We start from the raw sequence: 144,179 nt of genomic DNA, 5'->3' as shown, positions 1-144,179 counted from the left end.
TTAGAAGCACTTTCGAAACGTCATGTATTAATTATAAGATAATTATGATAATTAACCCATATTCGGCTTACTGTTGAGCTCGAGTCTCCTCTCAGAATGAGAGGGGTTAGGCCAATAGTGCACCACGGCCCAATGCGGATTGGCAGATTTCACACACGTAGAGAATTATGAAAATTCTCTGGTGTGCAGGTTTCTTCACGATGTTTTTAAGACGAGTGATATTTAATTTATTAAAATGCACACAACTGAAAAGTTGGAGGTGCATTTCCCGGATCGAATTAGAACCCACACCCTCCGGAATCGGAGGCAGAGGTTATATCCACTGGGCTATCACTGCTCTTAAAATACTTATAAGATAATGGTGATAATAATTAGTCGAAAACTTATAATTAAATTTAAGAGGGTCATCTATGAAGGTCACTTGTAATACCTAAGCACAAAATACACAATAGTACAAGTAAGACAGTGTTTGTAATTGGTGGTAGTCAACTAACTCTATTTACTGCTAAATCACACAAAAACTTTACCACGTTGACTGCTAAAATGTACAGTATTTTATTCATTTTATTCGTCCACTTCATCGCTAAACGCCATCTTCACTTCACTGGAAACGCACCTTTATAACGGAGAGCACCAAGTGCCGACCCCTGTTAATGAAATTTCATATCGGGAAAGTCGATGTCTTGGACTATTGCTGTAGGTAGGTAGATAGATATTACCGTTGTCTGTAACCTAGGTAAGTATCTCTAATGAGATTTGTTTGGGGACAAAAGTAAACGATAAAGCTCTTCACTCGGGGAGTCTTCTGATGAAATCTGTCACATAGAATTCTACTTTTCTTTAGTTAGCTATGTAGGCAAACGCAAAATTTGTCATATTTATCAGCATATTTTAACGGTCCGCAGAGCCAGACCCCTTTTTTGTTTTAAACCTCAATCGGCACAGCCGGAGTTCGAACCCTGGACTACTTTGTAAATCCACCGCGCATTCCAATGCTTTACTGAGACCGTCAAAACGTCCCTCATCCTTGTATAAGAGAGGGAATATAGAGCTTAGACCCACAACACTGCTCCAGTGCGGGCTATTGATTAATACTTCATTTAAAAACCTTATGCATTCCACTGTATAAAGGTAGAGAGGTGTGCTCTATATTATTTTTTACTACAGTAAGAAAATTCTCAGAAAGGCAATTTAAAATCTTTACGAAGAAACACAATATTATGTTCCACAAGTTCACAGTGTGGAAACTTTGCCTTTGCCTTTTATTTGCAATCGGGGCGCAGTCGGGTACGTACCTATAGGGGCACACTCGTAGTACCTACGTGAGCTTCTCAGCTTGCATATTAAACACAAGCGGCAAACGAACGAGCCTGTGAATAGATATAACCTAGTCCTACCTACCTAAGCTTTAGAGAGCTGGAGCCAGTGGTTGCCAGATCTTCGTAATAGGGTAGTTGACTCATATCAAATTTAATGTGTATTAATTTCGTGTAGTACATGGAATAAGGGTCCGAAATATATCAATTAATAAAAGTTAAGTCATAGTCAAGTCATGTCATGCTTTAGTTAGGCGAAAGCAACTTTACTAAAACTTTTGCTGGAGTCCATGGAGAAAATCGAATTAATAACTTAAAACACTCTTGTTCAACCTCCACTTGTGCACCTTTTCTAATTTATGCAATAAAACTGTAAAATGCACCAAATTAATGAAAATAAAACGATGCTACATGTATTTTCTACGATTTTCTCGTCAAATTTTGCGTAGGTAGATACCTACATCCTCCAACTAAATAGATATAGTGTGTACGTACGTCTGTTCGGTTGAGATTAGTGGCGTGTACAACTAGGGTAGGCTCTCTACGTAGAAATTGTTAAAAATGGAAAATTCCTTCTCCAATACAGGTTCGTAATGAATCCTCAGGCTATGCATTGCGTTTATGCATCTATGAAGTGCAAGTAGCACGTTCTAAAGGTTCCTCAATCTTCAAAGTATAAAGCCTAAGTTTTTAATATTTTCTTCGGGATAATATGAAAAATCATACCTTTTGAGTCAGAGATACTTTGCTTCGTGGTAATTCTTCGAAAAACAGGGATAAAGATTAAATTTTAAGAGTTTGGCGCTGAATTCAGCCACTGACGATCCAATAAGCGCACATGCCTGCAGCGCTAACAGCTTGACGTCCGATAAAACGTGATCGTATGTTGGTCACGATCGGCGTGATGTCATGCACATGCGACCAACACGTGTGGGCTTCGGATGGTGAATGGCTAGCATGTTAGCAACCTTTCAGTTTTTATAAATCAGGAAAGTGTGGCCACAACAGGCCCTCTTTGTATAGGTAAGCTTTAAGGTGCTTTCTGTGAGATGCAAGATTATGTCGCCTACAAACGGGGCGTTTCAAGCGACTTGTACTGGTATCTAATTTCGTGTGGGCCACAATTGTATACGTTGGTACATTACTTGCTTGCTATTCCGGAAATAAAGCAATTCACGGCAAGTGTACTCAATAGGAAGGATGTCAACTGAGCCCTGTTGGTTTATATATAATGTAGCTTTTCTAAAGCACCTACAGTAGGTACAGATAGGTAATAAGCAGGTTATTTGTATATTTCTGAAACTAGTCCAAGCCTTTTTTTAACAGACGTTAAAAAGCACTTAAATATAGTATGAAGTTAAATGAAGGTCTACTTTCAACGCCACTCGAAAAAAAGCGTTGTGTTTTAAAAACGCTGTCGTGTGAACATTATATATATCTACTTGGGAATGCATTTGTTGTTATTTAACGCTTTTTTAACGTCCGTTAAAAAAAATCTCTCATGCGAATGAGGGCGAAAGATTCGGATTTTGGAAAAAATTGCTGCAGTTTTTGCTGCCAGTAAACCATGTGGACAGGTCCATCGGCTGATATTATCCTAAATCCACCTACATAATGATGAAGCAATGCTCTTATGCGAGTGTGAATTGCATAAACCAAGCAGCAGAGGCGAGTACAAGATTGTTAAACAGAGTAAGCCTTATACGTAAAAATATGTAAAAAACGAAAATTTCATCAATACACCGTTGTAACGCGTCCTCAGGGTAGACAATGTATTTTTGCATCTATAAGTGCACGCTATTGCCGAGCAGGTAGGTATGTAAGTGTCGGTGCACAACCTGTACACACAGCTAGGGTTGCCAGGTCGCCGAAATTAAAAGCCGGACAGTCCAGTCAGTTTGGCCAAACATTTGGGTAAAAAGGCCGGACAGCCTACATTATTGAGGATTTTGTGTACATTAGTATTAATAGATAAGGTGCAACTTTTTTAATATAAAATCAAGCATTCATGATTATTACCGTAAATTTTGTTTCCACACACACTCGTCGTTCGCTGGTTTGCTAAATGTAAAAAATTACAAAACCCGGACTAGCCGGACCAGTGGCGTAGCGTGTCTAAGAGGGGCCCCGTAAGTAAGTAACTAAGTGCCCCGTATCAAAATTAGTTGGGAGGCCCAATTAATTAAGGGTAAAGATTTTTCACAAAAGAAACAAAATGCTCGCTTAAAATAAATATGACAATGACTTAACCTATGTGTTTCCAACTTTTGGGCGCACTCGTGGATTATTTACTACTAATTTTTGCTTTTACACGTGTAGTCCGGGGGCCCCCTGAGCCGGACATTGTTTATTTTGGCCGGACACGGAATAGAAAAGTCTAACTATGTCCGGCTTTATCCCGACACCTGGCAACACTACACACAGCACAGCAGTCTACACGCACAGCTGTGTCCACAGAGCGTTCGTCGCGCGTCATTGTCTGCGCTCCGTGTGTCGTCACCCTATTGTGTTTTGCATTTCTTCGCATTGTGTTCGAGTTTACCCACTCATTACTCCATACTTCATAATGCTGTTTGTTATCTTCGGCACTTGTGCGTAGGTATGGGTGAGTATCTACTTATCTAGTTGCCACTTCATACATGTAGGTAAATAGGTAAGAACTAAGAGCTTAAGCTTGAGTTCTAGCAAGACTGGAAAACACTTGAATTGAAGAAAAAAAATTCCACTTTGAATATTTTGTACCCGTAGGTAGGTAGGTAACGTAGGTACAAATTGATATCTTATTCTGCTTACATTTTTAGCTTATTATTATGTTAAACTACCTACCTATCTAAAACCAGTAAAATACAGTACCATTTTGTACACTTTTTACGTAGTATTCTGCCTACCTTAGTTAAGAACCTAGTACACGCCACTGGGTAAGTAGGTACGTATCTATCTATCTTGGCCATAAGATAAGTTCTAGCAAGCTAGTAGCTAGTAGGTAGGTAGGTACGACTGTATCTACCACCTTTTTTAGGGAACAATATTTTCAGGATTAGGTATGTTTTTTAGTCTAGAGTCTAGACTCTAGTAACAACAATTAGGTAGAAGGTATGATTTACCTACGTATCGGCAAAGGACTCATTAAAGTCAGTAAATATACCTACTTACAATTAAACAATGGAATAATCAATTCAACTGACGCATGACTTTACAATAGTTTATTAATGAATAACGTTGCTACTCATTATTTCCTTCATGCCTAGACTAAGTATTTTTTTTAACTTCGTTATTTACATATTTAGGTAGATGTGTATGTAGGTATATCTAACTTTATCTATAGGCAATTTGGTAAGTACCTCTATTTATTTATGAACTTAGCCCCCGTTCGCAAAAGCACCTTTTTAACGGATGTTAAAAAAGCGTTCAAATTCAAAAAATGTATTCTCAAGTACTTGTTCACACGTTAGCGTTTTAAAAACGCGACGCTTTTTATCGAGCTGCGTTGCATTTTCAATTTTGGGCGTTGGAAATAGACCTAAAAAACGCTCGTGCGAATGGGGGCTTAAACTCTGTGCTAAACTTATAGTATATTGCTACCTATGTGTTTTTAACTCCAGCCTTTATCATGTCGATGTTTCATGTTTCCCATATTACCCCATGTAGACATCTAATCATACCAATGGACCTACTTATCAATAATTGGGTTGGTATCTTTTACGATGTTAATAAAGAAATTTAACTCTACATCATTCAGTGAAAACCGCAAAAAGTCGGTTAGGTTTAGTTTCATAGTAGTTTCAGAGATTATCTTGAATATATTATGGAAATAGGTAGATTATTTCAATAATTGATCTGTCAAATAATATGTACCTACTTACAAAATAAATGCTTAAATCCGACTAAACAAACAGTGTTATTATTAAGTGTAAATCAATATATACATAGATACTATTCAATATTCATATATTAAACCTATTATTACTTATTTTATTATATATTATTAAACATATTATCCTAAAAATATAGGTAATAATATATTTTGTGAAATAAAAAGCTGCGAACTTTTCTCAATACAACGTATGTTGCGTAAAGACGTAGTTCTATAGTTTTAAACTAGATGGCGCTAGTAGTTTATAAGACATGGACTCCAAAGAAATAAGTAAGGACCTATTTAATTACCTATTCAAACTTTAAATAACTGAGTTTAATGTGCACTAATTTAATTTTGTTATTAGGTATTATATTTTTTTGGCATTTTATCGCGTGATTAACCTAAGACGTAGCTTTTCGTTGCTAGTCTAGTAGTGCTAGTATTTTTTTTTTTTATTCTTGACAAGTTAGCCCTTGGCTACAATCTCACCTGATGGTAAGTGATGATGCAGCCAGATGGAAGCGGGCTAACTTGTTAGGAGGCGGTTGAAAATCCACACTCCTTTCGGTTTCTACACGACATCGTACCGGAACGCTAAATCGCTTGGCGGTACGTCTTTGCCGGTAGGGTGGTGGTGGTAGGCTAGTAGTTGCTAGTGCTAGCGTAGACGTAGCTATTCTTAGAATTTTTCAGTAAAATTTTTCAGCCCGGATTTGGAAAGTACTTAACTTCTACCCCCTTTTGTTTGCATTAAATAGGCTAGGTTTTACGAAGGTTTACAGGTGTCACTGGTGTACACTTCATTGCAAAAATATAGCGAAAATATAGGCGCGTTTGGAACCCTGGTAACTTTAATTTTAAATTTTTTGAACAATTATTATCACCATTATCTTAAGTTTAATATTATTCCCTGACGTTTCGAAAGAGCTTGTAAACTAAGCCTATTTGAAATAAATGAATTTTGACTTTTGACTTTTTGACTTTAGCTGTACTGCCTATCCTGAGGACTCATTGCAACCAACATTGTAGAAGGAATACATCAAAATATAATAATAAAGTAGTGTAGAGCTTACCCTAGTTAAACACCTCTTGCACGCCACAGTCACGATCCAACGAAACAGTTGTAAACTAACGCACAAACAGGCGTAGCGCCCAACAGATCGGTTTCTCATAAAAACGCACGGTTCACTTGGCAGCGGTACAAAAACTTGTCGCTCTGTCTGTTCAGGTACCTGCTATAGTACCTACCTCAGGTAGGCGCCCTACTGTTAGGGTTGCCACCAGTAGGTATACACAGGCGTGCACAAAGACTTTAACTAGGGTAAGCACTAGACATTTAAACCAATAAAATGATTTAGGGAAGTAGGTTTCTACCTAAAACTATACCTACAAATCTAGTTCTAAAAGGCAACCAATTCCTTATTCACTATCCGCAGGGAATTTCTTGTTCGTAAGAGCCGTGATAGCCCTGTAGATATGACCTCTGCCTCCGATTCCGGAGGGTGTGGGTTCGAATCCGGTCCGGGGCATACACCTCCAACTTTTCAGTTGTGTGCATTTTAAGAAATTAAATATCACGTGTCTCAAACGGTGAAGGAAAACATCGTGAGGAAACCTGCATACCTGAGAATTTTCTTAATTCTCTGCGTGTGTGAAGTCTGCCAATCCGCAATGGGCCAGCGTGGTGGACTATTGGCTTAACCCCTCTCGTTCTGAGAGGAGACTCGAGCTCAGCAGTGAGTCGAATATGGGTTGATAACGACGAAGTCGGTATAGGGCCGAATTAAGGTACGAGTAATTTTATGCCCTAAGCAATCTTCACCTGTGTGCCACTCATCCTGAACTACAAATAGATAATTAAAAAAACTGTTTGTTAAATTTGTCTCATCAGTGCTTACCCTGAGCAACAACTTTATGCACGCCACTGGGTGTATACCTACCTAAAAGTGTGCATATCTAAAACAACCAAACCAAATCGTTATTCACTATGCGCAGAGAATTTCTAAAAATGTGGCCGTATAGATATCTTGTTCATCTTAACATTTGTGCAACACTTTAGCTTTTGTGTCCACAGCCTAAGTACTTCGACTTAGTTATGTGGCGCAGTTTACGTTGTCCTAGTCCTAGGGTGTATTCCTGCTTCAGTCCATTTAAGCAGTGGCGTGTATAAGGTGTTTAACTAGGGTAGGTATGAACTATATGTACAATTTGTACAAAATAGAAAATTTCTTCTCCAACGCGGGATTCATAATGAATGTTCATTTTGTACAATTTGCAAATATAGAGCATACTGAAGAACTACAGCATACCCTAGTAAAATCCATATGCACGCCACTGAACGTGTATGAGTATTAAACATCATAATGCGGTCGCACATGAGGTTAGGTGTCATCTTCCTACAAGTTACATATCCCCACAAATCTCTGGAGGCAGCAGCACATCGGTCGAGGCGGACGCAGCGTCCAGTGCGTCCACGCAACGTCCAGTGTCGCGCGTCCGCGAGACGTCTAGGCCCTCCGTCCACCGCGTGTCCGCGAGCCGCAACCGCGAGCCGCGTCCGCCGCTCGCGGTTCGATTAAGGACAAATCAATAAGGCAGTCGATAGCGAGCGAGTTTAATAGAGTGAGCGAGCCGAGTGGAGCGCCCTCATTACCCCCGCAATTAGCGCACAGCGCTCCCGTCGCCGACGCACCCCGCGCGAAAAACGAATAAAAAGAGCTGCCCTCAAAATGGCCGCCGCCTCTCCCCCCGGCCGCCCGCCGACCCCCGAGCCGCTTCGTGATTGCATCCCCGCAGCTCTTATAAATATGGCCGTATTCCTCCCGCCTTTACTGATTGCCCGTATACCCCCCGGCCTCCCCCCGCGACCGCGCCGCCGGCGTCTGAATAGATAAACGAGTCCACGTGGACTGCCGCGCTTATAAAAATCACCTCCGCCAATAGCGGCGGCTCCGTGCACCGTTCCGGCCAGTGGCGGACCAGAAACGCGTGTAACTCCGCCCTTAATAAGCGATCGTCGCGTTCGCTCCAATCGGCGTGGCGTATTCGGCGGATTCCGCTCGACGACGACGGAGCGGTCCACGTGGACTGACTCACACACGTACGCGAGTATAATGCCTCGAGTGGAAATAGCTATGACGGCGAAATGTGCGACAGCGAAAAAATAAAATGCGGTCGGTCGGTGCGGCGGCGGATCGAGCGAGCGAGTGGGTGTAAACAGGGGATATTTTGGTGTGGCTCGTTCATTATTATTGAATGCGCGGCGCTAATGGCACGTCGCAGGTCGCGGGTCGCGGCCGCCTCGCGCTTCCTGCTCCTCGAGCTAGGCGCTCAATATACGCTAGTATCTAACGTCGTTCATTCGCCTTGTTCACTCACTAAATTGCTAATGTAAAACAATTTCTTTTGTAGTAATTGTACCCACCTACTTGACAGGCCAAGTACGTAGATGATAAGTGGGAAACAACCTCTTACAAAATATATAGTGAGTAAGTAATTAGTAAAACATCACAATTGCATGCAAGGAAACGAAATACCACCACGTGTCTATATCTACCTGATGCATGTAATTACACCAGCAACCATTAGGCACCCTTTAGGCCAGTACCTACCTCAGTGGCGTGCACAAGGTTTTTAACTAGGGTAGGCACATAATGTACCTACTTACCTTCAAATTGTACAAAATAGAAAGTTCCTTCTCTAATACTAGTTTGAAATTATGTTTTTAGGGTATAGGCAGTGCATTTTTGCATCTATGATGTGCACGCCATTGGAATATCTAGATAAGTCGGTATATTCGACCGCCTCCGTAGCGCAGTGGTGTGCGTGGTGGATAGACAACATGGAGGTCCTGGGTTCGATCCCTAGCTAACCCAAGTGAGGTTTTTTATTTGGTTGATTGGCTGGTGGGAAGCTTCGGCTGTGGCTAGTGGCTGTGGCTAGCTGGCTGTGTTATCCTGGCAAAGATTTACCGCCAATCGATTTAGCGTTCCGGTACGACGTCGTGTAGAAACTGAAAGAGGTGTGGATTTTCATACTACTCCTAACAAGTTTCTGCTTCCATCTTAGATTGCATCATCACTTACCATCGTGAGATTGTAGTCAAGGGCTAACTTGTAGAGAATAAATAACCATATAGCAGTAGCACTTCCTCGTATGAGATCTGCTACAAAACGCGCTACCACATCGACCAGTTAATCGCGCGTAACACGACCACTATCTGAATCTAAGTACACGACACTTACCGAATACATTCTCGGAAGAAAAAGGCTGAGATAAAAACCTGTCCAAAAGGAAATACGGCGCGAGCAAGTGAAGCGATAGCTATCGACGTACGTAGGCGTATTGTGTCGACCGCCCGATAAAGTATGCTTGTCCGGTAGCAATCGCCATTCAACAAGCGTCTTGTCTAAAAAATTAATGATACCTAACCTCGGGTAGTGTAGACTACCGCTACAGCGCCAGTGGCGTAGCTAGGTGGCTAAGGGGTCTGGTGCGAATAAAAATATGGGGCATCTCTACTATCATAACTGGTTAGGGTGTTTTAAAAATGTAAAATAGGTAGGTATACATAATACTTAAGTATAGGTATTTTAAAAATGTTAAGCTACTTTATTATTATCAACAGCTTTTTTTCGTGTTGTAGGTAATAATAATAATATTAAACATAAATTGGAAATTTTATTGTTCAGCGATGTATTCTGTGGCCCAACATAGTATTGTATTGAGTCCTTAGGGTAGGCAGTGTTTTTTTGCATCTATGAAGTGCACGCCACTGGATGTAGATATTAATTAATTAGGCAATAAAACGAAATTAGAAATGATTAAAGGGTTTATTTTAGCTGCCATGATTAAAGTCGAATTGCAACCTGTCATATTTATTTTGAAAATGGGAGAAATTTTACAAAATTAATTTCAATCGACATTTTCTGGTAAGATTTCGAGGGCCCCCTAAGCTTGAGGGCCCCGGGGCACTAGCTACGCCACTGTACCGCGCGCTGTGTTGCTCAAAATTCGAAGTATTGCCAGTATTGCAACATGTGTGTACAAATGTACCTAAAGTGTAGACTACATGCTGTGTGAACTTACTCATACTTAATTAGGTAGACATTTGAATTAATGATTAGATATAACGAATTTATATTTTTTTTACTATAGGTAGGTAGTACCTACCTTAATTAATTTTTAGATACATATTAATTTCATGTTATTTTTTATTATTGAGAAAGAATATGTTGTGATTTTTTAAAGGTCTACTAAAGTTGCTGGCAGGTAAGTAGATATGTGGTTAACATTTGTGTATCTAACTAAAGTAGATGGGCATTTCATACTAGATACTTTTCATAGGTAGGTATCTACTAGGTAGATATGTCCCTACTCCCTACCTACTTATGCACAAAGGTAATGCATAATCTACCTTAAATTATTATTTATTAAGCTGTTCAATTAGGTAGATAAACATCTCGGTACGTATACGAGTAGGTGCTTTGCGATTCTGAACTCTTTAAACGACATTATAATTTGTTTAAGTATATGATAGGTAACTAACTACCTAGGTAGTTTATAAGATAAGTAGGTAGTTAATAAGCAACGATCAATAAAAAACAATAATTTACCATCGGAATTCTACTACCTATTTCAATTTCAAAAGCTGTTACTTACCTACTTAACGTCTAATTTATTACTCAATAAACAGACACAGGCTATCGACTTGTCTGTCTGCCTATAAATGGGCACTATAATCTATCTACTAATAAACTCCCGTTCGGTCCGTACATTCAATATTAATAGCAAATTACATGCAGCGGAGGTGTGTCACGCCGCGACAAATCATAAATCAATCTTGAGACAACTTTGTACGGAGATAAGCGCGCGAACGAACAATCGCCTAGTTAAGAGAAGCTCGGATAGTCGTAGGGTTACCATGCTGGGTTGCCAGTGTTGTGTTAGCGGGATTTCCTATTTTTTAGGGAATAAGTAGGATATGGTTAGGTAAACCAAAACTAATTTCTTTTTAATTTCTTCTTATTTCGTCTTATTTTTAAGATTTTAATACGATTTGTTACCTACCTCATAAAAATTCTTATTCCTTGATACGTATTTTGTATACAGCTAGACATTTTTTATTATTTAATAACTTCTGAGATTTTAACTAAGTAGGTACCTAGGTACAAAATTTTTTATTCGGTGTTTAAAACTGAGATTAATTTCTTTCGGTAATCTGTCGATTCAGAAATGTTCATGGATAAAAAAAATACCAAGTTACTCAGGTAGATAGGTACCCACTTACCTCAGGTAGGTACTAACCAAAATGTTAAATTAGAAAATGAAAGAAAGTTGCAATGAGAAATTTTATTAAACAAGTACCTATCTACCTAGTTAATTGATTTGAAACATGGATAAAACTCACGTGATATAAGGTTGGAGTATGCCTGACTAGTTTCGAACCCATACGGGGCTCTTAGTCATGAGCTGGTTCTTGTAACGCGGCACGATCCAAACTGGACTGACTGAAAAACTGAAACTGACTTAGGGCCCCGTATGGGTTCGAAACTAGTCGGGCATACTCCGACCTTATATCACGTGAATATTAGCCGTGTTTCAGAATCAATTAATATGAATAACACTCCCGATAATTCTAAAATCTACCTAGTTAATATAAAAAAATGTACATAGGTACCTGCAGGTATATTATTGTTGTGTTCCTGCTATATTGTTGTCGAAATAAAAATCTGGCAACACCAGCTCGGCTCGGTTGCTCTCAAACTATATGACGCATGCTTCCCGCCGAACAATGGCGCAGTCATTAAAATGGCATTCCTTCACGAACGGTATTATACCTCGCTCGCCACTACTCCGTGTTTACACTAGTGCTGGCCCACCACTTCCTTTGTGTAGGTACAGCTTTAGGTGTGCCACGTCGTTTCATCTGCGTTAATTATAACGCATAGGTTCATACCTCAGACCAATTATTGTATAGGACCTGCCTCGCTAGACGTTACTTTTCTGGCAAAGTATATGATCAACGATCTAATGCGATTATAAAAACTGTCTCTATAGAATCGATGTTATATAGTTGTAATCGTGTTCGTCGGTTAAAGAGCTCCGTAAAAATACCTTTTTGTGTAATTGAATTGTGTAAAAAACGGGCAAAAACTTCTAGTTTAGTTTATGATATATACAAAATTTAAGCTCGTTTTCCTCAGAAAATGACAGACAATTTTGTTCGTGACTATGAGTGCGATACAGGTCCTTCTATAATTGGTCTGAGGTTCATACCCGCCTATTATAGTTCTGAAAAATGTCCATCAGGTCAGAAATACAATTTACAATCATTTTTCTTGATATAGCTATATGCGGCTTGAAGGATTGTCGCCTAAATTGAGATGATGACTATAAGTAGGTTTGAATATATTGATTTTTATGAGACATTCGGAAACCTGAATAAGCTAAATATTAACTAATTAATACATAAACAACCAAGACTGTTGGGATGTTTTTAAAATAAACAAGATTATTTCAAAATCAATCAAACTTTTAACGTACCTACCTATAATTATATGAAAAATCAGTAATCATACATTTTTCCTTTCATTCAATGGGACATTTTTCATTTTCTGAAATAGGTAAGTAATTAAAAAGGTAAAACAATAAAAAGGTATACAAACGCACAAATAACAAAGATAATTGTAATTGTGTTTAAACGCACACAAATCTAACGATTTCACGCATTGACGACGTCATTCATTCGTACCATTTATTAAGGGGCGTTTTTGAGCGATCCGTGGCATTGCCGCAAATAATGCCCTTTAAATCTCTATAGCTCCGAAAGCATAATCGGAGATACCTTATTCATCATTCATCATTATCAACCCATATTCATCGGCTCACTGCTGAGCTCTAGTCTCCTCTCAGAATAAGAGGAGTTAGGCTAAATTTACGCGTAAAATAAAACACTTTTGTAGGTGTATTTGATTAGAGAAAGCTTCGGCATTGACTTTGCCAAGCAAACTCGTAAATTCACAATATTGTTTGACAAGTCAGCGAGATACCTAACTAAGCTAAAACCTGCGGTGGTTTGGAATGTTGCTTTTTCCAAGAAGAGCTTTGCAAGAATTTCAATAGATTACCGGTTGTTCTTTTAAACGTAAAATTAGGTGGATGCTGAACAGGTTTCATATCTATCTTGTCATTTCGTATTTTTTCTTATGCTGAGAACACTTTGGTATATACCTACCTACCTACCTACCAGTGGCGTGCACAAGATTTTTAGATAGGGTATACACAATAGGTACAAAAAGAAACTGTCTTTTACTATACATTAGGTAATGAGTCCTCAAAGTAAGCAGGACGTTTCTGCATCTATGAACTGCACGCCACTGCCTATTAACTAGGTATTTCATTGCAGTATATAGGTACCAACCAATATATAGGTTGTACATATGTTTTACCTATAAAACTTAACAAGATAAAATTAATAGAACTTTTGTATAACTGCATAGGTGATTTGAGTAGATAAATTTTAAGGAATTTCGAAATGTCTTATTGAACTTTATATTCGGTTCACTGATCAGAATTTGGTGTACGGTGTACCTACCTCAAACTCTCTCTTGTCTCAAACAACTGAAGAACAATAAGGCGCCAGGTGAGGACGGAATCACAGCAGAACTCCTGAAAGCGGGTGGAAAACCGATACTTAAAGTCCTTCAGCGATTGTTCAATTCCGTCATTCACGAGGGCACGACGCCTGAGGCGTGGCATAGGAGCGTGGTGGTTCTGTTCTTCAAAAAAGGTGACAACACCTTGCTGAAGAATTACAGACCCATCTCGCTGTTAAGCCACGTTTACAAATTGTTCTCGAGAGTCATTACGAATCGTCTCGCTAATAGGTTCGACGACTTCCAGCCTCCCGAACAAGCCGGTTTCCGAAAAGGCTTTAGTACCATAGACCACATCCATACGCTGCGGCAGATTATACAGAAGACTCACGAGTATAACCAGCCACTATGCTTAGCGTTTGTGGACTATGAGAAAGCCTTTGATTCGGTGGAAACCTGGGCTGTGCTAAGGTCATTGCAGAGATGCCGAATTGATTACAGGTATATCCAAGCGTTGAAGTGCTTGTACGAAAACGCCACTATGTCAGTCCGTATTCAGGATCAGACTACGAGGCCAATCCAGTTGCAGCGAGGAGTGCGTCAGGGAGATGTGATCTCTCCGAAGCTATTTACCGCCGCACTGGAAGACGTCTTTAAGCTTCTGGACTGGGGCGGACTTGGCATCAACATCAATGGCGAGTACATCACTCAACTGCGGTTCGCGGATGATGTAGTCATCATGACACAGACTCTGGATGACCTTAGTACCATGCTCAATGACCTCAGCAGCGTTTCTCAACAGGTGGGCCTGAAAATGAACATGGCCAAAACAAAAATAATGTGTAATGCTCATGTATCGCTCCACCCAATTATAGTTGAGAACGCTGCACTCGAAATTGTAGACGAATACATATACCTAGGACATATGATCCAGTTAGGTAGGTCCAATTTCGAGAAAGAGGTGAACCGTCGAATCCAACTCGGCTGGGCTGCATTCGGGAAACTTCGCGACATCTTTTCGTCCGAAATTCCTCAGTGCCTGAAGACAAAAGTCTTCGAACAGTGCGTGTTGCCAGTGATGACCTATGGTTCCGAGACTTGGTCGCTAACTATGGGCCTGATAAGAAGGCTCAGAGTCACACAGCGGGCGATGGAACGAGCTATGTTAGGAGTATCTCTGCGTGATCGAATCAGAAATGAGGAGATCCGCAGAAGAACCAAAGTCACAGACATAGCTCAACGAGTTGCGAAGCTGAAGTGGCAATGGGCGGGGCACATAGTTCGAAGAGCCGATGGACGTTGGGGTCCCAAAGTGCTGGAATGGCGACCCCGCACTAGTAAGCGCAGTGTTGGCCGACCCCCCACCAGGTGGACTGACGACATCAAGCGAGTCGCAGGGATTCGCTGGATGCAGATGGCTCAGTATCGTGATGTTTGGAAGTCCCTACAAAAGGCCTATGTCCTGCAGTGGACGTCCATCGGCTGATATGATGATGATGATGATGATGTACCTACCTAACTACCCACCTACCTAACTATGAAACGTCTTGTTTGACATGTCAAGGGGGGTGAAACTCCCTTTAAAGCTAGCACCCTAAACTACATCGTTTTAACATCAAGTGACCTCTAATCGAAGATAAAAACAAAATACATAAGTAGATTAAAGCCTACCTACATTTTCAAAAATTTCAAATCAGGCATCAAAAATAGACTCATTCCGATAATCTGCTTGAATGATTGTCACCCTTCTGTGTAGGTATCTAGCTAAGTAACATTTAGATAGCGAATTCGCCTACATAAGTAAGTAATTACAAAACAATGAACTGTTGATTCATTCGAGTAGGCATCAAGTCATGTACTTATGGTAAGTAGTTATTTACTGCGAATGTGTAGGTGGATGTATGGGGCTTAATTGCCCACCTATTATTTACCTATTAAAGATATCTACGAAGTGTGATAAGCCGCTAAGGCGTATTGGGGCAACGTGGTGGGTCTAAGCTTCACAAATATCTTCCTAGCAGTGGCGTGCTCAAGGTTTTAATTAGGGTAGGCTCTACACGTAAAAATGCCAAAAAACAGACTACGAGTCTGTTTTGCATTTTTTACGTGAGTGAAGTATGAGTTCCAGGGTATGCAGTGCAATTTTGCATCTATAAAGTTTTATAATAAACGCCAATGCCTATACCTAAGTAGGAAGTCCTGGGCCTGTAGCCATGTGGCGCGTCGATTCTCTATCTACAATCGCAAACGCTTGAAAAATTAATAAATGTATGGGAATGAGATTTGGTATTGTCACAGGTCACGTGATCAAGTTATCGATCAAATATGTCATTCCCATACATTTTTGTAGTTTTCGAATCGTTAGCGTTAGTAGAAACAGAATCGACGAGCCACATGGCTATAGGCATGACCCTGTAGTTGGCTTTTAAATTAAGATGTAGAACTGTGATTTGTGCATGCATTGTTTAGTTTGAAACGTCAATAAATCTACCCTAATTGTTGACTTATAAAATCGAGAGATTATAGATTCAAAAAATAGTGTGATATGTTTAATTTATAACGTTTATAGATCTACTTATTTTTAAAAATCGAGGCATGGGGGTTAGATTCAAATGCTATCCTTATCTATACTTACTAATATTATAAAGCTGAAGAGTTTGTTTGTTAATTTGAACGCGCTAATCTCCGGAACTACCGGTCTGATTTGAAAAATTCTTTTAGTGTTAGATAATCCATATATCGAAGAAGGCTATAGGCTAATTTATCCCTGTATTCATACGGGAACGGGAACCACGCGGGTGAAACCACGCGGCGTCAACTACTTAGATATAGTAGGGTAAAAGGAAGTGTTTTGGGATTCTAATAAGGCCGTAAGTATATCTATGTTCCACCGTAACGTCTAAACTCTCTTGCTTCTATCTATTGATGGTTGACAGGTAGGTATTTAGGTTCCTACCTACTTAAATATGACGTAGTTCGTCTCACCGTTTGATCTTTATTAGTTTTAAAACATAATTATTTAACATGTTAATTTCTGTAAGTACAGAGGTACCTGCCTTCTTAACGAGTTGTCGTATTAAAAACTAATTACGGTTAAAAAATTTCCAAGTTCTTAAGAAGGTATCTATTATTTAATAAATTGTGTATTACAGGTGTTTAAGAACTCACCATGCTTCGTTTTTTATTTAAAATAACAAATTCTTGATAATAATTAAAAGATTATTTAGCGTCCAACTTTACACTCCTTTTAACGTTTATTATCCTATTAATATTATCTATATAAACAAAAAATTTTGTATGGATGTTTGCAACTATTTAACTTCGCGACTATTGAACCAATTTTGCTGAAATTTCGAATGGAGATAGATTAGATTAACACATGTGTTGTTCCAAAAGAAACAATGGTTCCTTTGAGATTTGCAATCATACTTATTTTAATGATAAAAATACCTATACCTACTGACTGGAATTGGCTGTTATTTGAAAATAATTTGTGGAACCCTAATTTCACGCAGCCAAAGTCGCGGGTATCAGCTAGTTTTCAGTAAAGTGGTAATAAAATTATCCCTAGCAAAATAATGTCACGGGCGACCAGTTAGCCTTAATCCTCAAAGCAAAGAAAAAAAAAAGAGTAAAGTTTAGTCCGAACGGGGCGGAATGTGAGCCTTCTGGGAAGCGCGGTGAGTTTTTACAAAGGCCCTTCGGTGGCACAATGGCCGAGTTATACAACTAATTGTTCGCGCCGGATAATAATAAAGCTCGTTTTGTTTGAGTTTCATATTTTACGACGGCGATACGTGAACGATTCGATGTTCTAACGTTGGTGTAGGTACAGAGATTTGAACGATATACAGTCGTGTTGTGTAAAGGCGGTGTTTATTATTGCGGCAAGAGTTGACGCGTCGGGCAGACTGGACTTGCCTCAATTCACTCCCTACGATTGTTGTCAATTAATTGTGTGGACAATAATCAACTGACTGATAATAATGTAGCACGTAAACTGCTGCAAGCGTACGCAGAACGTAAGCGGTCGTGTTCTGTAAAGGCGGTGTTTATTATTGTGGCATGAGTTGACGCGTCGGGCAGACCAGATGAAGCGAGATATCTTGCCTCAGTTCACTCCTTAGATAATACTTTTGTTATAGTCAATTAATTGCGTGGATATATTATTATTATTGTCATAATCAAGTGACTGCTAACAATGTAGTACGAACATAAACTGCTGCAGCCGGTACGCAGAACGTACGCGGTCGTGTTGTGTAAAGGCGGTGTTTACGGCATGAGTTGACGCGTCGGGTAGACCCAGGCGAGGAGAGATATCTCAACTTTTTAGACGACCTCCGTGGCGCAGTGGTATGCGCGGTGGATTTACAAAATGGAGGTCCTGGGTTCGATCCCCGGCTGGGCAGATTGAGATTTTCTTAATTTGTCCAGGTCTGGATGGTGGGAGGCTTCGGCCGTGGCTAGTTACCACCTTACCGGCAAAGACGTACGTTCCGGTACGATGCCGTGTAGAAACCGAAAGGGGTGTGGATTTTCATCCTCCTCCTAACAAGTTAGCCCGCTTCCATCTTAGACTGCATCATCACTTACCATCAGGTGAGATTGTAGTCAAGGGCTAACTTGTAAAGAATAAAAAAAAAGCTCAGTTCGCTTGCCTACGTTTGTTGTTGTCAATTGATTGCTTGGTTTTATTATTAGGTATCATAATCAACGGACTGACACATCTTATCGACGCGGGTTATTGTAAAAAGGGGCAAGCGTATACAGAATGTATACGTGGTCGTGTTATGTAAAGGCAGTGTTTATTATTACGGCGCGAGTTGACGCGTCGGGTAGAGCGAGTGAGGCGAGTTATCTTGCGTCAGTCCCTACGTTAGTTGTTGTCAATTGATTGCGTGGTTTTATTATTAGGTATCATAATCAACTGACTGACACATCTTACCGACGCAGGTTATTGCAAAAAGCGGCAAGCATATGCAGAATGTATACGTGGTCGTGTTATGTAAAGGCAGTGTTTATTATTACGGCGCGAGTTGACGCGTCGGGCAGACCGGGTGAGGCGAGATATCTCGGCTCGGTTCACTCGCCCACGTTTGTTTACCGACCGCCTTGCCAATTAATCGCGTGTTTATATTATCCTAATGAACCGACTGATCTTTGAGCTACTCGTTGAGGTATGTTACGATTAGCAGATAATGTTGGCGTTTTGGTTTCGTTTTTCTGTTTTTTTGTTATCTCGGGTTATCTATTTTAAACACATTTTATACGTTTTTGTTTGTTTAGTAAATATTTACGCTCTTATGTCGACTATTTCTATAGACCTAATTAAAATTCTGTTTGTGTAGATCTATGAATAGGTATCTAAAGTTAATAAAAAATAGTTTTGATTTAGCTTCCGAGATTCACACTAAGACTAACAAAGCAAGTTAAAAAAGCTTGTAAAATTATCTTAAAATAACAAGTTAGGTAAGCCTACAGATAGCAGGTGAGCGGAAAAATATCTCACAATGCGTTGTCACAGCAAACCATCCACACGACGAAATTCGTGTTATGGCTCTAATGAAAACGCGCACGACGCGTTGTGACAATCACAGAAAGACCAAATAGCGAAATTCGTGTCGTGGCTGACATGCTATTCGATCTCAACGCGTTGTGGCAATGTAGAAAAGCTATGACGCACTACTTGTTGCACCCGCGATAATGTAATGGCCCTGTAGTGGTCACTGGTCAGTGGTGATAGTAAATAGAGTAGAGAGCCTATGCTTACAGTTCGACAGAGACGTCTCGTCTCCGCTATACATATAATAATTTTTTTTAATTTTATTTATTTACTAGCGGACGCCCGCGACTCCGTCCGCGTGAAACTCGATGTAAACTTTAAACTACCTCTACCCTACCTCTACCTTACCCCTACCCTACGTTGAAATTTTTCCTAAATTTTCTTTGCTATTTTTTTTTGTAATGATTGCTATTAACAATTTTTTTATTAGTTAAGATATCTTTGGCTTGTTTACGTGTTATCGGGCGTCGATCGCTCGCGCACGTCGGAGGGAGCGGTTCTACGGGATGGCGATAGTCAGGGTTAGATACGTCGGTAGTTTTTACTTTATTGTTAACTTGCTTTCAACTTGAGCGAACTATAATTGCTTGCATCCTTTTCTCAAACACAAACTTCCTTGTTAGTCAGGTTCATCGAACATTAAAATATCCTTATCTATTAAAATATCCTTGTCAATAATGTAGGTACATGTATGATGGCTTATTTTGTACCAGCTGACGCCGCACGGTTTCACCCGCGTGGTTCCCGTTCCCGTAGGAATATGGGAATAATATATAGCCTAAAGCCTTCCTCGATAAATGGGCTATCTAACAGTGAAAGAATTTTTCAAATCAGACCAGTAGTTCCTGAGATTAGCGCGTTCAATCAAACAAACAAACTCTTCAGCTTTATAATATTAGTATAGATATTATAGTTGACAAGTTGTAGACAAAGTTGTGATTTAATAAACCCCATCATCGCTCAAGTTAACCTTTTCGTAGTTCGTACGTAGGTATATCAGAACTATTAAGTATGTATGTGATGCATTAGGCTATGTACTCGTAGGTAGCAGTTAAACACTAAATTGGTGGATAAAATATTGGTGGGTATCGTATTGAATAGTTACAAGACTATACGCTAACTCTATTGCCATATTTATAGGTAGTAACCAAAGTAGCTAGACACGCTTAAAACTGATTTTAAGTCCTACATTCTGTAAAGTTACAGCGATGTGACATCGCTCATTTCCATGGCAACTTCATAGTTAGTGACAACACGGTAACTTCATGTTTGACATCTTATAGAAATAAAGTTAAAATTCTAATAAAACTTGATAGAGGCGAATATTAGGTACATCGACAAGTTTATAATTTTTTTTTATTTATTTACTTAAAACTAGCCTTACAGGTACCACCTAATTCATTAGCTTAGAACTATATTATAAATCTAAAAACTTAATAATAGTCGAATCACACCCCAGTTCAAACCATACTTGCTCTATAGTATAAGTAAGCTCCTAAGTAGATAACAAAAAGACATTTTAACACAAACACATAAATAAAAAAAAACACTCGTTGTCAAGGAGTCATGTCATTTGTGGGCGCGACATTATCGTGGGCTTCGACAAAAAGGAAAGAATTACTATGGACAATAAAATGAAAAACAAAATGAAACGTGGATTTAGTGAAGCTTGTCACCGATTTTAGTACTGTACCTTCCTACATGAACTTTAAAATCGTACCTTTACCTATTTAATGTTTTTACTTGTTTGACGTTATTTTTCTACATAAACTAATCTCTAAGAGTGTGTGTGTTTTTTTTTATTCTTTACAAGTTAGCCCTTAATTACAATCTCACCTGATGGTAAGTGATGATGCAATCTAAGATGGAAGCGGGCTAACTTGTTAGGAGGAGGTTGAAAATCCACACCACATATCGCTTGGCGGCACGTCTTTGTCGATAGGGTGGTAACTAGCCACGGCCGAAGCCTCCCTCCAGCCAGACCTAGACCAATTAAGAAAACCGCAATCGACCCAGCCGGGGATCGAACCCAGGACCTCCGTCTTGTAAATCAACCGCGCATACCAATGCGCCACGGAGGCCGTCAAAATAATATATTGAAATATTAGCCAGTTAAATTCTATATGCCTCGGTATAGTACGTACTTACTTACATAATAGGCAATATATCGGTTCACCAACGGTTGCGCACTTGAAACTCACAGAATGTTATGATTGAACTCTGAATCCGCATTAACGAACTATGCAAGCGTTGTTAGCAGCGCAATCCGTATCGAGCACTCAAATAGCTGCGCTTTATGGTTATTAATGCTCAGATTGACGCGGCTAAAGAGCAGCCATATAAATATTGTTCAATACAATGCCTGTAGGCATATTCTTGACTAGGGTTGCAGCTAGTCGGTTAGATAAATATATTCTAGACTAGAGTTGCAGCTAGTCGGTGAAAAATAATACTCTCGATTGCATACATAATACAGTTGCAGCTAGTTGGATAAAAAAATATATTCTTCACTAGAGTTGCAGCTAGTCGGTTGGAGGAATATATTCTAAACTAGGGTTGCAGCTGGTCGGTTAAAAAAATACAAGTATTCTTGACTAGCGTTATAGCTAGTCGGTTTTTAGTAGGAAAATACCTATGTTTCTAAAATTTGTTGATAACGGTTTTATTTCTTTTTAAATCCTTTGTGTGCTAGGTTTTGGTTTCACTCGCATAAATAGGTAGGTGCACATTCTTTCAAATTCCATTCAAAATTCATCTACATATAGAAAATCTATAAAAACACAAAAGTCTATTAGAGGCGCCCAATCTAAAAGAAAAAACATTTACATTCTGCGGCTCACATATAAAGTCAGAGGTTCGTCCTCGGCCGACCTACCTGCCTGTACCTACCTGTACCTAACCTACCGACCCTAGTCGCACTTAAGCCTAGTGACACACTTCAGCTTGCAAGTAATCTCATTCTGTGCCACTAACTCCAGCGTGCTCGGTTTTATTTTCCCCTTCACCTTCCCCTTGGTAGCTAACTACCTACCAAAATAAATTGGCCTTTTATTTAACTGGGAACTAAACTAAAGTGTGTCTGAGTTTATCAGTATCTTCACTGAACTTGCATCGAAGTAGGTAGGCCACCGAGATATCTGTCAAAGTTTGCCCAGGCCAGACGTCGCCGAGTGTCGAGTCATCTATTCTGATGTAAGTAGGTATATAGATACCTAGTTAGGTAAGTTTGCTGCGTGACTTGAAACAAAAGGAGATGCGGGAGGGACCCATCTGGTTTCAAGCTTCGTGTTACCCAAGTTCTAAAGATACCTAGTTACATTTAGGTTGGTATCTAATCTACAGTCTACAGTCTACGAGACGTGGATAGACGTCTTAAGCTGATTGATTAATAAGACGAATGTCTAATACGTATTTAAATAATATCTTCCACAGTTAAAGGCGGCATTTCAACTGTACCCTATAAAAATCCGCAAATAATACGTATCTATTAGAGCGTATATCTCCGATTCGCCTAAGTATTCCTCAAACATAAAAGATAGACGAAAAATTCGAGTTGAGAAAATATGTACGGCAACGGCATGCGAAGGGTGGCCGAGGAGGTGGAGGACCGGGGGGAGACGAGGCGGTCCCCCCGCCCGCGTCAGTTCACTTGCAGCGTTCGTGCGTAGTGGTTGTGTTGCTTCTTGTTATTTTACGTATCGCGTGTGAGTTGTCGCGTGTTCCCGCTCGTAGTGTTCGTAGTGGCTTGAGTGGAGTGTGTGCTTGTGCCCTGTATTCTTTTTGGAGTGTGCTGCAGACGATGACCGCGTGCGTTTGACGTGGGGATGTATCCGAGCGCGGGCGCAATGAACGCGGCCGCAGCCGCCGCTGCCGTGGCGGCCGCCAGGCATCCGGTGAGCCACACACGCTTTACATAAATCATCCTCGGAGATAATCAACTTGTCGCCCATTATCGCGGCGCTTTTCTCTATGGGAAAGAATAAATTAAAAAAAAAAACTCGCGGTGCATGTGCATTGTTTTGACGGTTTTGACAAATCGCCTACGATGTGAAACCATTGGGAAAGTTGTACGAGTTAACGGTTTTTATTTACATTTAAACAAACTTTGCAATAGATATCCTTTAATAATAATATTTAACAATTTGCATTGTGCTTGTACTGACAAGTTTACAACCGAGCAAAACAATACGCGTTTGGTTCCCAAACTTTTTTTATTACCGTTCAAACGTAATAAAGAGAAAAAGCAACGCACAACTGCGCCCCCCGCGGTGACGCGGCTCGGCTCGCTGTCGGAGCGATGTCGGACACACTCAATTACCTGTGAAATTGCTTCTAAAAGTTTTATAATACTTCACATCGGAAGTACCTACGACTTTTAAAAAAAGCGCGTCATAAATTGTTAAGTTATGAATGACGTTAATTCGAATCATTACTTTATTGTTTTAAAAATAAAGTCCATAATACAGTTTTCATAAAAGTAACCGATGGCAATGTTTCTGTCGTACATCTGTCGTCGCTCCCGATAAAGTTCCAACCCTACCTACCTATACCCAATCAAATTTTTTTTTATTCGACTCGATTGCAACTTTGATTGGACTTGTGTTTTGGTGTTACAGTGACAGTTATTTTTAACAATGCACAATACCTCGAAAGAGTTACCTAAGAAGCTCAATTCCTCCGAGTACCTAGATAGAAAAAAGTTGCTAAAGTCCGCTCAGAGATTGCGTTTCTGACAGGTGGGCGATGTAAGATGAGAGAGAGAGACAAAATTTAGGCAATTGTATATATGAATATGTTGTCTCATTCGCACGACCTGTCAGAAACGCAAACACTGAGCGTCCGGACTTTAGAGTAAGGCACTGTACTTACAAATTGTAGAAAAACTAAAATTTAAGAAAAAATAAAGTTAAACTCTCGACCAAGTCTCTTTCAGTGCGCTTTCATTTGAGACCCCATTCAAGTATGTAGGTATATTTTTGCAGACATTCGGTAATTCTTCCCCACTTTTATCACCCCACAATTTTTAAACGCCTCAACCGATTTTCATACTAATAACACTCGCGCTTATTTTTTTTTCTTATTAAAGGTGACTTTAATAAGAAAAAAAAAACGAAAAAAAATCACGTCACCTAAACAAACAGTTTATCTCAGAGGAATTACAATGCTTGGTTTGGTTTGTCTACGCCAATTTAAAGTGTTAATTATAAAATTCCGTGTTTATAATCGTGCCATTAAAAATTATCTCAGACAATTTGTCACGTTATCACGTTATGGATACCTACTTTTTAAATTGTGAGAATTATAGTAAGCCGACCTATTTGTTGTGTTAATGTCTATGTAGGTATCTAATTACAGTAGAACAAAGCAGAAGTTTAATTGCCTTCAGTGATTACCACATGCGATGTATAACACAATGAGCAAATCAATTTTTTTAGATGTTTATTAGAATTAAAAAAAAACTGTGGCATGCAATGTTGATTAGCCTAATGTTAGCTTGTCATGACTTTTTCTCAAGTAGTCTTCATACCTACTTTAACTTACCTACTTATGTACGCACTAAATTATAATAATTAATCTATACTTAATATTATATAAAGCTGAAGAGTTTGTTTGTTTGCTTGAACGCGCTAATCTCAGGAATTACTGGACCGATTTGAAAAATTCTTTTAGTGTTAGATAGATCATTTATCGATGAAGCCTATAGGCTGTATATTATCCCTGTATTCCTACGGGAACGGGAACCACGCGGCGTCAGCTAGTGCCAAAATATAATGCACGCTTATCACTGGAAAACGTATTATCATGAAAACATCAAAGTTCAAACTAAATGACTATATTTGGACCACCAGCCAGTAACTATAGGTAGGTATCTAAATAATTAATTACCTATTAGGCATTATTCTTAATAGGAAAATTGTTTTTAATATAAACATGCGTATTGATATAATGGTATTTACGTTAATAAGGTTTCAGTATAGGTAACTATGTACTTGGTGAATGTGACTAATTTTCCTTGTCAATAACAATTTGAATATGAAAAAGACTAAATACATTCCACTTCATTTTTATTTATTTAAAGATTAAATCATTTCATAAAGTTATTTGAATTTAAGTTTTATTCTATTCCTGAGGAAAAAAGAAAACTTTCCACACCACCTTCAACTGACAATTACATTGAAAAGCGAAGTTCCACATCTGGCAACACGTGTAGTTAAATCGTGGAAAATTTAACGGCAAATGTCCCTTGACTTGTAGAGTGCGAACTGTTAACCGTATTACGGATGACAGAAGGCTTTTACCCTGCTCTTTTACGACGCCTGGCTCTCGCTTTTACGACATAGTATGGGAGGGGGGAGGTGAGGGGCACGGGGAGACGGGTGCGGGTGTTAATGTAAATGCCTATTTGTATGTTTGCTCAAAATCCGTGTCGCGTCCTAGGCACTCCGCTCTATGTCAATATTTGACAGATGGAATTACCGCTAGCTACGATAAAATGAGATGGCGTCTCGAGTTCACGTTTCTTCGCAAACAACGAACGACTCTCGCGTTTAATTTCCGTGAACCGCTATGGCGGAAAGAATGTCTGTGCTAACAATGAGCACATAATTTACGTTGGTTATTAAACTGCGCTGCCACAATCGAGTCTCCAAACGGTCTTCTGTAGGTACAGTCAGTCCGTATTACTATAGTCTGGCAAGTTCGTTGATGACACTCCCATGATATGCGGGCGACGGGGGGAAAGAATGCGCGGATGTGAAATCGTGCGTGCGGGAAAGTGAGGTGCATCAGTCGTGGTTTTTCATTCATCGCTACACGCCCCCCGGCCCGCGCGGACCATCTGGAGTGTTACGAACGAAGTTGCCAAGCTATAATACCTACTCGGAAATAAGTATGTTCAGTTTTAACTTGAAAGAACATGGTTGGTAAGCGAAAATTAAAGCCATTGAATGAGCCAGTACGTGTATCTACTTATAATAATGTATATACCATTCACCACTTATTTTTAGTGAATTGCATAATAATAAAGTCTGTAATAAACGGATCTGTAATAGGTTAAAACCTAGCTGATGTAGATTTAAATCCATTCGAACTATCTATCTAGTAATCAATGAGAAAGTTTGTATGGATGGATGTTTGTCAGGGAGGTACTTAATCACATCAGAATGGCTAAACGAATCTCGATGAAATTTGACTGAGAGATAAGTAGATTATATTTTGTAACAGCCCATAGACAATTTATAATCCCAATAATCCCCCAGCAATGGGATCCAAGAAGATAAAGTGTGAGGCACTACTAGGAAGTACGAGTATCTAAGAACAAGCTTTGCACTATTAAAAACCTACCTACCTACAAGTAGGTATACGATTGTATTATTAAAATAAAGCATGTCATTACCATTATCTAAAACTTGATAAAGTGTTTTATTTCTGCTCATTACAAAAATGATATCAACGCGGCATAATCCCTAGATAAGAAGCTTTCATTAAGTAGCTAAGTACGTAATACCTAATGTATCTACTTGTACTTACTAAAATAATAATTAATTATAATTACTGTCTTCCAAAAAATCTCGTAGGATCTTAAGTAGGCAACTAAAAGAGGATAATTTGTCATGATCAATGCCTTATTTAATGTTTTGCTATAGAGCAAGGCCTTCCTAATGGGAGAAAGAGATTTGGAGCTTAAACTCACCACTCTGTTCTAACGCAGGTTGGCGGGTATGTTTTCAAGTACCTACGGACGGTGTTAACGGTAGGCACGGAATGGTTAGTATTAATAGGAATGCATTCTAAAAGGAACCTTTAAACCTACACCCAAGGTCACAAGTCCTGGGACCTGCTCGAGAGTTTCCTCTAACCATAAAAAGCTAATATTGTCGATGCTACCCGTCAATAGTCTAGTAAATGACTAGTGATTTATACCCTCATTTTTAATTTGATTGTTGGTAAACAGTACTCACCAAGACAGGCTATAGTATGAGGCTATTTCTCGAACCCAGGACATCATGATCGGATGCCACACACCCTAACCACTGGACAAACCAGGCAATCAAAAATAGGTACCTACATGCAAACGGAAATGTATGATGTGAATAGGGATTACGCTTCACGGCTGTGATAAGAGCGCCTTGAGTCAATGCTCGTCCGAAATAATTCCCCACATTTGTACTGATAACGCTTATCAGTACAAACACGGCATTTGGAGTATGCTAACAAGTAACAAGTCCCAGCTATCGGCGCGCCATCAATTTGTTCGGCGACACTTGTCTGACTTTTTGGTACATGTTAATACCTGATAATGCTATGATTGAACTGGTTTTTTGGTGGATTAGGTTTTTTTTCTATATTAAGGTTTATTATAGGTATATTCTACTTATTAGATAGTGTGCATAGCTATTTATTTAGGTGTCTATCTAAAGGAAAAGGAATTAGTAAAAATTTATATAGGTAGTTGAATAAAATATTTTATTCAATTTTTTTTACTCATGAGTAACTTGCATTAATGATGATGAGTTGACGAGTAATAGAAACGAATGGAAAAGATTGACATATTTTTCCGACCCCACTTAAATGGGATAAGGGTAAGGAGATGATGATGAGTAACTTGCATTAAGACATTTACCTACATACCTGACTTGCAAAGACAATATGGTTTATTATTTAGTTAAATTACTTAAATAGATTAACCAAACAAACTTTATCCCTTATTAACCAAACAAACTTTAACTAAACAATCACATTCTATAAACGATAAAAAAAAAAACTCAAATAAAATATTAGTCACGTGCCTAAGCCGAGTTCGGACTACTTTAGCAGTTTAGTCGAGTACTGCGAGTACTTACCTACTCGACAAACCATATGGTACAGACACGGTTAGCAGCTAAATTTTACGCTACTCGACTAAACTGCTAACTTGATGACAACACAAGAATGGTTGTATCTGATTGTTTTTCTTTGATTTATTGATTTTTAGGTAGGTCAAAGTCAAAGAAAGAGATAAAAACATATAATAATTTATCATAGTTTATCTAATTTTTTGACATCGATCATGCAGCTAAGTTAAAGGATGTGTTAAAGTAAAAATAAGTACCTATCTCTTATTTAAATTAAATATGTAAGCTATAAAATATTACACTCGTATCCGTATCTAAAACTGCAAGAAAAATACCTTGCATTAAAGTCTTATTTATTTATTTATTTTTAATTAAAAAAAAATTACAAAAGACCCCAACAATTAGGTAATAACACTCTTAGTTAGATAATAACTACTATAACTTTTCTAATTGATCTTCTACCTAAATATATAATTTTTCATTCTTCATGTTAGATTATTTTTTATCAATAGTTCAAGCCATTATCTTCGCTTCATCACTAGAATAGCATCCCCTGCGGGGTATTTTTACATCCAAACATAACATCTTCTTGGAATGCTCGATGTCAAAACATTTCACAGATTTTGTTCTTTTTTTGTTTATTCCAACACGATGGGCGACGATGCTTCTAAGAAAGTAGAATCGGCTTTCCGATCCCAGCGCTACCATATTAGTTTTACTAGCATTTTTATTGAACATCGACTGAGAACAATAAAGCGATTCCCAATAGCTGTTTTTATGAACTCTAAAACCATCGGCCGTAAACTCAAAATAGCTTGAAGCGGAGATATTACGTTTCGAGAACGTGGCGTGTAATTTAAATATTTGTTCTAAGCCTGTTTGGATTGTAAGTGCGAATGGTGTTTAGATGTTTACAGTGCTGCTGAACTCATGTATTGTGTATACTTTTCGGAGCTACATTCTAATATCACTAATAAACACTTGACATCGATCTGTTTTCCCGCTTCGAAGAAATACAGACACGGTAATGGCTTCGTGACGAAAATAAGAAACGAGCTTCAAGTACAGCCTATAGCTGTGCATCGCGTGACTTTTACAATCAATGGGGGATTATGGTAATTCTTCACGAATACATTTGTTTAAAAGGCGTGCTTAATCAATAATCATTATTATAAACCACATTTCAAATGCAATTTGTCTTGTTAATAGACTTTTTTTTAGATAAATGAATCCTTAATGAGACACGAGTTTTTAAACATGCTATCAATTAATTGTTAATCAATTTTTCATGAGCTATTCTAGTGCAATAAGAGTATCTATATATTTATTAGGATATATATTTAAATGCTTTAGTTAGACAAAAAAAAACGCAAAATAGACCCCCAACAAATTTTCAACGTATAAAATTTCGCTTGAATTCATTCAGTTCATTCGAAATTCAAATTCCAACAAAAGAAGTCCTTTCGCCGAGTGAACAGGTAGACGTGGGCAGACAGACGTATTCAATAATTTGAAATAAGAACACGTATTTTCTTTTTATATCCGTTTAAACGCATTCTGTTTAGTTTTGTTTTTGTGAGCGGTCGCTGGATGCGGGCCTTTCATCCGGGCCCACACAATACTGCCACTCAAAAACTGTTCATTGTATTTTAATTTGACCTTTTCGGCGATAATTTATGGGAATCTTTTTTTCTTCAGGGAACGTTTACTCAGTCTATTATTGTCAGATTTTTTGTGATCAATTTAAAAGTTGGAGCCATCGAATTTAGGGACTATTAAAAACATTATAGGTACTGGGTATTGTGTAAGTGATTCAGTAATGTCTTGTTATTTGTTCACACGCAATTGTATCCCTTTAACAATATAAATTGTTATTTAACATCCCATATTAGTAAATTTTTACGTATTGCTATTAATGAATCGGAAATTTGTTACAAAAACAATTATCAAATGTTAATTTGACTTTAAATTGTCAATTAGTTCGATATTGTATTTCACATTGTTTGATATTGGTCGGTGTAATTGCGGTTGACCGTTATATTTAATCTAGCGATAATTTTATTTGTTAGCATATTAATCGCATACCTACTTGGCTACTTAAATACTTAATTGATACTGAAAGTTGGATGTGCATGCTACGAACCGTATTCGAACCTACGCTTTTCGAACCGAAAGCAGAGATCATATCCACTGGGCTATCACGGACTCATTTATTAATGGTTTTTTTTTACATTATTTACTGTGTGCTTAGTAATTTTTCAAGTGTGTTTAATATGACAGTCGTCATTGATATACATATTCGTGAGTCATTTTGATTTTAAATACTCTGTCAAAGATCATTTAAATAATTGTAATGGCACGCAGTTATTTATACAAAACAATGTAAAAAGCAGTGGCGTAGCTAGGTGACCAAGGGCCCTGGTGAAAACTAAAAAATGGGCCCTACTATCATCTTAAATGGTTAGGTTTTATCAAGTAGAAATACTTATTCATCAGTTCATATCGTTTTCAAAATTTTCTAAATTCAGTTCGGTCGCGATTTTCTTTATTAGGATTAGAGGACCCCCTGAGCATGAGGGCCCCTGGGCTTTGCACTGCCTAACCCCTGGGTAGCTACGTCATTGACAAAGAGGAGAAACGCCATGCATCATGCATGTCTCTCCGATCCGCGTGCCTCTGGAACGGCTACCGATACTGACAATAGTTTTATTGTGTAGTACCTACTCGAGCGAATACGGCGGCCATTTGTAACGCGCAACTTTTTGTGAGCTTTGCGAAAAATGTATTTTTTTAGGGTTCCGTATAGGTATTTTGTACTTGGTGACGTTCATTCTGAGAATGAATGACGTCATACAGTCTCAGAATGAATGACGTCATAAAGTTGTTGTAAAATAATGCATTGTTGTCCAAATTAAACTGGTACATGCAAAAATTTAATCGCAAGATTTTACCCGAACAAATATTACATACATAGATAGGTACGTTGTAAGTTAAATAAAAACTTATAGGATCGGAATACTTATAGGATCATTTTGTTGTCTGTCTATCTGTCAAGACCTTTTATTTCGGGAATGCGAAGAGGTATCAAGTGGAAAACCTTACCCTACTCTTATTTCTACGGTCTCATGAAGTTGTGAAAAATCAAGCTTTCAAGTTAACATATAAAAGATACCACCGTTTATTTAGCAAAAAACTCAATACCTATTTGGACTCTCAAGGGAATCAAAACTCATACTTAGGGAATCAAATTTCATGACGTAACTATGAAATTTGGTAAAAAAACATCGTTACAGACCAGATTTTTTTTAAAACTATTCGTTTGTAATAAAATCTTAAAAAAGGTTAGTGTTTAAAGTTGAATTTCGAAAAGATCCCGGCAATAACTGCGCAATTAAATTTCTGAACACTGATTTATAATGATCCAACGCACGGAACCCCGCACTCCCGCGACTCCGACTCGCACTTGTCCGATTTTTTACTCGCTTTAACTTATTCGACTGTATATCTAATTAGAGCAGATAGCGCAGTTTTTATTGGTATTATAAAAAGTTACATTTTAACGCTTCGAGTAATTTACGTCTAAATTGCATGAGTTCGCGATGTAGTAAACTATCCGCTGGGTGATTATTTGCGGTTGCGGCTTGCGTTTCATTATTAAGTGCGATCTGGTGCACCGTGCGGTCTATGAGGCACAGTCCGTCTCATGACCATCCCGGTGGTTGCATTCACCAAAGTGGTATGACGATTAGGTTAATTTTATGAGACATTCGGTAAATAAGGTCAATATTAAATAATTAATTACATATTAACTAAGACTGTCTTGGATGTTTAAAATAAATAAGATAGTAACATTTCAAAGTAAATTAGGTATAAATCTTTTATCGTAATTATATGAAAATTAATAAATTTTTAGGTAGATTACATTCAATGTGACATTTTTTATTAAACGATGTATAAACGCACAAATAACAAATATATTTGTAATTTTTTTTGAACGCCCATACAAATATAACGATCTCTTGCAGGGCGTAATTCCGTCGTGCTATTTAGTATAGAGCGTTTTTAGCGATCCGTGGCAGCGCCGCAAATATGAACATTTAAATCCCTGTAACTCCGAAAGTAATAATCGAAGATACCCTGTCACTTGTACAAAATACTCTTAATTTATTTACAATTAAAAAAACTGTCATGTTCTCCATTGCTAGAATTCGCGATGTAATAAACTATCCGCTGTATTATTTGCGGATGCGGCTTGCGTTTCGTTATTAAGTGCGATATGGTGCACCTTGCGGTCAATGGGGGCCCATGTCGGTGGTTGCATTCACTAAATTGTGATGACTACCAAGTATGAATATTATATTGATTTTTATGAGACATTTACACACATTTAGACACTAATATTATAAAGGTGAAAGTTTGTGTGTAAGTGTGAAAGTGTGTAAGTATGTTTGTTCCACTTTACGCTGCGGCTACTGAAGCGATTTGACTGAAATTTGGAATGAAAATAGATTTTACTCTGGGTTAACACATAGGCTACTTTTCATCCCGGAAAAATCCATGGTTCCCGTTGAATTTGTGAAAAACTGAATTCCACGAGGACGAAGACGCGGGCGTCCGCTAGTGATAAATAAACTGTCATCATCCCTATTGCTAGAGTCCGCGATGTAATAAACAATCCGCTGGGTGGATTATTTGCGGTTGCGGCGAACGTTATTAAGTGCGATTTGCTGCACCGTCGCGGTCGCAGTCCGTCTCATACCCATCTCGGTGGTTGCATTCACTAAATTGGGATGACGACTAGGTATGACTATTTTTTCAAGACATTCGGATAAATAAGGTCAATATTAACTAATTAATACATAAAAACAAAGATTGAAAATAAATAGATTATAATGTCTTAATTAAATACATTAAAAAATAAACTGTCATCATCCCTATTGCTAGAGTCCGCGATGTAATAAACAATCCGCTGGGTGGATTATTTGCGGTTGCGGCGAACGTTATTAAGTGCGATCTGCTGCACCGTCGCGGTCGCAGTCCGTCTCATGCCCATCTCGGTGGTTGCATTCACTAAATTCTCGGGCGCATTTTTCCCGAGCCCGATTGTCCGCAGCTCCATTTACAACGTCTACACGCCAGTTCCTTTTACGCTTTTATTTACGCTCCTTTTATTATTTTTAAAGTCCGTTTGTTCCTCGCGCGCCGGCGAGCGACGGTTATTTATTTTTTACCGCCTGCCCTCCCGGCGACCGTGTGTTGTTGTGTCCCTCGTTTTATTTTTATTTTCCTGCTTCTTATTATGGAGTTGTTGTTTTTTATTTTTTACTTTATTATTAGGTGCTCGCGTGTTGTTGCTTTATTTTTATGTTAAGAGGCGCGTTGTTGTTTTTTTTTTTCATTAATCGAGCCTCACACCGAATTATGGTCATTAAAGGATAATTTGTATTATGGTAATTTGGGATGCGTGTAATTTTTGTTTCGTGATAGTAACCTTTTTATGTGTAGCTCGGAATTGATGAATTGTGTTCTGTTGAATTGCGTGTTGCGAAAACGTTTGTTGAGATGAGAAACTTGTTTATTTCTCGATTCGTTCTGATATGTGCAATGATATAAATTTCTGTTTTATAAAGCACTAGTCGATGCCGCGCGGTTTCACTCGCGTGGTTTCCGTTCCCGTAGGAATATGGGGATAATATATAGCCTAATATAGTCGTGATAGCCCAGTGGATATGACCTCTGCCTCCGACTCCGGAGGGTGTGGGTTCAAATCCAGTCCGGGGCATGCACCTCCAACTTTTCAGTTGTGTGCATTTTAAGAAATTAAATATCACGTGTCTCAATCGGTGAAGGAAAACATCGTGAGGAAACCTGCATACCAGAGAATTATCTTAATTCTCAGCGTGTGTGAAGTCTGCCAATCCGCATTGGGCCAGCGTGGTGGACTATTGGCCTAACCCCTCTCATTCTGAGAGGAGACTCGAGCTCAGCAGTGAGCCGAATATGGGTTGATGACGACGATATAGCCTAAAGCCTTCTTCGATAAATGGGCTATCTAACACTGAAATAATTTTTCAAATCGGACCAGTAGTTCCTGAGATTAGCGCGTTCAATCAAACAAACAAACAAACTCTTTAGCTTTATAATATTAGTATAGATTTTATAGAATGCTCACGCTAAATTATTATAAATAAAATATACTTACTACGTACGTAAAAGTAGGGATTCTGTACGTATGTACTAAAATTACGTTTTATCGAAATATGTATTTAGGGCCAAGTTGTTTAGATTGTAACTTGTTTTATATTATAATTTGAACTAATTATTTATTTTGTTTCAGGGTCCACCGCAGCCCGGACAACCTATCAAATTCACGGTCGGAGAATCCTGTGATCGAATAAAAGAGGAGTTTAATTTCCTTCAAGCCCAATATCATAAGTGAGTTACGTTATATTTTTTAATTTGCTATATCTTTTAAATATGACACATATTCCATTTCCCCTCTAAGTCGGGAAAGAATGTTTTAGTAGTGGGTATGACACTAGTCCAGCAGGGCGGGGATCAACAAGTCACCCTTCGGTGATAAGTCAAGCAGCTTTACCGTTGAGCCATTGAGGCATTAGCAACTTGTCTGCCTTTCGTACCACATCGCATTTCACTAAAATCTATGTGTCCATGTTATACCTACCTACTTACATACTTGTAAATAATGTGGATATATTTTACTAAAAATGTACACATTGCCTGTCTGCTTGAATAACGTGTTATCTCAAAAATCACAATTTTATAGGAGACTATTTTTAACTAAAAAACAAAATTCGTATCAAAAGTTACATGTGTTTTTTAAGTAATGTAAGTTTATCAAGTTTTTTTTTACTTGAAAAATAATTCGTAATAATTCGCCTCTTGTAATAATGTAATATTCGAGATATCACGTGTTGCAAAATATTGTTCTACAAAAAAGTACCTACTTCTACTATTATTCATAAATATTCTAATAAAACTATAACAGATCAAAACGAACTGCAAATAAAAATCACCGTAAATACACCAGTAAGCCTTCATACAACGTTTTATGTAAATCTTTTTTATCCATGCTGATCGCTTTGTTACTGAAAGCAACGTATAATATACTATAGTACTATTCGTATAGGTACAAACAAATACAATCCTCAACGCAAAAATATCAAACATAACATTAGTGAGAACTTGAAAAAAAAGGTACAAAAGTAAATCAGCTAAAAAGGGCTCATCGGGGATTTCGTCCGTCGCCGGGTATCAGTTGAATCATCCCCTATCTGCCCCTTTGTCGACTAAGTAGTCCTTTTTTACATCCATTTTGTGACCCTTTGCTGGTAACTTAAAAAATCTGTCGGGCACAGGTAGGAACGAGAATTTACGCTCTTTATTTTTTTATACGCCACATGTTGCGAAGATAAAATTCATTCAGCCTAAGTTATTGAGTGTTACGAAGTAATTTTTTTTTGTAACATGACAACAGTTTAGTTTTTTTTTTGTATTTAATTATAGGTTGAGTTGTTATTTTTATTATTAAAATGAGAAATTAAAATTAAAGATAAGTGGGTAGGTGGAAGGCAAATAGGGTAACTCCTAATTTGTAGTCTATACTAATATTATAAAGAGGTAGTTTGTGGTAGTGTAGGGGGTAATCTCTGGATATACTGAACCGATTTTGAAAATTCTTATACCCTAGTGAGTAAGTACACTTAGTGCTGATTAACTTGACACCTGGCTCGAACTGTATTTAATTGGTTGTGTTTGGTAGGTGTCAAGTTAATGCGCACGAATTATGTATATATCCGTATTCTTATGGGAACGGGAACCACGCGGGTGAAATCGCGGGGCGTCGGATACTTAGGTATCTAATAAAGATGATAAAACTAGTTATTTCTTAGTTAAGAAATTAAGTCCCAACTTCGTGCCCATGAATTAAATATCTAAACGAAGTGGAACAGTAAATCATTGATAAACCCGTTACAAGTTTGACCCATTGGCGACGGTATCGGCAATAAAATGAGGAAAATAAGCTGCTATTATTTTTTATAGCGCGTTTATCTTGTTTAAAGAGAGCTGTTTACATAAAATTGTATACTTAGTGTGTTTATTTGTTGATACAGCCCCTTTACACTTAGCCGGGGTTTGTTTAAAGTACCTACCTAAGTCGCTTATATAACGTCGCTTCTACATTGCATCTGCATTATCTTAGCAATAATGTTTAGTGAAGGTTACTGAATTAGTACTATATTTGTACTAATATAGATAGATACTCGGCAATGGAGTTATCTGACTGACCCGGTAAAAGTAAAGCACTAGTTATTTTTTATAATGCTAGCCACTCACCATACAATAAGTCCACGTGCCGGCAGCGGACAGGACATTCAATAAAACTGATCGTGTGTTGGTCGCGATCTATGCACATCGCGATCAACACACTATCTCCGTGAAACGAAGACAGATAAGAATGCATCTACTAGTAACTAGTTCAATATCTTATGCTTGCCACTCACCATCCAATAAGCTCATGTTCTTGCTTGACATCCGATAAGTTTTATCGGATTTCAATCAACAAAAATTAGATGTATTCTTGTCTGTATTGAGTTGAGACACGGTTTAAGTTATATTACTAGGTAACACATTTATAGATGTCTAGAAACATCCGAGAAAAACACCAAAGCACGTTTTTCATAACTGTCTGACGGTTTTTACCGGGACCACGATGGTCAGCACAAGAAACATGTCTTGCGTGTTGAACTGTTGACATAATTATGTTCTTACCATAAAATACTAAGCCCTGTATTATGAGACTGTTCGCGACAGTTGTCGGCATAAAGACACGGTTCCGTATTATATTTCAAACCAAGCGCATTGATGTCTCGGAACATCTCGAGAAAAACAACAAGACGTGTTTTTCATGTTTCCGCTGTCGGTTTTTGCCGAGATCTCGATGGCCTGCAGAAATATATCTTGTTTGAAGGCATGTACAATATTATTGCTCGTAAATGATTTTCTGCGGGAAGTTGGCGTACCTTGGGTCGTTTTTGCACCTGACTTTTTTTTAAGTAGAAACGCCAGAGCTATTTCTTAAAAGTATCAGGAACTAGGTATAGAACTCATCTGCATGGGAAGAGAACTTATTTTTCAACTCAGCATATGACATGCTGAGTTCCTATACACCAATATTAATGCGTGTAAGAGTGTATTAATATAATACGACATATATTACAGACCTTCAGAGAAATATTTAGGTACTTCATATTTTTTTGATTATTAAAAAATACAAATATCTATCGTATAAAGAGATGTCTTAAATAAAAATATAAGTCATAACTATACATAAATAAAAAGCTCGATAGTCTAGTAAAAAATAAGCTTCAAAAGATTCGAGAAATTTCTAGTGCTTGTCAAATCAAATTATGTAATTCCAAAAGTTACCATGATATTACTTCAATTCACTGAACTGCAACTGGAAATAAAATTCTAGTATAGATAGGTAACTTTTAACGTTATAAAGTTGAACATACAATCCAAAGGTTCAAAACATTTTAATACACTACTTAACCCTTTAGTTTTTAGTACTTAAGTTGTTAGTATTTCCTCTTCTTAAATGGGTATAAGTAAATAATTTAATTTTTGCTATCTCTTGTTTCAGTTTAAAATTAGAATGCGAGAAACTGGCTAGTGAAAAAATTGAAATACAAAGGCATTACGTAATGGTAAGTAAAAATATTTTTTATAATTACATATCTAATATCAAAACAATTAAGCAAGAGAAAATAGTTAAAAAACGACATTACAAAAAATGGCTATATTCTAATTTCTACGTTCTTGATTGTAATTATGTGTATGAGCAAGCATTGTTTATTTGCATGTATGATGTACACGTCTCTGGTGTACCTAAATAAAAAAAAAAACTCAAGCTGTTCACAGAATAGTGTTGTAGCGTAATAAAAGGTGCTTGTTTCGACCGGTTGATAGATGATTATCGTTTAATGTGTACGAACAATCAATAAAGCGTATCTTTTGTCCGACGCCCGCATATCAACAATCGTCCATTGAACAGGCGGACCGCTTGCCCCCAGTTGTTTACAGATAATCGTTGACGTGAATGTACGCGTCGAGCGACACGCTCGCGAGTTGATGCGTGTGAGCTAATAACTTCGGATTAGATAAATAAACATTACTAAACGAATGCATGTAAATATCTTGAAACAATATTTTAATTAAGTATTTAACCTATTATTAAAAGTTTAGTTAGTTTTCTATAGATAATTTAAATTAAAAAAACTTTATAATATAGCTGGAATAAATAGCTCCAGATACGAGTATAAGAGCAACTTGCACATATCTATATATAGTATTTTGTTTTATACCTATAATATATTTTTTCCTTTTTTGTACAATAAAGAAACAGTTATATTTTTGTCTTAAAGCAAATTAAATGATTTCACAATTCTATTGTACTTATCTATTTTAATTTTTACGTCAGGTGCAGGTGGGTCAACTAGATTGAGCACGATTCCTGGGTAAAAAGTACCATTCACACAATCCTGGTTGGATTACAAAATAAGTTGTGATATTTATAGTGGATACGTTCATATTTGTTATAGTGGATCCCTATATGTATTTATGACCAATTGGTCAAATACCTTTATAAATGGGAAATTAACGAAAACCTCTCTCACTCTCTAGAGATAAACCGTGTCACTTTTTGGCATACTAATTATTATATGTAGGTACCTACGTTTGTTCGCGTGATAACTGATAAGTGCGCCGGCTGTTTCGATCAATTGGGAGCAGTAATTACACACCTTGTTTATCATTACGCAAACATAAATTGTTTAGATAGGAGTACATAGTTACCTGCAAGTAATGATTTATTAACTTTATTAAATTTAGTTTACATTATGAGCTTATATTATGATATACGCTAGAGGTAAATTGAGTTGACTAGTGTGTAGATAATTTGTATCATTAAAATAATACTGTATACAATTTACATGTCATAAATAGTGTAACTAAATTTGAAAATATATCATGTTTGAAGTGTACCTACCTATTTGATATCAATTAAGTAAGCCTACACAAATACCATTAGCAATCGATACTAAAACTAGATTGGGGATACAGAAGAAAATTAATTTAGTTTTGCCCTATAGCAGATTTTTCAGTAGGTACTTTCCCGTTTTCGAATTTACCAAGTTCACAACATTCTATTTAAACAGGTTTCAAACAATTCGCATTAAAAAACATGTCATATAAAATGACGGCATAAAACAACCCATTTAATAGCCATGAAAAATGTTGAACACACGGAAAAAAAATGTCGATAACACGGGGAAAATATGCCAGCGTCGTTATTAACCAATTCCGCGCGATGACGTACAAAAAAATATATATAAAGTGGCAACATTTTTCAGGCGACCGAATAGATATTTGGCAGTCCCTAATCCCCCCGCGCTCGTTCCGGCCCGATATGAATCACGATTAAGTGTTGCCAAATCGCCTGCAATTTATTTTAATACGCTCCAGAGGAAATTTTCGCGAGCGGTTTTTATGTCGCGCACATATTGCAAAAGTGTAGCAACTAGAAAATAATAAAAACCGGGAATCTTGATATTCAAATTATATAGAATTTTGCTATCAAATTAGGTATGTAAAACAAAATCTTGTCGCCGAAAAATTCAGTTATTTCGCTTAATACGAGTAAATACCTTTAATAGTAAAGTTGGATTACTTTCATTCAGTATTCAAAATATTAAGATCGTGCTGACTTTGATAGCTATTTATTTTGATAAATAAAGGCACACATACGAAATATGTTTTTTTGGTATTTTACTCAGCAAAAAATTATATCTGTATAATATAAATGTAAAGATATTGTTCTTTTCTTCATATTTTCTGTTCTGTAAATTCTGTAAATAACTTCTGAGAACCGGATTTGTGTTTAGGACACATATAAAGTGACATAAATGAATATTTCCCGTTTATAAAATATCCTAGAGTTGTGCCACTTTACCAGCACGTGCGCGGTCGGAAACACTCCTGGCCGCGGTCCAGGGCTGTTGCGGAAGTTTAGTCACTCGCCTCAAATGATTTGAGGAAGCTAATGGCTGCCAAGTGCTTTCTTTGTCGCGTTACATTGTCCCATCCGACCAATGTAATTGATCCGATTAATTTGTTTATTTATGTTTCAGTACTATGAAATGTCGTACGGCCTCAATGTGGAAATGCACAAACAGGTATGTAACTATTTTACATTTTAATTACTACTTACTATATCTATTAAGTGTGCCTTTATTAAATTGACGGACACTTATTAGGTATGTGGGTACATTACTTTAGTTAAGAGATTTACGATTATGTTGTTGTAATATATTTTTAGTACAATGATAAGACTTACAATTTTTGCCAAACTAACATCTCATCTCCGTAACTTGATCCTACAGGAAAAATAGCTTTAATAGTATTTTTTATGTACTATCAAATACATGGAGGTAAGTAGGTAATTAAACAGTTTTAAAAACTCTATACTTTTCCGTTTGTAGACCTGCTTGAACGATCGTTAATGTTTATTCAAAATTGAGTTATTGACGATAACACAACCACAAAAACATACTTTGAATAAATGTTTCATACATTCGTTTGATATTATCATTTCGGCAGTCATTATTACGTTGTGCTTGACGAATATCATATTACCATAGTACCATCTATTCGTCAACTTATTTGCCGTCGGAATAGAATAACAATTAAATAATTATATTGCCTTGCATTAAAAAATCGTTTCTATGTGTTAGGTCAATTTATTATTGCTGTTTAAAGTGTTGATAGTTGGAACGTAAATGTTTTCACATTCCATTATTTGTTACGGTATTTAGAGCATCGAGTATTATGATGGAGGTGAAAATAGCTATTTTTTATTAGCCTCGGTGCAAAGTGGCGCGAGGGAAAAATGAACGCCTGCAAAATGGCGTATAAAAAAAAAACAAAGTGTTATTGCGCCTCGCTCGTTTGGTGGATAAACGTTGTTTGACAGCGCGCCCGCAGCACTGGGGAGGGTTAAGGCTAGGGGGGGTCTCAAAGTATGGTCAAATCGCGATTTGTTTGCACTGTTTTATTGATAGACTTTGTTTACTTTTTTATGGTATTAAACAGGCTATTATGAAAGTTATGGGTGCGCTTGCCTATTCTCTACTCTAATTGGACGTTCTTTTGTTTGATATTGGTTATATAAAAGGTGTACCTACACCTAGCAGAGGTACAATGTTACGCTTTAGTTTCACGGTCAAGAGGATAAATCCCAGAGGGAGAGATGTTCCCCGTAGCTATTCGCTTAGTTAGACTAAAGTGGAAAATATAGAAAAAAAACTAGCCGACGCCCTGCGGTTTCACTCGCGTAGTTCCCGTACCTACCATACAATACGGGGATAAAATAATAGCCTATGACAATCACAAATAACGTAGCTTTCTATTGGTAAAAGTATTTTCAAAATCAGTTGAGTGGTTCCAGAGATTAATTCCTACAATACCACAAGCTTTACCTGTTTATAATATCAATGTAGATAGACAGATGTTTTATAAAAAAGCATAATCTTATATTAATTTAAATAAAAAAAAAATATTTTCAGAGTATAAAGAAGTTATTATTGTATTTCTTGTAATTATCGTAACTGGCGCCCGGGGAGGTTGTTGTGTAATACCTATTGAGAAAAAAAAGAAAGTTATTATTGGGTTTGGTCGTTTCTTGTAAACGTTGTTTCATAGCACCCCCGGGGTGTGGGGTGAGCCTGGGTGGCGGGGCTGGGGACAAAGTATGGTCCGTTTTGTTTACATTTCGCTTTCTAATTTATAGCCTGTTTTTGTTTACAGATTTTGTGTCAAAATGCGAAATCCATACTACAATTTATTACCTATAAATGCGAAAGTAAGTCTGTCTGTCAGTTACCTTTTCATGGTTAAAACGCTGAAACGATTTAGATAAATTTTGGTATCATAATAAATTAAGTAACCTTGGAGCAGAAATTATTATTATACTTTTTATCTCGGAAAAATCCATCCCGGGATTTTTGGGATTAAATATCAATTAATTGTTGAAAACAAACGCGCTTAAAAAAATTCTTAGTCCATAGTGATAAACTCTATCATAATTTTTATACTCATCTAGTTGTTCCTCTACCCCTATTTCTTAAGAATGATATAGAGGATTAATTATTATTATTATATTGTATGAAACTTGTTTCATCAATCAGCTAATGCAAGATTAGATTGCATCATCACTTTCCATCAAGTGAGATTGTAGTCAAAGGCTAACTTGTAAAAAACAATGCTCGCCACTGGTCATTAAGCATAGATTTTCTTTTCAAATACGGTATATTTTCAAATGGAATGTGGCAAGGGCTCGTACTAATGCCATATTATTTACGACAATAACTTTACGCTTATTCGGAGCAATATTGAAACCGTGATTATTGGGGGAGCATATACCTACCCGTATTATGGAGTTCGCTTCCCCTAATGTGTGTGATTGAAACTCTGATAATATAACTAATAGTTAGTGACGCTTAGTGACTTCATTATTTTCTGAAAATTTAGGGTTATTAAATTAAAATGACACCTAAATTTTTCATTTGTGGATGTATGAATGCTGTATTTACCAAGAGTAATAATGAAAATTACCCTTAGGTACTGTTCATTTGGTTAAAATAAACTTATGAAGTGATTTATGGCAGGTTCGGGTTCAGGTCCACTAATCCGCATCGCACGTATCGGATGCATCGCATCAAATGGATTTCAGTATTCTATTTATAGAAAGTTATAGAAGTAGGTACGTCGGCTTTTCGCGGATGATAGCAAAATAAATAAAGTATTTATATACATATACATGATGAACTTCCGCCAAGTAACGCCGTCTATCCAATATTTATGAAAGTGCGTCCACTGATCCGCGTCGTATGGATCGCATCGAACGGATTTTATCTACCATAATATTAAAAATCCGTTTGATAGGCAAGATGCGACCGATACGTACGATGCGGATTAGTGGACGCCTGCCGTTAGACTTCATATTAGTTTTCATGTTGGATAGATTTGAGGTTTATACAGTCAAGCTTAAATTAGAAATTAGCTTGCGGCAAACTTGACAGCGTAAGCTTTGAAGCCGGCATACACGTTATACGTGTGTTTTTAATGAATATATTTTTTTTAATTGACACGTTTGCTTAAAATTAGTAGTAGAAACAATAATATTTTGTACTTACTATTGTTGTTATCTATTGGAAAAAATTAATACGAATAGATACCTATTGTCGAAGAAACTTGTAGAGAATATAGCGTAGGATGAAGATAACAAAGTTAAGAAGCTAAAATTATCGCTTAAATAAACAAGTCTACCAGTCTGGCAGGTGTTAGGTGTCCGACCGACAAACTTAATTTGAACAAGGCTCCCGGCGGTGATTAAGTTACCAACAGAATTTAATTAACGGAGAAAAAACATTTTAAGGATGAGAAAATACGCCTGAAAAAATCAGTAGGCATTTTTGCCCATAGATTAGTTAATAGTTACTTCGTTAAGTTATTAAATTTTTTCGGATAAAGACTACACCTAAATCTTCCTTTGACGACTTAAAGATTTCAATAATGCTTCAATATTACTTTTTGAAAGTTCACAAAAGAGAAACACCCCTAATAGGTGATACGAACTCCAATTCACGTATATAATCTTCAATGGTGTACTCGACAACCCTAACCGCAGGGCATCAATAGCTATGGTAACGAATAGTTATTACTTTTGCATGGGGTCGCTCGCGAAGGGTTGCCGATAGGGGTTCCGTAGTAATCTGTTGATTTTACGCTCAGACCCCACCGTCAGATGCCACGCACAATCCCCCATTTTTGTTAATAATAGCTTTACCTTAACACGTAGGTACCTATTCTAAACGGAAACAAAATCAATTTATGACGGCCCAACGTTTTGCCAACGGTCTATTAACAGGCCTCGATTCCCATGTGGTGTTTCCTACACTTGCAATGGACAATCACCACCACCCTTAAATTCCTTCTTCATGACATTTAGTTGTACTTTGAAGTAGGTTTCAATAGCTAGTTGTTCTGTTCTACTTTTACCTGGGTATCGACTATCATGGAACATTTGATTGTTCGTCTGTCATGCTATGATCTGGAAGTCCTTGATGCACATAAGTTTGAATTTTAATGAGTTCATGGAAACATGAAAAGTAGAAATAGCTTTCCCGTTCCTGACTAAATCTGAGCCGAATTTCTCTGAACATGAGTAGGTACATGAGATATTTTCGTAAAGAACGAGTAAACAAATATGTTATCAAGAAGCCGTGTTGCGTATTAAGTGGTTTCACAACGTTTTGATTGTTTTGTTAGGAATCTGCTTGTACGCTAACCAAAATTTCCATATGTGTTTACAATACGATGTAGGTACCTTAAAATGTTTGTATTACGGTAGTTATGTAAATTCAATGTTAAATTTTAAATCCGTCTTTGTAAACAGAACAGATAACAAAATGATAAGTTTCTTCATAAATGGTTCAAAGCTGGAACGGCATGAAACTATGTTTGTTTAGGGTCTGGCGAACTGGCAACGAGGGTGATTTAGAAGGGTCGTATTGTTTGCCGCTGCGGCGGGCAGATGGCTCCGTTGGCTCAATGCTTGAATGCGCTATTTAGCGTACTGCAGCGCTTCATTGTTATGGATTATTACATTAGCACTCAACACGCTCAGTCGAGCGGCAACCAGAATATACCCTTTTTGCTCTGTTTAGATTTAAATCGCGCGATAGTGTTGGAATAACAAGCAATGTTTTAAAACTTTTTGTGCTTCACGCTTGTTTTTATAACCGTCCGTTGCGTGACGGCTGACCGCTCAATAACCGCGAGATTAATGTTTTGGAATTTTTAATTTGAAACATTGAAATGCGTTTTCGATCACGCCTACATGTAATTTTATTACCGAATGCCCAAGGCCGTCCGTCATAAGAAAAAAGGAATTGGTCTAAGATCCGACATTAGAAATATATACCCTCATCTGTTATTTATTGGTGATAAAAAATAAATGATAGAAGACATTTTTTTTTTCATAAAAAATCTATGAACTAGATAAAAAGCGACTTTAGGTAAATTAAGCTTAAAATAAGCTTTCATTTGACATATTGACATATAACTTTACTCATCTTTTTATATCTGGCAACCCCACAGTTGCAGTGTGAAAGCGGGCAACCTTTACATTTTCAATTCTGTTGTGTAGGTACATTCTTTGAACTAGTGTACATTTTTTTTATTAACCAATGACGGAAGTACAATAAATAAATTTAATAAAAAAAATAATAATTTACAACCTGCTATCCGGCCGCAATTTAAACAAGCTATTATTTCAATGTGAGTATTTTCTATCATTTATTTCTTATCCGAAAAAAAAACAGATGAGGGTGTATATTTCTCATGCCGGATCTTGTACTATAACATAAGAAAAAAGAATGTCAATACGGTCGAAGTCGTTAGCGGAGATTGCGTCGTGACCGCGGCGATCGGCCGGCGGCGTGACCGCGTCCAACGCGCGTTTTCCGCTCTTTCTGGCGACGACTAATTGCTTAGATTTTCTTTTGTTAGTCGCGGGGCCGGACCGCAAGTCAGACCGCGCCGAATCGCACCTACTTACGTCGTGAATTGATTGTTTCGTCTTTGTGTGGCTGTATCGACACGGAGCGTTATTGTTCTGTTTCTCTACCCATTATTCACGCTCGAACCGGCTTTACGTTGTCGATTATTATAATGATTTCCGTATACATATTTAATCGGCGACTATATAAGGCGCTTGTATTGTATTTAAATAATACATGTTTGATACCATTGTGCTCTAATAAATAAAACAAGGATGCCGGCTCGACTGCATATTGCGAAATTAATATATTTCGCGTTGATAGATCGCTTTGAATGGAAGTCAATAGTTGAAGAGCAATAAATTCATAACGCCGGAGTGATTTCATGAAGTGTCACGAGTGTCGACAGCGAAACAATAGGGTTGCGAGCAAGCTTCTCTCCGCCCGGCGGGGTATCGATAAAACACTGTGTCGTGTTTTACGAGCGTCGACACCCCTACACTGTGCGCTCCAGTGCACACATTCCCATCCCCCGGCACTCGTTTGTTGTGAAATATCTGTGCCGCGCCGCTTCGTGAGCAGCGCGCTGTGTTGGAAACAAACGTATCTACGTAGGGGGGCACCAACGTACAGTCTACTTACCTACCTGCCAAATTATCTTGCCATTGACATAGGTACTATGCGAGTATCACCGGGTTTTCGACTTTAATTATCACCATTAACTCCTAACATGACATTTGAAAAGTGCTTGTATAGTAAGCCTAATTAAAATAAATGAACTTTGACTATGAAAGATAATAACGTAGCTGAACTACTCATTTGTCCTGCATTTCTTTATTCATTTATTTATTTATTTTATACGCATATTATATATAAACATTACAGGCTAAACCTAATGTGTTTATATAAACTATCTATAATTCCTGCATTACTTGAACGTATCTGCTAAAAGTTCTGTGAAATTCAGGCGAAGAGAAAACCAAATCTAAACCCGGATCCCACTCCAATACCCCGCCGTCACAATTTAGTCACAAGCCATTCTATTTTTTTTTTAAATCTATCTAGGTACCTACGGTGGTTAGATAAAAACTTATTAACGGCGTACTAAAATAAAAAGACTTAGACGATTTTATAACCCTGTAGTGTAGTACGTAGGTATAGAATACAACATGCTGTTGACGTAAATTTTAATTTGTGGGAATATGAGTTGGGACAAAAAATTAAAAGAAAAACTCGTCTCGTCAGCATAATTTAATAATTTACGGGTTATTGCGGGTCTGCCGGCCGAGTCCCCTACACTCGGGAATTATTCATATGCGGGGCGGAGGGATGTTTACCCTTGCATTAGGGTGAGCGCACACAGTTGATAAAAACATTGCACGTGCTCGATCCGCTTAGCTACTATTTATAATGAAACTGCCGAGGGCGCTCGCCATGGCCCTAATCCTGTTTGTTTTACAATAGACCCAATATACGAACCGGGGGATATTAATTTTTAATTTTAGAAAGTGATTGAGAGTCTATTATGTAGCTGGTGGTAATTATGTAGGTAGCTTGTTATGATATAGCTGTTAGAAATTGTTATTTATTTATATGTATATACTTTATTGTATTTATTTTTCTGTTTTAGTGTAGTGCAAACGAAAGCGGCACAATGCAGGCAATTTCGTTATTTTCATTTTTTACACAAAATGATTGAACCGATTTTCATGAAAATTAAATAGGACCAATAATGGAGGAACCTATACTCTTTCACAAACAAAAAAAATATTTTCAAAATTGGTTAACAAGTTATGAGGTAAAACATTAAACATTCGTGTCGAATTGAGAACCTCCTCCTTTTTTGAAGTCGGTTAAAAAGAAAACATAGTAAACAAGTATGTGCAAAGGCGGTCTTATTGCTTATAGCAACATCTGCCAGTACAAGCTTTGGATAAAGGAATTAATGTAATAAAATGCGGGATATTAAGCGGGAAATTCATAATGCTATTTAAAGTCGCGCGTTTTTTTGCCGTCTGAGAGTACGTAAGTAAAAATGTTTATTATATTTCCTGCACTTCATAGATGCAAACGTGCACTTCATACCCTGAAGAGTCATTATGAACCTATAACTGACGTAATACCATTTTACGTATAGTGCCTACTCTAGCTAAAAGCCTTGTGCACGCCATTGAATTTAAAAATGATGATGAACAAGGAGTTGCGTGTAGTTATTGTGAATGAAATGATTCTTACATTCTTGATGATGTGGTTTGATAAATCGCTTCATCAGGTCACTATCTCTTACAACTTGAAAAAAAATCAAACATCCATGTATTATACATACATCCGAACATCTATAAATAATCCATAAGTTTTTTGTTCAAGTCTTGAATAAGTCAGGAATAACAAAATGACGGTGATGAATAAGCAATGAAACAACTAACAATAACTTGTTGTATTTGTTAATCCACTACTACAACTACGAGATATTAATATACACATATATTATGAACTCCATATCATCTTTCTGATAGCCTTCACTAACTTTGATCTATTAGCCACCTTAATATAATTATCAGCTAATCAATAACAATCGTATTTTTAGTACTCCTTAGCCCATTTTTAAAAAGGATCACTAATAGTAATTTTGATTAGTTAGCAATAAATTGATGACACCACATGACTTAAGAATTCCTAAAAATATACAGTTAGTGTATATCCACTAAAGTTACCTATACTTTTACTTTTTAAAAGGTATCCAAGACTACCTGTATTTTGCCACTTCTGCAGGCATATTCATTAACTTTGAGAACCTACTACAGCCTTTCTTGATGAGTTGTGTTTACCAACAAAGAAATTAGAAATGAAGGTAGAAAACACATGTCATTTCATTTTTTTTTAAATTATATATGGTTTGTATATAAAATGTTATATAAAATATATTAACCATATCTATTATACTCTCATTTTTAATTTGTTTGTTGGTAAACAAACAATCAAGAAAGGCTGTAGTAGGTTCTCAAAGTTAATGAATATGCCTGCAGAAGTGGCAAAATACAGTCTTGGATATCCTTTAAAAATATACTCCTTGGCTGTTATTGCCTATAAGGCGATATTTAAATATACAAAAACTGACTGAATTAAATAATCGATCACTTGGTACAGACAGGTGGAGTACTTAGACGGCTTTCTGTAACTTGCATGACATTCGCATTCGTTAAATATTCACATAATTTTATGCGAATGCGAACATTCGTAGCATCCCTTGTTTGTGCAACTACTAATATGAATTAATTGTAATAAATGTGCCAAGTAGATAGTACCTATTGATTTTAAAATTGCTCACGGGCAGGTGGAGTGCTGAGCTACGTTTTTCTTCTACTTGCATGACATTCGCATACGTTAAATATTTAGATTATTTGATGCGAATTCGTAATATCCCTTGTAAGTGCCTATATGCTATTAGAATCATTATTATCAGCCTATCAAACGGTCCCTTACTTATATGAATATGGAGCTTAAACCCACCACCACGCTCCAATGTGGGTTGGCAGGCTTAGGGTGATAATTTATTGTTAATGATAATGACCGGGACTGATAACTTAACGAGCTCTCTGAAGAAGAAGCTCTGGGATGTAACAATGCCGATTCTGGGAATTTAACAGAAAGACCCAGGATTTGAACCCATGACCTCGTGTTCCAAAATCAAAGAGCCTAATCATTAGGTATACCAACGAGCCAGTTAAACGTTTACATTATTTGATGCGAAGTCGTAACATCCCTTGTAAGTATCTACATGCTATTAGTGACTATAGTAATAATTAAATTATTAATGCTTTACATAAGTAGTATTGAATTAAATAATCACTCACTTGGTAAACTGGCAGGTGTGCGTTGAGCTTATACGGTTACATCTTGCATGACACTTCGCATTCGTTAACCATTCACATAATAATTATGATGCGAATGCCAGTCTTGAGTCTTGCTGCGAATTGCGTTACTTCCCTTGTAAGTAACGCAATTCGCATCCATTCCCTTGTAAGATACATTCTCTGTACTCCTGTGCCCCTGGTACATGTAATAATTTTTAGCTAATATATACTTACATTATAAACGCGAAAGTAAGTCTGTCTGTCTGTCTGTCTGTTACCTTTTCACGCTTAAACCACTGAACCGATTTGAATGAAATTTGGCACAGAGATAAGTGAATCTTGGAGCAGAACATAGGCTTTCTCCCCGGAAAAATCCACGGATTAAAAAAACAGATTTTACGCAAGCGAAGTTGCGGGCGTCCGCTAGTAAATAATAATACAATAGTGACACTAGACATAATATACAATTATTCTTAGGTAGGTAACTAGGTATGTTTAACTATTAGTTTTCCGCATTTTCCAATAGTTACCTACCTAGTATGTTTATCTACCTTCCTTCGTTATTTCACGATAGATAGGAGTGCTTTTTTTGTATTTTCTCTGCGAATAACATAAATTTTTGATAGACAGGAAAGTAGTTACGTATATATGTTTTCATCTTCCGCATGAGAAGATTGACTGTGTACCCATTTGTTTCTCATATCGATACGATACGGTACAGCGCTTTTGCTGAGCATTGTGCAGCATGGCGTACCGTGTCTATCAAATTATAGTGAGCGTTCACATAAAGGTAGTCGTTAAGGGTCCCGTATAATGGGCGCGCTATCGCAACATCTACAAGCGGTGCCGCGTTGCGCTGTGAATTGTCTAAATGAACGCAACAACTCACGAATGAGCGCTTCGTCGCCCCTTCGCTTTAAAAGCGAAATTATCTCTCCATCTATAGAACGCGACGTTGTTATTATTAAAGTAACCATGTTGATCTTATATTTGAGACAATCTAAAATATATTTTTTATTTTATTTTATTTTAAACAATAACTAAGGCGTAAGGCCTGCGAAAGGTTTGGTCAGACTTGGCTAAATACGCGTAGGTTAACGAAAAGTGGCTTTCTAGTGGTAAAAGAAATTTCATAATCAGTTCAGTAGATCCAGAGATTACCCTCTACAACACTAAAATTTACCTCTTTAAAGTATTAGTATATACTAAAGCCATACTGGAGGAATACTGTTTACCAACAAACAAATTAAAAATGAGGGTATAAATCACTATTCATTTCCCACCTAATAATAATTATAATTAACTTGTTCTAAAATTATTAAAAATAATTTTGATTAATAAGCTGAAAACAATTAGATAAAGTTACTATATTTTGAATAATATTTTATAAAATAACATATCATATTTTAAAATAAAAAAGTTATGAAATGACATGTGTTTCCTACCCTCGTTTCTAATTTGTTTGTTAGTAAACAGTACTCCTCGAGTATGGCTTTAGTATAGATAAAGTGTCCTACAAAATGCTGCTTTAGAATATTAATATTACGAATAAAATGTCCTACAAATGCCGTTTAACCTCTGGCAACCCTATCCGCACAACGCGGCAGATGGCGCTTGCAATAAAACCACTAAACGCGATATCGCTCGCCCGCTGCCCCTCGCTTTATTATTTGATAGGGGAGTCAAATTAAAGGATTTGCCGGAGCCCCTCGTTGCAACCCTCGCCAACAACAATCACCTCTGTATTAAGTCTAATTGTGTTTTCAAATTCGGGCCCTATAATGACACCGGCGATGTGTGCCATGTGAAAAAATAGGGCGCACCGACCCACTCCCTCGGGCTTTATTAAATTCATTATAACAGTGTGCACCCTGCTTAATTGGTAATACGGCAACAATGCCGATGTTTGTGAAAGAAATGTAATTCGATGAGCAATGAAAATATTTGTGAAAATCCGAAGATAAATAATTGTGTACCTATACTTAACCTATCTACTTATTTCAATAATTACACTTTCGCAGGTTTTTTTTATCCTGAAGAAAAGGAGAGGTGTTTTAAGTTTGGACCTTGACCGATTTCGATACGGGTTTTTTTTTCATTTGAAAGCCAGTTTCCTTCCGAATGTTTTTAGCTATGTTCGGTTAATATTGGTTCAGCAGTGTAGGAGTACCTAATAGCTTTTTTCCCAAAATTCTGTAAGGCTTTTTCAACCTATTATAATATGTAGGTAAGTAATGTTGTACCAATTATATTTTTGTAATGTTCGTACGTACGCACATCCCAACGTCTCTCAATTTCATGTTTTGTCTTGGTCAAATTTTATTAATTTTTGAACTTTTTATGAGAAACATTAAAATGTAATCACTGACGTCAATTGCGTAATCCTCATAATTAATTATAGACAAGATAAATACCAAATAGGATTTGTTTTTAATTAAGTGTGTAATCTCTGGAAATAATTTTCGTAATATAAAAAGTAACGATCATTCACTGGTAATCGCATTAAGGCGCACTGAGATTATACCTACGCTTGGAATAATCACAGACTAACGAGTTTTTGACAACCCCTCTAGTTCAGTAGTGCTGTGGATCCCATCAGGGAGGTCCTGGGTTCGTTTCCCGGCATGGGTCAGTTTAGGTTATTATTTTTTTTTAATTGGCTCAGGTCAAGTCTGGTGGTTGGCTTCGACCGTGAGTAGTTACCACCCTACTAGCAAAGACGTACCGCCAAGTATTAGGTACCAACGCGTAGATACCGTCGAAGGTATGGGTAGAATAAACTTGTACAATTTCCAAGTTAGCCACCCATCTTAGACTGCATCATCACTTAACATCAGGTGAGATCGCAGTCAAGGGCTAACTAACTTTTCATTGAATAAAAGAAGTAAATAAAGATTGGATATATCCTGAGAGACACGTGTATAATTGCCAAGATTCTATTATCCGGGGACGTTATTCCAGTTTATTCCCGCTTGTTTACCGCCCCTAGCCGGCGACGGCGACGCGCGAAACTAATTACACCCAATACGGCTTCCACTCGCAGCCCCGACCGCCTTAATTGCACTGATTGAGACACGGATATTGATTTCGAAACAGTTCCCCTTTACCTCAGACCAAATACCTATAGACTTGCATCGCAACAAAATTCACCATACTACCATACTTAGGTATCTGCCGTTTTTTGAGGGGGACGAGGTAAATTCACACATCTTAAATATTTAACATATATACAATAGATACATTTATTATTTTGTGTCCGTACACTACACACAACTATAAATTTGATTTGCAATACACGTCTAATTTAAAAACAGACTAATAAAAAACACATCACTTATACTTGTTACATTATATATATATTTTATAATTAGGTTACAAATACTTACAAATGAAACTTAACTTCATCTTCGAGTAAACTAGAAGTTATTGACCGTTTTTTATATCATTACTATACAAACCGGCATTTATAGGGTAATCTTTACACGATCAAAACGATACAACAATGAAATATCGATTCGATAGAATAAAAATAGTTTTTATAAATGCGTTAGATCGTTGATCTTATACTTTGACAGAGGGGTAAGAGGGGTAAGGGGGGGTCTAGTGAGACAAGTCCCTATATAATTCGTCTAAGCCCTCTACGCCAGCTCCTTGCCGCGGCCTGCGGTTCGGGCGTGAAACGGCACTCATGAATAATGGAAGCCTTGTTCGCTCCTTGACTCTTCATTTAAAACAGACGATTTCTATTCCACTCGTAAACCACACGCCAGTGACTCACTCGTTTACCATTCACCGTGATACTTCGTAAAAATGCAGCCGCTTCTGTGGAAGAATTTTAAGATCGTAGTATAGGTTTGCATGCTCGAACAGAATTTATGCTCAAGAAACGGACGTCTTAGCTCTCATTTTTTTAACGGACATTTAATAAGCGTTCAATTACAACAAATGAATTCCCAAGCATTTTTAAAGAACGACGTTTTTTATGGAACAGTATTACATTTTCAATTTTGGGCGTTGGAAATAGACCTTCATTCAACTTCCATATTATACGGTATGTCTGCCAACGCTGGTTCAAATGGCTGGCTGGTTGGAATAGCTTTTTTAACTGCGTGCGAATGAGTCCTTACGCCAGCCATATAACCACGTTTTTATATTTTTTACTGGCCTCATCCCTAAGCGTTCTACAGATTTGACAGTAAACTTGATCGTGAGTGACTTGCGTTATTAATGCCCCTCTTAGTCGTAGAGCCGGTGTCATTAAACGGCATTTACATATAGTGAGAGCGGTGTAACAGTTGCGCGATGGGTCAGGCCTTTACAAATAGTGAAACAATTCAAAACGGGGGTAGGGATACAAATACAGAGGGTGGCAGCTATTGACGGCTGTATCCCGCACAATCTGAGTGCTACAACACGCTTTTACACGGACCGGGGCGAAGTGTAATTACGATGAAAATAGAGTTTTAAATTTGATGCAACAATGCCTTTAAGATTTTCATTCATGTGGGTGAAAATTCTAGCGTAACTAATCACTCTTGATAGTAAGAATCTTATTATAAGCTATAACTATAACTTCATAGTTACGTAATAAATATATTTTTCAACACAAATGTTAATTTTCTACCCTTACATAGGACATGGGTAACTTTAGTGGATATACGAATTTCACCAACTTATACTGCAGCCATACTCGATGTGTACTGTTTACCAACAAACTAATTAGAAATGAAGGTACAAAATGCATGACATTTTTAATTTATTCTTTTTAAATTATGTATCGTGTGTTAATAAAATGTTATTCAAAATATTGTAACTATATGGTTCTAAGCTTATTAATCGATATTATTTTCAATATTAGGTGTGAAATGACTAACGATTTATACCCTCATGTTTAATTAGTTTGCTTGTAAACAGTAGGTACACGTCGTGTAGGGCTGAAGTTATCTATTGTTAATGATTTTAAAGTCTAAATTTACTATTAAATATTAATTTATCGCTGACTGATCAATATTTCTATCCATTTGACATTGTAATTTTGGTTAACAATGGGCTTTATGGAATACCAAAAATGCGGTTATTATTGATTTGATGTTAATTAAGTAATAGGTGGCTAATACACCAAAGTTAGTGTATATGCTAGCTGTAGATAAAATACCAAGAAATTGATAGTTACCGTACCAGATATTACAATTATGTTTCTTTCTCTATTCGCAGTACTTTAAAACATACAGTACATATTTTTTTTTTAATAAAAAGTTCAAGGTATCCATTTAAAAAGCAATTATTGGTACAGGATATACTTATATACACGGGCACCTATTTATTTAACAGCAATTGCGTGCGAGGCATGAATTATTAATAGCCTACCGACGTGGCTCACGATAATTACACAATTAAAAATACTGTCGGTGTAATAACGGTAGGCAAGTACTTGAGATAAGTACAATTGTAAGTGCAAATGACGTGTAGGTACATACTTACTATGATTATATATTTATGTATTCGTATATGCGGCCGTGTCGCGTCTATTGAATAAATTAATGTGATTGCTTGAAGTACAAAGTAGTTTGTCACTGTATAGTAGAACGATATCGTGACATTCATAACTACTTGTGATGAATTTACAATTAGCTCGACATTAAATCGATTTTATAATAACTCATTTATGTCTACCTACGTACCTACGAATATAATATATAGCTACTTTTAACCTACTTTTAATTTAACCTTGCATAAAAAGTATGTGAAGTATTTTTTTTATTTTTTACAAGTTAAGTTAGTCCTTGACGACAATCTCACCTGATGGTAAGTGTAATGCACTAAGTTGTAAGCGGACTAACTTGTTAGGAGTAGGATGAAAATCCATTTCGGTTTCTTCACGACATCGTAACGGATCGCTAAATCGCTTGGCGGTACTTCTTTGCCGGTAGGGTGGTTTCTAGCCACGGCCGAAGCCTCCCACCAGCTATACTTGGACCAATTAAGAAAACCTTAATCGGTCCAACCGGGGATCGAAACCAGGACCTTCGTCTTGTAAATCCACTGCGCCATGGAGACAGTCAAAACAAAATTAAAACGATGCAGTGGGTATCTTAGTTTAGATACTGCAAACTTGGATAAGTAACAAATGAACTCTATAGGTACTCTCCAGCCGAAGCTTGTTATTATAAAATCCTAACCTCAACTGGGTATCGAACCTAGGACACTCCATTTATAAAGTAATACATTCCCGTTAAACATACTTGTACTTTTGATAAACGAAGATGTCTATACAATATGTAGTTTGTTTTTCTTAATTTTTCCCTTGTAAAAGCAGTTTTACCACGATTTCATTGTATGCGTTAAGAACAATGCGTGTCGTTTATTTGATTTGTGAGATTAATTTGCATGCGATTTGTGAAGGTTTTCTCTAAAGAAAATTTGCATAGGTATTAAGTATTATATATGTGTATACCATTCATAGCGAAAAGCCTAGTTTTTTTTTTATATTTTAAAATAACGTATAAAATATTTTCAAATAGTTTCAAAATGGAAATTAAAATTTTAGCATTTAAAGTAGATAAACATGATGCATTATATTTTATTATACGTAATATTTATGACTAGCAGACACCTTCGATTTCACCCGCGTAGTTTCCGTTTCTGTGGGAATACGGAAATCGAATATAGCCTATGACACGTGATAAAATAACTTTCAAATTCGGTTCAGTAGGAATTTTTTAGAATTAGAATTCGGATTACCCCCTGCAATACCACAAACTTTACCTCTTTATAATATAAGTATAGATTGATAGATATAATAATACGAGTTGTAGGTGAATTAAACGGTAGGCTATTAATTTTGTTCGAACTGAATTGTACTCTATTGTGTCGCAGCGAGAGTCGCTATTTATTTAAATGACGTTGCGGAGTGAATCTTCTGTACTTGTGTATATATATTCTGTGGTATAGATTAGTGTAGATTATACTCATACGTCTCTTTATCTATGCATAGAGAGACGTGGTAAAGAGAAACACAGATTGGCTCACCAACGCAGCGCTAATGACACCCCTCGTAACGGTTATTGCTTACTTTACTGCCCATTCAGCGTTTCCAATTCATGACCTGTTTCCCGGCGGAGGAAAATGAGGGCGTGCATGGTGGCTTGTCAAAGTTATCTATTGAAATCTGAATCCTAAAGTGGACTACTGAAAATCTTCTGATTTATTTCAAACATAAGTAGTCTAAGAAGAGTTAAAGTTTCTATATTTGAATGGTTTGTAGGTAAGTCGGGGATTTTCTCGTCATCTGTAAATCCGATTTGAATAGGGGTTTCTAAATATATAAATGCATATAAATTTATTGCTAATAGATTCTACAGATCATGTGAGTTATAATGTTAAAATGCGTTTAATATAAGAACTGTAGGATGGTGTGAGTGACAGTTCGTTTCACTCTTGAAAGTTTGCCGTGACTGTCAACGTACCCATGCTCTGTGAAAAACACTGTAATTATCGTTTTAAAAATTTACTAAAACTCAAAAAGTTACTAAATTTAACCATATTAGCATACACAATGTTAAATGTGGGTTTGCATATCTATACACCATGCTCTGTGAAAAACACTATAATTATTGTTTTCAAATTTACACAAACTCATAAAGTTACTAATTTTTACGATATTAGTATACACAATGTATAAATGTGGGTTTGCATATCTATACGAGTACACATACCAGTTTGATAATAACTCGTTGGAATTAGTGCTTCCGTTTTTATTTAGCGTAAGTGATCACATGAATTACGAGTATGTTAATTGTCATTAATACAATTATATTCGTGTAAATGATGACAATGGCTGTTGGAAGGCTGTTTTTTGTGTTATTCGTACGTTAATGGACTCTTAAATTGTTTCATGCGTGAAGGCACGCGGTTAAAAACGTAAAACAGTTATTACGTTCCACGCCACATCAATAATGGTTCGTAACAAATAATTGTCGTAATTGCTATAAAAACTAGCTATTATTATTCATTTAGGCAAGGATAAATTCTCGCATGATTGTGTAGCCCAAATTTAGAAGCGACAAAGTACATAAAAATCATACATCTAATCTTTTACAAAAGCGAATGGTCATCACTAAATCTCGAAGTAGACAGGTGAAATTTGGCATGTGGATGGTTTATAGTAGACGTCCGCTAATAACGGGTTTGTGACAGGGCCGGATTAAAGATGTCTAAGGGCGGGCGAAGTCGCGGACGTTCGCAGATAAATTTAAATAACACGTAGGACACTACTTAAACGCTCAGTTAAATTGATATTAACTCATTAAACGTATGGAACGTACAGAATTATACTGGTAGATCATATGAATGGGGCGAGATAATGTTCATGTATCTACATGTACCTACCTAATCAATTTGTACCTAGGTTCCTATCTAAGCGTAATTTATAATGATGACATAGTTGATCTACAACTTTGTTAAGTTCATTATTAAATTAAGTTAAACTTGGTTGCAGATTACACAAGTTTTGCATGTTTCTTCCTCCAACTATAGGCTGTAATTTTTTGGAGGTTTTTACTATTACCATCCGGCTATCTGTTATCGCAACAGTTTAATATGCCAAACCAGATTGCTAAACACTCACTTTAGTATAACGATAACATCTCAATATATCTATTTTAATTGCTGTTGTAATAATTATATATACCTATTAAAAATTTACCTAGAAGTTTCCCTTTTAAAATATGCCACGGATGAAATCCAATTTGTTTTTTTATTCCAATATTTAAAAAACAGATTAAAACAATTATGACGTAGCGGGTCAGAATTTTATTTCGTTTTCACGACGCGTAATTAAATCCGTCAATTAATTACGCAGGTTTTAATATTGCTGATAAGAAGGAAGTACTACGTAGGTATTGCAAAATGCCAATAATGTAATTAAATATAACTAATATTGACATTCCTTTATCTTTAAAATCTTACTTTACGGTTTTATTACTTGTACCTAGCTATTTATATATTTGTGGAACACATGCTAGCCTCTCACCATCCAATAACTTCACGTGCCTGCAGCGCTAACGGCAGGACGTCCGATAAAACTGTTCGTGTGTTGGTAGCGATCTGCATGTTAGACTAATTCGGTGGTGAGTGGCTAGCATTAAACATTTATTTATTGTGAATGTTTCTTATATGTTGATGACGTAGGTACGCACAGTTTTTAAAACTAAGTACACGTACATTTGATAACAGCTCATTAGCTTGTTTTCCTTATGCAAAATGGTAATATGGAATGCCCTTCCAGGATATTCCTCATCCACATTCCTAATCGTCCCGTACTGTTGTACCTACAAAAATACCTACGTAACTGGAAAAACAATACGTATATTTTATGCCAATAATAAGACTCGTTTTGGAGTATTTGAGTATTTTTTAAGAGATTAAAGAGATATATAGAATAATTAATTATAATTACACATTCACCTAACTTTTAACGATGAATCGTTGTTTCTCGGAATCAAATATCGGTAGGTATCTTCCTACTACAGTTGTTTGATAACAACATTTGATATTTTGATAATGACTCATAATCATAAACCAACGTTACTTAGGTATCTACTGCGCTTTCGTTTGATATTTAGGAATTGCCTACTTACAATAAAAATTATCAAAAGACTTTTTGCAGAAATACGATAAAGTCCTACGTATTGCTATACCGCTCTTGATTTTAAAGTCATGTGAAACGGATTAGCTGTTATCAAAATTCAAACGTACATTAAAAACTCATTTATCCGTCCTTCTTAGTACTAAACTACTAAACCCAAGACTAGAGTATTATAGGTACTTTGATAATGATAATTGATAGAATCATGAGTTAATAACACCGACTTTACCGTGTGAGATCATGTGAGACGGATTACTAATGTAGCTGTTACAGATGTTTCCGTGTGCATAGGTATTTGTAATTATCATAATGTATTACAGTTCTCGGGACTTAAAGGCTCAGCGTCTTAATGTGGATTAATAAAATCGCTTGAAACGTATACCTACGTAGGTATTAGCTGTTAGTTGCACAGTACCTGTCTATATTTTTTACCGACATCCGTACGCTTTAGTCACAATGTCAGCCACTGACGATCAAGTAAGTTTACATGCCTGCAGCACTAATGGCTTGACAGCCGATAACATTGATCGTGTGTTGGTTAGCGCTGCAGGCGTGTGAGCTTACTTGATTGTCAGTTTCTGACTTTAGATGGGATGCCCTAAAATTTAAATCTAAACTTAGCCATAGGTTTTTCTATGCTTAGCAATTTTTTTTAGAGAAACAGGAACTGTCTAAAAATTATACATGTAATAAATATACAATACATCTGAAAAAAAGCTATTAATTATCGAAAACGGGTCGTTTACGTAAAAAACCTTCTTTATGTTCACAACACTTGCGAATGGTTTGACGGTTTTAAATATTTATTTACATTTTTTATATTTTTATTTATATTAACTTGGTTTTAACAGACTTCAAAAAAACGAGGAGGATGAATTCGTCATTTTTCAATAAAGAAACAAATCATTCCGGCCAAAAACGCAGTATGAAGGAACACTGGTCAGTAGTAATTTTCTAGGTAGCCTGCGATAGACTTTCAAGTCTAAAATTAGTGACAGTTTATGTAGTTATTGTATACAGCTTAGGGAGGCAGGGTGTTACCGCACTGTTGTCCAGTGGCCGCTACATTGTGGTTGCGGTTACCGTCACCACGCTCCCGCTTCTCATATTTGAAATGTACCAACATATTTCAGCTTTGACTCTACATACTGGGTATATTACTATAGAGATTTGACTTCATTTTTTTTTTTGCTTATATTAATACTGATATTTATATAGAAAAGTGTTTTTGTCTAATATACAACAAAATTTAGCGCTGAACCGATTTTGACTTTTGGCACAAATATACATAATATAATCTTTGTATTTTTAGCTTTAATAAAATTAATTAATTAACACCTATATTCCATAATAAATTACTAATTTCTTTTTGAAGGTTCGGTTCGGTAAGTATTTCTAATTTTTATCTATGACATTTTCAATCACTTTTTAGTGCGACAACGTCACTTCAATAAGTTAAGGTTCTAAGTAATATAATTATTTAGGAAAGCTCGAAGCATATATTTGCGAGATAATTTACGTAAAACAAACTAAGCAAGTATAAATACATATATGAAAGTAAGTTGCCATTTTCGATCACGTTGGTTATGTGGATGTGTTACGCCAGTCACACACTATTAAATTTAGTCTATAGCGGTTAAATTGACCGTGCGTGGCTGGGGTTAAGGTGCCAAGTAAAAATGTTTCAGGAAAGTACATAAGGCAAAGTTAAGTAGGTACTCGAAGCAAATATTTGCGAGATAATTTACGTAAAATAAACATAGGAAGTAAAAGACATGTGTAGGTATAAATAAAATTAAGATGTCATTTTCGATCACGTTGACTGTGACACCATTAAGTTTAGTCTATGGTTGTAAAGTAAGTTGTGTGCATTTTAAGAAATTAAATATCACGTGTCTCAATCGGTGAAGGAAAACATCGTGAGGAAACCTGCATACCAGAGAATTACCTTATTTCTCTGCGTGTGTAAAGTCTGCCAATCCGCATTGGGTCAGCGTGGTGGACTATTGGCCTAACCCCTCTCATTCTGAGAGGAGACTCGAGCTCAGCAGTGAGCCGAATATGGGTTGATGACGACGATGGTTGTAAAGTAGAGCGTGTGTGGCTGGCGTTAAGGTGCCAAGTAAAAATGTTTCAGAAAAGTACATAAGGCAAAGTCAAGTACTCGAAGCAAATATTTGCGAGATAATTTACGTAAAACAAACGTAGCAAGTATAAAGACGTGTTCGGGTGGCGGTGCGGTGGGGGGAGGGGGGTGGCGGCCGCGTGGCTGTCCGCACGCCGCAGCGCTGCGGTTGCGGTGGCGGTCGCCCAATCCGCGCCGCGCCGCTTACAATGTATCCAGTTTTGTATTCTGCATTTGTTAAACGCGTATAGATACACTTTTTTTTTTATTCTTTACAAGTTAGCCCTTGACTACAATCTCACCTGATGGTAAGGCGATGCAATCTAAGATGGAAGCGGGCTAACTTGTTACGAGGAGGACGATAATCCACACTCCTTTCGGTTTCTACACGACATCGTACCGGAACGCTAAATCGCTTGGCGGTACGTCTTTGCCGGTAGGGTGGTAACTAGCCACGGTCAAAGCCTCCCAGGACCTTGTGGTCTTTTGTTTTAGTAGTCCTTACATATTTTCATTAATAGCATCTTGGTGGCCTCCGTGGCGCATTGGTGTGTGCGGTGGATTTACAAGACGGAGGTCCTGGGTTCGATCCCCGGCTGGGCCTATTGAGGTTTTCTTAATTGGTCCAGGTCTGACTGGTAGGAGGCTTTGGCCGTGGCTAGTTACCATCCTAGTGGCAAAGACGTTACCGCCAAGCGATTTAGCGTCCGGTACGGTGCCATGTAGAAACCGAAAAAGTTTTGGATTTTCATCCTCTGAATTTTGACTTTTTAATATCTTCTAACTTCAGCCTACAAGACTTTATTATATTTGTGTATATTTTAAAGTCATATTATCACAAAGCATTAATATTTTATTTAGATTTCTATTAACATGACCTTTAATATAGATAATGACCAAATAGCTCCTGAATATTGCTTAATTACACCCCTCAAGCCATCGCAAACAACATTCAAAACGTTACTAATTAAATATGCTAATTCAAGCATACCAAATCAAAATCACCTACCTGCATATTCAAAAAATACTTTGCATATGTCATAGCAAATTCAAATGAGCTTGATAGAGATTATATTATACCTACGTACAATAATAATTATAATTAATACGTGTGAAAACACTGACATTTCACAATTTACATACTTATTAACATTTAACAGATGCGTTGTCGAGATAATTGGTAGGTGTATTCGGAATTAATGTTTTTATTATGAAGAACCAATAAATGGCAATGTTATATGGACATCGTTAATCTGATACATTAACATTCACGTAACTGTTCTAGTTTCTATAAGTGGTCACTATTATGGTAACATGTTTCAATAATTTTTCCTCAGAGTTTTAATTGATGTCTATAGCGTTGCTTGTTTTTTTATTAAACAAAAAGAAAATAAATACAAACCATTTTTGACCCATTGCGAGCCTATTACATAATTAATTAATCCAGTTATTTACTTATTATACTTTTAAATAATTTAGACAGGAGTAGCAATAAAAAATATTTTCTGTCCCCCATCGTTCTTCTACCTTAATTCTGACAGAAATCTGCGCTCGCTTAAGATTGCCATTGACTGTCAATTATTCTCACGTTTCTGAAAAGCAAACGGCAGTAGGTACCAACGCGGCATACTATACAAGTCGTGTACGCAGTTTTTAACACACGATCAATTGTAGTCGTGGGTGGCTAGCGTTTAACATCTCGGTGATGCGGATGCGCAGTCTTCAACAAATAAGCAATTAGGAAAAAGTTGGAGAGTGTATCTGAACCATCTTTGTTAAATATTGGAATACATCCTATTTGACGTAGGTGTATAATGTTAAATACATATTCGTGAAAGAGTCAAGCGTTTGCCATCACGGCATTCAATTCGACTTTATTACGAAACGCCCATGTTTCACATCATTAAATAAACTGGTTATTACTAAACGCGAAAGCTTCTATAAGCAATCCTTATGCCGTTTCCTACTTATCCGTCGGATAGAACAAACAATATTGAGCAGGTCTTGGCACAATAAGCATCGCCGGGCGTCCAAACAAGCAGCGCAAACACTCTGTGTAAACTTGCCGGCTCTACCCTTCCCTCCGCACTTCACCCTGCTAGCTAGTAAGACCACACTATACCCAGTGGCGTGCACAAGGCTTTTAACTAGGGTAGGCATTATACAAAATAGAGCATTGTATAAGATGTAAATTTTCTTCTTAAATACAGGTTCGTTATGTTTTCAGGGTAGACAGTGCATTTTTGCATGTGTGGGGTGCACGCCACTGACTATACCTATATAATATATAAAATCTTTTTAATAAAAAAATTAAAACGACTTCTAAGAAGCGTTACTCTAAAAAGCGAAAAATAACGTCGTACTTATTTCCGTTCGTTAATCGATTTGAAGGCGATGCTATGCTAAATAGGCTCTACCTTAAGAGCCGATTTATTTTATTTTTTTTGAGAGACACCCGCACAGTAGGTAAATCACGGTAAAATAGTGCTAAGACATTCGTGTGACTTCTACGTTTTTATATCGTATTGTTTTGTTTTGCTTAATTTAAATTATCACGGCTATCGGCGATATGTGAAATCGAAAATTTTGGTCACTAAGTCTATTATTTATAAAAGTGTATTAAATTAGCAATTTATCAAGAAGTACCTAGTCCACGTCTCGAGTTTTCCCGTTCTATTACGAATACGGAGATACAGGAGTACAACCTATGGTACTCACAATTAACGTTGCTTACTAGTAAAAGATTTTCAAAATAGTTTTAGTAAACACAGAGATTACCCCTTACAACACCACAAACTCTACCTCTAAAATATTAGTATAGATTTTGCACCTCTGTTGATTATTGTTATAAGTAATAATTTATTTACATTAAAATGTTTAATTTATTGACCGTGGTAAGACCAATCTACATGACAGATTGAGCAGTCTGTGTTAGCCCTTACGCATGTCATGTCCCGATATTGAATGAGTAATGGCAACCCTACACGCCCCGTTATGCTCCGCGTATCCCCAATTAAATATTTGTTTCATTTACACCGTTTTATAGCCTTCACACCGTAATTAGGTAGGTGATATTAAATGTTCTGTTGGTAATTGACTTCGTTAAACCTTTTTTTATTTCAAAAGCGTGATGGATCAAAAATTTATAAAGTTTTAAATTGTTATTCGTAACGTAATGTTTAAAAAAATAGTTATAATAGACAATTATTTTTTATTACGCCGCCTGTATTATGAGACCGTTTAGTACGAATTAAAAGTGTAGTAATCTGTTTGCGTGCCCAGGATGTAGATCTAATTAATATTCATCGTGGGAGATAAGATAGATGCCTAAAAGCTCAAGAATTGGCAATCTACTTATTTAGGTTTATGCTTCTGCTACAAAAAATAAATTACGTAATTAAAAAAAGTATACATTCGTTTTATTACATTTTACGTCATATAGCGCTTTAGCTATGTTCCTAATTACTGTAGTACCTACTAAATACCTAAACAATCACTAGTTACTTCATCAGTTGCCATATTCAAGTATTTCAGTAATTGTCTGTTTGTGTTTTCAACATTTCATTGCAAAATAAACTGCACAACCTTGAAGGATTTGCATCGCATAATGAAACTCCAAGATACTTGTAGCAACCAATATGTTAAATTAACAATTACAAGTTCGCCCGTAAAGGCCAGGATCATCCAAGCAGTTCTGTAGATGTATGCTTGTGCAGTATAGTTGCCTACTGTTTGAGCTTCGTGTATACAACGAGCTAGCAAACACTGCGAACTCTCTGTAAATAAACACGCCTCAATCTCTCGATGTGGACGCTCACCTAGGGCTGCCAATACAGTGTAACAACTATTTTAATTTGGACACGTATACTAATGTTGTGTTAGTACCTCAGATGAATTAGATCGGGACCTGACTACACGTTAAAGTATAAGATCATCGATCTAACGCGTTTATAAAAACTGTTTCTGTAGAATCTATGTTTCATTGTTGTGTGTTTTCGTCGTGTAAAGAGCTCCCTAAGTGAATGGTGTAAAAAACTGTTAACAACTTCTAGTTTCTTAAAAGATGGAGTTAGATACGTTTGATTTGTAAGTACTTCTAAACTTAAACAAATATAACAATATCTGAAAAGAATCGATCCTTCAGCCGAAATACCAAGACATCGATCAAGTAATCGTAAATTATGTGTAACGAGACTAACCGATGTTTTTGATAAAAGTTTTATTAGTGTGTGTTAAAATTACAAGTGTGTATATTGAAATTAAAATTTATAGTTGTGTAACGACAAATTAAATTTATATTTGCGTCAAATATTTTCGATGTGTGAGTTTATTACGCACACCACTGCTGTGTTAGTACTTGGAGGGACAAACACGGCACTGAGAGTTCCTCTGTTAATGAACACGCCTCAATCTCTAGCTGTCCTATCAAAAGCGTTAGGTTTTAGCGCTGCCTATATTGTAGTTAAAACTATTTTAATTTGAAGTTTGTGTTACGTACACCTGAGTTGTAGTGTTGCTACTACACTAAATAACGTGGAATAAACTACAATGCGAAGTCTGTCTGAATAAACACGCCTGGATTTCTCATTTTGGGCGATTATTTAGGGCTGTCCAAATGGCATTGTTATAGTTTGATTAACATAAACCTGTTATCGTGCAACTCTTATAAATAATATAAAAAAAATTCAACCCCTCGTTATTAATAATATTCATCTATAAAAAACTGCCGTAATCCACCCGATTGGCTTTCTTTGTTTATTGTAAATGGCTATCTTTAGGTAAAAACCGATGTGTTATTAAATCTTTATGGCCTTATTAAGTGTTGTAATGACGGTAATAAAATATTTTATAACGAGGAAGTGCTTCAAACTTAGAGCTATAATAGGCCTTATACTCCTATATACGCCAGATATGGTTGTCGTGTTATAGGGATTTTCTATTTGCGCTCTCCGTACAACAAGCTGGCAAACAGTAGGTACTGCAAACTCTTCGTAAACAAACACGCCTCAATCTCCCGCAATGGACAGTCCCCTAGGGCTGCCAACAAACAAAAAGTTTATATTAGTTTTGTAAAAATATTGTTGATCACAAAATTAGGATACCTTTTGCTACTTAGTAATACGATACAAATTAATTTTATAACATATGCAAAATTTTCGCGGATTCGCTTGCGTATAAAATTATTTATCTAAAACTGTATTTTTTAATATCTTTTTCTGTGCCCTAACAAAGTGCATTACAAAATATAATGTTAATCAAAAGACGAAAAAGGGTAGTGAACAAACTTAAATATTTATCTCAATAAAATATTATTTAGGTAATATGTCGTCGTCATTGAGGTGGCCGATATTTTCATTAATAGCTACGTAATGTAAACTTGCGATTATTGCGATATACACAAATTAATCAAATCTAAAACATTACAACGTTGTGGCAACCCTGCACCACCGGATGTACGTTTAAAATTTAAATCTATCTACTAAAATATCCTTCCAGTTGCATTTTAGAGCGCAGTTGTTGGCGGAACACATTGTTTGCTTCATCTTTTAAAACTTTGTGAATATGGCTATACGAGTTGCTATGTCTTGGTGTATTGATTACTTTGTCTTCAAGATGACTTTTTTATTGTGTTGTGGTATCTTATTAGTTATTAAGTATTGGCACGTTTTTATTTTATATTCTTTACAAGTTAGCCCTTGACCACAGAACAAATGTTGTACAAGTACAGAAGATTCACTCCGCAACATTATTAAAATAAATAACGACTCTCGCTACGACACAATACGGCGCAATTCAGTTCGAGCAAAATTATTAGCGACACGTCTTATTTACCTACATTTTATCTTTATTATATAACCACCGGTAACCACGACCGAAGCCTACCACCAAATATAAATTGCTATAAAACTAACTCAGTTATAAATCAACACATTTCCAAATGCGCCATAAAGGTCGTTGATACTGATGAAGATAGTAACTCAAGTAATTTCGGGTTTTCCCTGTCAAAGATTTGACAAAACAGACGAAATCTTGAACAATAATCTACAACCTATAAATAACTTAGCCACCGACTTAGCAATTCGGTACGATTTTGTCTATGAGGAAAGACTACTACTATACCTCTACCAAGGTAATCAATCAAGTATGTACTAACCTGTTATCGAATAAAAAAATCCAAGTGATATGTGACTTAGCACTTTTCCGTCCCCATACGACTAGCAGGTATAGGTACCTAAGATAGGTATTCCTAAGTATTTTTATATCGAGTTTATCTTAAGCCTACACGCCGTTATCGGGCACTTTATCATTCACACAGTGATCGTATAATACTGTGTATCTTTTATTTATCTATATCACACGAAATTGTTACGATTTACTGTAATCAAACCAATCAATTTTGGGCTAAATCCGCGATAGCGCCGCTATCTCGACACGCAGACAGTGCGGGGAAATCTTAAGATAGCGGCTTATGTTACTATCAAAATAATGTTAATTGTGCTACCACGTTACGTCGTTCACCTGTTTTAATGATTTTTTAGTTATTTACCTACAAATTATAGCTCGTTTATTATTGCAAAGTTCACAATAACGTTTTTCTAAATAAATAGCTCATCACTTCAGACTGAACTGAAGTACTGATCTAACAATTTTATTCCCCAACCACCGGATTCAATCCCGTCATTCCACCGTTTACCGTTTGCTATAACGCCAGCCACAGACGGTCAAGTTTCGATCATAACCTTAACGTTAATACGATATTTAATCAATGCCCACAAATGCCGGTGCAAACCGGAAGGCAAACTTGATCCTTTTTAGCTTTTTAAATTATTTTAGCCTGAACAATCTGGTAAGACTACTTCAAGCGTGGGCTTGTTATACAAAAATAAAAAAGTTATAAATTACGAATAGGTGTATACGGTTCAAAAAGCACGTCCACTCGCCACGAATGATAGATCGAAACTGCGAGAGTGGCGCCTCCTTTAAGCGTTGTCGCTCAATTTTTTTTAATTAGTGTAACAGTGCGTTAAGGCTTTTTTCTAATTATTTAGTTTTATGTTTAATTTTAACACTGATAATATACACGCTGTGTTAAACAGCACAACTTGCGACTTTCCAAATTCATTACAATTCTTCGACGGGCGCAAACATAATACACTCTCATTTGCATAGAAAGCGGCGGACCGTCGAATGATTGTATAACTTAAACTCCGTATTAACAACACTAATTGCCAGTACACTACCAAAATAGACTTGTAGTGTAGTATTGTTACGCGCTCCATTGTACGGCACACAATGTTCTCACAACTCGCAGGCGGCCGCGGTACTAACCAGTCATTAGCCGAAGTCGCAGACGAATGGATTTTCATAGATGGAGCCTTATTCATAGTAGTTATTGATGATCTACGATACAGAATATCGACTTTTTGGATTTGTAACCAATTTTGTACTTAAAATTTGACACTTGAAAGTTTAAGTCCATTTATTGTTTTAATTTGAATGTGTTGATTTTTCATAAAAAAGTAAGCTTGGACTTTGTTTACAAAAGTTTTCTACCAATTATTATCACCATTATCTAATACCATTATCTAATATCCAACCTGACGTTTCGAAACTGCTTGTAAGTTTACAAGCAATTTTGAAACTTATTTCAATAAGGCTTAGTTAAGCCTTATTGAAATAATATGAACTTTAACTTATTTGACTTTGAGAGGTTTATAATGGAAAAAACTTACAATTTATCTACATTGTAATTACTGTCAAGTAACAGTTTCAGTTTGTTGTACCGCGTAACATTATACAATTTGTTTTTTTATCATTACTTTAGATTGCATCTTACTCACTAACAACCGATACAAATCAAATCTACGTCTATAAATATTCATTCCTCTGAGGACAAGGCGGCTCGTTACCGCCGACAAAAAAGTTCCGCGTTCGCTCCAATGATTGATTTGTCTATGGAAGTTGTCGTTATCTGTGATGTTAGCAAATTGTACGACTCTAGTGCATTCAAACGTGTTATACAACACTATCGACCGGAAGGCCACCGCATAGAGCCACTTTATGGTTTTATCTAACCTTTTCATCTTAATGTGTTTATAATTATCTAGGTAGCTTCTCGGAACTACCGATTATAGTATGTTTATTTTTATAATTGATCATCTTAATAATATTTATAATTGTGATTAATACACGTAATTAACGATAACGGCGCGATTAGGTAAATTAGTGTTTTATTTTTATAAAATGTAAATTAGATTCAAGTAACGCCCAAGTTATTATCATTTAAATCGAGATGAGTCAAAGTTATTAGTAGTAGTTAGTAGTTATTTATTATAATTAAGCCATATAGAAAATTTTATCTAAACTTGTTTCTAAGGCGTGTCAAAGATTTAATTGAAAATTTAATAAAAGCGGCAAAATTAATAGGTATATCTATGCTATTTACTCTATGATAATTTACAGTAATTTTAAGGCATTGTCTTGTGAGTTTAAATATTGTTTTATATCTCAAGCAAAAGTTTTGATTGAAATATAATAAAAAAAGTGGAAATTTTGTCGTAATAACGTAAATTAGGGTAAGATATGATCAAACAATTAGGCGGATCTTGAGTTCACACACGCTTATAAGCGCCCTCGTAAAAAGTGCCGAGTCAAAAAGGCTTCACGCTTTAGCGGGTAGATACACAAAGGGCAGCGAACGTTCGGTGCGGAGTGCGGACCTAAACAAACAAGGGTAGCTGGGAAGCTGGCTCTTTGTTTGTCGAGAAACATGCGAGTCAACAAACTGTATCTACACAAGCCTGTGTATGGTGTATGCCAGTGATTCCCAAACTTGATTGGGCTCCTACCCACCTGACAACCTTAGTCTGGACCCACTTCTTGACCGTCTTAAAAAGAGGCGTAAAATATTGGTAACGCTCGGATTACCTAGCTTTAGTAGTCTGGAAAAAACTGTGTTTTAGTAGACTCTAAAACCTGAACTAAAATTTACAGCGCCTTACACACATGGACAATAAAACGGCCATTACCAAATGTCTATGAGCGACATTTTAGCGCCGCGTCTACGGGACTTGTTTCGTGGCGCGATACCTAGTTATTTTCATTTGTCATTAAATTAACATCATCATAGACAACAATAAATATAATTATTGTAATTTAATAACTTTAGTTATAGTTAGTCGTGACCGTCCGTCTGTTAACCTAATCGGTCGGTTATGTTCCTGGGCCCATTTAATATTCGCTCGCTACCCATACTTTGGGAACTCCTAGTGTATGCCTTTGTGAACGCCGACGTCATACCAGTATCGATATGTCAATTACAAACCTTTGAATGGGGTCACTCGAAGTGTGCGTATTAAAAATCTATTAGTAACTGTAACACAAATTAGCCAAGTCATTAATACGAATAGGTTAATCGACGCCGAGATAAATAAATTACTATTTAATTAATCGAAATCGCTTTTTTAATTTATTTAATTGTTATTGTGTTTAGTGAATGGCGTAGTTTGATAGTTGCAAAATATTACGTAATTTATTTTATTTAAGATTATCTTTGGGAAGTCTTGTTATGGAAACCTATGCTTTAATTAAACAAATGTAAGCCTCAATAGTACAAAGATTGATCCGCAGTTTTTTTGCATAATTTTTATAGTTACATATACAAATTAAGAAAATAAAAACATACCTACTAGGTATAAAAGTCCCAAAAAGTATTTAAAAAAATATTTATTGCATGTGATGCAATAACTGGCAATTGCCATTAAGTTTCCTACCTAATCGTAAATACCAAATAATCTTCCTGTGTAGTAAGCTACACCAAATCTACAAGTTTGTATTTAAAAGTTTTAATAGACGTATGTATCGAAATGAAAAAAAAATCAGAACCAAAAAACGTGTTAAAGAATTATACCTGTGCAGTTGTATAGGTATTATTCATACAGCTGCTCGAGCTCGAGTCTCCTCTCAGAATGAGAGGGGTTAGGTCAATAGTCCACCACCCTGGACTAATACAGATTGGCACACGCAGATAATTAAGAAAATTCTCTGGTATGCAGGTTTCCTCACGATGTTTTCCTTCACCGTTTGACACGTGATATTTAATTTCTTAAAAGGCACACAACTGAAAAGTTGGAGGTGCATGCCCCGGACTGGTTTCGAACCCATACTCTTCGGAATTAGAGGCAGAGGTCATATTCACTGGGCTATCACGGCTCCAATAGGTATTATTATTTTCGTGTATTTGCTACAAAATAAGTTTCTATTCTGGATAAAGTACAATCAAGGTATTAAGTAGAGCCACCGCACTGTGTCTACAAGTTCGCGCTGCAAGCACTCAATACCCTCTGTTCCCAACACTTGATGTTCGAGATAACGATCCCTCGCTCGCCCACTAGACTTGTTCAATCGACTTGTTCTTGCCGCATAATTATATTATCCATTTGTTTTTAATGAATATTAATGTCACGACTCGCGCCTCGCCCACTTTCCGATTGCTTTTATTAATATCGAGTACCGAGAAATTGTAGCTGAATAGACAACCGGGGCACTGTCTCGCTATCAAAGCTTTATATCAGTTTATTACTTCTTAAGTTTAAATACTTGTTACATCTACAGTTAGTTCGATTTTCTTCTATTTGGACGTGGTATTCATTTATTTCTGAACATTAGTATTTTGCTTAATAGCTATTATTACTCGATAAGGATCTGTTTTTATTGCTACAAAATGGAATTCTAAGTAGGCTAGAGTTGAGTTTCTAGTCTGTGTCTAACGCTAGCTACACACGGTCAAGTACCTTCAAGTTTGAAGCGCACTTTGAGTTGTGGCTAGTGAAATATAAATATCGAAACCATACCTACCCATAATGAATGATATGATATTCTTTTTACTGCTCACATCTCTAACCGGCATACAGACTGACAGTTGTTATACATGACCGTGTGTGACTAGCTTAAGTTACCTAACACAGTGGTAAAAAAAAATCGTTTAGTTGTTATCTGGAGATACGGTACAATTAAATAGGAATCAAGTTATTTATTAATGCATTTCCTAGACTTAGAGACGGATTTTTATTAAATTGTAATTTATTATTTAAATTATTACCTGTAAAGTATTTTCTTTAACAGTTTTTTACTATTTACTCGTAAGACTAACGCTTAATAGTTTCACTTGCTTAGTTTCCGTTTAATTGATTCAAATACTTAAGTATTTCTGTATGCATTTGTAGTGAAAAGCTGTTATTTTAAATTACAAATAAACAATTTAATTTTCTTTATTTAGGTATACTTTTTATTCAATTTCGTTAAATTGCTCGATTCGATAGTAGAGTCGGTATCGGCCGGGTAACGAGGATCGACAGTCGGGTTGTCGAGGGATTGCATTATCGATATTAGTTCCACGGCAGGCTGTTTAAACAATTATTGCACGGCGCGATACGAATCGATGATAACTTTGGCCTCCGTCTGCAATAATAGCCCGTTTATCGACTCGACCATTTCGACGAAGAATTATTTATCGGATTGCCGTAAGCGCTGTCGTTTTCAATGCTTTTGATACTACCTACAAATATTGATTGATACTATTTATATTCCATGGAATGTACCTAAACATATACTGTATACATAATCATCATCATCATCATATCAGCCGATGGACGTCCACTGCAGGACATAGGCCTTTTGTAGGGACTTCCAAACATCACGATACTGAGCCGCCTGCATCCAGCGAATCCCTGCGACTCGCTTGATGTCGTCAGTCCACCTGGTGGGGGGTCGGCCAACACTGCGCTTACTAGTGCGGGGTCGCCATTCCAGCACTTTGGGACCCCAACGTCCATCGGCTCTTCGAACTATGTGCCCCGCCCATTGCCACTTCAGCTTCGCAACTCGTTGAGCTATGTCGGTGACTTTGGTTCTTCTGCGGATCTCCTCATTTCTGATTCGATCACGCAGAGATACTCCTAACATAGCTCGTTCCATCGCCCGCTGTGTGACTCTAAGCCTTCTTATCAGGCCCATAGTTAGCGACCAAGTCTCGGAACCATAGGTCATCACTGGCAACACGCACTGTTCGAAGACTTTTGTCTTCAGGCACTGAGGAATTTCGGACGAAAAGATGTCGCGAAGCTTCCCGAATGCAGCCCAGCCGAGTTGGATTCGACGGTTCACCTCTTTCTCGAAATTGGACCTACCTAACTGGATCATATGTCCTAGGTATATGTATTCGTCTACAATTTCGAGTGCAGCGTTCTCAACTATAACTGGGTGGAGCGATACATGAGCATTACACATTATTTTTGTTTTGCCCATGTTCATTTTCAGGCCCACCTGTTGAGAAACGCTGCTGAGGTCATTGAGCATGGTACTAAGGTCATCCAGAGTCTGTGCCATGATGACTACATCATCCGCGAACCGCAGTTGAGTGATGTACTCGCCATTGATGTTGATGCCAAGTCCGCTCCAGTCCAGAAGCTTAAAGACGTCTTCCAGTGCGGCGGTAAATAGCTTCGGAGAGATCACATCTCCCTGACGCACTCCTCGCTGCAACTGGATTGGCCTCGTAGTCTGATCCTGAATACGGACTGACATAGTGGCGTTTTCGTACAAGCACTTCAACGCTTGGATATACCTGTAATCAATTCGGCATCTCTGCAATGACCTTAGCACAGCCCAGGTTTCCACCGAATCGAAGGCTTTCTCATAGTCCACAAACGCTAAGCAAAGTGGCTGGTTATACTCGTGAGTCTTCTGTATAACCTGCCGCAGCGTATGGATGTGGTCTATGGTACTAAAGCCTTTTCGGAAACCGGCTTGTTCGGGAGGCTGGAAGTCGTCAAACCTATTAGCGAGACGATTCGTAATGACTCTCGAGAACAATTTGTAAACATGGCTTAGCAGCGAGATGGGTCTGTAATTCTTCAGCAAGGTGTTGTCACCTTTTTTGAAGAACAGAACCACCACGCTCCTATGCCACGCCTCAGGCGTCGTGCCCTCGTGAATGACGGAATTGAACAATCGCTGAAGGACTTTAAGTATCGGTTTTCCACCCGCTTTCAGGAGTTCTGCTGTGATTCCGTCCTCACCTGGCGCCTTATTGTTCTTCAGGTGTTTGAGAGCCACACTAATCTCGTATAGGCTGACGTCCGGGATATCTTCGGTATAGTGTCGGGTCAACTTGGCTCTGGGGTCTTTAGCCAAATTGGCAACAGGCTGCTGAGTAGTTGTGTATAGCTGTCCATAGAACTTCTCGACCTCCCTTAATAACTCGGGCTTGGAAGAAATTAGATTACCGTGTTCGGTCTTCAAACGCGTCAGCTGCCTCTGTCCAATAGACAGATCTCTGGCGAAAACTTTCGAGCCTCGATTATTTTCAATCGCATTTTTAATACGCTCGGTATTGAAATTTCGCAAGTCGCTGGTTTGCGACTTAGAGATCTGTCTACTGATTTGTCGGTATTTTGACGCATCTGCTGAAGACTGTAATCTCATTTCTTGCCTCTCTTCCATGAGTTTAAGTGTTTGGTCCGAGAACTTTTTGGTTCTTTTCGCACGGTGGGTCTTATAGAACTTAGACCCAACGGAATGGACAGTTTCCACGAACCATATATAATATATAAATTATATTATACATAATATATAAATTATATTATATTATATTATATAACAAGTAGATACAGTCATGTTTTACGAAAAAAAATTGTATATTTTCATTTTCATAATCAAATAATTTGATGAGCGAAAAAATGTCCCTGCTTATTTTTTCATTTGTAGAATTATTTTAAAGGTTTATTTTTTCAGACAAAACTGGTGGTAGAGGTTTGAATTATTTTAAATACTAGCGGAATTATTATTATTTTAAATAACCGCGACTTCGTCCGCGCGTAAATATTTCACAAATCGTTGATTTTTCCGGAATGAAAAGTATTATCTATTTTCGTTTCAAATTTCAGCCAAATCGGTTCTGTAGTTGCGGCGTTAAAGTGTATCAAACGTCCAAACAAACATCCATACAAAGTTCCACGTTTATATTTATAATATTAGTAGGAAAGGATATAATTAATCTTGTGGTACCAATGTTGTAGCTTAAAAGCAGTGTGTGCCTATACGGTTTGCTTTGAAGAGCTCAGTCATTATACACACAACATCGCTATTGAAAAGAAGTCTTCTTTATTTTGTTTAATAAAATGGAAACTCCGCCGCGGCAAGCTTAACTGCGGCGTGCATAAATAATTCATAAAAGAGCTGGCAGCCATTAATGAAGGTCGAAACCGCAGCACAGGCGTCCGTGTCCGCGTGGTTTATTCCCAACACAATCGCGGTAAAAGTTCGCAAGCGCACGTTGCTTACGAGAGCGTTAACTTACCGCTTATTACTGAGATAGATGCCTAGTTATTAACATTGCGAGGTTAACCGAATTTATGAATTTTAATATTTTTGTAATTAAACTACGTTAACTTTTATTGTACAATACCTACGGCCTCCGTGGCGCAGTGGTATGCGCGGTGGATTTACAAGACGGAGGTCCTGGGTTCGATCCCCGGCTGGGCAGATTGAGATTTTCTTAATTTGTCCAGGTCTGGCTGGTGGGAGGCTTCGGCCGTGGTTAGTTACCACCCTACCGGCAAAGACAAGCGATTTAGCGTTCCGGTACGATGCCGTGTAGAAACCGAAATAAGTGTGGATTTTCATCCTCCTCCTAACAAGTTAGCCCGCTTCCATCTTAGACTGCATCATCACTTAACATCAGGTGAGATTGTAGTCAAGGGCTAACTTGTAAAGAATAAAAAAAAAAAAAAAAACCTAAAATTAAAAAAAAAATTAAAAAAAATATATTTTTTTAAATTGTTGTTTGTAGGTCTAAGATGCGCGTAACTGTCACGACATGTCTCATGGAAGAGATTTTGAATGAAGAGAGACTTTGCGTGGATTATTCACCAAACATAATCGGGGTAAAAGTTCGCAAGCGCAAACATTGCTAGATTAGTACTTTTTAGGCCACAATTACGTGTAATTCTTTTTTTTTTTGACTATACCTAACTATGTCAATTGTTTGTATGTCTGGGATGTGCGTCACGACATATGTACGTAAATATGGTTACCTAATTGGTTATTTTTACATGCATAATTCCCTAAGTGCGCTGCTGATTTGACGATGTACTTGACCGTGTGTGGCTGGCGTATCGGACGCCCATTAGTGAGATAGATGCCTAGTTATTACCATTGCGAGATTAGTTAGTGCTTTTTAAGCCACAATTATGTGTAATTTATATTTTTTTAGGCTACAATTATTATTTAAATGATCTGGTCGAAAAAACAAAAGATGTTTAGATTAGATATTTGGTTTTGTTTCCAAACAATTAAAAATAAGTAATAAGAAAGCTTATTTTGTAACAATCTATATTGCATCATTCACATTGAATTTTTATTTTGAGGAGCATTCATCTGTTGTTTGTGGGTTTTTGTCAGAATAGCATTAGGTTTCTAATAGACTTATTAACCACCAACAGTAAGTAAGCCAAATACTAAAACAAGTAATGATTTTTTTTATTTTATTTGGTGGTGGGTCTAAACTCCATATCCCCAGTGGCGTGCACAAGGTTTTTAACTAGGATAGGCACAATACGTACAAATTGTACAAATTGGAAAATTCCTCCTCCAGTATAGGTTCGTAAGGAATCCTTAGGGTATGCATTGCGTTTATGCATCTATGAAGTGCACGCCACTGCATATCCCGTCTCCCATAAGGAGATATTTGTTAAAAAGTTAGTTTGTAGTGTACCTAATGAAAGAACTTAGGCAGAGTAAAGATATTGTGTGTTATAAAACTTAAACTGTAGGTAAATAATTAAAAGCGACTTCTAACTTAAGCGAAGCGATTAATGTTAATCCAAGCGAGGTTTCGAATCTAAATAGTGTTTTAATGATATATTTAGTTTGAGTTAATAACGAATCCGCCGAGCGCTCAGAGATTTATTACCAGTAATTGAAAGGTAGCCAAGCTTAAATAGTCATCGTTTGTAATTAACAATATCTAATTTATTTAACGAGTCCATATTGACATAGGTAGGCGTTATTTAATTTAATCTTTGTTAATAATAATTTTTAAATTGTAATTGCATCTTGTTATGAATGGCCTATTAGGAGCTTATAGGGTGGGTTTAGTATTTCAATGTACAAAATAAAAAAAAAAACGTAATGGTCTCATCCTACAAATGTTCAACGCTAGCTTTAACTTCGACCTCTTGTAGTTCTTTGTAGGTTTTCCTAAACTTTTGGTAGATATTATATCATTTACTTACTTACTAACCAAACATTATGAGAACCTTTTTAATTATCTTTTTGGGGAGGGTAAAATTATCTTTCCTTTGTGAAAATGTACACATTCCTTACAAATTCCCAAATGCCAAGGATTTTGTCAAATAATATCAGACTTCCAAACCAAGTTATACCTGTCTTTTCAAACCAATATAGCCGAACGTAGAACCTCCACCCTTTTGGAAGTCTGTTAAATAAAGGTCAAAAGACCTGCAAAACACAGTCTCACTTAGATATCTTGTTTTATAACCGCAACTTTTACATTCGTTGAAACAAGTTAAACGATCTCAAATACTATCCACTTGCAGTAAATCTGTGACAGGAGATAAAAAGAGAAAATATTGCCAGTGTCCGCTCCCGCCTATCCCACAATGTCCCATCAGCCGGCGTGAGTGTTCGGAGAGACAATAAATTGCGGCGTGCAACCACGAACGAGTCGCGACCCGCATCTAGGTCACCTCCGCACTCAGACGAATTATATAGGGACCTGCCCTGTTACCTCTGTCAAAGTATAAGATCAACGATCTAACGCGTTTATAAAAACGGTTTCTATAGAATGGATGTCTTATTGTTATAATCGTTTTCGTCGTGAAAAGAGCTCCCTAAAAATGCCGGTTTGTGTACTTGAATGGCATAAAAAACGCTCAACAATTTCTTGTTTGCTAAAAGAAGAAGTTACGTTTCAATTGAAAGTATTTTAACTAAATTACATATTACATCAAGTATCCTAAAAAGAATCGATTTTTTAGCTGTAACAGCAAAACATCAATCAAGTTTTGTGTAAGCGATGTGCTAGTTAGTCTGTTTAAAAATTACACGTGTATTGCGAATCAAATAAATATATTGAATGGTGTTAAATATTTTCGATGTGTGAGTTCCCCTCAAAAAACGACAGACAATTTTGTTGGTGAATTTGGGTGCGATACAAGTATATGGGTATTTGGTCTGAGCCACCGCGCCCTCGCCTTAGCGCATTACCACACTAGTCACGACTTGCCTACGGAACCCCTGATCATAGAGGCCGACATTCACTTTGCCCATTATTTGTGATGAGAAAATTTTCACATGATTCCTGCAGGATGAAATTCTCGCTGCGGTCTATCACGAAACTTCAATTATAATTGCAGTTTATTATCCTCAAGTCTATATTTACAAGATAAGTACGCAAAAAAAAAAAGTACAAAAAATGTACGCCATCAAAATAGATGGCGTACATTTTTTGTATATATTATTAAGTCACCCATAGAAAGGCAGAGAACTCATCACGTTCATGCTATTAATCTACCTTACTGGATGGGAAGGCCAATCCTGGACTGTATATGCGCAGCTCTTGGGTCACTTGACCCATTGATCCACCATATTAATCAATTTATTGGTGTCTGATGACCAGAGCCCAAGTTAACACACTAGAAAACAAGTTGTATTATATTTATCTGTAGTTACGTGTATTTCGACATACTTTTAATAGAATACAAATTACTGGTTTGAAAGATATTTACTCCTAGAAACTAGAAATAAACCATATTTCAGGGTATCTATTTAGGGTAACAAAATTTTTACAATTATTGGCGTACAATTTTGACGTCTTCGCAAGAATTTTCTTTAGTAAAAAGTGTTGTATAAAAACGTCCCACAAAATATAATCTACGATAAAATCAGATCCTTTTTGTTGGTACGCTAATAAAGTACCCTTAGATGTTTATTTGGAATTTTGAAGAACATAACTACGTAGGTATACTGTATTTGTAAAATATTGGCTCGTCTATTGAACATTGTAGCTCAGTAATTGATTAGGTACATAGTATGAAATGAATGAATGAATACACTACACTACATCTCATATCGTACACTCATTCAATAACGGTACGTTCTTATGATACGGGAACAATAGCACAATATTGCGTAGAATCCACTTAATGAGTGGATAACAAACAAGTGATTGATATACAAGTAGATACGTGTTATGAAATATAATAGTGAAGTACTTGTCTATTAACTTTAGTTGTAGGTACATTAGTGAAATCTAACTCACCTCGAGTCACCTCTTAGAATGAGAGGGGTTAGGCCAATAACCCACCACGCTGGCCCAATGCGGATTGGCAGACTTCACACTCGCAGAGAATTAAGAAAATTCTTAGGTTTCCTTACGATGTTTTTCCTTCACCGTTTGAGACACGTGATACTTAATTTCTTAAACTTTTAAATAGTATAAAACAAAGTTCGCCGTCTGTCTTCTTGCCTCTAAATGTTTAAATACCTGTTTATAAAGTTAAAAAACTTAGTTGTATAAGAATTTAATTATTCATATATTAAATATACCTTAGCTGAGAATTAAGAAACCAGTGGTGTTAGATAGATAGTAAATTAATTAAATAACACTTCAACGCTGACTCTCGTTATTTTTTTTTTAAAACTAGTTCTTTGGTACCTGTAGCATAATAAAGAGGTAACTCTACTAATCTTTAAACAAAATACAAATTACTTTTTCTCGCGTTAGAAGTCCCAAATTAATTTATTAGTCGTATTATTTGTTTTAATTTAAAATATACAGAACTCCTCTCTGATTTAGTGGTGTAAGGTGTAAGATAAATAAGTATGTACATAACTAAGGACTGTAGCCATGTGGCACATCGATTATCTTTCTACAAACGCTAACGCTTTGAAAATTAAAAAATGTATGGGAATGACAACCACTGTCGACAGGTCACGTGATCAAGTTGTCGATCGGATCTGTCATTCCCATACATTTTGTTTACGTTATGTTAGATAGCCCTGCTTTACGTTATGTTAGATAGTCGTAGCTACGAAAAATATAGTGAAAAATTATATTTATGACGAGTTGTTAAATTTAATAATGTATACACGTAGGTTTTAATATTTGCTACGCAATGAATATCTAAACTGATATTAGAAAGATAGGATTTAATTATTTCTTTGTTACGATTAATACAAAAATCTACCGATTTTAAAAATTCTTTCACCTACAAAAGCTACATTTTAACCGAATAACGTAGGCTAATAATTTAACGCCGTTTTCCTACACGAACGAGAACTATGTAAGTGAAACTGCGAGTTGTATACTGTTTTATATAGGCAAGATTCGTGTGAACGCGCCTTAACGTATATGTTCCCGGCTACACCCCAGCGCCCTCTGTTGACATTGTGCACAAATTGTGCCACGGAGCTGGCTCTACCCCTCCCCTCCTTGTTGCTTCATTTTTACCCACCAGCTGCAACAAATTGAAGTGTATTAACGTTGGATCGCTTGTTATCATTTTCTCTTAAGAACTGCATTGTTACCTGACTACAAAGTAAGCTTGCTATATAGTTTGTTTTAATAATAGAATATTACTTATTTTAAACATAAACCAATATTTATATTTCCCCCAACTAAGCGATGGTTTTGAGTCTATCCCCGTCATGGTATTTGAGACTCATTTAAGTTCATAAAACTGTTTAAGTGTATTAAATGACATATTAAAAAGTTCTAATTAAATTGACATAATTCTTGGTAAATTACACAGTTTCCCACCTAACTTTACTTACCTACTCGTACCTACATACTTCATCAACGGTCGAGTTGTTGTATATAATTCTTTCTTTTCCTAAATCCTAAATTCAAATGAAATCTTAAGTTAACTTTTTTTTTAAATTTTTCTAATTTTCAATTAAAATGTCTACCCTATGAATGCCTAGCAAATCAAACCAAATATAAAGCTGTTCATAAACTAGGACAAATTATAAACAGCAAAACCTCATTTAACGCTCATGCTATACTCGACGGAATGTGCACAAATAGATTCGTGAACAAATGGAGCGTCACCGCAAGATGCAACTCGAGATTAAAAGCTCGACCGACTAAACCACGTGAAAATCGTGCAAAAAGAGAAGTCACCCGCGGCATTAGCGGATGAGTGTCGGAGCCATTAGTGCGCCCTCCCTCCCCCTGCCCTCTCCTCCCACCCCCTCACCCTCTCCCGACGTACCTCTTTTATTTCTCGCGCGGGATGAACTCCTTAATGACAAACCTTACTATATCTTTTGTGGAGAACCCGCAAAAGTACGTATTTTGCGGCCCTTTTGTACGATCTTTTTTATTCTCGCTCCGTTCACAGCTGTTATACGTTTATGAGGGTAGAGTGATATAGCTACGTACGATGCTCTATATGAGAAACTGTTTTAATCACAGACTCCTTTTATTGCAAAAGGAGTCTGATCATCGCTTACAAAATGTATGTAGTTCTATGCGAATAATTGTGAAGGTGGGTATAATTAAAAGTATTATTAAAAATTTGAATATTATGAAGTGTTACTAATTCGCTGCGCACACGTAGATGTAATTAAAGACAATAAAATTCGTTATCTATACACTCATCTCGAGAATTTTCGCATAGCGTCAGTTATTTAATTACACAATATATACTTTTACGTTCCTAATTTTTGAACAACTATTTGCAATCCTTAAAAGAATTTGATATATCGACAAGTTACCCGAAAGTGTTAAGTTGTCGACCAGGAATTCCGACATAGATAATCATATTAGGAATGCCGAATGTATGTCACAAACACGGATTTTCTGTTCTGTGGTCACAAACATAGTGAATTATATCAGTAGGTACCCAAGTAGCTAAGTAACAGATTTCGTGTGTACCTACTTTTCAATACATTAGACGGATTAAATAAAAAAAATGTTGTTTATTTTTAGAAGCACTTTTAAATGTCGACTTCGACTATTTATTATTAGCTATATTAATTGTTTCGTAAAAAAGTCTATTCAGGAACTAAAGTAATCTATGTAATCTCAAAATTTATTATGTACAACGAAAAGAATATATATGGACCTAAAAAAGCTATTGCACTAATAATTAAACTATACTCGCATTAAGTTTAAATCGAGATTCCACGTGGATATTCCTATCTAATTTCTTACAATAACATACAATTTAGTATATACATTTTTCATTTGTTAAAAACATTTGTATTTCGCGAGAGAGGTTAGAGAGTATTATTAAATTTAAATGAACATGTGTATTATTGTATCTAACATTGTTTTAGTATCTTAACTTGGAAATCTTAATTTTATATACTTAACACATAGTTTCGTTTATTTTTGAAATAACTATGTAAATACTTCATTCAAAAAACGACAAGAGACACCATACAATAACTTCTCAAAACAGGACTGCTGTTTTAAATATAATAATAATAATAAAGCCTTTTATTTCCCGAAATATAAACAGTTGTTAACAAATACATTACAATAATTTAAAAATAGAAGTACACATTTAAGAAGAAAAAAATTAAGCTACACTATAACTATAGAATGTCTCTTATTTCAGTGTGCATTACGGCAAAGGCCTCCTCCAACTCCTTCCACTGTAATATACACCATATTATTTAATTTTACATTTTTTTTTGTATAGCTTGACCACAATAATTAAGTAACCTGGTTGCGAAAAACGAATAAACTATTTTTTACTACTAATGCCTAGCAAAAAAACAAAAATTATAGCGCCCCCAAACAAGTTGGTTTTAATATTTCAGTCAAATAGTCTATAGTTTCTATACCATAAATATTTGGATATCCAACCAACAAACGCCAACAGAGGAGTAGTTTTTAATACTTCTATAATCAGTCAGTCCATAGTCTATACTCTAAATAAAGAAACATCGCAGCGACGGCTGGCTGTAATGTAATTTGCGGTTATGATATCTACCAGAAAAAGTTTTTTTAGCGCCAACAGATAATACTTCTATAATCAGTCAGTCCATAGTCTATACCATAAATAAAGAAACATTAGTGTTGTATTGTAGCAATAATCACAATTAGCGTGTGCTATTTGATTCCGTCTGCGTTGATGAAGTTCGTAACTGCGCAGCGACGGCTGGCTGTAATGTAATTTGCGGTGTTCGGGTGCGGAGCGGTTTGTACGCGTCACTTGCTTTACAAGCAATCCCTACTATTTACCGACTTCTAGGAGGAAATTCGACTCGTATGTATTTAGGTAGGTCTGGTGAATTCGCAATTTTGTGAAAATTACTAATTTGATTTAGAGCAGAATTTAGTTGTTTAAAAGTATTTCTTAGCTACACAATATAAAATCGCTTCGTTTTTACTTAATAAATGTCTATACTAATATTATAAATAGGTAAAGTTTGAGAGGGTGCAGGGGGTAATCTCTGGATCTACTTAACCGATTTTGAATATATTTTTTATCACTAGAAAGTCACGTTATTTGTGAGTGTCTAAATATAATGTCTCTCTAAATATCAATAGACACAGACAATCAATAATTTACATTAAGTCATTTAATATTCACTGTTTAAGACACGTGTTATTTAATTTCTTAAAATGCGCTTTATTTCACTATTTAATGTCTTACACTAAAAAGTTGGAGGTGCATGTCAATTCGAATGGCCTACGCCTTCTGAATGGAAGACAGAGGTCATATCCACTGGGCTATCACGGTACCTAGCTAATGATGTATACTAATATTAACTCCCTAGAGACGAGCTTCATCACAGGCTTTTGCTCAATTAAAGAAAATGTCTTTGATAAATTCCCTGTTATTCGCATCGCGACAAACAGTCCATTTAGTTTGTAATGAAAGTACAATTTGCGGCGGCCGTGGTATGTGTCCACCGCGCACCGCTGCGGTGAGCATCCTTTATGTGGACAAAAACCGTGTGCAATTACCAACAAATAATACCTGCTATATAATGTAGCGTGTAAATTATTGTGAATACTTTCCTAACATTTTTTTATACTTTTTTAGAATTTAAACTATCGTGAGTGTTATTCATATTAATTGATTATGAAACACGGCTAGAACTCACGTGATATTAGTCGGAATATGCCCGGTTCGGAAGAAACAGTTCATGACTAAGGGCCCCGTATGGGTTTGAAACTAGTCGGGCATACTGCGACCTAATATCACGTGAGTTTTAGCCGTGTTTCATAATCAATTATTTTTTTCATACTGGTGCATTTTTATTAAAGCGATAACTTCTTAAGGATTGCTTGGTAACGTACTTACAGCTGAAGTTGGCATGTTTATTTTTGACACTTGCACTTGACAGTACTTCGGACTGGTTTTGCGACCACAGACTATTTCAGTTTCTATTTGTTGCTGTCAAAATGTTCTTCACATCTCTCTTACAATAGAAAATTCTTAATTAAATCCAATAAATACTAAAGCAATTACTTTAAGTTATCACTTCTGTCAAGCGTCGCTGTTCGAGACGCAATTTTTTTATCAATTATTGATACTTACCTACACTAGCCTACGCCCGCGTAGTTCCCGTTTCCGTTATAATAAGGGGATAAAATATGGCCTATGACACTCACAAATAACATGGCTGTCTAGTGGTAGAAGATTCAAAATCGGTTCAGTAGATCCATATAATACAACCTATAGATTAAATCGATAGTGACATGAGTACCTACCTGCCATGCTCTCTTGTATAAGCTTCATTTTGCTTGTGCCTATTTCAAATCAACCAATTTGATTGACCTATCTAATCATAAAATGAATCCATTCAAAAATTAATTTAATGCTTTAAAACACTAGATCTCACTTTAAGCACTTTCAATTCGCTTGACCCCAATAAAAAGGTGACGTCGATACAATATAAAATATTACACAACATTGCGTTAACCGTTTAATAAAAATGTAAATAACCAACGTTAATATAAGGTGTCATGTTGTAAAACCACTTTGGTGAAATCAACACACCGACACGAGAGCTTGATATTCAAAAGGCTCATTATGTTAATTCGTTCTCGATTCACTGCAAATCTGTGAATAAAATTAATGTGCGTTTAAACGGAAAATACGGACAAAGGCAATAAATGCGAGTTGGCCGAACACGCCGATTTATCATTTCATTTGACCGCGTGCATATTGTTTATCGTGTTAATTTTATTTGTTACTGAACTTATCGACTGCTATTATAAAACGGTAATATTGAATGTACCGCGCGTGGCTTCGCCAATTTGTAGTGACGCCATTTCGTGTTATGATCAAATCGAGATATCATAATTTCTAGTGAAAAAAACATTGACCATGTTTTATGTTTTAATAATGTAGGTTGCTACATTTTTATTTCCTAAATCTACTATCAAAGCACTAAGCCTTTATTTTTATTTATTTATTAATTAATTATTCAGCAAATACATGATAAAATGAAACCTAACCAAAGTGAATAGAGATAGGTTTCTATTAATAACATAGCTTATAGGCATGTTTTCCATTTTTGCGTAAAAAAAGCATTGACCATATTTTTTTTGGATACGTCTAATATTCTCTATTCGTATCCAACTTAGCGTAGACCTCTCGCTTGCTAGGTTTGGAGTTGGTATGAAAAGTGCACGCGGTATATTGCACAAGGACCCTAACCGTTGCGTTGAGTTATTCAGACTTCTTAACGGTGAAAGTTCACACATAAGGTAGAACACGTTGAAAAGCAAGGCTTACAAGTGCCTACCTATAGAATGACGATTTCTAGCGTGTTCTGCGTAGTGTATAAATCTTTTTCAATCGGAAAAAGTAATGCCATAGAAATCTAGACTTTTATTTTGTTTAAATAATTATGTAAATCATTATGATAATGAGGAATTTTTATTGACCAGAAGTAATTTAAATCACACACTCACTTATTTTCTTACTGTTGTGTTGTCCTAGGTGGTTTCGTACTATCATCACCAGCGTCGTAAATTGAATAGAAAATGCTTTTAAAAAGGCATCATTAGAATAAGGAAAGTTTGTGTTCACAAAACATTTCTGAAAAGTACCACGTATCCGGCAAAATACAATAGAATGCTAATCCTAGTGTTGTGGCAACAATTCGTACAACTATTTTGTATGTAAAACTCGTTCCGCTTAGTGGTCAGTCCAATAAATAATTGATTGCCCCTATCTTTATTGAATGAATTGATTAATTATTCATTAAGGACAATAATATTTTATGGAGATAATAAAAAAATGTACTTATATTCTACAGTCTGTTTTAATAGACTTTTATAACAGAATTTCGTTTGTTAGTTAGGTAGGTACAGTTTATCCATCCATACGAAATTATCTTACAAACAAGTTTTGTATGTCTCTAACTGCGCTGTTTTAACTTTTAACTGTTTTAATTAATCTTAATCCATACTTTAAACAATTATTTGTATCTAACTTGAACGCCTTAATGGATAACTTAGTATGATATAACCTACAGTACCTAATACATGATAATAATTATTGTAATATGTATTGTAGCGTTTTATTTAAGATAGTACGGAGATGAGATGGAACATGGCAAATTCAATTATTTTTATTTTAATACTTATCTTTATAAATTATCGCAGTGAATGTATAATTATCATATATTGTTATATCTAGCACGATAAGCTACAATTAAAATGTTATCTCTTGTAGACGGAGATCGCGAAGAGATTAAACGCAATCATCGCGCAAATCCTGCCGTTCCTATCACAAGAGCACCAACAACAAGTGGCGTCGGCGGTGGACAGAGCGAAACAGGTCACCATGACTGAACTCAATGCCATTATTGGGGTAAGCATGACTACGCTAACTTTTTTTTTAAATAATACGAACTAATTTTAAAGAGGTAAGATTTGATATTTTTTTGTTACGAATATGCTCCGAAACTTTCATACTTATTTTAAAAATTCTTTCACCAACTGAAAGCTACATTATTAGCGAGTAATATATACTATATTTTATCCCCTTCTTCCCACTGTCTTGCAGACTGAGATGCGACATCTATATTACATTTACTACCGGTGGTGTGCAAAAAATACACTGCCTGTGCGTGCCCTGATGACAAAAGGAATGTTCCGTTTAGTTATACTGTATAGTGTCTACCCTAGTTAACAACCTTGGGCACGCCAGTGCTTACTGCCAAATCATGTGCTTACATTATAGGCCCTATTAAGAAAGACGAAGATAAAAGAAATAGAAGTTAACATAAAAGAAATAGAAGTTTCCTGCTATACCCACTTTAGAATCTACTAAGATTTTATTTAGGTATTTAATTGCTCTTAAAAATCTAAAATGTTAAAATCATATAATAGTAAGATCGCTAAAGTCAGCCATTGACGGTCAATTATTCTCACGTTTCTGCAGCGCAAACGGCAGAGAAGATGTTTTATAAGTCGAGTCGTCGTGCACGCAGTTACCAATACACGATCAGTTATAGTTGTGGGTGCTGCAGAAACATGACAATAATTGATCGTCAATGGCGTGAAGTGGCTACGTAGTTCACCCGCACCTCCAATGTTAGGTACTAGGTAGGTATATATCAATCACTACGTATTTATTATTTACTTATGTACACATGCATAGTACATCCTAAAACGCAAACAAATAACATAAAGCCGCGGAGAAGGTTCGGCAATATAAAATGTTTATTTAACTCAAATATTTGAACATGATACTCGCATATTCACACGTACAATCCTTTTATCTCTGAAAAAAATTCCATACCTACAGATAATAATTAAATATGTCAACATTTGCGGCCTTGTAGTAAGGTAACATATTTGAGGATTCTTGTTTTTTACTTGTATTGCTATAAGAAAAATATATATAACCTCAACCCAGTAAAACTTTTATGTACTCTACTCGTGAATAAATATGACAAAAAATTGTATTTTATCTGATGCTGAAGACGTAAAAGCCCAGTGGATATGACCTCTGCCTTCGATTCCGAAGACGTAGGTTCGAATTCGGTCCGGGCAATGCACCTCCAACTTTTCAGTTATGTGCATTTTAAGAAATGAAGATAACGTATCTCAAACGGCGAAGGAAAAACATCGTGAGGAGACCTGCATACCTGTGAATTATCTTAATTCTCTACGTGTGTGAAGTCTGCCAATCCGCATTGGGCTAGCGTGTTGGACTAAGGCCTAACCTCTCTCATTCTGAGAGGAGACTCGTGCTCAACAGTGTGCCGAATATGGGTTATTAATGATGATGACGATGCTGCTTTAAGTTCAGGTGTAATTTGACTGGCTTCCATTCATTAATAGATAAGAACATCCAGCGACATATTATACTCGTAAGTAACGTTGGTAAAATATATTATATCGTCGAGGATATCTTTGTAAACAGAAATAAAAGTCTTGGCAAGCGTAGAAATTACCGTCCATGCGAAATTATACAATAGAACAAGTAATCTTTCATCATAAAAAATGTTTAATCATATTTATACTTTTCTAAATTTAAAAATGGAAGACTGTTAACAAGAATATTATATTTATCAACATAATGTTAAATGTAACGGCTTTATATCATTTAGCGCTGACAAAATTAATAACTAAAATTTCGTTGAAATCCGAGCGTAGAAATTAACATCCATGCGAAATGATACAAAAGAACAAGTAATTTTTCATCGTAAAAAATGTTAAATCATATTTTTTTTTTTCAAAATTTTTGCTTTGTACAACAACACGCTGAAACACGCTGTTAACAAGAATATTATATCAATAGCGCTGACATGATTAATAACTATAATTTCGTTGAAATCCGAGCGCAGAAATTAACAGCCATACGAAATGATACAAAAGAACAAGTAATTTATCATAAAATTTACAACAATTTTAAAACTAAATCATATTTTTTTCTTCTAAATTTTGCTTTATGAGAAGACGCGTTAACAAGAATTTTATACGAATAGCGCTGACATAATTAATAACTATAACGTCGTTAAAATCCGAGCGTAGAATTAACATCCACGCGAAATTATACAAAAGAACAAGTAATCTTTCATCGTAAAAAATGTTAAATATATTTACTTTTCTACGAGTAAATTTTGCTTTGTGTAAAGACGTTAACAATAATATTATGTCTATCAACATAATGTTAAATGTGGCTACGGCTTTATATTATATACCGCTGACAAAATTAATAACTATAATTTCGTTGAAATCCGATTAGAAGAACACGTGTACTAAATTCAGTACGTTGATATATTTTGAAAGTGTCTGAAATTTGTCACAATGTTTGGCAATCCTACACCGGAGCGGGCGAGGTGGCATCTGTCCAAACAGCGCTACTTTCAGTCTATCGTCACTATGTGCTACTTTTTCTTTCAAAACATATCCTATAACAAATTATTTTTACCCTACTGCCAAAGGGTTCGAGCGTATGTTAGAAGTGTACAGACATACGCGTTTATATGTGAAATTTGGAACTCATCAAAGCAGAAACATGTTTATAAATTATCAGCTATCTGTTTGTGTGGTTGCTAAGCAACGGCTGTTTGGTAAAATGGTTTCGATGTCACTTAACTCTCCCTAAATAAATAAACAATGCGATTCTGTGTGTGTGTGATCTATGTGTATCAATTAACATGGGCTTGGCCATTTGCTTGTACCATCAATCGTTAGAAAAAAAATATGTACTCGTACCTACTTACCTAAAAAAAACGGAATATTACCTCTTTGATTGGGCAAACTAATTCTTTAAGTAAGCTAACTGTTAAGTTGACCAGAATAGGTAGCTATATATGGTCACCAGCAAACTCGAAAATATATATTTTTGACGGCCTAGTCTCCAAATAGTACTGAAAGAAAATTAAATAAACCCATTTCTTTTTTAATTTCCTAAAAAAGGGAGTCCCAGTCTCTAAAAAGCACTGAAAGAATATTAAATAAATAAAATTTCCATATTATTACCTAGACACCAAAATCCAAGCCGTTATAGTTAATGTTAATGTAATGTAATTTTGAGTCAAACGACTCGCTTGTATTTTAATAGTGATCCTTAATTAACGTCTACGTGTTGTGTAACAACGTCGCCAGAACGTTAAATAGCTTGGCTGCGACAGAAAATAAAATTAATTGCCAACATTTCGCATAAATCCGAATTAAATAACACGTGTCTTATTTGTAGGGCTGTAAATATGCCACGGAATGTTTAGCAGCTATCCCGCTGTGGCAACTGTCCAAGCAGTGACGCCTTTTGTCACCTATACCACCCACTCGTCAGATAATATACCTTTGCAATCTAAAACAAACATTTAAACGGGGAGCTTCGAATATTTCTCTAAGCATGTCTTACTATTGTGGTGTAGAGATTTAGTTTGAACTAGTTTAACTTACTATACATCTTATATAATCTTGTAATAGAATTATTGAATACGACTAGCTAGCAATAATGACATATATACCTACTAAAAATTGTGAACGTCGTGAAAATCTTTTAGTAGCTACTAAGCATTCATTTAATCTAATAATGTACATAATAGTAAGCATGGACTTGGTGTATTAAGAGTTAATTTTCCTGAATAAATAAATAATTAAATTTGCAATCGATTATAGAACACAAAGAAATGTTACAATATATCACCTTTTATAAATATAGGAAGCCCGGATTCCGTTGAAATTATGTGCTTAACAGCGCCTGTGGGAACTATAATTTCACCATGAGACGGTATTTCAATCGTTTCAGTAGTAGGAGGAAAAAACTTTAACTATAAACTTTCGATTTTACCATGTTAGTGAGATAGTGTCATAATTTTTACATAAGCTACGTATAGTATCTACCTATATGAAGTGCAAATACCTTGATATAGAAGCTACATGGTAGCTGAGATGATCGTAAAACTACATTGAAGTTGCTTTTATTTACGGTGGCAACTATCCACAACGAGTGAACAGAGATATTAAAATGTTTAAAAGCAGTTAAAACCCAAGTCCACCAGAGTCATCTAAATAAGGCAAGATACAGTCATCGCAAGTTCACAAAGTGGAAAGTACACGCGATAAAACTTTATTAGTTAAAGCGAAGTAGGTGTAAAGTGTAAAGTAAGTTCATTTAGTAAAGGCACGCGGCTTTCAACAGGTCGAAAGTTCGACGCTCGTTAATTAAACGATCTAAGCCTCGCTACTCCACTTGGCTGCTCGCCAAGCTAGCTGAATTAATAAAATTGCCACCGACTCGAATACAAAATAATTTGACTCCGCTATACAATAATGCTTCACTTCTATTTATAAAGACTTTAGAATTTACCTCTTCTAATTTACACTGATGTTTGGAATACTAGAATTGAGTTAACATTTTGGTTTACAGCATTGTTAGTATTTGAGTAGTAGTAGTATTTTAGTATTTTAGTAGTCGACCTACGACAGGGCTAGGTGTCTCTCTTTATCACACTAATATTGTAAAGGCGAAAGTTTAGGTATATGTGTGTGTGTAAGTATGTTTGTTCCTCCTTTACGCAACGGCTACTAAAGTGATTTTGCTGAAATTGGGAATAGAAATAGATTTTACTCTGCATTAACACATTGGCTACTTTTTACAACGGGAAAATCCATGATTCCCGCGGGATTTTTGGAAAACTGATTTCCACGTGGATGAAGTCGCGGGCGTTCCCTAGTAAGCGAAATAGATTATAATATTCTGGATTAACACATAGGCTACTTTTCACCCCGTAAAAATTCATGGCTTCCGCGAGATTTGTGAAAAACTGAATTCCACACGGACAATGTCGCGGGCGTCCGCTAGTTAGATATAAACAATGATTGTAATAGCTCTTTGGTCTTTCGATTCAAGCACTTGTAAGTTTAAATAACTAACACTAATTAATCTAACACAATTAGTTCGTTCAAAATAACTAATGCAGTGACGTTGCAACTAAAGCTCCATAAGCAGTTAGTACATACATACTTTATCTATACTTATAATTCTTTCTATAGTCTATACATTTAATAACAATTAGAGATTTTACTTATTAATTTAATTAATAAATTAATTTGTTGTTACCATTTGTAACAACAAACGTTACCGTGGCATAGAGTACTACTAGCGCCATCTAGATTACATTGATTTCCACGCAGACGAAGTTGCGGGCGATCGCTAGTTTTATATATTACGATACAACGTACAGAATCGAATTAGAATCTATTTACAAATTGTGGCGCTGACTAATTTCACAACAGCGCAACAGTGTTCGGTGTGAACCGGACCTCATTGCCATCTATTATTCCAATAGGCATTTTCGCAGCTGGATGCCAAGTCATTAGAGCGACCTAATCCCGCGGCGGGTAATCCGAGAGCTAGCAGAGGGTTTACGACGCGACGACTTCCAAAATAAATCACTTCAAAGATAATGAGTTCGAAAATAAAGCGGTGGAACTCTCTCTCTCATCAGTGTGCGGACGATAGACTCTTGTTAATCTCGAGTGTCGGGCGTCGAGCCAACTCGATTAGTATCCACTCGCGCCGACGACAATGTTCCCACCTTCGCTGATTTATATATAAGGCTATTCTCAATATTAACGCTCCCATTAGGTCGTATTAGACAAATAGTTGGCGAAAAATATCGCTTCCCAACATTACCAGTTAACACCCGAATGTGATTTGTAACTTTTGGCCGTGAAATAACAATCTTGTGAATTTAACACGCTCTCGAGAACTTCGTCGTGTTTAATACACGCCAATGTTGTGAAGGAACGTTTAATTTATAGTACGCGCGTTAACAACTGAGTCTTAGGGCCATAAATCATTTCTCTATATCTATCTCGCTTGCACTTATGGGTCTTATGGAGCCGTCTAGTGAAGGGTGTAACAATGAAAGACATATTATCGATAAGTAAAGTTTATTATCGTATCTTGTTCACAAAATTAAAAAAATTAACAATATTTGATTTAATATAATACATATTTCATATTATATAATTATTAACTAAATAAAATTAATCTTCATCTGAGTCTTCATCATCAGAATCTTCGTCTTCTGCCAAATTTATTATAAGCGGCGCGTGATCTCTAATTAGAGCTTTTTGTAAATCTTTGTTTTGAAGTTCTTCGGCATGCCTAACACATTTGGCCCAGTCTTCTCGTGTGACATTTTCTATGATTTCTATGCCTGATTGTGATACTTCCGTCTTGATTCGGTCCACTGTCGCTCTGCTCACACCACAAACAAATGCGGCCATTTCACGTGGTTTGTTGAAATTTAGAGAAGCCACTTTATTCGGATCACTTTTCAATTCATTGAGAAACAGGAATACGTTGTGAATCAGTGTTCGAGCTTGAGGGCTAATATCGCCATGTAATTTCTTCAGATCAACGTTAGAAAATAAAGTATCCATAGTGCGCAACGAGTAACACATGAATGTATTTATTTAATTGCAGTAAACACATTTATAGCAAAAAAAATACGCAATGCAATTACATTAGAAACCGACCAATCAGAATCGTCCAAATCATTATTGACTCATCATTAGCACGTGCGCAGGTAGCCGTTTATCGATAATTAGGGTGCGCAGGCAGGCGCGCTGCACATTCCTATCTTTTTTGACTTTTATGACCGGACGACTCAGATGATAACGCGCATACTATAGTTAAATATATCGCTAACTAGAGGACGCCCGCGACTTCGTACTAGTGATATTCTGTTACAAATCCCGCGGGATCCATGTATATTTTTGAGATAAAAGTAGCATTGCTTCATAACCTCATCTATCTTCTCGTGAAAGCCCTACTAAAGGTTCAGCCGTTCCAGAGATTAGCACGGACGAATAGACAGACACACTTGAAAAAACACACATTGAAATTACACAAGCACTTCAATTTTATTTATATGTATGTGTTAATGTATTGATGTAATGTTCTACAAGTTCTTGTAATTACTTTTGAAGTCGTTATTATTAAAATCAGCAATTAGCGATATGGTGAGAGATTTAAAAGTGAACGCGTCCATTGCCCTCAAGGATTTAGAATGTATCCGTACCTTTGTATAGATTACCAAAGAGCCCCCGAGGAACCGGCAAAACGCAATATAGCTCTCCCCCTATAAAACACTCTAATTTAAATAAAAAAGCGGCGCCACCTTCCGTATGTCGGTCCTTTTTTATTACGAACCTTTTTTATTCTCGGGTCAGCTAGGGATCAAAGGGGCTCTCCCTTGAGAGCGTCCGCCCGCGCCCGCTTCGCCCTCCGTCTGATTTGCGACCACTCCGCCGAGCGCCGATTTGTGAAGAGGGAATACTCCTCAAATTGGGGACTGTTTGCTCGCCTATTAAAATCACTTACCGTTCCAAGTGCTCTGGCGGATCGGCTCGTTTTTGTCGGTGCGACGTTTACGATTGTTTTTATATCAGTCTCCGAAGTATGGAAATAAATGAGGATGAGATAATAAGGAGTTATGCACTTTTTATATTAAACTAGCTGACGCCGCGCGGTTTCACCCGCGTGGTTCCCGTTCCCGTAGGAATACGGGGATAATATATAGCCTATAGCCTTCCTCGATAAGTGGGCTATCTAACACTGAAAGAATTTTTCAAATCGGACCAGTAGTTTCTGAGATTAGCGCGTTCAATCAAACTAACTCTTCAGCTTTATAATATTAGTATAGATTTAAATAATATTTGTCACCAATATTCCCATTCCCAACTAGTCGGGAAAGACTGTATTAGGAGTGGGTATGACAATAGACCAACGGGGCGGAGATCGAACCACCACCCCTCGGCGATGAGTCCGACCGCTCTTACCGTTGAGCTATTGAGGCTCTATCTAGTAATTGTGTCAAATATATCAAAGAAGACAATCATTACGTTGTGATAAACAATATCATTTGTCATGATGCATAATCATATCACTCAATACTTATGTCTCGCTCTTGTTAGCAGTAAAAACTGATTTATGAATACAAAAATACGTTATATACGAGAAAGTATTGGACCAATTGTAAAACCGACACAAAAGGATAACAGTACCGTCGTATATTTAGGTTACTATCTTTAAATTTCCTTTAGTCGCATAACAATGGAGCGGGAGAGTTTTGTCGGTACAGTTGGAGGGTTCATCAATTCTTGTTCCGATTTTTATTTCGTCTCGAGACCCGAGGGGTGAGTGTCGCGGCGGTAATAGCTTTTAGATACAATCTCCTGCTTGTGCTCACCTATGACACAATTGCTCACATCCACATTGAAACAATGTTCACGTAACTCCGACAGATCGTCGAGACGTGCGACCCCGTGTCACAGATACGCGTATCGAATCCGATAACTTTCATTTATTAGTATAATACGTAAACAACCTAACTCTTACCTATTGTTTATAATTGAATATCCACATCGTTGACACAAGTATATGGAATAAACAAGTGTATTATGCGTAGTTTATGCAATATTATCTAAAGAGATATGTGAACAAACACCGGTCGTGTAAATAGACCGTATCTGTTTCCCCGTCGATGGCTTTATAAACAGGCGGTTCGTGAAAACATTTATATCTAGTTCGCGCCGGGTCTCGCGCTCCCTGATAAAAATTACGTCGGGAATAAATCAGGGAGCGGCGGGTGAGAGGGGCGGCGGGTGGGGCGAGGGGGAAACATGAATTTGTCATTTTTTCCTAGGCACGTCCGCGGCTCGGTGATAAATATTGCATTGCAACTTTCGGCGTTTCTTGTTCCCATTAACTTGGGCGCTATCGGCCGCGCCGCTTCAAATTGACTTTGTTACTGGATATTTCGTGAAGTCTTTAATATTTCACGTGGGCAGTGAGTTGTGATAATGCCGTTGTCATTCCTGGTAATGGAATTACTTTTAGTTAACTAATTCACTTTGTTATTATCATTAAGCCGGTTCGTTACTTTTGTCGTGTTTTGTATTTAGTCTTCTGTGGGCATTGTTTATGCTTCACTCGCTGAATAATTATGTACTTACCGACATATACCTACAATGTACAAGTTTTGTTGGTAGATGAGCGATTGGTGTTGTGAGCGTTTAGAAACTTATGCGTGACGTATATCTGAACTTAAAGTATTTTATTTATTCATCATCTTCTAGAACTTTCTACGCCCTGCAACTATGACAAATATTAACCTCGAACTCTTGCTTTGAAATCAAATCAGCATTTGTTAAGCACCTAATATCAATAACTAATAGCTATTATTGTTTTATGCAATAAATTACCCCGCGAAACAGTAATAAACACATCTAATTATTTCAAACAAACATTAAATGAAACACACGCACAGCATCAAATGCATTAACCGCGATAGGAAATGCGATGCTTTTGATTTATTTGATCCCGGCTATTCTAAAAGTAGGTATATGTACATGTAGGTGTATGTGATTAGAAGCAATTATGTTGAAAGCTGATGTTGTAACAAGTGTTGGCGTCGCGTGTCGGTGCCCCAGGGCTCTGTGTCTAATGGTGCGTGCTCCCCCCCGTAACCCCCCGCACCGTCTCACCCTGTCCTACCCTCTTCGTAGCTCACACCGTACTCTAAGCGAATACAACGCTCTATAATTCGATCACGTCAATACAGTACCCACTAAGTTACGACTTCTTTAATTCGATTTGTTAAAGTAATGCGATCTTAAATTTGATTTGCTCTCTCCGTTCGCGCGGCGGATAAATTAAGTGCCTGGTTTTAGCTTTTAATTTATAAAGTTCTGATCGGTTTCCGTTTGTTATCCATACATTACTAATTTTATAAAAGCTTAAGTGTTTGTTACCTTTTCATGGCTAAACCGCTAAAAATGTGATAAAAGCTTAGGTAAACTGATTTAGTGATCGTTAGATTGCGGCCGTCCGGATGTTTTATATTTGAAGTATTTTATCTTATAAGAATCATTGTGTTTAAACAAATCATTTCAGTAAATAATATAAGATAGTCATGAGTCTTGACTCACGATGACTCATGACTTTTGATAGCTTTACTAGAGTGCTAAAATCATCTACCTACATCTTACTTTGCATGACAAGTAGGAATGACTTAATGCATTTTTTTAATACATTAGGTATATGTATTAAAAAAATGCACTATATTTTTCAACCGATTTATAGATACACAGTTGCAGGCAATTCATAGGTACAAATTGCACTGCCTACCTTTAAAAAATATTACGATATATACCTACATGTTACATAATACATTTTATTTCGAAAAGCAATTAGCCATTAAGTACGTACAGTGCTTACCCTAGTTAAAAACCCTGTGCACGCCACTGCGAACACAATCAACTTACATCAGTCAGTACCTACCTACATATTATAACATACACGTTACTCTAACCACTTAAAAGAAGGATATTATTGACTTAAGTAGGTACATACTCTGACATCTGTCATGAGACATTTCTAAATCATCATTTTTTTTTAAATTCCATGCTACAGTTATGGAAGCAACTGTATATTTCCAATGAATGTATATTTAATCAGCTTGTTAATGTGCCGCTAACTTTTAAACAACTCCTAATTTATTAAGTGTGTTAGAGAAAACTTTCCTCTCAGCGGGTGCCATTAAAACTAACTAATTGTTGGTTAATCTTAATGATTGTTATGAGATGGGTAGGTACCACTTTGGAAGCGGTTTAGTAATTAGGATTGCCATCCTAAGCACGCCAGCCCACATTAAAGCGGCATGGAGGGTCAAAGCGCCATATTCTGTCTATTTTATGGAGGAAGACTATGCTTTGTGGACCGTTCAAATAGGCGGTTATGGATAAATAAGGGTTAATGCCCCTATTATAATTACTGAAGTTTTTTTAAACAATACATTTAATTTTAACAAATGGAATGTTGAAATAAAGTTAGTTAATTTATTTTAGTTTCAATATGAGATAAATTAGGTAAAGGCATAAACAAAAAATACCTTGTCTTATTATAAAACTTTTCTTATTAAATCTTAAGTAAGTAAAATTGTGTTAGCTACGTACGTATACGTAAGTAATTAATTATTATAGTTTTTGTAACTAGGTAGATTGTAGGTCAATGAATGCATAGGTGTATTTCATTAAACATTTTAGTTATATTTATATTATACAGAGTAATAATAATAATATAGATACTAACTTACAAAAACATACAATGATTTTATAAACTCGTGTGAAAGCGACCAAATGTTAACAGAACAAAAACAACACCTAACATTTCCGACAAACAATTGATTACGATATGAATAAAACGGTTAAAATCAAACCAGATACAATACCTCGGCGTTCCGGTTTTCAATTGATAGGGTTACCAGGAATTAAATAAACTTTACTGGAGTGAAATACATTTTCATGAAATACATACAGTACCTACTAGCGACATCGCCCGCGACTTCGTTCGCTCTTATTCTTCCTTTACTTAATCTACAGCAAAATCCGTTCTTAAGGGATGCTAAGAAATATGCGATGTACCTACCTACAAGATAAATATACCTGCCAACTTTCAACTTTTATTTGTATGTCAAAAAGTTTTAGAGAGTTCGTGATGAAATAACCTTTTGCTTTTATATATTTAGATGATATAATATTATTAAGTATTGATATCCTAATAACACTTAAGTCACGTACACGTGAGTACACTTATTATTTTAGTGGTAAAGTACAGAGCCGACAAAAGTCATTAGGGAGAATGAAATCTATAAAAGACTTAAAATAATTAATTGCACACCGATAATATACAGATTTAGAAGATACATGCTATGTAAAGGCGAGCTTAACAGTTATAGACAGGCATTAAAACATAAAACCGGCATTTGTAGTGGAATTTAATGTGTTAGTGGATGTAGGTAGATATTCTTGGGCGCGGCTATTAAAAAATTCCATCACAATGGTATATCTGACAACCTTAGTTTAACATACCTACAGGGTATTAAAATGTTTGCCGTGAAAAATTTCAGCCGGGTTGATGCGACGGGAAATATTTAGCGTAAAAATCCGCGCTCCGCCCGGCATCCCATTTATAAAATGGAGAATTATCCGTGGGCGTATAGACAGTGGTAAATGTGGCGTGAAAACCCAAATGCGGAGGAGCATTTTTCTCGTGACAAAAGCTTTTTCCACGCAGTGCGTCTGCCGCACTATATTTTATTATGTTCATGTGCTTTTCATACCCTCACCTCTGCCACATTTGCGGAGCATAGCGCGCTTGTTCAAAGACTTATGGTGTAGACTGAAAAGGAAAGCGAATAAGAGTTTCTTATTACTATAATGATACCTACGTGATAAGTAGTATGAGTTGGTAACTATACCTACTTAAGCCATACCACATTATATTTTCTGTGGCCATACTCGATAAGCACTGTTTAACAACAAACAAATTAAAAAAAAAATGAGGGTTGTTATTGAAATTCATTTCACACCTAATAATAATAATTATTAAGTTGTTCTTAAATTAATGAAAATAAATTCGATTAAAAAGTTACAACAATTAGATAAAGTTACGTATTCTGAATGACATTTTATAAACAAACAATAGATAATTTAAAATAAGTTATAAAATGACATGCGCTATTTACCTTCATTTCTAATTTGTTTCTTGGTAAACAGTACTCATCGAGTAGGATATTAAATGAAATAGCAGCTAATATTATTTTGTAGAAGTTCTTGTTCTAGTATCAAAACTATGCCGCTTTCCGAAAAATATTTTAAAGTTTATAGGTAGGTAAGTATATTTAGAAGACTGATAACTAAATATACTACTAGGTATATGTGATCTAGATAATTTCCGACATCTACTTAGTAAATATAATGCGTTATCTAGTTAGAACTCTACATAAATAAGGCATTCATCCGCTGAATAATAACTAGGTGCGAAAAATTAATTCAGAGTTTCGGAACAGATCTCCCGGCGCTTTTTCATTAAAACTTCCATCGTCTCGAATTTTATTACGCACCTTTTCAAAGTATATTGAAAAAAATAACCGCGCCTACCCACCCCTTGTTGCCACAGCCGAAATTTAAGCAAACTTTAATTTGCAGATAATATAAACACGAAAGTAGGAAACGATAAGAGCGGATTGCAAAGTCGTTAGGCTTAACGAGATTCGATCCCTGGAGTGCTGCTGGTTTTTAATCACTTCTGAAGTAAATGCACTTGGAAAAAAATAACGCGGTATGAACGCCACATTATTGTCATTCATAATAACAAGAGGGGGAGGTTGGGGAAGAGTGGGTGAGGCGGTGGGGTGAGGCGGTGGGGTGAGGCGTGAGTCTCAATAGCTCGGGTCGTGTCATGCCAGCCGTTTCGACGCGCCTCGGCTTTGTTTAGATTCCTCTGGTTTCCCACCTGGCTTTTCAGAAGCAACACCTTTAAACTTGGAGTGGATGCTCGAGTCCGGGTTATACTGATTACATCAACTTTGCGTTTCAAGTGGGATTACGTTTTACTTGATAATAGGTATCTATAGGTATAAGCTTGGGGTTTAATACACTAGCTGTGTTTAAACATTTTCGTATCATTACTATTAATTGTATGCTTGTCAGTTGTAATCACGGAATTAATAAATTAGTTTTCTTTGTCCTGTGTTTGTAATAACGTTATTTTTGCAAGTTATTTGCAAGTTATATTTATAAAAAAAGGAGGAGGTTCTCAATTCGACGCGTATGTTTTTTTTTAATGTTATAACTTCGTCCTTTCTTAACCAATTCTTAAAATTCTTTTTTGTTTGAAAAAGTACTTCCACTTCCAGATTGATTCCATTTAATTTTTACGGTAATTGGTTAATTTTTTTCTTTCAATCAAAATAACTAAAATAAGCAAACGGAATTGCCCTTATGTGGCGTTTACGATCACTATGCGAGGACACACTAATAAACAAAAAAATAAAATCTTATTAACATAAAATTTAACTTCAAAGATGCATTACTTTAAATGGCGAAAAATAACGTCGTACCTACCTATGTCCTTTCTATCGATCGGTTGGAAGGCGGTGCCAAAAAAAAAAAAACTTAAAAAGCTTGTTTGGCATAGCCTTCAAACCGATTTAGACAAAAGGTTTTAGTATCAATATGTTTATCTTTTGACTACCTACATAAAAGTACTGAAAGTGATAAATAATTACGTTCCAATTAGATGCTTCATCTCTAAACAAGCAAAGAAATATATCTTCTCTAGTAGGTAGGTAGTAATTCGATTAAAAGTTCCTCAGTTGAGAACGCTCTCGAGCTAAGTGCCGTTCGCCACCTTTTGACACACAATAAATCACGGCCATGAGCGGCCAATAAAAAATATGTTCCACCCTCGGCGAAAAACCAATTAATTTTCGGCGGCTAAATGAAAGATCGTGCCCATTCGGGAGAGAAAAAATTACCCTCGGCGTAAATGCAAATCAAATGCAGCGGGCATATTATAGGCGTTTTTTAAAAGAAAAACCTTTTTTTTATGATTTTTTTAATGATTACTTGAACTTTTTTTTAGCGTAATCTTCAAGATATAGGCTGTGAGATTACTACAATATAAATACGCGCTACTTTACGTGCTTTTCTGTAGCGTTTTTCCTAGTTTTTTTAATTTATAACCGACTTCAAAAAAGGAAGAGGTTTCTCAATTCGACCGCAGGAATAGGTATATTTTGTGAGATGATGTGTTGTTTTTTTTTCAAGTTAAATAATGACGATAAAACATAGAGACAATCAATTTAAAAATTACTGTACATAATTACATTTGTAATAGATAATTATGTACATAATTGCATTTGTAATATTACTTTCCATATTTAGGTCAATCTTTTTATTTCGATCTAATACCTAGAGACATATTTATCTTTCAAGAGTCACAGTAAAAAGAATCGGCAAACCAGCAGCGACCTGCCCTCATCGTATAATAATAAAGTTAAACGCGACGAGATAGAAACGGGAAGCGCGGGAAAACGAGGCAAGTGGAAAAAGGGGAATAATGGAGAAGGAGTAATCAATTTCGCACAGTCGTCGCCGGCGGCGGTGGGTCTCTCATTTAAATTTTAAAACGCCGCGGCGGGCCCGGGGGGCCTTGGAGGACTTTTTAATTTGCCCCGGCACTGTTTTAAAAATGCACGCCGTTCTGCGGTGACACATCAATTCACTTTGACCGTCGACACTCGGGCTAAAATGTCGCACTTTATTCCACCTACCTTTTGAGGCTAGGATTAATAATTGTGCCGTGGAAATGTGGGTACCTACGTTGCATTTTTATTTGGGAACTGACCGGAACTAAATGGCAGTGAGTTGATAAAAAAATTCAAAGAGAAAATATATATTTTTTTTCAATATATTGCGATTTTAAGCAATTTACTTGAGTATATCATCTGCTTATTGATAGCTCTTATCCTTATACCTTAAGGAGGTACTTCTATTAGTACTACCAACTTACTGGGAATTCCGCTGGGCTTAGGGATAATATTCTTACCCAATTATTTTACTGAATAATATGATAATCAATTCAACGTAATGTATAATTCTTTATATGTCAAACATTATTTTTTTTTACGAATAGCATTTTAATTCCATATTTGAATAAAAAATAAAGAAAAAAATACTTATCATTTATATTTTAATCATACAAATGTTGAAACTAAATGAGCTTGAGAATATTTATGGTCGTGTTATAAAAAAAAACGATCTGATAATAACAGGTTCTGTATAGGTATGTTAATACAAAGTTATTGATCTCATTTAAATAAAAATTTGTTACTTTATTCAATGGTAGGTATAAAAAATTGTTAATGTTTTCTTGATTGCTTAATTATTCAAATTAACATTTACATAATTTAAAATACAAAAATAAATAAATGTTATTTATCTGGACTTGTATTCATGAACAGACGCGGTGCGCGGTTTCGCGTTGTTCTTGTTATTGTGGTAATAAAATTATCTATGATATTCACAAATAACGTAGCTTTCTATTAGTGATAGAATTTTAGAAAAACGGTATATAGTAGATCCAAGATTACCCCCATTACCCCATACAAACTCACAAATTTACCTTTTTGTAATATTAGTATTGATATAAAATGAAATTGCTTTGCCTTACGCTTTTACTGCCAACTGAGCGAAAGGCTTGTGCTAGGACAGTATAGTCTATACGACAGGGTTTGAACCTTAAACCTTTTTAGTTTGAGTCCAGTAGTGAAGTTCAGGATTCTTATTTTTTTATATATAAAGAATATTTGCCATATTTTTTAAAATATGATCAATATTCCATCTAGTCGGGAAAGACTGTGCTAGGAGTGGGTACGACAATAGACCAACGGGGTGAGGATTTGAACCACCACCCCTCGGTGATGACTCCAACTGCTCTTACCGTTGAGCTATTGAGGCTTCTCAGAGAATCTCATTTAAATGATGTATTGCCATAAAACGTCTGAATGACAGTTTTTCCCACAGCAACAAAGGCCAGACCTGCCGCGACTGCTGCAACAGATGCATGCGGCGCATCTGCCCGCGCACGGCGCGCCGCCGCTGCCACTGCTGGGGCAAGGAGCCCTGCCCCCGGCGGGGTTGTTGGGCCTCGGCGTGCCCCATCACCCCCTTTCCGTGCTAGCGAAACCTCCAGACATACATCGACCCGATGACAAAGGAAATGGTAAGAATTCAATGCAATATAATCACTGAACTACATAGGTACAAATATATATGTGTGAATATATAAGTTAATCGTTGACCTAAATCTTCATTATTTAGGGCCGGTTTTTCACCCGTAAGTGTCGAATAATCACAAGTTGTTAAACCTGCATATATGAGAATTTTTCTTTATTCTCTGCGTAAGTGAAGTCTGCCAATCCGCATTAATCATTCTGAGAGGAAAATGATGAATCACAAGTTATAGTTTTACATTCACAGATATTGTGTATGTCATTTAACATAAAGTAGTAAAGTGACAAAACTCACTATTAAACTAATCGACATTTATCAGAATTAAACCTGCCCTTTATCTTAAAATAGTTTAAACATATTATAATAATTAATAACATAAATTCTGAAACTTAGAAGACGACTGTCATTGTCTTATATATATATATATATAAATTAAACTACAAATAAATAATGTTAACATTTGTTGTAGATGTAGTCAATATTTAAATACACAATTTGTTTTGTTCACTTTACTTCCTGTGCACTTTGTACATACTGTTGAACTAAAAAGTCACATACGATTAGGTAGTTCCCCAAAAATGAAGTATCATGATATCATAACGGATCAATACATAAGATGAATATTTTAAGAGCTGTCGCTTGTTTGCGTGCTCGTCTTGTTTGCGGAGCGCCGCTCACTGGAGACTATTAGAGTAGATCCTCCCCGCGCCTCCCCCACGGCAGACGTCTCCGATCCCACTTCTGTTTCAATATTTACCACCTCCGAGAGGCTTTTTGAACCCGCTGTTTGCGTGTTTTCGGATCGCTGACGGCAACGGCTCTCCCGATATTGCTTTGAGAGTATGAATAAGTCACTTCCCCGAACTCATACCTACAGTGTTTGTATAGGCGACGTAAACAGACATTTCCAATATATTGACAAGGTATAAAACGTATCGCCGCTTTGAAGCTCGGCTTTGAATAAATAAAATTGTACAATCGCAAATAAATGTGGAAACTAGGTTCGAAATTCGAATGTTAAAACGAATATTCGCACAAGGCTACGAGAGCGCGCCACAAATGAAAATGTAACACAGAAATGGATTTGGAAGCCGCCCGTCGCTCCGGTTAATTACAAAAGCAAGCGGTAATCTGCGCTCCGGGATGTTCCGGCTTAGTGCCCCCCGCCGGCCCCCCGTCTCCCGCCCGCCACTTCCCCGGCTAATTTGTGCCATTATCGGTGTACTGATGTAAGAGTTACCGTGCAGATGGCCCCCCCGCTTACCCCGAGCTCCCCCGCAGCCCCCGCACTTGCCCGCGCCCAATTAATTATTCGTTGCCGGTGTGAGCGTCGCGTGTTTTAGTCAATTAGTAACGTAATTTTGCGGGTGACTTGAGTGTACGCGCCGCGGACCGGCTCGAGCGACGGTGTTACTCGACTCGCTAACTCAAACATACTACACCACTTCTATCATTATATTATTACTTAACTTTCTCATACGATCTTAGATAATTATTTTTAATTACCAACTTAACCCTCGTTTCTTGATAAGCCTTTTTGATTATATACGATAGTTAAAGTTAATCTACTTCATAAATGCATAAACGCAATAAATATCCTGGGGCTTCATTAGGTACCTGTATTGGAGGAGAAATTTCTATTTTATACGAATTTTAAGCTACAGTGCATCTGCATATCTTGGTTAAACACTTTGCGCACGCTCCTGACTAATACTAAGAGTTTGTTTTAGTTTGTAGCGAATAGGCTCCAAAACTACTGAACCGATTTTAAAAATTCTTACACCATTGGATTGCTACATTATTAGCGAGGAATTCCGACGTAAACGGGAACTACACGGGTGAAACGGCTCCGCTATTGTAACAAACATAAAAAGCTTCAAAAATAAAATTAATAATCAGTTTATATTTTTTATTCATTTATTATTCTACAAAATACAAATTTAAATTATGCCTAACCATGGCTCAAATCACAGTTGCTTTTACTGTGCACAGCCTATTATAACCTAAACAATATTTAAAAAATTTAGTAACCAACAAAAATATATAATTCACGGATTAATGTAGGTAGTCCATGATATTATTATATTGAATCGCGTACCTGTTATGCTCAGTATGTTTAATAATCCACAATAACAGAATATTGTGTCAAACGATAAATTCCACATGTAATTATTTAGCCGGCTAATATCGTTGTGGCATGCACATAGTCGGAATTTGCGTGCGCACTCCGTAGATAGCGGATATAGCCCGCTGTATGACCAATAATTGAGGTGATTGCATTTAAATTAATTGAAGGCATGCACTGCCGCGCCCTCTGCTATGTATTAATGTAATATCCATGCAATATACTATGAATATACTATAAACTTAATCATCTACATATTGTAGACGATATTGCCCAAACTTGGTGCGAATTAATCAATTGATGATAATGCCTTTGATGTTCAATACCTATATATCTGCTAGCGTTTGCCTTTGCTTTGTGCTAGTAAATGTAGGCATAAGCCTTTAACTAGTAATATTACTCAGCTCGGATGGACTGTCGCATTCCAAATAATGGCAATATAATATCTAAGTAAAGTAACAAAATCAAATCAGTCAAGTAAATTTCAGTTAAACAGTAATAAAGCAATCAGAAGTGGGATTACTTTCATTATAGACAACAAATATACAAAAATTGTTTTTAAATACTTATAAATAATAATAATTAAAGAAAGACTTATACACGGATAAATCATAATAAATACATCAGAAGTGGGATTACTTTAAATAAAGACAACAAATATACTAAAATTGTTTTCAAATATTTATTAATAATAATAATTAAGTAAATAAAGACTTATATACGGCATGTATTATCACAAGGAATCTTTTGTTTTTTTTACTCTACTATTTATATATTTGCTTTAGCTCAGTTCTGGAACTAGAAGGTTATAGATATAGTACCTAGTAGAAATTGCTAATAACAGCATAAAACATTTGAATTTGAATTTATACTCCACCTCTTATAAAACTGTTAAAGATTTTTATGTTACATGAATCATGATATATTTTCTACAAACGATAGTTACGAGTACATATAACATAATGTTACAATAATAAATAATTAACATATCTACCTGCGTGTAACTGTCAAGTCGACAGTCCGATATTTGTTTTTTCATTGAAGACTATTTTACCGAGCATTGAGTGACACTGTATTTTAATTGGTCAATAAATTAAAATGATACTCAATTCATAGACAAGTAGATTTTAATTAATTACCTACTCAGTCTTATTTGAGCATTTATTTTACTTAATTGCCGTCAAATGCAAAAAATGAATTGCTAACGCGCATGTCTTGTGAGTATTTTTTTAAACTTTATGAGCTATTAATTCAGAGTCACTTGTAGATCTTGGAGTAATTAATTTAGTTGAAACATTTAATTTAGTCTATTTGTCTAAATTTGCATTTGGTTGGGAATATTAATTTCTTTACATTATTGTTTTTCAAGCCGTGTATGTATTGCTATGCAAGCATCTTTACTAACTACATAATAATTAAATAATAATACTTACTAATAAAATATAGATATAGTTAGTATACAGTGCTCTTTAATAAATGCAAAATGTATATTATACTGCCTACCCTAACGTGTCATCACGAAATTATAAATTGGAAAGGAAATTTCCATTTTGTACACATTGTATGTAAAGTTTCCCAAAAAATCGATATCGATGATAATATTTTAAGTAGATACAGATCATCATCATTAACAACCCATATTCGGCTTACTGTTGAGCTCGAGTCTTCTCTCAGAATGAGACGGTTAGGCTAATAATTCACCACGCTGGCCAAATTGGCAGACTTTCACATACGAAGAGAATTAAGAAAATTCTTGGGATCTCTTACCATGTTTATCTTTCCGTTTGAAGCACGTGATATTTGATTTCTTGAAATATCAAAAAAAATACTAACCATCAGTGACGGTAAACGGGGATAAATCTTAATATATAATGCGAAAGGTCATCACGAAATTTCAAAAAGTGCGTGACGTACAGAAATGAAATTTGGCAGGGAGGTAGTTTATAGTAGAGGTCCGCTAAGAACGGGTTTTGCGAGAGGGCCGGATTAAGGAGGTCTAAGGGCGTCCGCTAGTAGAAATATAACACTCATCGTTTAACGATCGTCTTGATTAGACATCGCAATGCTTGCCGAAGACAATAAATTACCGATAGCGCAGACCAAGACTAATTTGCGCAGTCGTGCCAGTTTGTCGCAATGTATGGCCGGGTTTAGCGCTAAGTTATTGTGACGTGTGCTGTATAATCTGGCCGTGTGTCCGGGGACAATGTTATCATGCGACAGTGCTATTGCCTTCGCGCGCATTACCATATGCATTGCATCAACACGGTGCCGTCCAATTAAAATGGAGATCCCATATCATATCAAGAATTACGTATTATGCCAGACTTGGTTGTGTGCATTGACTGAGATTTATGCTAACAGCTGTGCATTCTACAGACATACAATGGAATCATATAAATAAACACAAAGGTTTCTCTTATGTAAGAAAAATACCATAAACTTGTTTTAGTAAAGTGCATTAGGTACCTACCAAATTCCAGTCAAAAATATTGAATACGAGCAAATTGAGAACCTCCTCCTTTTTGAAGGCGGTTAAAAATATTTCACTCTTATTTTTCTAAACTTAAAGTAGCCTAAAAGAGGTCGCTATGAAGAGATAAGGCTGCATTTTTGTATATATCCTACTTTTTTTCGTGTGTTATATTGTTTGTTTTGTGGTGTACCAATAAAATATTAAATAAAATAATAATTTAGTATGACGCTAAAATTAGTGTGCTTTGCCTCTTGATGGTTTGTAAGTTTGTTAGACGTATCAAAATTATTCAAAATTATAAAGTTCAGTTTTTGAGAACTTTACGGTAGGTTTACTGAATTTTACGGAACTTCAGGTTACAGAACAAAGCGTCTTCTGAGAAGAATCACACATATAGATCGGTGTGCCCATTTCCTTAGTGTTGCCACAATTTTTATTTGCATTTAAATTGAAGCCAGGTGCCAATGATAACATCGGAGATAAATACGCTCGGGTAAAATATATCGGATATTTTAATCAAAGGTTTTGCTCCAAATCGAATTACCTCGCAGTCGGGCGACACGGACGGCCTTTGGAATATTTACTCGGCCGCGTCTGTCCCCCCGCCCGTCTGTCAATCAGTGCGGACGAACAGACATCTGATTTTATATGTACATATATGGATATAGGTGTAACTCGTACGGAGCTTTTATATGCAAGTGGCGCACAAGTTGGAAACGTTTAAATCTCTAGTTTTTAAATATATTATGTATTTATTTATCCGTTGATATAACAGACTTTATATGTATCTATTGATTGCTTTTAAATTATATTTCATTCGTCTTTAAAATAAACACACACACATCACAGAATGAGAGTGGTTAGGCCAATAGTTCACCACGCTGGCCCAATGCGGATTGGATTGGCAGACTTTACACACATAGAGAATATAGACTGAATTATTTTTGTATTTATTCGTTTTACACAATTAGTATTAGTTGTACCACAAAATACATACAAGGGTCGTAGCTTAAAACAAAACCTTTCTAATCTGGATATCTGAAAAATAAGTAAGCCTACAGACATATTTTAAAGGTATATGCTCACCTGCATGATTCCTCATATTTTCATTATAGCATTAATTAACATGTATCTAAAAACAAAATGAATATCTGAACCTAATAGTTTTGCATGTAGTCAAGTAAAAGTTGTATGATTGTGCTGACTCAGCGTGTTTTGTTCGCAGGTATCAGCTCGGCAGAGGAGAGACATGTGAGTACCAACAGAATTCCAATTTCGCAAAGTTGAAGTTGTTAAAATTTTCAACGACAAAATTTCGCTTTGAAAAATTCGAGGTATACTCCATGTTCTGCTTTTTTCCATTTGGGAATGCGAACGTGGAGTGTTGTGCTCGAACGCGTTGATTTCATAACACGGCCCTGACTGAAACAAGTGGGTGGTGCAAGTGGCACACCCTGTCTAGGGTTGCCGCTGGCGGATATTTGAAGCTTTTGTGTGCTTTCTTGTTTATTTTTGGTGTTTGATTTAGGATTCAATCATGAAGTAAATGATAGATACTCGAGTATAATTGGGATACAACTGCATTAGGTATCCGTTAACTACTTACAAATGAATCAATTTAGGTATATTAGCTGTTTCACCCGCGTAGTTCCTGTTACAATAACAATTTTGTTTGACCCAATTTTTTGTCAATTTAGTTTTCTCCAGCTGTTCTGAGTTAAATAGTGTAGGTACCTAACTAACCAGGCTTATTAAACAGTACCAAGTAAAATAAAACAAAAAAAAAGAACATGAAAACATATTTATAATAACTCATGATGAGTTATTCTCAATACAATTTTATCTCACGCATGCACAACCCTACATTAAAATGAGCTCGCGACCGAGTGCGTCGTTCGCGAGGTGTTGCGAATGTCGGCTATCGTGCTAGCGGTGGCTGCGGCGAGGGTGGCGGGTGGGCGATTAGGGTTGCTACTTCACGGGATAAACTTTATTATATTTTTTTATGATTATCTCAAAAGTTTTATGAAACACCGGTTGGTGTTTAGTTTGTACTGAAGTTTATTAAAAGATTAAAACTTTGTCAATACCCTTTTTAAGTCTTTTATGTTTTCGTTATATTATCTCAGTGAAATTACTTACTACATATTGAAATATATTGTAAGTTATAACTGTTTGATAATCAAATGGTATTCTTATCTGTAGAAAAAAAACTACTGTTATAACAATAGTTCTTTTAGCTAGCTGCTAAAACAAATATACTGATTAATTTCAGACTAAACAATAATTATGTCTATTAGGTTCGGCTTTCTGATATTTTAAATTTCAATTCAATCAATATTTAGTTAAATCTTTATATAGAAGGTTAAATATATCTGCATTCCCATAGACATAAATATCTAATATCTAATGAAATTAGTTGACGCGTGCCAACCCTGCCGATCTCTCAGAGCGCTCGCTGAACGCGGCACACCGCACAGATGTGCATTCAGTTTCAGTGGCAATGCCACCACCATCGCCTAGTAGGGTTGTCGAAACATTAATCTTTGTTATATTATCACTTACGAATTAATATAAACTTCACATTTATTCTTAAAGTTTACAATTAGCTTTATTTTAGCCTCTAAAAATTTGTCTAAATTAGCTCCGTGGTAAGAACGACTTCGGTTATTGATATATACAATTCTAATCTGAGTTTGGTTTAACAATATAGTAATGACACTCGATTATATGCAGCATAAATATACCGATTTGAGATTATTTCGGGTTGCCAAACGTGACCAAGTATCTTTTGATAATATCACGTGGAAGCACTTAAGGCCCTGTAACAACTATCAAAAGGTTGGAAAACGTTAGGTTTCTACGAAAAAATTGTAATTCTTCTTATGAATGTATAATGTACATTTGATTATTTGGGTTAGTTTCCGATGACTTATGACAACAATTAGTCCCAAGTCTATATGTCAATTTTGACAACCTTAACCCACGCTACTGCAAGTTGCAAACGAAATGCATACGAATCGATACCCTGCCCCCTGCCCCCCGCTTCATAACATTGTCTTTGTTGCCTAACCTACTTCCCTTCTGTTTCACGTATTCCGCTCTGACGTTTCAATTTATTACTATTTCACTGAAACGTGATACTTGGAAATCTTTTGTTACGTTAACGTAGGTCGTAGGGGATATTAATTTTATCTGTAGATATTTGATACTCATACTGACTCAGTAGGCTTTAACTAATAAGGTTTTATTAAACGGTTTTAATATATCATAGTAAGTTATAGTATAAATTTATTATAGAGATAAAAAAAAATTACATTCATCATACAAAAATGCAATTTATCCTTTGTCTGTAGTACTCTTTAAAAGTTTGTCTGTTTCAATATATAACTTCGGAAAATTACGATTGTTACAATTGTTATTTCGATTGATCATTATCATTAGCTTAGATATAGATACGAGCAGTTTCATGGGCTCATAGCACCTACCTATAGGTATATATAGGTAAACATTTACCTAATACACCTACTGGTATAATAGGATATTTTTTATTATATGGAATACTTTGTGGTATTGTACATAGTTCAATGATTTATAGTTACCTATACCTACGAGTACTAGCAGATCCCCAAATGTAGCCTATGTTACGCACTAATAATGTAGCCTTTCATCGGTGAAAGAATTTTTGAAATCGGTCCAGTAGTGTCTGGGCCTATTCGTAACAAACAATCAACAACAAAATATCAAATCTTTACTCTTTATAATATTGGTTTAGATGTTACAAAGAACCATTATAATTATTCCAAACACAGAGTTTTATAAGAAAAATGTAAAACCAGCAAGTTAACTTAGAACTTAGAGGAAGCAATCTTGTAAAAAGTCGATAGCGATACGTAGTGGCAGGCGGCAAAGCGGGAGCTCCAGTGTTAGCAGTGTGTTCACGGAGCCGTCGATCTGTGCAAACTCGCGGCGGCTGAGTAATGCACCGACGCGTCTTACGAGTGGGGGGTCGGGGGCCTTAATAAAGTTTACATAAACCGTCTTGCAGCGCAGCGAGGGGGTGACTCGGGTTACACTGCTATAGAAATCTTAATAACAGGGATATAGAAATGGCGTGTTCTAACAATTATTGTTTTTTTGTTTGTTATAGAAAGAATTATTGCTTAAGAAATGTTACTATTCTATAAATAGAATAAGACATTTGAAATTACTTAAATAAATATAGTATATAATATAGCTGTATTTATTTTGACTGCAGTGTTTTAAGAAATTTGCATGCCAGTACTTATATGGCGAATTGTATAATGTACCTACTTCAACATTTATTGTATACCAGCTAATGTACCTAACTATACAATTGCAAATAAATAGATTGAATTGAATTGAATATAGATAATAAATTCACAAAACTCAAGCTTGATAGAAAGCAAATATGAGGTCTAGGTTTTAGTAGATTTGCTCTAGTATTGAAGGTCCACAAACCATACGTCATCTCAAATAATACTGAAGCCGGAAGGGTATGTGCGCCTTTGAATTGAAGAGCCTGCGACGGACCCTATCATTAAAATATGCGACGGACCCTATCATTAAAATATGATAACTATTATTACATTATCCCTCTAACGCGTTTTGAAGTGTGATGTGTAGTGCGAAATAAGACTACAAACTTTAGAGACGTGTCGCCGACGGTTACCTGGATATAGATCACATTACAATTATATTCAGGGATTACATTTTTGAATTTAGAAGGTGACTATGGCATGGCGATACTTTCTCACGTGCCATTTCTATTGCCTTGTTATTAAGATGTGCCTGGTCGGTTTGTCCGGCGAATGTTTTCGCTGCAAATCACGGAGGCGCTACTCTGTTGCGATCAACTCGAGCCGACCATTTATTTGCAAACATCGCACACCACACTCTCCGCCTTAAGCGCAACGCTTCGCAATTTATTTAAAAATATTGAAAATTATTTCTTTGAACCGCGCGCTCGAGTGCTTCGTGAGCTTGCGAAATTAAAATTTCCCTCCGAGATGGCGTGTCTCGTATTTGCATATTTAAGCCCACACTAATTACGGCGAGTCGCCGGCTCCGAGAAGGTCGCTTAAATTTTCTCGAAATAACCGGGATTATGAGTGCCAATTTACACCGACATGAAATTGAACGGCGGCCGCTTTCGAACGGGCCTTTTCACGATCTCATTTAGGTAACATAATAACCCCAGATTTATTTCTGCCGCCGGCTCGTTCGCCGCTGAATCGCGCCTAATATTCAATTTAGCGCGCGAACCACACAAAAACCGCTCGCAAGCGGTTCATTACGCCGCGCATCTCGCCTCTTCATCCTCCTCGGTGCTCGCCTTATCTGAGCCGCTCGCGCCCCCGTGACCCCCCGACCCCCGACCCCCCGAACGCTTCACCACTTCGAGTGGAAAACTCGCAGGACGAGGGCCGCTCAACCTTGTTTAGCATTCTCCACCGCTTCTTTATTTAATAGATGCCCGAAAAAATTTCGATCAGAATAAATTTACGTTCTCTCGCCGATACGCGTCGGTTTCGTGTTTTATAGCATCTCCGTTTCTAATTAAGCGGTGTGTGTCGGGCTTATTTACAGCGGCGGGTGCGAGCACTTCATTAAACCATTACAACGAAATTATGTTAAGGTGTTTTTGCTTGTAGCGGCACCGAGCGACGCTCCCGCTCGCGCACAACCCTCGCAATTTATCGCTCGAGACTTTTCTTAATTGGAAAGAATGGCCACTTGTAATTATTAAGACGCCCTAAAGTGAAACAGATTGCGCGATAGTCGCTCTCGTGTTTTTGTTTTCTCCCCCTCGGGTTATAAAAATTAAGAGCGTATGCGGCCATTTACGTCTTCTTAAATGTAAATTACGTTTTTCTCCTCGACACTGTAACTGGAATGTAAATAAGATACCAGCTTTAGCTTTAAGCTGTGCAATACCTACACAATAGGTAGCTACATAATGATAATATGATCGTCGTTAAACAGTGACACCAGTCATTAAAATAGTAAGTACTAGCGGATGCCCGCGACTTCGTCCGCGTGGAATTTAGTTTTTCACAATTCCTATGGGAACCATGGATTTTTCCGAGATAAAAAGTAGCCTATATGTTAATCTATGCTATAGATCTCAATACCAAATTTCAGCTAATTCGGTTCAGTAGTCGAGGTATGAAAGAGTAACAAACATTCATATCATCAAAATCATCAGTTTTCGCAAATCTCGGGAAACCAGGGATTTTTTGGGATAAAAAGTAGCCTATGTTTTAATCCAGAGTAAAATCTATTTCCATTCTAATTTTCGCTTCAGTAGCAGCGGCGTTGAAGAGTAACAAACATCCAAACATCCATACAACTTTCGCGTTTATAATATTAGTAGGAAGAACGATATACCTACATCATGTTAAATATACAGGCGAGATGCATAAGGAAACATGCAGTTTTTTGGCGATAGTTATAATATGACTAACAGACGTCGGTTGCTATCTATAAAAAATTAGCAATCGCGACAGTACAAACAAATTTTACGTATAGGTCGGTATCTAAACTATAGGTTAGTTCAATAGCCTCGCGTAACGTTCAATGGAGAGTGACCTATAAGCTAAATATTTTTAAATTGATGTTAACATCATCCTGTATCTATAAATGTCAATCATAGCGGGGCGTAGCGCAGGTAAGGTGAGCCTCTTATATTGAGGGTTATCTGGAAATGTTTTATAAGATCTTTCGCTGTCAATCAGCGAAATTGAACCTTGAAGCGGTGGCTGGATATTGGAATTTAGATCTAATATGACGCCAACCAACAAACCGTTTGCGTTTTATGCTACGATACCTACTCATAGGTAAATGGCTTCAAAAATATAATGGATAAAAAATGCGAATTTATGTCAAAATATTTATTCCTATAATAATTATTATTCGTGATAGCCCAGTGGATATGACCTTTGCCTCCGATTCCGCAGGGTGTGGGTTCGAATCCGGTCCGGAGCATGCATCTCCAACTTTTCAGTTGTGTGCATTTTAAGAATTTAAATATCACGTCTCAATCGGTGAAGGAAAACATCGTGAGAAAACATGCATACCAGAGAATTATCTTAATTCTCTGCGTGTGTGAAGTCTGCCAATCCGCATTGGGCCAGCGTGGTGGACTTTTGGCCTTAGGTAGTGAGCCGAATATGGGTTGATGACGACAATAGTTTTTTATTATTATCTTGTTTATGTATTTATAAATAGGAAGGTTAGATTGCTTCATAATTATAACAATTTATTATTTTATATAAACATTTGCTAATAATATCGTTAAAAACATCAATCATACTTAGAACGTTAATAAAAATCAAACGCACGTTTCTTGTTTTATTACACAACTTAAATTACTTTATAGTGGGCAAAGAGTACTTTGTTATATCAATAGGTATTGGTTCCTTTGTATTATTATGAGTACGACGTTTTGAAACTTCTGTACTTCTTCATTTAAATTGTTCTCGATAATTATAGACTCGTAGACTCTGCTTCAATACCCCAAATTCATAAACATGGATTGCGTTTTAAACCTCGATTTTCTCGAAGAAATTTGAGGTTTAAATCCTAATCCATGTTTATAAATAAGGCCCAATATAATAAGAAATATAATAAAATGAAAATTTTGTAATGTTTTATGACACCTAAAGAATTTTATGACGTGGTTGGGTCTGAACTTAACTTCAAAAAAATAAAGAAAGTGTAGGCAAACGAAGTCGCAGTAACCACTAGTAAAGAATAATAGATGAAATGCAAATAACACAATGCGGGCGCACCAGAAACCAACTTTTGTTCAGCAATCGGCGTATTATTCGCGATCGAGCCGCATTTGTTTTATTGGAAATTCAAGAGGCTCCAAAGAGAGTTGGAGCATTGCAATACCTGCAGGTCGGGTAGAGGTAGAGGTAGCGGTAGCGCGGCACAGGTATTGCTCGTCTGCGGCTTTGTTCTGATCCGGCGTATCGCATCGATTTATGCAAGCCCGATGGATGTAGGGTAGCCACGTTTGGTTTAACATTTTTAAGGATTAATATTAATATAGATAGGTAATAACTACCGATAAGATTCTCATAGATAGGTTGTTTACAAATTATAGCCTGCCCCTACCGGCATATGCCGTTTCTGTAGGATAAAATTCAACTCATGTGTTTATTTATTTTATACTTAACGAACGTCTGATACAATATCACACACAATATGTCAATATTTTTACATATTTATTGAGCCCTTATGGTGATTGAGTATCAAACGTCCATTTATTAAAACTTTTAAAATTATATTTATTTTCGAAACTTTTGTAGATACTCCTTCTATAAGGATTCTAAATCCCTTGAATATTTGATGAATAGAATATTATTATCCTATAAGAACTATTCCACGGATTACCAACTCTTAGATCAACTTTTTTTATTTAGTTCGAGGAAAAAGGAAAATATTGGACATGTTTCAACACAATATAGCCATTTAAAAAAGTAATTAATTAATAAGGGACTACCCTAAAAATTTGAAAATATTGGTAACCCTACAAGCACCCGCCACCGCCCGCTCTTATAACAATAGGTAGGTTCTAACTCCTACCTGCCTGCACTTACGTGACAAAATTGAATATTGCATTCCGGGACACCTTCGTTACTTACACACGGGCAAATATCGCATATTTTATGTAGAGACAGTAATAATGTGAAGAACAATACCAAAATAATTTATTAGGTTTTATTATTCTATTTGATACAACCACAGCATTGTGTACAAGTACTCGAAGGTATATAACGCCCGAGAATTCGTACGCTTGGATTTTTTTTTTCGATGATCACTGATAGTTACAAAACTTCAGTCAAGTCAATCGGATACAAAAAAAACTTTCAAATATTATTGTCATACCTAGTTCTACTCCAAGTTTTACTCCTTTTAGCAAAGAATAGGACAAAAATAATCATAAACTTAGATCTATTCAAAACAATACAAAAAACCTAAAGTTCAGAAAGCTTGTTTTTTATTTGTCGCAAACGGATCTCGAGTTGCGACCTAGGAAACCGGGAACAGTGGCTTTGTTTTTGTATTTCTTCTGATTGCAATGTATATTTGTTATTGTTATCGAACAATAATAAATAAATAAACATAGAACAAATAACAAGACAAACACCACATCTAAAGGTCCATACATATCTTGAATACATACATATTATACTACTGCCTTTCTGGATGAGTACTATTTACTAACAAAGAAATTAGAAATGAAGGTAGACAGCGCATGTCATTTCATAACTTATTTATTTTAAATTATGTATTGCTTGTTTATAAAATGTTATATAAAATATATTAACCATATCTAATTATTCTAAGCTTATTAATGAAATTTATTTTCATTAATTTTAGAACAAGTTAATTATAATTATTATTAGTTGTGAAATGACTAGTGGTTTATACCCACATATTTAATTTGTTTGTTGGTAAACAGTATTCATCAAGAAAGGCTGTAGTATAGGTATATTTTCTTTGCTTTCTACGCTCAAAGTTGGTGATACAAAAATTTCACTTTGTATCTACTTTGCATTAAAATTTTAATCGCATTAAAGATCGAAAATCAACGCAATCCCGAATAAATGGAACACGTGTAATTGAAAGCGCACCACGGCTGACCTTCCGCACTAAAATCCCATTTGTGAATGCAATCATGGCTTATCAATTCATTGTTTCGCGAATGGCGGACAAAACCCACTGCCGACACCCGCACACCTCACACTTCGCGGATCACACGGCAGCACTACCCCACACCTAGGGTGCGTTCACACCTGACATAAAGTCTACCAGTGACTGTAAGTCAGCTTTACATACTTAATGTTTTTTTTTTCACAAAAAAGAAGTTATGATTTTTCTGTGTATGGGTTCAAATCATCAAGGCTTATTACCTAATTCATGGCATCGTGAACAACGGATCAAATGCACTGCTGACATCGCGGCTCACACTGACACCACTTCCCCACAACTAGAGAGCATCTGCAAGTTCCAGGCTTTACTTATCTTCTTTATCTTAAAAAAGGAGGTTATTAGGCATCAATTTCTCACACCTTAAAGTCTGTCAGTGCATGGCTGTGCGCCAGTGTTTTGTGTCTTACAGCTTCTTTCGCCGGAATTCGACGTGTGTATCTGTGGCTCTACGCAATCTCGTACACACGATACATCAGTTAATTCTTTTGCAAAATATCTCATTACTTCTCGAAACTTAGCGTAGCATCTGCCAGTGTGTTTTGGAATTTACTACTTTTAAGGCAGCACGAGCGAATGGTTTACTTACATGTAAAAAAACAAAACATCGCTTTACAACTAATAAACTATTAGATGCTAATTGCTATAAACAGTTTCGTAGATTTTCACACTACACACTCGATCCAAAAGCTTACTTACAGTCACCGGGTGTTATTATGTCAGGTGTGTAACCACCCTTAGACCACTCTGTACCTACCTATCTATAATACTCGCTGTACATTCAAAATCCAGCTATTGCTTTCATTGATATAAATTGAAAGTGCAAGCCGTGTTGCCGAACAACCGTATATTTTGTTTTGGTTTTATTAACACCCGGCGCAAAATATAGTTGTTATAAGTTGTGGCATTGCAACTCTCGGAGCGGATGTTCCGGTTTCGACACAAATGTTCTGATAACTATTGTTTTTGGATTCAGACTTGTTTGTATAGAAAATCCAATTTGGCTTTCCAAAAATACTTTAGTTTAATATTACCAAGCTTTTAACTAAAGGTTTGCTTGCATTGATTTTGATGCCAAATAATTTTATGCCGGACAACCTTTTAAAAGTAGAAGTGTACTTTTGACTAAGTGAAAGGTAGGTATCCTATACCTTTTGCTGTATTTCTGTCAGCAATGGTCATTCGTGAAATTGCTGTCAGACAGAAAATTTTCATTTTATTTATGACATGATGTTAAATATTATAATGGAAATGTAACTTAAATGAATAAATAAAAGCATACTGAACAAACATGAAAAAAATCACTTTAATAATATTGGGACATGTTTAACTAATACCTGCGACTCTTTTTTCGTATTACCTATAAGTAATTTACAGCAAAGTTTGTCCATGTGAAAGAACCTCACCTATTTTCACTTACATACTAATGTAGTATCTAAATTTATTCTTAGCTATAATTAATATAATGTAAGCAAAACTACCTACTTACGTGCACTGATAGTCAAGTCTATAGAACTTACGTATGTGTGTAGTGGTGTAACATACCATAAAATGGAAATGTAACTTGAGAACATTCAAAAATATCGCCGTATAAAGAGCTGTCTCGAGCAGTGCAGTGTAGATAGCAGCCACCGCAAGTGTAATGAGCGCGCAGCGTACCGTACACGATCGTACTCCGTGTTGCGGACTTGCGGTTGCGGTGGCGTGTATACGTGCCCCGTGCCCCGCAGCGCACGCTACGTGTGGGGTCCTACCAGATGCTCGCCCGCCGCAATGCATAACGATACATAACCCTTTGGCTATTCTAGTCGCTCCGTCCATCCGACGACACCGCATGTGCAATGTGCATCGTCTTGTGTATATCCCATGTCTTGATATCATTTACGAGTTGCATGTCTTTTACTCAACAAGTGCTGTCTCATTAAAGAGATGATTCAGTCTAAACCTACATAATTTTTTTTTTTTTTTTTTAAGATTGGGTCACTAACTATTTTTTTGTTTTAATAGTGTTACTTTTTTTAACCGACTTCAAAAAAATGAGGTGGTTCTCAATTCGTCTGTATGTTTTTTTTATGTATGTTACCTGATTATTCAAACTGATCATCAGTTAGAACATAATATAATAGATATAACATGTTTTATGTATTTGAATTCGGTTGAATTTTTTTTATTAAATTTTTTTTAGTTTTTTGGACATGGAACATGGTCACAAATAGACAAAATTAGTGTTCTAGCGGTGCATGTGAACATGTCAATATCACAGTCAGTTCATTTATTTCAAATAAACTTATCTTACGAGCACTTTCGAGACGTCAGGTAACAGTATTAGATTATGATGATAATAATTAGTCGAAAGAAAGAAAATTAAAGTTACGAAGGTTCCCAAGCGCCTTGGTTGGTGGTTGAACAAAAACAACTTGTTATTGTTGTTGAGTTGTTCATATTTGTTGACCTTTGTTACGTTTCCTCTCTAACTAGCGTATGCATAGAAGAATGCGTTGGAATTAATTATTCTTTAAAAAGGAGTAGTAGGATTGAACCTAGAACACATAGTAAAAATTTAATTTACGAGGCTTGAAATGGTATTTGTAAAAATATGACATTGTAATTACATAAGTTTTAAGTCACCATATTACCATAGGACGCGGCTTCAATAGGACATCAAAAGATGTGTTGAAAGTTCAGTCAACCGTCGGCGATGCCCAACGGACTTCCAACTGGCCGGCGCGGCTTAAATTCACGTCAATTTACGTCAATAGTCCGAAAGGTCCCCGTATAAATAACCCTCCGGCAGTACAACTCGGCCCATTATACCGGCGCTCGCAATAACCCGTATTCCACCCACAAATAAACACGACGGAGACAGATAATTGAAATCGCTGCAAGTAATTAGCAGTTAGGCGCGCGATAGCTCCGAGCGCGGCTCACGTCTTCATAATTTATCTCAATTAGTTGGCAGCGTAATGGGCGGAAGGGCGGCTCCCGCTTGCAGTTTATGCACTGTCGCGACCTAGCTATGCATTTACTATTGCCGGCCGCAATTACTAGCTAAGGGGTACGGGTGACCGGAGACCACTTTGTATATTTTAAATCTGTATTAGTCTTGGGAGCATTTCTTTTTCGTGTATACATGCTTCGAGCCATACGATGGTATTCATTATTTGCCCTTCGTAATTACGGTTTGACCACACGTTATTGAATGATGAATGTGCTTGCTTATGAGCAATTTATTTTGAACTTCTAAGTTCTACATAAGTTATAATTGTGTCTATGGTATGTACTTATTATTAGGAATCTTTGTGTCGAACCTCAATAAGTCGCGAACCTCCAAACCTTTCCCTTCAAGCCCAAAACATCCATTAGGTTGAAAACTTTTAAACCCTGTTTATGTCGGCGAAATTTTAATGTAAATATATTTGATAGGTATTCATTATTATATTCAGTGTATATCCTGTTTGTGTTTTTGATATCTAGTTGCACATAATGAGGCAATAACGAGATCGTACAAGGTAAATTATGGTATCGAATATAATTGTGTGTTTCATACAAAACAATGTTATCTCCAGTCCACAGTGAGCGAGTAGCACGTGTTCATGTTGCGGTTGAGCCATCGCACTTCAGCATTCGATGATATTAGTCTCGCTCTCGCCAGACAAAGGACGTAGAGGCGGAGGCGTTGCTTACTACGGAGCATGCGAGTGTGCGCTGCGGTCGCCGGCGGCATGTTTAACAATGCGGCGTGCGGCGTGCGGAGTGCGGCATGCGGCAAGCGGTGTGCGGCGTGCGGCGTGCGGCGACGGCATGTCCCCGTACTGCCTGACACGACTCGCTCGTGTAGCTAGAACACGCTCGCTCCCCTCTCTCCTATGCACGCCGCGTCCTTCCCTTTGTGCTTATCACACATTTACATATGCTCCGCCTGCTAGCCGCCGTGTTCGAGCATTGAAAATGTTTCATGAATAAATTTGTAATCCAATTCCAGGCTTAACTTTTAGCCGATCGACACGAAATGCCGAACGGTTAATGAAAACAGACTTTAAAGTTCACAGCGAACCGAAACAAACAATCTCCGGTCTCGCGATCCGTCATAAAAAGTGCGAGTCGCAGCCCTTTTTCGAGTTTCCTCGTTACGGGCTAAGACGAGAATCATTAGGAATTAAATTTCCCCTTTCATTAGTCCCTCAACCCTCGTATAATTCCGGACGCGGAGCAATAACAATATAAATCCCCCGTCGCGCCGAGCGGGGGATTAAGGCTTGTCTCGACCCTAATTTAGGGCTGCCCCCGCCCCGGATTAACGAAGTGGCGGAATCCGCTAGGGTTGTCGCTGCGCATAAACTTGTTACGTGTTTAATGTTTTATTGACGGGTAGCGAGGGAGCCCTCATTTAAATAACAGAGCGGCACACGCGTTCTAACGACTACCTCGCCGCTCGAGCTTGACCTCTCGCGCCCTCTTCACTCCACATCTCACGGATGGCTGGCGCTTCAACGCTTGGGAACAATCGACAGATTGACATAAAAACACTCCAAAGCGAAGATCTAATTCCCACAAATATCGGATTCCTCCATGACGTGTGAACAAGATACGAAGTTGCGGTTACACGTGTAATACATATTCATTTAGCTAATTGAATTTTCGTACGAGCACAAACTTAAACATTATAATAAAAACAAGATAGATTATACGTAATTAAAATCAAACATCACCAGATAGAGCGCCTGCAAAAAACTACCAAACAACTTTTGTTCAATTAACATTTTCAATTTACAATCGCTGTTTAAAAAGCGAGATAACACATCGAAAAACATGTGCTAAATCGAATGTGAAACACGGCCGATATCTCGTTATATTACGTATTTTAAACGGTCGTTCACCCTGACAAATTAATTTTTCGATCTATTAAGTTCGTAGAGGCAAATCGCTGTGAGCTGGAACGAATTGTTTATCCCCGGTATTAAGTCGTAGCGGTGTCGACGCACATATTGCAGACGAAGGAGCCGGAGAGGGCCCTCAGCCTCACTCCCTTCCCGGGATCACGGGTAAATGAGCCGGCGTTTGTCAACACATCTCGCCCCAATATGCCGACAGATTAGATTTTACAAATAAAAAAGCCGTCTACTAAAATAAACTTTGAGTTTTGTACGACCACCCGTCTTAGACGCATAACAGTTTTTTTTTAACGTTCATTTTAACTATTATTGATTTAGAATCTATTTTATATTTAAGTACATGTGTTTTATTATTCTTTAAAAAAAACATTGATTATTGTTTAACTTTTTTAGAATTTAAACTATCGTGAGTGTTATTCATATTAATTGATTATGAAACACGGCTAAAACTCACGTGATATTACGTCGGAGTATGCCCGACTAGTTTCGAACCCATACGGGGCCCTTAGTCATGAGCTGGTTCTTGCATCGAGGCACGATCCAAACATGTTAAACATTGTTTAACTTTATTTATGTTTATATCACTCTTTGTACGTAATACCTGCTTACCTTAAGAGAATTATGTAGGTCGTTAGGTGAAGCTATCGAGATTTATTTTTTTTTAGTTACATTTTTATTCGGTTTAATGGATTTTGAATTAATATTCAGTTTGATAGAGTTTAAAATAAAAATTGTTAATAGTTGATGGATAAGAAATATGACTGTGAATAAAATCTAAAAAAATATGAAATATATTTATTTAAGTTTAAAGCTTCTATTCATTATCAGTGGTGCTACTGAGCTTTCCAACTAAATGGAGGTAATCAGGGGAATATTGGTCATATTTAAAAAAGATTATGACAAATATTCCTTAAAAAATACTTTGACGCATACCTATGTCAACAGAGAAACGAAGGTATTTTTATTATTGCCTCATATTTATATGATTTAGTCCTTTAGTGCCAGTTTCTCAAACGAGTTAGCTCTCAACACGGGGACGTAACACGACTCAATGTAATTTATTTAAGTAATTTCTACAAAGTAAAGCAGCGCGCGGCTACACCGTATTAAAATTTGCCTCGCAGCCGCAAAGTAGACGCTAACACAAAATTAAAGTCGTCGACACTTAAGGGCGCGGTAGTTTCGAGGGGAGTTCCGTGAAATTTCTCTCGGCATTCCGAAATGGCGGATGAGTTTTGCAAGTCAACTCAATTATCGTTTTAATTAAGGCGCCGCTTGCCACGTGGCGTTTGTTTGCGTGCGTGAAAGCGATCGCACCCATCCGTCCCCCACTACCCTCCCTGCTCCCCGTTAATTGTGCTAATTACTTCTGGAACGGTGTAAGGGCACGAGATTACTTATCGACGCGACGGGCTCCCAGCGAATTTATTTCGTATCATGTACCAAACATTTGTTATTAAGTGCTCAACGGAGCCCGTAACTCTTCAACTCTGGTAGATATTCGCGTAATTAACGCAATCGTTCTCTTAGTTTCTAAATAAACCTAAAATATAATAATAATTTGTTATACATGTCTTAATTATGCTGGAATGTAATTTTGTGGCTGGTTATTTTACAATCTGTCGGTTGAATACTGAATTAACTAACTTTTGGTTATGTATAAACACTAATATTTGATTTCAAAATTACAATGTAAAAAAAATCCTCAAATGAAAAGTATGCCTTCATATCCGGTGCGTTTTCTTTTAAATTTTGTCACAAAATAAAGCTAGCATATACCTGCCTAAAAACAAAGATATTTATTTATAAAAAAATATATATTATAAAAAAAATACCCAAAATTAATTATCTCAATGTTGTCATTATAATTGTCATGTTCTACCTCAAATAAAACATTTATAGAAGTAAAATTCATATTTACTTTATACTGATACCTATTATTTACAGTATAGGTAGATCATTTTAAACGAAAGACAATGATTGTTTGGTTGTAATTTTTCTTTATTCTTAGTGTCAGAGACGAATATCTTAGCAATCCATGGATCCATGGGTGGCATCCATCGCGTGGCAGACAGAAAAGGGTTAAGGAATTCCTTGACAATCGACTAACACTTCCTTCCGCTCGTGTTGTTCTCTCTGCCTAGTTTTGGCAAGATCCTATTAGTCTAGTTTTGACGACCTCCGTGGCGCAGTGGTATGCGCGGTGGATTTACAAGACGGAGGTCCTGGGTTCGATCCCCGGCCGGGCCGATTGAGGTTTTCTTAATTGGTCCAGGTCTGGCTGGTGGGAGGCTTAGGCCGTGGCTAGTTACCACTCTACCGACAAAGACGTACCGCCAAGCGATTTAGCGTTCCGGTACGATGTCGTGTAGAAACCGAAAGGAGTGTGGATTTTCATCCTCCTCCTAACAAGTTAGCCCATTTCCGTCATAGATTGCATCAGGTGAGATTGCAGTCAAGGGCTAACTTGTAAAGAATAAAAAAAGAGCAGCTTTGGAAGCTTCTAATAGAGATATAGAACTTACTGCAGTTGTAACATAATAAAATAGATAAGTACGTATTTCAGATATAGCCAGTTCCCAAGGTAAAACATTTCTACCATGTGCAAAGCGTACTGTATGAAATCGCAATAAATCCGAAATAATTTAATGTTACAAAACAAACAGTACAAACGGAGCAATGAACATATAGTTTTATTGGGCAAGTTTCCAAGCGGTGCATTCGCGTCTCGCTATGAGTTGGAGCAATCAGCGAGCACAAAGAGCGCTCGTGGAGTACGCAGGGCGGACGTAATGGCGCTCGTCGCTTGCCCGCTAGTGCAAGAGACGGCTGCTGTATTACTTGTGGATCTAAATAATAAGATAAAGCTGCAGCGCTGCACCGCTGCCCGATTTATTTTTATCTATAAAAGGAAAGACGAAAGACCTACCTCGTTTCTTTTTAATTTTTATTTATATTTTTGTGATGTGACAAAATTTTACAAAATAAAAATTGTCGTGCTTTAATTAAGATTATTAAAGGAGGATGGCGAAAGTGGGAGTCACACTCAGAAGTGTCACAGTAGTACTGTGTCACACTCATACATTTTTATTAATTAAAACTATCTCTCTAATATATAAAATTCTCGTGTCACAGTTTTCGTTGCCATACTCCTCCGAAACGGCTTGACCGATTTTGATGAATTTTTTTGAGCTTATCCGGTATCTATGAGAATAGGCCAACATCTATTTTTCAAACCCCTAAATTCTAGGGGTAGGGTAAAAGTAGGGTATGACTAGGGTAGGGGTAGAGGTAATGTAGAGGTAGGGTAGGAGTAGGGTAGAAGCAGGGTAGGGTAGGAGTAGGGTAGAAGCAGGGTAGGGTAGGGATAGGGAAGAAGTGCATCATAAGTCATAGCGAAGCTTGAGCGGGTCCGCTAGTAATTTTATAAGATACTTGTATAAAAAATATTGAGATTTTACAGAATGGGAATCAAGATTATTTCTATACTTAGCATAGTAAAATTGTTCTACTTGTTGCCTGAGACCTAAACGCCTTGTCGTATTTATAAAACAATCACACAGTTGTATGTCAGCGGCGGTGTTTTTCAGTATAAAATTCACATTTATTCGTATGCATAGGGTACCTTCTAATTTTAAAGTATATATTTTTTCTCCCTGCTTTTCAAGATTGGTTACCATTTGCTTTTTTCTTTGTTTAATCACGATTAACAACTATTAATGGGTTTCCATTATGTACGCTACTTTTATCTGCTAGTCCTAAAATACATGCAACCTCACCATTCTCCTTTATTATTGATACCACACATAATATACATAAAAGATAAGTTAATAAGTTTACAAAACAAACATTGTACGTAAAGAGCATACCCTAGTCAAAAACCTTGTGCACACCACTGCTTTTGACTATTTATGTCGTTGGTCGCATGCTAGGCCTACAGGAGCGTGGTGGCGAGCGTGGCGCAGTAGCCGCGTCAGTCGACAACGAGCAGCAGGCTATTTGGTTATTTGGGGTCGGCCGTAAACCGATAGCGAGCGCAGTAAACGCAATCCACCACTCGCGTCTATAAACTTTACGAGTCACGTAAAAACACGCTCGAAATGCCGACTCGCTACCATAAATTTATGCTAATGTATTCTTTATAGGAGTTTAATGTGTATTCAGGAATTCCTTCATTATTTATGTATACGAATGAACCGGTAAAGTTAATTTTAAAGTCGCGCTGCGCCCCACCGTTAACGTGATGTTAGCGATTAATTTTTTTGTTGTGTTTTTGTGTATCACGCTTCCGAGTTACTCGGTACTGCTTTACACATAATCACCTCGCGAGCTGCGGGGAGCCGGTTAATGGAACCGTCGTGAGAACATCGCGGCGACCGGTTACGACTCAATTGCAGCGTGCCGCGATCTGGAAATCGCCACTCGTGTAGACATGCCATACACATAAAAACATTAAACTTAATAGGACACGATAAAAGTTTCGATGACGGCCACATAAAACCGAATAGTACGGATTCGGCGGCCGCGATAAAAGTGGAAAGCGTGTCGTGTAAATCACGTAACTTTTCAAAACTATTATTCCTGAAATATAGTCCGAACTCAATCCGTACATTTCCGAGCGGTGGGCGGTCTATTTATCTATTTCCCCCGCTTCCGCCCCCGAGCGTCCGGTTAACCGCCCCCCTTCCGGTTAACCGGGCGGCGGCGCGGCGTGCGCGGCTAAACGGCTCGTCGCGTGACCGCAGACAATAAGCCCGGGCGGCGTTAACAGCGCGCCTTTGTGTTGCCACTTTATACGTTACGTCACAGCGCCTCACGCCTCACGCCTCGCTCCTCGCCCCCCGCCTCATGTGAGGCCGCGACCTCCGCAGAGAACAGTAGCCGATAAGTCGTGTTGTCGAAGCTTGTAGAGCCTTGTTTAGCGCCGTAGTATCATCGCCCCCGCAGACTCCCGAGTCCCGACCGTCGTACCCGACTCAATTGCCTTTTTCTTGAGGTCGACCCACGTAATAGGATAAAGTACAGATTAGCTCTACTAGACGAAAATGAAAAAGGTTTTCGCGTACCTACTAGCTACTCCAATACAGCTATTTGTTTGGTTATTAAAGCTTTGATCTTCGTGCTGCTTTATGTAAATACATTCCAAATATATTCATATTCATATGAAAGGATAAATAAACAAGTACTTCTATAGAAACAAAATACATTTGAATACGGTATGTTGAAGTTGTAGGTTTAATCAGAGATTATTTTGGTGCTTAGGTAAACATTAATAACAGTTTAACCAATACACAATTTGTTAGGCCATTACAGATATGTAATATAGCTAAAGCACAGTAAATATTATTAAAGCGACTAGCAAGCATCAAAGTACGAAAGAAAGTTTCTATCTCCACCAAGAATAATTTAACTTTACCTCATTCTCAGTTCGCACTACTACGCTACGTCTATGAAGTCTCTTCTTTAAAAAAGCTTCTACGTAAGTTACAATTTAGTATGGTCAATGTTTTGTATTCGAAGAGTATTATGTACAAAATCATCCGTGGAATGACACTTTAAAGCATCAAGAACTAAAACCATATTGGCATTAAACTAACGACTCGGCACAAGACTACCCCCACTGAACGTTCGTAGAGGCAACATAAAACACATCCAATTGAATCCGACGCCTCAGTTTATGGCGCACCGTCGTGGGTCTCTCGAAATAGCACTATGTATTTGAAATTCGATATCCAATGCCACGGAGTTCGGGTGCTCGTAAAATTAGGGCTTCGGTCTCGGGCGCTCATACTAATAAACGCCAACCGGGAATCCATGTTTCTCTTTGTTTTATTTACGTCGAGAACAATCTTTATATACCTACGTGCGTCTATCTTATCAAATAACCAATAATATAACCTCTATAAACTACGAGTAGACTCCGGCTATAAACTTATGAAGACAACGTATTTACTTCGCTATCGTAAAGGGGTTCCTTGTGTTGTAATGAAATGGCTCGACTGAAATTGTTTAAGCTGCAATAAAACTGGCTCGATTCGTGACGTGATTCGTACCCATTACTGAGGCATGGCCGCAAATAAACTTGAATCTGAACATAAAATGATATTGTCTGTGTGCGAGAGGGCGGGCCGTAAGTCACAGCGGGCGGCGACAGGTCGACGGCGCGCCGAGCAAATTAACAGCTTGCCACTAGCCTCTAACTTAGTGCCTCGTAAAATTAGGCCCGCCAGGCCCCTCGAGGCTGGAACGAGCCCTGTCTTCCATAAGCTTCTCGAGAAATTCGGATTAACCCCGAGCCATTTCTCATTCGAGATCAGTTGCGACATAAACGACTAAGCTGCTGGCTACTCGCAGTAAGTGATGAGTCGTCTGGCGGAACGACATTAACCTACATCCGTACAATTGACATTGAACACAAGTAGTGCCAATAAACTTTCTGATGGTAAACTTTATTCAAATGGACAATTGAATCGTTTTATCGCGCCATTACACAACACTTTTTGTTTTTTTCTTACATTATTGTTAAGTGATGATGATGAGTAAATACTAAAGCTATAAATAACTCTTCGATACGCGCTAAGAAATTATAAATGTTTGTTACATTATCACTGATAGAATCTATGATGTTTCTTAAATGAAAAGTCGTGTCCTGACACTTTTAAATATACCTACTTACTTCTGCGGATTTCCGCATTGTCAACGTCGATTTGCTACAGCCATTCTGAAAGTTCCACTGAAATCTATACATACTCATATTGTAAAGAGGTAATTTCTGGATCTACTTTATCGATTTTGAAAATTCTTCCATCAATAGAATTCCACGTTATTTGTAAATATCGTAGGCTATATTAATACCTGTATTACGAGAATTATGTGGAAGACGTAGTAAAAAAGAACGAAGCCCGATTATTCCGCTCACAAACGCGTACACAAACATTACCCGTCTACACAAATCGCCGTGAGCTCTCGACTGAATATTGATAATCCGAATAATTGATGCGTGAAACCATACTGAGAGGTTGAAGTGCTTCGGCGAATATATTTCCCATCGCAGTGTCAACACTGAAATCTGAATCAGTAAGCGCGGCGGTCGACACGTATATGATTATTTCATTAGTTCGTATTTGCGCGCTCATTCGAATGTTCTCCCCCTCCTCGCTGCCGGGGGGGCGATGACCACTCCCGGAGCTAATCATGCGGTCAGTTTGTTCTGCCTCAGCGTGTTTTGATATTGATATTGACTGTAGCGCTCGCATCGCTGCGCGTCGATTTATTTGCGAACAATGATCGATTGATTGCTATACGTACGTAAGCCTGTAAACGTTTTGATTATGTTGACCGACTCTTATTTGCTGAACCAACAAGCCGGGATACCGCGCGCATATTAAATGGAACGTGTTATCTATCTATTCATATAAATTATTATCTGTCTATGTAAATTAAATCAATTGCCAAAATTGGATGTAAGTATGTATACGTTGTATGCGCATCGCTTCCCAATGGCTGACCGATATCGATGAAATTTAAGACATCGATATCGGTCAAGTTATTATATGATTGCATGGTTTAAGAGTCATTGCCCGGTATACCCCAAAAGTTGATTACTCCACGCCGCAATAATTCTAAAATTAAGAAAATGTTTTCATGAGTCAACGTTCAGACATTAAAAGCTCTTAAATCGTAGCGTTTCCATAATGTTTCGACATTTCGTACCATAAGAGTTATTCGCAATAATTCTAAAATTAAAAAAATGTTTTCATGACTCAACGTTCAGATATTAAAAGCCCTTAAATCCGTAGCGTTTCCATAATGTTTCGACATTTCGTACCATAAGAGTTATTAAGCTTACGCGTAGGATTGTTTGGCCATCATCGACCACTTCATTCACTCAATTCGTACCTACCACTAAAGTAACATGACTTGTTGACTTAAATAAGATGGACAGATATCATCATGGTTTTGGTAAGTCCCCTGTCCACTAATTACTTATTAAATATTCAACGACGAATGTTTCTTGTTGCAGAGAAATTCAATATCTCCGGGTGAGAGAGAAAAGTACCGAACAAGAAGTCCCGCGGAACCAGACCACAAGAAACTTAAAAAAGAAGAAAAGGATATGGGTCATGTAAGTTCAACTTGCCTTAATAACTAATGATATACAACTGGAAAGTTTCGAAGAAGTCTACAGTTTGAAATGTCTGAACAAAATAGCAATGACTGTTTTTTAACGTTTCGTCTCGTTTCGCTTTTGCCTTCTCCGCTGTATACTGAATATATTAATAGAATACTGAAAAGTGTAATCAAAATTCGTTTAGAGTTTTGAATGGTGAAAGGTGAAAGAGAATCATATAATCATAGTTAGGTACAACATTTCCTTTTTGGAAATAAAGGGCATCCAGAATACAAGGCAAGAACTAACCTATTACTTCAATCACTATCGCGGTTCTATTCGCGGTTTGCGGTTGCCGTTTAGTGAGAATACGGGGAGAAAATATAGCCTGTAACACTCATAAAATCGTGGCTTTCTTGTGATAAAATAATTTTAAAAATCGGCTAAGTAGATCCAGAGATTATCCCTTGAAACACCAACTTTACCGCTTTATAATATTAGTATGCCTAGATAAATTGTGCTATTCGGTTTTTCCCCAATAAAATATCAGGATCAAAGTAGCCTATGTACTAATCCCGACTAATTTATCTTCGCACTTACCAACATCCAGAAGTAGATATTAAATCTAAGAGTTGGTACAGGAATTGTTTACAGGAAAGTGACTCACAAATAACACATGTTAAACGTGAATAGCCATCTAATAATAAACTTGTAATTCCTCAGGAGTTAGTAGTGGATGACGCGAGCGAAGAGCCGACGTCGCCACACAACGGCGCGCCGTCGCCACGCGAAAACGGACTGGACAAACTACAGCCTAAGAAAGAACACCCGCCACATAGCCCTAGGTAACATTTCTTCTACATTCATCATTCTCAACTCCTATTCGGCTCATGAGCTCAAGTTTCCTTTCAGAATGAGAGGGATTAGGCCAATAGTTCACCACGCTGACCCAATTTCGGATTGGCAGACTTCACACACGCAGAGAATTAAGAAAAAGCATGCCCCGGACCGGGTTCGACCCCACACCCTCCGGAATCGGAGGCAGAGGTCATATTATTCACGGGGCTATCTTGTCATTTAATTTCAAGAAATACTATAAGTCAACGAGTGTTTAGACGTAGTAGAGTTTCAAACCCGCATGTACCTATACCAATCTGCATATATATGCCCAAGTGGTCACCTACGAGTATACCTATTGTCTACCCTAGTTGAAAACCCTGTACCCTGTTCTAAAATTACGAATTAGTTCTCAATGATTGAACACGGCAGAACCAACAAGACAGAAGTAATATGATACGACGAACTGTTAATTAAATATTTGGCTCCTTAGAGATGTAACGATTTTGCTGCGGTATAGCTTAGCTATAAATATTATTATAATTTATAAATAATCTTGAAAATCAGGTGTAAAAAGAATGTTGGCCAATCGATACACTTCTATTGTCTATTGTAATATATTGGTATTAACGTTGTCCATATGTTTAGGGACCTAAATAGAGAATCTCCTTGGATGAATAAATAGTTTTTACAAATAGATTTATTACAAAACTGACAGAAATTAAACAAAAAACGAAAGTTCAACAGATAAAGACTGTGTTACTGATAAAAACTATCCTCTAGATTACTTGCAGGAAAATAGTTTGTTTACAAGTAATTTTTAGTGTACACTCCCACCACTAAAGTATATAATTGAACCATAAAATCACAAAGCTTAATGCAGTGAATTAAATAAAAAAATACGTCGCAGAAAGTTAACATTTGAAGGGCATCAGATAATCTGAATAACAAGTATTGGGGCCACTCGCGCCTCATACTACAGTGTTGTATGCGATAAATTCATGATAATCGCTCCATCCATTTAAGGGAAGCCGTAGTTTGTAAACTATCCGTTACAATCGGCCTCAGACGAATTATTTAGGTACCTGACTCGCTAGACGTTACTTATGTCAAAGTATAAGATCAACGATCTAGCGGGTTTATAAAAAAAGTTTCATTGTTGTAATCGTTTTCCTCGTGTAAAGAGTTCCCTAAAAATGCCGGTTTCTGCAGTTGAATGGCATTAAAAACGGTCAACCTATTCTAGTATAATAAAAGACGAAGTTACGTTTAACTATTTTTGGTAACTGCTGGTCCCTTGACTTGACTTATTTGTCTACGCATCAGGCATTACAAGATTTCTAAATTGTTAGTATTTATAACTTAATTTGAAATAATACAATATCTAAAAAGAATCTATATATCTATAGTTGTGTGTAGTGTCAGGGCACAAAATATATTTATTGGTGTTAAATATTTTCGATGTGTGAGTTCTCGTCGCCCTCAAAAAACGACAAACAATTTTGTTGGTGAATTTGAGTGCAATACAAGTCCATAGGCATTTGGTCTGAGCATTCGGCCGAAGGTCAACGTTCCTAGCGTACGCCGAAAGTTAATCTAGTTTTCTGAATCAATTACGAGCATTAGTCCTGTTACGACAATGAGATTAGACACGGCTTGATGGATAACCGATGATAATCTTCACGCAAACTTATGGTTACGCTTACCTAACCTAACCTCGTGGGAGCCGTTTCAGCCCCCCAATTACTGTGGCTTATACAAACAGTTTAATGAACTAATCCAACAAAAGCGGCTCATTTGTAGCGTTGCCTAACCGAATTGTGAAGGTTGTTTTCGTTATCGCTCTTCCCGATGTTTGGATGGTGAGAAGTTTGTTGCTCGATTGTTACGGTAACATTTTTGAGAGCTTTTTAACTGCTCTTGATTTTCATGTAAAGGAAAAAAATGTCAAAGCTGTAATCAAAAATCATTTATTTATTAAGAATTGAACCTAAGGGACTAACTTAGCGAGGGTTTTATTGGTTATCGCCATTTTTAGAAACATTATGTACCTAGTACTAATAATTTTCTAAGACTTATTTTTTCTATTCACTGCAAAGACACCCCGTGTATGAAATAACTTTATAAAAAATATATCAATAAACGTTTATTACAAGAAAAGAGAGAGGTGTTCGTTGGCTAGCAATTTCCCTAATGTCTTCATTTATTCGTATAGGTAGGTAATTACTACTTAAGATTATTAAAATTTAATTGCAGGCTCAAATGTAATTGGGAATTTTTACCCTATTGAGTAAAAAATGTTGCAATCCCTATAATAATTATCCGTAAATACCTATATACTCGTGAGCGGGAACAAAAAATAATTGCATTCAACATAGTGCGCATAGCATGAATAACGACCTAAATGCAACATTAATTCATAATTACCACCGCGCGTTTGTACCACCAGCACAAAAACATTAACTTCTTATTACCTTATATTACCTACAACTACTGCAGACATAGTCAGAACTTTTAAACATGTACATATAACTACTTATATATAATTAAACTAGGTATACAGGGATAATATATAGCCTATAGGCTTTCTCGATAAATGGGCTATCTATCACTGAAAGAATTTTTCAAATCGGACCAGTAGTACCTGAAACGCTTAACAATTTCAAACAAACAAACAAACTCTTCAGCTTTATAATATTAGTATAGATTATTGTATATTAAAAAAAAGAAATTAAATATCACGTGTCTCAAACGGTGAAGGAAAAACATCGTGAGGAAACCTGCATATCTGAGAATTTCCTTATTTCTCTGCTTGTGTGAAGTCTGCCAATCCGTCTTGGGACAGCGTGGTGGACCATTTGGCCTCATCTCTCTCCCAAGAGCTCACAATTCTCCTCTCAGAGAATGACTCGTGCTCAGCATTACTTTGCTCACTGTGTCTTAGCCTTTGTTTAACAAACAATGTTGATGTATGTAATCGCCGTCTTAATAATTCTATCCTGCATGTTAAGTTATGAATGCTGTAGCAAAGGTGCATTGCATATAAGCTTAGCCTCATTACATAGAAATTGTTTCATGTAGGTACGGTTATAGAAATAACTTGACTTTTAAATGAGTATTAAAAACTCATTTTATTGGCCATAAAACATTCTTGAAAGCTAATTTGAAACCACACTGGAATTAGTGAAGGTTTGCAAGAAAAACAATATTATATAGGGTGTTCTAAGAAGATATAAAATACTAATAACTGTAATTTTATCGAATTTAAAGTTTTTAACTTGAACGTGGTAACAATAAATTAACTTGTACCTACTTCAAACGACTTTGACTTTCTCTGTACCTTTATTTTATTGATTATTAAGATTTAACAATATGACACATTATTAAGCCATGTGCAAGTTGTAGTCAATGTGGCCATACCTACATTGGCTGCCAATTAAGTAAACAAACGACTTATTCCAATCTAAGTTACAATTTCCAACCGTGACTTTTATGGTTACAGGTCAGGAACATCAAGTAACGCGTCAACGCCGTCAGCAAAAAAGTTGGATGAGAAACCCAGTACGCCAATTTCCAAGCCGGTGACCCCAACGTCTGGGGCCAGCGGCGTGGGGGCGGCGGGGGCACCGCTCAAGGCCGCAGTGAAGCCCCCAGCGCTCCAGTACCCGTATTTGGGAAACGGGGCACATGACGCGTATGGACTCGCGGGGTACTCGGCGCGGGCTGCTTTGGCGTACGAGCCGCTGCGCCCGCCCATCGGGCCGGCGTCACTTGCGCCGATACCGGGTGGCAAGCCGTAAGTTTCACTCGATGTTTTTATTAATAGATATTGATCAATACGTTGAAATGACAACGCAACTTATAGTAATCTAAACTAATATTATAAAGAAGGGTTATGGTTCGAATCTAAGGTCAGGCACTGAAAATGAGTTTATTTATTTTTTTCAGTATAATTTCTCAGCTCTTAGTTGGAAAGTTCGTGGTGTTACATGCAACATTATCCCTGTGTTTCGGAGAGCATGTTTAGCCGTCTGCGCTGATCGAAATGTCAACCTGCCATCTGATAGTAGTCGTTGTATTTAACACACTAAGTCCGTCATTGGAGCAGAGTGGTCTAAGCTTTTATATCTAATATTGATTAAAACACAAACTGCCTGTTTGTCCGGGCTAATCTTTCGAACAGCTAAACCGATTTTAACTAAAAGATGGGGACTGTTAGGGTCGCCATTGACGGTCAATTATTCTCACGTTTCTGAAAAGCAAACGGCAGTACCTACGCGGCATACTATACATGTACGCAGTGACCAAAACACGATCAATTATAGTCGTGGGTGCTACAAAATCGTGAGAATAATTGACCGTTTGTGGCTAGTATTATAGCGCTAAACTTTATCTCAGAAAAATTTTGTGGTATTTATGGTAAACTGAATTTCACGCGGGCTTCTAGTTTAATTATAAACAATGTATATTTGTCCCCCGTTGCAGGGCGTATTCGTTCCACGTGTCGGCGGAGGGGCAGATGCAGCCGGTGCCGTTTCCGCCCGACGCGCTGATGGGGCCGGGCATCCCCCGTCACGCGCGGCAGGTGTCGGCGCTTGCCCACGGCGAGGTGGTGTGCGCGGTGACGGTGTCGTCGCCCACGAAGTACGTGTACACGGGCGGCAAGGGCTGCGTCAAGGTGTGGGACATCAGCCAGCCCAGCAAGGCGCCCGTCAGCCAGTTGGATTGCTTGGTGAGTGGGTAACTGTCGGTGTGTGCATTATTTATTTACTATTTATATACATAGTTTTTACTATTTTACTGGCGGCGTCTGTGGCGTAGTTTTATGCGTGGTGGATTTAAGAGACGTAAATCCTGGTTTTCTTAATTGGTCCAGTTCTGGCTGCTACGCTCTAGCAATCAGTCCTACCGACAAAGATGTACCGCCAAAAGATTTAGCGTTCAGGTGCAATCGTGTAGAAACCAATGTGGATTTCAAACTCCCATACTAACAAGTTAGTGCTTTCATCTTAGGTTGCATTATCATCTACTATCAGATGTGATGCAGTCAAGAGCTAATTTGTAAAGAAATAAATAAATAAAAACTCAGACTAATTAAATTCTATAGGGCCTGCCTCGCTAGATGTTACCCCTCTATCAAAACTATATGATCATGATCATACAAACTGAATCTGTAGAATCGATGTTTCATTGTGTTAAAATTACACGTCTGTGTATTACGATTAAATATTTATAGTTGTGTATAGTGTAAGGACACAGGATATATTTATTGGTGTTAAATATTTTCGATGTGTGAGTTTACCTCGTCTGCCTCAAAAAACGATAAACAGACAGTTGGTGAATTTGAGTGCGATACAAGTCCAATAGAAGGTAATTTGTCTGAGCTATACTAGCTGACCGCAACTTCAAACTAAACTGCATCGCAACAGGTTTTTGAATTGTACAAAAAGGGATTGTTTCAAAGTTCTCTAAGAATGCCATCTATTGGTAGTTTAAAACAACAAACAATGTTTCACTATGCCCGTAGATGTATAAACTGTATAACTATATATACAGGGTTTGTGAGGTTCTTCAAGCCTTTTAGGACTTAAAAACACTCCCAAGTCTTGAAAACTTTGACTAAAGGGCTCCAGTCTTTTGGAACACTACTTATAGGAAGAATACCAGATATTAGCTACATTTTTAATTTTAAAAATAGAACCAAATTTCATATATCGTTATTTATTTGTCGACAGCAAAGGGACAACTACATAAGATCAGTGAAACTGTTGCCTGATGGGCGCACGCTGATCGTGGGCGGGGAGGCGTCCAACCTCTCCATCTGGGACTTGGCGTCGCCTACCCCGCGGATCAAGGCCGAGCTCACGTCCTCCGCGCCCGCCTGCTACGCTCTAGCGATCAGTCCTGACTCTAAGGTAAACTAAGAAACTCCGATCATTTACCATACGACCTGCCTCACTAGATTGTTCTCTACGGATCATTTTTGATTCGATCACGCAGAGACTCACTCCATCGCCCGCTGTGTGACTCTGAGCGTTTTTATGAGGCCCATAGTTAGCGACCAAGTCTCTGAACTATATGTCATCACTGGCAACACAAAAGATTCTTTTCGAAGACTTCTCTTCATGCACTGACGAATTTTCGACGTAAAATTGCGAAGATTGCTGCCCGAAAGCTGCCCAACCGAGTTGGATTCGGTGATGGATTATGTTATCGTTTTGGCCATGGAAGTAGGTACTTACCATAGGCTAATTATATCCACCAGTGGAATATAATCAATATGATGATCGTCTACCTAAATATCTAAGCTAATATAAAAAAAACATAGACTCGAATTGAGAACCTCTTTTTGTTGAAGTCGGTTACAAAAATTGGTCGCTACTGGCCGGATATGATTAATATGCTCAGACCAATTATTGTATAGGACCTGCCTCGCTAGACGTTACTTTTCTGTCAAAGTATATGATCAACGATCTAATGCGATTATAAAAACTGTATCTATAGAATCGATGTTAAATAGTTGTAATCGTGTTCGTCGGTTAAAGAGCTCCGTAAAAATACCTTTTTGTGTAATTGAATGGTGTAAAAAACGGGTAAAAACGTCTAGTTTAGTATAAGATATATACCAAATCTAAGCTCGTTTTCCTCAGAAAATGACAGACAATTTTGTTCGTGACAATGAGTGCGATACAGGTCCTTCTATAATTGGTCTGAGTTAATATGTGATGTTGGTGACAGGTATGCTTCAGCTGTTGTTCTGACGGCAACATAGCGGTGTGGGACCTGCACAACCAGACGCTGGTGCGACAGTTCCAGGGACACACGGACGGTGCTTCGTGTATCGACATCTCAGCCGACGGCACTAAGCTGTGGACCGGCGGACTCGATAACACTGTCAGGTGAGATATTCATTTTATTTCTAACTACCCCCGCGTGGTTCCTGTTTCCGTAGGAATACGGGGATAAAATATACCCTATAGCACTCGGGGATAGTGTAGTTTCCCAGCAATGAAATTGGTTTTCAAATCTGTTCAGTAGTTTCAGAGCCTATTATAAATAAACAACCAAGGCTTTCATCTTTATAATATTAGTATATACAACTAAACTATATAAAAGAGTCCTTAGCTATACAGAGATTTGAGAGAGATATTTTTCAAATTATATTTCAATGAATAAACGAATATATTAACCTTGACGGTGGGGTGATTGATGACTCAGTTAAGACTTTATATGAACTATAATACTAGCCACCCGCCCCGACTTCGCACGGGTATTATGTAGAATTTACATCTACATTGTAGATACTAATATTATGATTAGTCTATACTACAATATATCTACTCGTATATAGGTCCCGCGTCTGCTGACCGCTGTCAACCGGGACGAAACGTACGGCACGCCAGCCGCAGCCATTTTTTTAATCTCTGATATATTTTTTGTACTATATGTATGTACCTTCCTCTTAAATCACTATATATTTCTAAAAACGTAGAAGAATACCTATGATTTTGTACCCATCTCCCAAATATTTAAGTTTTAATGTTCCAAAAATTTCAAGATTTTTTTATTAAATAATGTTTTGTTTCTTTTATTGCAGATCTTGGGATTTAAGGGAAGGCAGACAATTACAACAACACGATTTCAGTTCACAGATATTCTCCTTAGGATACTGTCCCACAGGTAATTAATTACTTGGAAATCATTAATATTAACATAATTTTAAACTATTCCGTAAAATTAAAAAAAAATACAATAGTTGAGAAAAACCACTCAAAATTAGGTACCTACCTATATACAGGTTACCTATATATAATAGCACAGCCAATATCTGAAAATATTATCTAATTAAATTAACTTGATACAAAAATCAAATCAATTTACAACATCACATTTATGATAATTTAAATATGATATAACATTGCTTTTACCTTATTCTAACAAAAGGAAAAACAAAACAAAATTGTTTGAACAACTATTGAAAGTTGGACAAGTTAAGTTATTCAGACAATAATTGACTTCAAGGCGAATGTGATTCGAAACGGTAGAAGAAGAAGAAGAAGAAGAAGAAGAAATATACTTTATTGTACATTAAAAACAAAAATAAACAATAACTTATAATAACACTTAGAAACTAATGTACAAATGGCGGTCTTATCGCTAAAGAGCGATCTCTTCCAGACAACCACTGTGGAAGAGAAAAAAAAAAAAAAAAACGTAAGCACCGATTCGGGTATACGCACACAAAAAATAAGAAAAGTTAAGTAATTTAAATACATAAATATTAAGCAATAATACATAATAATAATACATAGACTATACTTAACTACATCATACATATATACAAAGAAATACATATAAACATACATACATACATACATACATACATACATACATAGACACATACATACATACATACATACATGAAAACCTGCAAAACATAAAAACAAGACGGCATCTAAGGGAAGACAAAAGAAAAATAAATAAACAAAATAATTCAAAAATAATAATAAATAAACATAATACACATACAAGCGTAATTTGGATTAATAAGTTAAATTAAAAGATCAGGGAGGAAAAAAGTGCATGTTTACCAGCCGTTTGAAAGAGGTTAGAGATTGGGCACGCCGAATGTCTAAGGGCAATGAATTCCAGAGCCGAGCAGCTTTAACAGAAAAGGATTTAGAATAGAAGGAAGTATTATGGGAAGGAATTTTTATCAATCACGGTATCAATTAACATAATTATAGCTGTTAGCATTTTTAACAAAATGAAAAGTTTCCTTGAGTCATAGCGTAATTATCATAAAATTTACAATTTTGATTATTATTGCTATAATTTTACCATGTTTGTGATGGTTTTATTAATAGTAACATAACTGGACGTGTAAATTATGACCTCAGCGCGTTGAAATGGTGTGGCCGAGACACCATTTTGCAATTATGAATTAATATTGTGTTATTATTATCATTTATATGATTTTGAATCAGAAAAATCCATATAATGAATGTTATAATTATTTACCACATTATAATTATGATTTTATATATATTATGAATGATTTACATTAACACTACATTTTTGGTAATATAATTAATGTTTAAACGAACTTTCCTGTAAGTGAAATTCTATCATAATTTTCAGTTGCTTCATTCGAAGATATAATTTTACCAAGTAGTTTCCTTTAACTTACAAGCCACAACGCATGTTTCAGAGATTTATTTTATTAAAAATAATGAATTTTAAATTGTTAGTATATTGTACAATATTCCACATTATAATTATTATTATTTTATATACATTATGAATGACTTACATTAAACACTACATTGGTATTGATACCTTTTACTTCATAGTAGTGATATTAGGGCCTATAGACTGTGACGGCGTGAAACGTTGTAAAATTACCTTATATAATTGCTATCTTCTAAGGCCACCATGGTGCAAACTCTATATTTGACTACTGTACCTACGGCATGAGCTGACAAAAATTCAGTCTTCATAAATTGAGTTATATCTAGCTATCAAGCTCTCGTTTGCTCAAGAAAATACTGCCTTAGTGCTTACTGTTCTTTTAAGAGCATGATTGCCGGTAAAATTACATAGGTCAGTTTATTGTAACGAACGAACAACTACAAGGGATGCGCCTGCAAAGTGATGTTCTATTAGGCGATGTTTATATCAATATCATATTTTAAGTATAATAGCTATTTCGAAAGTAGCATTAAGTAAAATGAGAAACGCTTTCTTCCAGGCGAGTGGCTAGCGGTGGGCATGGAGAACAGCAACGTTGAAGTTCTACACGCGGTCAAACCGGACAAGTACCAACTGCACCTGCACGAGTCGTGCGTGCTGTCGCTGCGCTTCGCGTCGTGCGGCAAGTGGTTCGTGTCCACCGGCAAGGACAACCTGCTCAACGCCTGGCGCACGCCCTACGGCGCCAGCATCTTCCAGGTTTGTGCCCCGCTCATTGTACTGTGTGTGTGAAGCCCCACAAGTACCAGTTGCACCTCCACGAGTCGTGCGGCAAGTGTTCGTGTCCACCGGCAAGGACAACCTGCTCAACGCCTGGCGCACGCCCTACGGCGCCAACATCTTCCAGGTTTGTGCCCCGCTCATTGTACTGTGTGTGTGAAGCTCCGCAAGTAGCAGCTGGACCTGCACGCGTCGTGCGGCAAGTGGTTCGTGTCCACCGGCAAGGACAACCTGCTCAACGCCTGGCGCACGCCCTACGGCGCCAGCATCTTCCAGGTGTGTGCCCCCCTCATTGTACTGTGTGTGTGTGTGAAGCTCCGCAAGTAACAGCTGCACCTGCACGAGTCGTGCGGCAAGTAGTTCGTGTCCACTGTCCACAACAATTGTATATTTGCTATAGACTTCATAATAGAACCGCAATCAGAACAGAGTTATAAGAACGTGACCATTGGAAAATCTCCCTTGAAACTCTGATGTTCGCTGAGACTTTAAGAGGAGCATTTGTGGAAGGAGGGAGTTGAGGATGGTTTGTAGGCTAAGTGAACCAGTCCTGCCGTCCCATGAGCATGATTGGACGTTACGTCCGGGTAACTTAACTTTTGCCAACACCAACGATACTTTACTTAGGATGAAAGGACGCTATGTTCGGCACAACTCTATGGCGTCTAAAAGAGTGAATTAGACAAATACATTCTACTTTGCCTATGTAATGATTTGCCACTTTTTGATCGGGTATGAGAACCTTCACCACATTTAACATTAAACATGTTTAATTAACCCTGGTGTTTGTTCGCAGTCGAAGGAGTCGTCGTCGGTGCTGAGCTGCGACATCTCGTCGGACGACAAGTACATAGTGACGGGGTCGGGCGACAAGAAGGCCACAGTGTACGAAGTGATCTATTAGTGCGCGGACGCTAGTGATGTGACTGAAGTGACAGCGACAGTGGTGATATAGCTTTAGTGTATAGAGTATATTGGGAAGCCTGTATGTACTTATGCGACCTGTTTATATAGATTAGTGTGCGCGTTTTTATGTTTATTTGTTGAGCGCCCGTAGTGTATGTTGGCAGCAGATCTCAAAATGATGATTTCGTTTCAATATTGTTGTAAAATGCTCATATTAAAGAAAAGATATGCGCAAATTATACATGACTCGTTTTATTTATCTACCTACTTATTATTTTAACTTAAGTTACCTTGCACCCTGCGTTACCCCATCCCACCCATCTTGAAAAAAATAAAAGAATAAGATCTCGAACTGCGAGTATACTGTTTTCTTAATGCCTATCCTTATATTAAAAAAAGAAAGCCTAGAAAAGTATACATACTAGGAACATGCCTTACTATTAAAATGAGCCGATAAATAACCAAGTTAATATAAGTAAAAAAGCAACTGTAGTGTAAGCACAGAGAACATATGGTGTAAGTAGATAATAAACTGAAGCGCCGTCTTTAAGTTGGCAACCATAATTCCCTTTAAAACAAACACCGCAAAATATTCAAATCTATTAGTTTAAGATCCCACTATAAGGTGACCTTCATCGAGCGAGGCGAGCTGATAGATGATTTTTTATATCATCAAATTAAATATGGCAATAAATATGTATTGGAAATGGGTTAACTAAATTCAGTTGAATATGAATAAGTAATTAACATAAGAAGGCTCAGAGTCACACAGCGGGCGATGGAACGAGCTATGCTAGGAGTATCTGCGTGATCGAATCAGAAATGAGGAGATTCGCAGAAGAACTAAAGTCACCGACATAGTTCGAGTTGCGATGATGCAATGAGCGGGGCACATAGGACGAAGTTTCCCAGAGAACATTGGGTTCCCGAGGTGCTGGAATGGCAACCCCGCATTAAGAAGCGCGATGTTGGTCGATCCACCACCAAGTGGACCGACGACGTCAAGCGAGTCGCAGTCGCATGATGATGATGATGATGATGATGATGGTGATGATGATGATGATG

General features: G+C 36.8%; 1 protein-coding gene across 3 annotated transcripts; it reads left to right on the top strand.

Annotated features, from left to right (window-relative positions):
* The first annotated feature begins 22,971 nt into the window (after nt 1-22,971).
* On the top strand, nt 22,972-143,355 carry LOC112046364 (protein groucho). Of its 3 annotated transcripts, none has more exons than XM_052886473.1 (16): nt 22,972-23,225; nt 34,516-34,601; nt 37,834-37,897; nt 40,379-40,423; nt 87,167-87,304; nt 103,831-104,041; nt 109,879-109,904; nt 131,313-131,414; nt 132,123-132,244; nt 135,739-136,032; nt 136,722-136,968; nt 137,972-138,151; nt 138,975-139,135; nt 139,834-139,916; nt 141,988-142,187; nt 143,005-143,355. In XM_052886473.1, the coding sequence occupies exons 1-16, from the start codon at nt 23,157-23,159 to the stop codon at nt 143,110-143,112; spliced, it is 2,136 nt and encodes a 711-aa protein (XP_052742433.1). In that variant the 5' UTR covers nt 22,972-23,156; the 3' UTR covers nt 143,113-143,355. The 3 variants fall into 3 exon arrangements, with proteins under 3 accessions (XP_052742433.1, XP_023939935.1, XP_052742432.1); XM_024084167.2 differs by having other exon boundaries at nt 22,973-23,225; nt 34,504-34,601; nt 103,843-104,041; XM_052886472.1 differs by having other exon boundaries at nt 22,973-23,225; nt 34,504-34,601.
* The last annotated feature ends 824 nt before the right edge of the window (nt 143,356-144,179 follow it).

The sequence above is a fragment of the Bicyclus anynana genome, chromosome 17 (assembly GCF_947172395.1).
Source record: "Bicyclus anynana chromosome 17, ilBicAnyn1.1, whole genome shotgun sequence".
In the NCBI taxonomy this organism is placed as follows: domain Eukaryota; kingdom Metazoa; phylum Arthropoda; class Insecta; order Lepidoptera; family Nymphalidae; genus Bicyclus; species Bicyclus anynana.
The sequence above is the reverse complement of the archived record's forward strand: the minus strand, read 5'-3'. Positions and strand labels throughout refer to the sequence as shown.

Excerpts from the sequence above, each read along its gene's own strand:
- LOC112046364 (XM_052886472.1), top strand. The coding sequence starts at position 23,157 with ATGTATCCGAGCGCGGGCGCAATGAACGCGGCCGCAGCCGCCGCTGCC. Across the intron at positions 23,226-34,503 it reads TGGCGGCCGCCAGGCATCCG|GGTCCACCGCAGCCCGGACA; the intron begins GTGAGCCACACA and ends ATTTTGTTTCAG. Across the intron at positions 87,305-103,830 it reads AACTCAATGCCATTATTGGG|TTTTTCCCACAGCAACAAAG; the intron begins GTAAGCATGACT and ends TCTGAATGACAG.